Source organism: Jatropha curcas, chromosome 2 (genome assembly GCF_041381405.1).
Source record: "Jatropha curcas cultivar XTBG-Jc1 chromosome 2, XTBG_Jcur_1.0, whole genome shotgun sequence".
In the NCBI taxonomy this organism is placed as follows: domain Eukaryota; kingdom Viridiplantae; phylum Streptophyta; class Magnoliopsida; order Malpighiales; family Euphorbiaceae; genus Jatropha; species Jatropha curcas.
Genome location: NC_143152.1, coordinates 33,722,162 through 33,835,766, shown reverse-complemented (window position 1 = coordinate 33,835,766; position 113,605 = coordinate 33,722,162). Strand labels below are relative to the sequence as shown.

At 37.0% G+C, this 113,605-nt stretch overlaps 24 protein-coding genes and 1 long non-coding RNA gene across 36 annotated transcripts; 12 read left to right on the top strand and 13 right to left on the bottom strand.

Moving 5' to 3' along the window:
• The first annotated feature begins 9,551 nt into the window (after positions 1-9,551).
• LOC105647252 (classical AGP protein) lies at positions 9,552-12,451 on the top strand. The gene is made up of 5 exons (XM_012233267.4): positions 9,552-9,825; positions 10,703-10,814; positions 11,561-11,632; positions 11,722-11,930; positions 12,068-12,451. Exons 1-5 carry the CDS (start codon positions 9,716-9,718, stop codon positions 12,174-12,176), a joined length of 612 nt encoding a protein of 203 aa, XP_012088657.1. The 5' UTR covers positions 9,552-9,715; the 3' UTR covers positions 12,177-12,451.
• A 440-nt stretch (positions 12,452-12,891) lies between these two features.
• LOC105647253 (putative glycosyltransferase At5g03795) lies at positions 12,892-15,153 on the bottom strand. The gene is made up of 2 exons (XM_012233268.4): positions 14,042-15,153; positions 12,892-13,572 (listed from the first exon to the last, which is right to left on the bottom strand). The coding sequence occupies exons 1-2, from the start codon at positions 14,869-14,871 to the stop codon at positions 13,086-13,088; spliced, it is 1,317 nt and encodes a 438-aa protein (XP_012088658.1). The 5' UTR covers positions 14,872-15,153; the 3' UTR covers positions 12,892-13,085.
• Positions 15,154-15,420: 267 nt separating this feature from the next.
• On the top strand, positions 15,421-20,545 carry LOC105647254 (Gut esterase (DUF1350)). 3 transcript variants are annotated; one of them, XM_012233270.4, is made up of 11 exons: positions 15,421-15,876; positions 16,206-16,586; positions 16,678-16,747; positions 17,544-17,668; positions 18,034-18,142; positions 18,244-18,307; positions 18,407-18,462; positions 18,882-18,989; positions 19,268-19,417; positions 19,770-19,940; positions 20,033-20,545. In XM_012233270.4, the coding sequence occupies exons 2-11, from the start codon at positions 16,345-16,347 to the stop codon at positions 20,264-20,266; spliced, it is 1,329 nt and encodes a 442-aa protein (XP_012088660.1). In that variant the 5' UTR covers positions 15,421-15,876; positions 16,206-16,344; the 3' UTR covers positions 20,267-20,545. The 3 variants fall into 3 exon arrangements, with proteins under 3 accessions (XP_012088660.1, XP_012088659.1, XP_020540250.2); XM_012233269.4 differs by having other exon boundaries at positions 15,421-15,881; XM_020684591.3 differs by lacking the exon at positions 15,421-15,876 and having other exon boundaries at positions 16,454-16,586; positions 16,662-16,747.
• A 656-nt stretch (positions 20,546-21,201) lies between these two features.
• On the bottom strand, positions 21,202-25,874 carry RAD52-2 (cobalt ion-binding protein). The gene is made up of 4 exons (XM_012233271.4): positions 25,409-25,874; positions 25,263-25,300; positions 24,724-24,815; positions 21,202-21,578 (listed from the first exon to the last, which is right to left on the bottom strand). Exons 1-4 carry the CDS (start codon positions 25,783-25,785, stop codon positions 21,441-21,443), a joined length of 645 nt encoding a protein of 214 aa, XP_012088661.1. The 5' UTR covers positions 25,786-25,874; the 3' UTR covers positions 21,202-21,440.
• Positions 25,875-28,034: 2,160 nt separating this feature from the next.
• LOC105647257 (ARM repeat superfamily protein) lies at positions 28,035-33,870 on the bottom strand. The gene is made up of 8 exons (XM_012233273.4): positions 33,199-33,870; positions 32,807-32,898; positions 31,929-32,079; positions 29,860-29,987; positions 29,541-29,699; positions 29,267-29,452; positions 28,389-28,595; positions 28,035-28,306 (listed from the first exon to the last, which is right to left on the bottom strand). Exons 1-8 carry the CDS (start codon positions 33,461-33,463, stop codon positions 28,286-28,288), a joined length of 1,209 nt encoding a protein of 402 aa, XP_012088663.1. The 5' UTR covers positions 33,464-33,870; the 3' UTR covers positions 28,035-28,285.
• Positions 33,871-37,309: 3,439 nt separating this feature from the next.
• U2A' (U2 small nuclear ribonucleoprotein A) lies at positions 37,310-43,404 on the top strand. The gene is made up of 8 exons (XM_012233275.4): positions 37,310-37,565; positions 37,731-37,771; positions 38,149-38,278; positions 38,421-38,626; positions 39,374-39,547; positions 41,741-41,791; positions 41,891-42,070; positions 43,120-43,404. The coding sequence occupies exons 1-8, from the start codon at positions 37,484-37,486 to the stop codon at positions 43,123-43,125; spliced, it is 870 nt and encodes a 289-aa protein (XP_012088665.1). The 5' UTR covers positions 37,310-37,483; the 3' UTR covers positions 43,126-43,404.
• Positions 43,405-44,281: 877 nt separating this feature from the next.
• On the bottom strand, positions 44,282-47,629 carry ERF1-1 (eukaryotic release factor 1-1). Of its 2 annotated transcripts, none has more exons than XM_012233276.4 (3): positions 47,480-47,629; positions 44,802-46,281; positions 44,282-44,673 (listed from the first exon to the last, which is right to left on the bottom strand). In XM_012233276.4, exon 2 carries the CDS (start codon positions 46,243-46,245, stop codon positions 44,935-44,937), a length of 1,311 nt encoding a protein of 436 aa, XP_012088666.1. In that variant the 5' UTR covers positions 46,246-46,281; positions 47,480-47,629; the 3' UTR covers positions 44,282-44,673; positions 44,802-44,934. The 2 variants fall into 2 exon arrangements, with proteins under 2 accessions (XP_012088666.1, XP_089573835.1); XM_089717709.1 differs by lacking the exon at positions 47,480-47,629 and adding an exon at positions 47,208-47,345.
• Positions 47,630-47,748: 119 nt separating this feature from the next.
• LOC105647260 (NADH-ubiquinone oxidoreductase B8 subunit) lies at positions 47,749-49,949 on the top strand. Its single transcript, XM_012233277.4, has 3 exons — positions 47,749-47,958; positions 48,073-48,179; positions 49,573-49,949. The coding sequence occupies exons 1-3, from the start codon at positions 47,873-47,875 to the stop codon at positions 49,674-49,676; spliced, it is 297 nt and encodes a 98-aa protein (XP_012088667.1). The 5' UTR covers positions 47,749-47,872; the 3' UTR covers positions 49,677-49,949.
• Positions 49,950-50,309: 360 nt separating this feature from the next.
• On the top strand, positions 50,310-51,913 carry ASHR2 (ASH1-related protein 2). The gene has a single exon (XM_012233278.4). The coding sequence runs from the start codon at positions 50,540-50,542 to the stop codon at positions 51,659-51,661; it is 1,122 nt and encodes a 373-aa protein (XP_012088668.1). The 5' UTR covers positions 50,310-50,539; the 3' UTR covers positions 51,662-51,913.
• A 461-nt stretch (positions 51,914-52,374) lies between these two features.
• PSB27 (photosystem II family protein) lies at positions 52,375-53,229 on the top strand. Its single transcript, XM_012233279.4, has one exon. The coding sequence runs from the start codon at positions 52,466-52,468 to the stop codon at positions 52,985-52,987; it is 522 nt and encodes a 173-aa protein (XP_012088669.1). The 5' UTR covers positions 52,375-52,465; the 3' UTR covers positions 52,988-53,229.
• Positions 53,230-54,417: 1,188 nt separating this feature from the next.
• On the top strand, positions 54,418-59,733 carry LOC105647264 (heparan-alpha-glucosaminide N-acetyltransferase-like protein (DUF1624)). Of its 3 annotated transcripts, none has more exons than XM_089717706.1 (13): positions 54,418-55,126; positions 55,379-55,516; positions 55,771-55,852; positions 56,084-56,160; positions 56,354-56,460; positions 57,205-57,322; positions 57,442-57,558; positions 57,658-57,749; positions 57,931-58,163; positions 58,264-58,355; positions 58,492-58,635; positions 58,728-58,786; positions 59,229-59,733. In XM_089717706.1, the coding sequence occupies exons 1-12, from the start codon at positions 54,884-54,886 to the stop codon at positions 58,752-58,754; spliced, it is 1,470 nt and encodes a 489-aa protein (XP_089573832.1). In that variant the 5' UTR covers positions 54,418-54,883; the 3' UTR covers positions 58,755-58,786; positions 59,229-59,733. The 3 variants fall into 3 exon arrangements, with proteins under 3 accessions (XP_089573832.1, XP_089573831.1, XP_089573833.1); XM_089717707.1 differs by lacking the exon at positions 59,229-59,733 and having other exon boundaries at positions 54,457-55,126; positions 57,931-57,997; positions 58,085-58,163; positions 58,728-58,942; XM_089717705.1 differs by lacking the exon at positions 59,229-59,733 and having other exon boundaries at positions 54,421-55,126; positions 58,728-58,942.
• On the bottom strand, positions 59,076-60,737 carry LOC149498703 (UPF0481 protein At3g47200-like). Its single transcript, XM_089717708.1, has 2 exons — positions 60,165-60,737; positions 59,076-60,091 (listed from the first exon to the last, which is right to left on the bottom strand). The coding sequence occupies exons 1-2, from the start codon at positions 60,735-60,737 to the stop codon at positions 59,267-59,269; spliced, it is 1,398 nt and encodes a 465-aa protein (XP_089573834.1). The 3' UTR covers positions 59,076-59,266.
• A 976-nt stretch (positions 60,738-61,713) lies between these two features.
• Positions 61,714-64,236, bottom strand: LOC149498702 (xyloglucan endotransglucosylase protein 34). Its single transcript, XM_089717710.1, has 4 exons — positions 63,395-64,236; positions 63,188-63,288; positions 62,903-63,096; positions 61,714-62,372 (listed from the first exon to the last, which is right to left on the bottom strand). The coding sequence occupies exons 1-4, from the start codon at positions 63,579-63,581 to the stop codon at positions 61,973-61,975; spliced, it is 882 nt and encodes a 293-aa protein (XP_089573836.1). The 5' UTR covers positions 63,582-64,236; the 3' UTR covers positions 61,714-61,972.
• Positions 64,237-67,823: 3,587 nt separating this feature from the next.
• RBOHD (respiratory burst oxidase homolog D) lies at positions 67,824-72,066 on the top strand. The gene is made up of 11 exons (XM_089717781.1): positions 67,824-68,666; positions 68,776-68,938; positions 69,038-69,086; positions 69,262-69,375; positions 69,473-70,285; positions 70,387-70,482; positions 70,577-70,692; positions 70,781-70,883; positions 70,979-71,052; positions 71,132-71,658; positions 71,769-72,066. Exons 1-11 carry the CDS (start codon positions 68,060-68,062, stop codon positions 71,876-71,878), a joined length of 2,772 nt encoding a protein of 923 aa, XP_089573907.1. The 5' UTR covers positions 67,824-68,059; the 3' UTR covers positions 71,879-72,066.
• A 2,052-nt stretch (positions 72,067-74,118) lies between these two features.
• LOC149498700 (SNARE associated Golgi protein family) lies at positions 74,119-76,572 on the bottom strand. The gene is made up of 2 exons (XM_089717783.1): positions 76,137-76,572; positions 74,119-74,692 (listed from the first exon to the last, which is right to left on the bottom strand). The coding sequence occupies exons 1-2, from the start codon at positions 76,436-76,438 to the stop codon at positions 74,203-74,205; spliced, it is 792 nt and encodes a 263-aa protein (XP_089573909.1). The 5' UTR covers positions 76,439-76,572; the 3' UTR covers positions 74,119-74,202.
• A 2,746-nt stretch (positions 76,573-79,318) lies between these two features.
• On the top strand, positions 79,319-80,597 carry LOC105647269 (uncharacterized). Its single transcript, XM_037640419.2, has one exon. The coding sequence runs from the start codon at positions 79,604-79,606 to the stop codon at positions 80,414-80,416; it is 813 nt and encodes a 270-aa protein (XP_037496347.1). The 5' UTR covers positions 79,319-79,603; the 3' UTR covers positions 80,417-80,597.
• A 649-nt stretch (positions 80,598-81,246) lies between these two features.
• LOC105647270 (pentatricopeptide repeat-containing protein At3g12770) lies at positions 81,247-84,003 on the top strand. Its single transcript, XM_012233287.4, has one exon. It carries the CDS (start codon positions 81,728-81,730, stop codon positions 83,699-83,701), a length of 1,974 nt encoding a protein of 657 aa, XP_012088677.1. The 5' UTR covers positions 81,247-81,727; the 3' UTR covers positions 83,702-84,003.
• Positions 84,004-84,251: 248 nt separating this feature from the next.
• Positions 84,252-87,221, bottom strand: LOC105647271 (calnexin homolog). Of its 2 annotated transcripts, none has more exons than XM_012233289.4 (6): positions 86,921-87,221; positions 86,763-86,832; positions 85,041-86,143; positions 84,853-84,924; positions 84,643-84,759; positions 84,252-84,552 (listed from the first exon to the last, which is right to left on the bottom strand). In XM_012233289.4, exons 1-6 carry the CDS (start codon positions 87,017-87,019, stop codon positions 84,415-84,417), a joined length of 1,599 nt encoding a protein of 532 aa, XP_012088679.1. In that variant the 5' UTR covers positions 87,020-87,221; the 3' UTR covers positions 84,252-84,414. The 2 variants fall into 2 exon arrangements, with proteins under 2 accessions (XP_012088679.1, XP_012088678.1); XM_012233288.4 differs by having other exon boundaries at positions 86,918-87,219.
• Positions 87,222-88,205: 984 nt separating this feature from the next.
• Positions 88,206-88,946, top strand: LOC105647272 (Heavy metal transport/detoxification superfamily protein). The gene is made up of 3 exons (XM_012233290.4): positions 88,206-88,322; positions 88,431-88,506; positions 88,597-88,946. Exons 1-3 carry the CDS (start codon positions 88,275-88,277, stop codon positions 88,917-88,919), a joined length of 447 nt encoding a protein of 148 aa, XP_012088680.1. The 5' UTR covers positions 88,206-88,274; the 3' UTR covers positions 88,920-88,946.
• Positions 88,947-89,126: 180 nt separating this feature from the next.
• On the bottom strand, positions 89,127-94,773 carry MCM2 (minichromosome maintenance (MCM2/3/5) family protein). The gene is made up of 17 exons (XM_089717391.1): positions 94,471-94,773; positions 94,205-94,383; positions 93,522-93,700; positions 93,218-93,407; positions 92,907-93,126; positions 92,603-92,810; positions 92,260-92,394; positions 91,971-92,162; positions 91,711-91,883; positions 91,448-91,636; positions 91,247-91,363; positions 91,025-91,109; positions 90,787-90,939; positions 90,523-90,648; positions 90,240-90,422; positions 89,577-89,738; positions 89,127-89,488 (listed from the first exon to the last, which is right to left on the bottom strand). The coding sequence occupies exons 1-17, from the start codon at positions 94,683-94,685 to the stop codon at positions 89,369-89,371; spliced, it is 2,826 nt and encodes a 941-aa protein (XP_089573517.1). The 5' UTR covers positions 94,686-94,773; the 3' UTR covers positions 89,127-89,368.
• A 730-nt stretch (positions 94,774-95,503) lies between these two features.
• On the bottom strand, positions 95,504-96,544 carry LOC105647275 (transcription elongation factor). The gene has a single exon (XM_012233292.4). The coding sequence runs from the start codon at positions 96,268-96,270 to the stop codon at positions 95,716-95,718; it is 555 nt and encodes a 184-aa protein (XP_012088682.1). The 5' UTR covers positions 96,271-96,544; the 3' UTR covers positions 95,504-95,715.
• A 1,265-nt stretch (positions 96,545-97,809) lies between these two features.
• On the bottom strand, positions 97,810-101,812 carry LOC105647277 (protein SRC2). Of its 6 annotated transcripts, none has more exons than XR_016319556.1 (5): positions 101,366-101,812; positions 100,900-101,015; positions 100,553-100,781; positions 99,246-99,890; positions 97,810-98,833 (listed from the first exon to the last, which is right to left on the bottom strand). It is a non-coding gene; the product is annotated as a protein SRC2 (long non-coding RNA). The 6 variants fall into 6 exon arrangements; XR_016319555.1 differs by having other exon boundaries at positions 97,810-99,409; positions 99,478-99,890; XR_016319557.1 differs by having other exon boundaries at positions 97,810-99,890; positions 100,553-100,621; positions 100,722-100,781.
• A 461-nt stretch (positions 101,813-102,273) lies between these two features.
• On the top strand, positions 102,274-106,674 carry LOC149498699 (putative protein S-acyltransferase 6). The gene is made up of 5 exons (XM_089717867.1): positions 102,274-103,051; positions 103,556-103,738; positions 104,234-104,530; positions 105,452-105,685; positions 105,774-106,674. The coding sequence occupies exons 1-5, from the start codon at positions 102,905-102,907 to the stop codon at positions 106,212-106,214; spliced, it is 1,302 nt and encodes a 433-aa protein (XP_089573993.1). The 5' UTR covers positions 102,274-102,904; the 3' UTR covers positions 106,215-106,674.
• Positions 106,675-107,002: 328 nt separating this feature from the next.
• LOC149498698 (uncharacterized) lies at positions 107,003-108,785 on the bottom strand. Its single transcript, XM_089717367.1, has 3 exons — positions 108,693-108,785; positions 107,941-108,341; positions 107,003-107,798 (listed from the first exon to the last, which is right to left on the bottom strand). The coding sequence occupies exons 1-3, from the start codon at positions 108,783-108,785 to the stop codon at positions 107,003-107,005; spliced, it is 1,290 nt and encodes a 429-aa protein (XP_089573493.1).
• An 806-nt stretch (positions 108,786-109,591) lies between these two features.
• On the bottom strand, positions 109,592-112,860 carry HAK5 (high affinity K+ transporter 5). The gene is made up of 8 exons (XM_089717866.1): positions 112,690-112,860; positions 112,367-112,589; positions 112,051-112,299; positions 111,657-111,956; positions 111,520-111,572; positions 111,324-111,438; positions 110,961-111,215; positions 109,592-110,774 (listed from the first exon to the last, which is right to left on the bottom strand). The coding sequence occupies exons 1-8, from the start codon at positions 112,846-112,848 to the stop codon at positions 109,735-109,737; spliced, it is 2,394 nt and encodes a 797-aa protein (XP_089573992.1). The 5' UTR covers positions 112,849-112,860; the 3' UTR covers positions 109,592-109,734.
• Between the last annotated feature and the right edge of the window lie 745 nt (positions 112,861-113,605).

Here is a 113,605-nt window from a genome sequence, read left to right as displayed (position 1 = left end):
TTAATGCGCAAAATCGGTGCCACTCCGGAAGCATTTGGCAGTTTTAGCCCAATATCTCTCTGTCTGTCGCTTATCACGCCATTTTGAGGCCATAATATTTCCTCTAAGACATGCAAGAAGCTTTGTAATCATTTTTGAGCCATTCCGAGCCGGTGCTTCCAGGCCCCAAAATCGTACGTATACCCCTTTGGTCTTAGGAGCCCTGTGTGAAGCCCTGTTTTGGAGACGATATCTTCTGTACACCTGATGGGCAACTCCTATAGGCTCATCTAGGTGATAGTTTAGGGTCTTCTGGTCCAATCGGTATGCCTATTTCGGCTGCCCATTGCAAACTCCATATAAATTAATGCGCAAAATCGGTGCCACTCCGGAAGCATTTGGCAGTTTTAGCCCAATATCTCAATGCCTGTCGCTTATCATGCCATTTCAAGGCTATAATATTTCCTCTAAGACATACAGAATGCACTGTAATCATTTTCAGGCCATTCTGATCCGGTGCTTCCTGGACGCAAAATCATGCGTATACCCCTTTGGTCTTAGGAGCCCTAAGTGAAGCTCTGTTCCGGAGCTGATATCTTGTGTATGCCTGACGGACAGATCTTATAGGCTTGTCTAGGCGATTGTTTAGCATCTGATGGTCCAATCGATGCGCCTATCACGGCTGCTCATTGCTTCATTAAGGATTGCAAACTCAATATAAATTAATGCGCAAAATCGGTGCCACTCCAGAAGCATTTGGCAGTTTTAGCCCAATAACTCTCTGTCTGTCACTTATCATGCCATTTCGAGGCCATAATATTTCCTTTAAGACATGTAGGAAGCATTGTAATCATTTTCGGGCCATTCCAAGCCCATGCTTCCGGCCCCCAAAATCGTAGGTATACCCCTTTTGTCTTAGGAGCCCTGTTTGAAGCCCTATTTCGGAGCCGATATCTTTTGTACGCCTAATGGGCAGCTCCTATAGGCTCATCTAGGCGATAGTTTAGGGTCTTTTGGTCCAATCAGTATGCCTATCAGGGCTGCTTATTGCTTCATTAAGGATTGCAAACTCAATATAAATTAATGCGCAAAACCAATGCCATTACGGATGTATTTGGTAGTTTTAGCCCAATATCTCTCTGTCTGTCGCTTATCACACCTTTTTGAGGCCATAATATTTCCTCTAAGACATGTAGGAAGCCCATTTTCGAGCCATTTCGAGCCGGTGCTTCCAGGCCCCAAAATCATAGGTATACCCCTTTGGTCTCAGAAGCCCTGTGTGAAGGCCTGTTTCGGGGCCGATATCTTCTGTATGCCTAATTGGCAGCTTATACAAGGTCTTCTAGATGATGGTTTAGGTTCTTATGGTCAAATCAATATGCCTATCTTGCCTACTCGATGGGTGATTAAGAATTGTACACCGTATAAATTAATTCGCAAAATCAGTGCCACTCCAAGAACATTTGGCAATTTTCACCCAATAACTCTCTGTCTGTTACTTGCCACACCATCTTGAGGCCATAATATTTGGTCTAAGACATGTAGGAAGCATTGTAATCATTTTCAGGCCATTACAAGCCGAAGCTTCTAGGCCCTAAAATCAAAGGTATAACCCTTTGGTCTTAGAAGCCCAGCGTAAAGACCTGTTTCGGAGCCGTTATCTTCTGTATGTCTGAGGGGCAATTCGTATAGTGTCTTCTAGGGGATATTTTAAGGTCTTGTGGTCATATTGGTATGCCTATGTCACCTGTTCCATGCGTCATTAAGAATTGCATACGCCACATAAATTAATGCGCAAAATCGGTGCCACACCAGAAGCATTTGCCAGTTTTTGCCCAATATCTCTCTATCTGTTGCTTACCATGCCATCTTGAGGCCATAATATTTCATCTAAGACATGTAGGAAGCATTGTAATCATTTTCAGGCCGTTACGAGCCAGAGCTTTTGGGCCCCAAAATCTAAGGTATAACCGTTTGGTCTTAGAAGCCCTGTGTAAAGGCTTGTTCAGGAGCCTATATCTTCTGTACGCCTGAGTGGCAACTCGTATAGGGTCTTCTAGGGGATATTTTAAGGTCTTGTGGTCATATCGGTATGCCTATGTTGCCTGTTCCATGCGTCATTAAGAATTGCATACGCCACATAAATTAATGCGCAAAATCGGTGCCACACCAGAAGCATTTGCCAGCTTTTGCCTAATATCTCTCTGTCTGTCGCTTCCCACACAATTTTGAGGCCATAATATTTCCTCTAAGACATGTAAGAAGCATTATAACCATTTTTAGGTCATTCTGAGCTGGAGCTACTGGGCCCCAAAATCCAAGGTATACCCCTATGGTCTGAGAAGCCCTGTGTGAAGGCCTGTTCTAGAGCTGATATCTTCTGTATGCCTGATGAGCAGCTCGTGTAGGCTCCTCTAGGTGATAGTTTAAGGTCTTATGGACCAATCGGTATGCCTATCTCCGCTGCTAGTTGCATCATTAAGAATTGCATACACCATAAAAATTAATACGCAAAATCGATGCCACTCCAGAAGCATTGGCAATTTTCGACCAGTATCTCTCTGTCTGTCACTTGCCATGTAAATTTTAAGCCTATAATATTTTGTCTAAGACATGTAGAAATCATTTTAATCATTTTTGGGTCATTCTGAGCCAGTGCTTCTGGGCCCCAAAATCCAAGATATAGCCCTATGGTCTGAGAAGCCCGTGTGAAGGCCTGTTTCAGAGCTGATATCTTCAGTATGCCAGATGGGCAGCTCATATAGGCTCCTCTAGGTGATAGTTTAAGGTCTTATGGACCAATCAGTATGCCTATCTCCGCTGCTAGTTGCGTCATTAAGAATTGCATACGCCACATAAATTAATGCGCAAAATTGGTGCCACTCCAGAAGCACTTTGCAGTTCTTGCCCAATATCTCTCGGTCTTTTGCTTGCCATGCCATTTGGAGGCCATAATATTTCCTTTAAGACATGTAGGAAGCATTGTAATCATATTCAGGTCATTCTGAGCCGGTACTTCTAGGCCCCAAAATCCAAGGTACACCCCTTTGCTCTGAGAGCCCTTATGTGAAGGCCTATTCCAAAGCCGATATCTTCTGTACGCTTGACAGGCAGCTTGTATAGGCTCTTCTACGCGATAGTTTAGGGTCTTGTGGTCCAATGGATATGCCTATCTAGGCTGCTCATTGCATCATTAAGAATTGCATACGCCATAAAAATTAATGCACAAAATCGATGCCACTTCAGAAGCATTTGGTAGTTTTTGCCCAATATCTCTTTGTCTATTGCTTGCCATGCCATTTCGCGGCCACAATATTTTGTCTAAGACATGTAGGAAGCATTATAATCATTTTCGGGGCATTCCGAGCTGATGCTTCTGGGTCTCAAAATCCATGGTATACCCTTTTGGTCTGAGAAGCCCCGTGTGAAGGCCTGTTCTGAGTCGTATATTCTATAGGCCTGACGGCCAGCACGTATAGGGTCTTCTAAGTAATATTTTATGGTCTTGAGGTCAAATCGGTATGTCGAACTTGCCTGCTCGATGCGTCATTAAGTATTGCATATGCTATATATATATTAATGCGCAAATTCGATGCCACTCTAGAAGCATTTGGAAGTTTTCACTCAATATCTACCTGCATGTTGCTTGCCAGGCCATTTCGAGGCCATAGTATTTCGTCTAAGACATTTAGGAAGCATTTTAATCAATTTTGGGCAATTCTGAGCCCATACTTATGGGCCCCAAAATTTGATGTTTACCCCTTTGTTCTGAGAAGCCTTATGTGAAGACCTGTTCTGGAGCCGATATCTTCTGTGCACCTAACGGGTAGCTCGTGAAGGGTCTTCTAGGTAATAGTTTAGGGTCTTATGGTCAAATCAGTCTGTTGCTTGCCACGCCATTTCGAGGCCATAATATTTCCTCTAAGACATATAGGAAGCATTCTAATCATTTTCGAGCCATTCTAAGCCAGAGCTTCTAGGCCTCAAAATCAAAAGTATAACCCTTTGGTCTTAGAAGGCCTGTTCCGGAGCTGATATCTTCTATATGCCTGAGGGCCAACTTGTATAGGGTCTCCTAGGCAATATTTAAGGGACTTGTGGTCGAATCAGTATGCCTATCTCACCTGTTCGATGCGTCATTAGGAATCGCATACGCCACATAATTTAATGCGCAAAATCGGTGCCACTCCGGAAGCATTTGCCAATTTTCACCAAATATCTCTCTGTCTGTTGCTTACTAGGCCATTTTGAGGCTAAAGTATTTCATCTAAGACATGTAGGAATCATTTTAATCATTTTTGGGTCATTCTGAGCCGGTGCTTCTAGGCCCCAAAATCCGAGGGTTACCCCTTTGGTCTTAGAAGCCCTGTGTGAAGGCTTGTTCTGGAGCCGATATCTTCTGTACCCCTGATGGGTAGCTTATATAGGCTCTTCTAATAAATAGTTTAGGGTCTTATGGTCAAATCCATATGCCTTACTTGCCTGCTCAATGCGTCATTAAGGATTGCATACGCCATATAAATTAATGTGCAAAATGGGTGCCACTCCGGAAGCATTTGGAAGTTTTCACCCAATGTCTCTCCGTCAGTTGCTTGCAATGCCATTTTTAGGCTATAATAGTTCGTCTAAGACATGTAGGAAGCATCATAATCATTTTTGGGCCATTCCAAGCTGGAGCTTTTGGGCCCAAAATCCAAGGTATAACCGTTTGGTCTTAGAAGCCCCGTGTGAAAGCCTGTTCCGAAGTTGATATCTTCTGTACGCCACATGGACAGCTCATATACGATCTTTTAGATGATAGTTTAGGGCCTTGTTTCCAAATCGGTATACATATCTCGCCTGCTCAATGCGTGATTAACAATTGCATATGCCATATAAATTAATGCACAAAATCGTGCCACTCCGGAAGCATTTGGCAGTTTTCGCTCAATATCTCTCTGTTGTTGGTTTCCACTCCATTTTGAGGCCATAATATTTTGTTTAAGACATGTAGGAAGCATTGTAATCATTTTTGGGGCATTCCGAGCCGGTGCCACTTGGCCCAAAAATCTAAGGTTTCTTTGGTCTGAGAAGCCCTCTATTGAGGCCTGTTTCGAAGCTGATATCTTTTGTATGCCTGATGGGCAGCTCATATAGGCTTTTCTAGGCAATAGTTTAAGGTCTTGTGGCCAAATCGGTATGCCTATCTTGCCTGCTCGATGCGTCATTAACAATTACATATGCCATATAAATTAATGCGCAAAATCGGTGCCACTCCGGAATCATTCGACAGTTTGTGCCTAATATCTCTATTTCTATTGCTTGCCACTCCATTTCGAGGCCATAATATTTTTTCTAAGACATCTATAAAGCATTGTAATCATTTTTGGGCTACTTCGAGCCGGTGCTTCTGGGCCCAAAAATCCAAGGTATACCCCTTTTGGTCTGAGAAGCCCTGTGCGAAGGCCTGTTCTGGAGCCAATATCTTCTGTACACCTGACAGGCAGCTCGTATAGGCTCTTCAAGGTGATAGTTTAAGGTCTTATGATCCAATCGATATCCATATCTCAGCTACATGCGTCATTAAGAATCGCATATGCAATATAAATCCATGTTCAAAATCGGTGCCACTCCAGAAGCATTTGGTAGTTTTCGCCAAATATCTCTCTATCTGTTGCTTGCCACGCCATTTCAAGGCCATAATAATTTGTCTAAGACACGTAGGAAGCATTGTAATCATTTTTGGGCCATTCCGAGCTAGAGCTACTGGGCCCCAAAATCTAAGGTATACCCTTTTGGTCTGAGAAGCCCTGTGTGAAGGCATGTTTCGGAGCCGATATCTTCTCTATGCCTGATGGGCAGCTCGTAAAGGGTCTTCTAGGTGATAGTTTAGGTTCTTGTGGTCAAATCAGTATGCCTATCTTGGTTGCTTGATGGGTGATTAAGAATTGAATATGCCGTATAAATTAATGCGCACAATCAGTGCCACTCCAGGAACATTTGGTAGTTTTCGCCCTCTATCTCTCTATCAGTTGCTTGTCATGTAATCTCGAGGCCATAATATTTCATTTAAGACATGTAGAAAGCATTGTAATCATTTTTGGGCCATTATGAGCCGAAGCTTCGAGGCCCCAAAATCCAAGGTATAACCCTTTGGTCTTAGAAGCCCTATGTAAAGACCTATTTTGGAGCCAATATCTTCTGTACGCCTGAGGGGCAACTCGTATAGTGTCTTCTAGGCAATATTTTAGGGTCTTCTGGTCAAATGGGTATGCCTAGCTCACATTTTCGATACGTCATTAAGAATTGCATACGCTACATAAATTAATGCACAAAATCAGTGCCACTCTGGAAGCATTTAGCCGTTTTCGCCCAACATCTCTCTATTTATTGCTTGCCACACCATTTTGAAGCCATAATATTTCGTCTAAGACATGTAGGAAGCATTGTAATCAGTTTTGGGTCATTCCAGCCCGGAGCTACTGGGCCCCAAAATCCAAGGTATACGCCTTTGATCTTAGAAGCCCAGTGTGAAGGCCTGTTTCGGAGCTGATATCTTTTGTAAAAGCCTATTCAAGAGCCAATATCTTCTGTCCGCTTAAGGGGCCACTCGTATAGGGTCTTCTAGGGGATATTTTAGGGTCTTGTGGTCAAATCGGTATGCCTATCTCGCCTATTCCATGCGTCAGTAAGAATTGCATACGCCACATAAATTAATGCACAAAATCGGTACCACTCTATAAGCATTTGGCAGTTTTCGCCCAATATCTCTCTGCCTGTTGTTTGTCAGGCCATTTTGAGGCCATAGTGTAGGAAGCATTTTAATCATTTTAGGGTCATTCCGAGCCGGTGCTTTTGGGCCCCAAAATCCAAGGTTCACCCCTTTGGTCTGAGAAGGCCTGTTCCAGAGTCGATATCTTCTGTACGCCTAACAGGCAGCTCGTATAGGGTCTTCTAAGCCATAGTTTAGGGTTTTATGGTCAAATCAGTATGCCTAACTTGCCTGCTTTATGCGTCATTAAGAATTGCATACGCCATATAAATTAATGTGCAAAATCAATGCCACTCCGAAAGCATTTGGCAATTTTCACCCAATATCTCTCTGTCTGCTGCTTGCAACACCATTTTGAGGCTATAATATTTCATCCAAGACATGTAGGAAGCATCGTAATCATTTTTGGGTCATTCCGAGCCGGAGCTTCTAGGCCCCAAAATCCAAGGTATGCCCCTTTGGTCTTAGAAGCCCTATGTGAAGGCTTGTTCAAGAGCCAATATCTTTTGTACGCCCGATGGGTAGCTCATATAGGGTCTTCTAGGCGATAGTTTAGGGTCTTATGGTCATATCGGTATGCATATCTCGCCTGCTCAATGCGTCATTAAGAATTGCATACACCATATAAATTAATGTGAAAAATCAGTGCCACTTTAAAAGCATTTGGCAGTTTTTGCCCAATATCTCTCTGTCAGGTTATTGCCACGCCATTTCTAAGCCATTATATTTCATCTAAGACATGCAGCAAGCATTGTAACCTTTTTTCGGCCATTCCGAGCTGGTGCTTCTGGGCCCCAAAATCCAAGGTTTACCCCTTTGGTCTGAGAAGTCCTGTGTGAAGGCCTATTCCAGAGCCGATATCTTCTATACGCTTGATGGGCAACTCGTATAGGGTCTTCTAGGCGATCGTTTAGGGTCTTGTGGTCAAATCGGTATGCCTATCTCGCTTGCTCGATGCGTCATTAACAATTGCATACGCCATATAAATTATTGCGCAAAATCAATGCCCGACGCTGATATCTTCTGTACGCCTGATGGGCATCTCGAATAGGCTCTTATAGGCTATAGTTTTGGGTCTTGTGATCTAATCGGTATGCCTATCTCGGCTGCTTATTGCATCATTAAGAATTGCATACGCCATATAAATTAATGCATAAAATCGGTGCCACTTCGGAAGCATTTGGCGGATTTCGCCCAATATCTCTCTGTCCGTTGCTTGTCACGGCATTTCGAGGCCATAATATTTCATCTAAGACATATAGCAAGCATTGTAATTATTTTTGGGCCAATCCAAGCTAGTGCTTCTCGGGCCCAAAATCCAAGGTTTACCCCTTTGGTCTCTGAAGGCCTGTTCCAGAGCCGGTATCTTTTGTACGCCTGATGGGTAGCTCGTATAGGGTCTTCTAGGCGATAGTTTAGGATCTTATGGTCTAATCGGTAAGCCTATCTTGCATGCTCGATGCGTCATTAAGAATTGCATAGGCCATATAAATTAATGCGCAAAATCGGTGCCACTCCAGAAGCATTTAGCAATTTTTGCCAAATATCTCTCTGTCTGTTACTTGCCACGCCATTTCGTGGCCATAATATTTCTTCTAAGACATGTAGGAAGCATTGTAATCATTTTTTGGCCATTTTGAGCCGAAGCTTTTAGGCCCCAAAATCTAAGGTATAACCCTTTGGTCTTAGAAGCCCTGTGTGAAGGCCTATTCTGAAGTTGATATCTTCTGTACGCCTGTCGAACATTTAGTATAGGGTCTTCCAGGCGATAGTTTAGGGTCTTATGGTCCAATCGGTATGCATATCTTGGCTACTTGATGCGTCATTAAGAATTGCATATGCAATATAAATCCATGTTCAAAATCGGTGCCACTCTTGAAGCATTCGGCAATATTGGCCCAATATCTCTATGTTTGTTGCTTGGCACACCATTTCGAGACCATAATATTCCGTCTAAGACTTGTAGGAAGCATCAAAATCATTTTTGGACCATTCTGTGCCGAAGCTTAAGGGCCTAGAAATTTTTAGCCCAAGCTTCTATTGCTTGGCATACCCCTTAAGTCTAAGAAGTTCTGTATGAAGGCCTATTCCGAAGTCGATATCTTATGTACGTCTGACGAGTAGCTCGTATTAGGTTTTCTAGGTGATAGTTTAGGATGCCCTTATCAGCTCGACATGCCTATCTCGTATGCTCGATGCGTCATTATGAATTGCATACGCAAGATAAATTAATGCACAAAATTTGTGCCACTCTGGAAGTATTCAGCTGTTTTGGCCTAATATATCTCAGTCTATTGCTCGGCGAGCCATTTTGAGATCACAATATTTCATCTTTTGACCTGTATGAAGCATTGAAATTAAACTTGGGCGAGCTTCTGTGCCAAAAATCCAAAGGTATGCCTCTTTGATTTAAGAAGTCCTGTATGAAGGCATGTTCCAGAGCCGATATCTTCTGTGCTTCTAACGGACAGCTCGTATGGAGTCTTCTAAGCGGTAGTTTTGGGTCTAATGATCAGCCTGGCATGCCCATGTCGTCTGCTCAATGCATCATTAAAAATTGCACAATATAAGTTCATGCACAAAATTCGTGCTACTTCAAAAGCATTCGACAGTTTTGTTAATGAATAATGGAAATGATATTATTTTAATATTTAAACTGAAACTCAAAATTTTTAAAAGAAAGTTTTAAAATATATTAATTTTTTAATTTGTTAGGGGGAAGAGGGATAATAAATCGATTGTTAAGCCATCTACCCGGTGGCATAAAAACGGAAGCAAGCTAAAGGCTTTGGGCCGGTCTTTTGCTTCTGAGAACAGACACAGCGGGCCAACTCGACCGAATTGAATTTCACTTATTTGAGAAAGTTGGTCTGTAGTCAGTCCAGAAGGTGATAGAAGTCTCGTTTGTGTCCAATGAAAGGAAAGTTGAATTTGCAATGAATAATAATATTCACAAATGATGAGAAAATAGCACCACCGAACGAGATGGCTCTGAACCCTCAACTGTTTCAAAATGGCTTGCCGGTCCCATTTACTAATGAGATCTTTGTTTTGAGTAGAGATGGCGTCGAGTTCGAGATTGATAAGATCCCTGGGTCAGTTCCTCATCTTCCTCGTTTAAATATCCTTTTATTAGTCCTTAATTGTTTAATAACTTAATAGAAAATTACGTGAATTGTTTTCATATGTTGAGGGATAATCCCTCATGGGTATGGATCAATAATCAGTGTTTCGTGTATGCTTCTTGTAAGCAGAAATACTGGATTTTCAATAGGGACTCGTTGGTTTTATTTTGCCTGATTTGGCTGCACCACCTGGGTGTCCTACGAGGTCAAATTGAATTAATATGAAAAATTAAAAATTTTTAATATTTGCTTCCCCTCTGTATATACTCCGCCAGTTTTCCCCTCTATGAACTTGTAATTTTTTATTTCAGCCAATTACAAATGGTATTATTTCAAGTCTTTGCTGGGCTTTTTCTGTTTGCTGTGTCTTGTGATGGTTGATTTTTGAGTCTTCACCGATGACTTGGAATATAAAATTTGAAGATGTCAATTTGGAGCTTGAAAGAATTCCTTCTTTTTTAAAAGAAAATGGGGAAAAGGGGGAGGGTTTGGGGTGTTTGGTGGTGTTTTTTTCTTTTTCTTTTTCTTTTTCTTTCAGAACACAAATGCTAACTTTTAGCTGTGTTGCTCTAGTTCTATTATTGTAATTTTAAATCACTATCAGAAATCGGATTGGTCTAGACAGGATGGTGGTGACATTGCTCTAATTTACTGAATCCCTCCGAACAAGAAACTAAAGAAAATAAATCTGTTACGAGATAAATTCTATGGCTTAATTTCAGATTCATTGCTTAATCTTGAATTCCTCAAGCAACTGCTGCTTTAGGGTGAATAATTCTACTTTAAACAATTAAGCTGGTGGGTTTTTGATGTTTTTGCTAAACTTACTCTTGTTTCATAATTGCAGAAGTCATGGAGGCCACGTCAAAGCTAAGGGAGTAATCTATTTGTCTAATGTACGACTGGTTTTTGTCGCACATAAACCTGTTGGAGCCTTTACTGCTTTTGATATGCCTCTGGTAAGTGAGCACTTAATTGTACTTGTGTATTTCTATCTCATCCAAGTTTCATTTTTCATCTCTTATTCAAGCTGCATCATTATTTTCCTTTTCCATCTCTCTTCCTCTATCCCATAACTTTTGTCTAATGTTAAGAGTCTTAAGACTTCATAACCAGTAATAATATCTCATCCAAGTAAATTATATTCTATTTACTTTGCTGGTTAAACATGCTTTTAATTTTTTTATATTTTAGAGATTTCTAGATGTTTCCTTCTGTAACATTTTTAAAAGTTTGATAACCTTGTAGTTTTTTGAATTTTGAATGCGGAGAAGCTTGTTTACTTGTTTCAGTTTTTCACCTCCCTTGAAAAAGTTATAGTTTTAGCACGTATCGCATTCAATTTTCATGTGGAAGTTGAATCTATTTTCTGCAGTGGAAGAAAACCTTTTATGTAATAACAATTACAATATGTAATGGAAGCTCTTTCTTCAATTTGTACAAGGATTTATGCTCTAGGCAAAGGCCAGCTTGCTTGATGTTTGGTAACTTCAATGCTTGGTTTTGCAATATTTCTTAAACCTTGTCATCTTGATAGCTCAATTGCTGTCATTTTTGTGTGATTGCAACTTAAATAACCATCCTTGTTAAGCTTACAATTAAATTGTTAATACTGGAATGTTTAAATCCTATGTTCTAAAGGTGGCCTTTTAAATATTCCATGTGATTACATTCCTTCTGTTTCATTAATTGCTTTGTTTTGCAGCTTTATATTCATGGAGAAAAATTCAACCAACCAATATTCTTTTGCAACAATATTTCTGGTCTTGTGGAGCCAGTATGTATAACGATAGAGGCTTTTCAGTTATTGTCTGTTAGTAGTATTTCTTCTCTGTAAATTCTGATTGCCTCAGCATGACCTTTCAGGTAGTCCCAGAAAATGAGAATGGTGCTCTCTACTCCACTCACTCATTCAAGATTTTGTTCAAGGAAGGGGGTTGTGGAACCTTCATTCCAATTTTTTTCAACTTGATCTCTTCAGTGAGACAAAATAATCAACCTACACCTGGAATGGGGCCTCAGATGGATCCTTTACGAGCAGCTCAGACTCCAGTTGATGAAATGATGAGACATGCGTAAGTTGCAGTTTATGATATTTCTACCTTGATAAAAGACTTGATTTTTGCAAATATTTGCACTGATTGTTTATTGTATTGCTTCTGGTAATGTGTATGATTGACAATGATTTGAGTGTTGATTACTCATTTTGCAGATATGTTGATCCTAATGATCCAACAAGAATATTCTTACAGCAGCCCACCCCAGAATCTGAGTTGAGAAGGCGCACATACCAGTTGTCTCCAGTTGAACGCTCCATGTGATATCTTCTCTATGGGATTTATTTATCAAAGACTACCTAAATACAAGCATACAAAATGTTATGTTATGGAGTGATTGCTGATGATTTACTGTATATTTTCTACTTAGTTTTATCCCTGTTTTTAATCTCTCTGTCTTGCTCATGATGGTGGTACGCAGATAAACTTTTACGGTGTAATCATTCAACACAACAATTTATGTACTATATGGCTTCTTAAATATGAACTATTGTGGTGATTTGATTAGTGTGCTATGACATGTTGGCACATTTTTTGAACCATGTGTTTTTAATTTTCAGTTTAAATTTTATTGATGAAAATTAATCTAAAGACTTTCCAAAGCCCAAATACTTCTACGTTGCAGTATACTTGTCGTTCAAGTTAGTTCAAGTTATTTCATGGTATGCAACTGTAAGGCAACTTAGTGTATGCTGATTGGCGAACAAGGGTTTGAATGAGCTTCTTTAACAATTATTAAGATCAAGAATATATTACAATGCATTTTCTTTTCCCGACCCCAAGAAATCCACCTACTGTTTAAATCCTTATCAATGAGATAAGGAAGAGGAAAGAGAGAATAGATTCACTGCAGATCAAATGTGATATGGATTGTCATACACGATCGATTTACGACAGAGCCAGAGTTGGGCACAACTTGAGCATGGTGTTGAGGTGGGAAAAGAAAATTAATCTATTGTTCTATGCTCAATAGTGATGATTTTCTACTCAGAAAATCTATATTTATATAGCAAGATATAGCTCATATCCAACTTCAGTTAATGATATTACAAAATTTTACTCAATGTGGTACAAGGAAAGATTTTACTTAAAACTAAAATTTAAATAGCTGGGGGACCCCGATAAGTGCCTGAAGATGAGAGCTTTACATCCCTGACCTCCAGTGACTTAGATTTAGTAAAACAACCGTAGGATGCTTCTTCTAAGCCATAACTGGTAAGCACTCATGTAAAAGGAATCATAGCCCTTTGGTGTTATGTGCCATCGGAAGTGCCTCCTAACCTTGCAGAGATTATGGTACATGTCCAGGTAGGTTTGTGTGGTTATTGCAAGCAATCTCTTTTTTAAGAAGGCAATATCCCTATGGTGAATGATAATTGAAAACTTGCTCCAGTCCAAGACATTAGCGAATGGAAGGTCGTAATTATTGGAAATTATAACAGGAATGCAGCCGTAATGAATAGCATCGCTGATCCTCGCAGTGTTAACTTCATAGCCTTTAACGTGGAGGCAATATCGGCTCCTCTTAAAGCCTTCATCATAAGGGAAACTTGGACTCCCATCAAATATGTCCATGTCAGTGTCATTTCCCCATAAATTTATCAACTCCTGACGAATGTGAGAATTTTGAAGTCGCCCAGCGAAGTAGACAAGTCTGTGCCTGCAGAGGTGGTTTATGCAAAATTAAATAAAACCTCTCAATATGTAGTCCCAGAAGGCGAGAAGAATTTTTTATTGGAGCATCGAAAATAGAAAAGAAAGTTTTGGATTTATAAATCCACGAAAATTTATGGAAATATTAAATTTAAACTTTAATTTACTAATTTATCATTTATAGGTAAATCTTACCAACTCAAATTAAAGAATGTCAAAAAAAAAAAAAAGAATGTTTTCAAAAGGAGTAAATTTTATTTAGAATTCGAAATTGAAACAACGCAAGTTTAATTGGTTTCCCTTCCTAGTTGCCTCCAGACAAAGCGTAGTAGGAAGCTGTTATCACTTCTAGTATAACTAATTTGAATATAGACTGACCATGAAATTGAACTGCTTTGACAATTGACAACCGAAACTCATGAATAAGTTGAAATAACTGAGGCGAAAGGAGCACTGGTGCTTAGTTAAGAGGTGACCTGGTATGTGGAGGATTCAATGTTTTCTGAGGAGGGCGAGGCCAGACCTGTGGAAGTCCGACATCTTTGTGGGAAACAAACAACCGCTGAAAGTAGCTGGAAGAACATGTGAGCTGAATGGCATTATTGTGCAAAGCGGAATGACTGGAGGCTGCCAAGCGCCCAACTGAATGGCAGCATACATAGAAATGATCGGCACCAGCTGAAGCATTCCAGAATTTGAAACGGTGGCTGATGGTGGTGGTGTATTGGGCAACAAATTTCGAGATGGATGCCTCAGAATGGAAGCGATGGTCGTTTCTGAGGTTGTTGATAGAGAAAGGGAGAAAGAAGAGATGGGCTTGTTCAGGGACAAGGGTGAGCAGTGGACTTCGAAGCAGGGCCGCCTTGAACATGTGCTCGCTCAAGTAATTGTCTAGTTTTGGGTGTTGAAAAGGGTTTTCGAGGGGAAGGAAAATGTTTGCCAGAGAGTTGCTTCTGTTAAACACATCAGGATAAACATAGATCTTCAAATGCTGCATCATCTCCTTAAAATCCGCAGCAAAAAGCTTCCAATTGTGATAGGGCCCGCTCCCCAACTCCTTTAAATGTGTGGTAGTGGCGGTGGTGATTGCGGTCAGCGCTGCCGGCGAAACGGTTACTGCTGGTCGCGGCGCCTCATTCGAACAATTCTGAAGATGATAATGCCGGTTTGGATGGAAATTGCTACTCTCTAAAGGATTTTTATACCCAAAAAAAGCAATGCTTAAGGAAAGTAATGCAGCAAACACAATCAATAGCAGTGTTCGCGGAAAGGGAAGGTGTTGTTTAGGCGGTCTACGCATTTTCATTCTCAGACAGAGATGCAAAAACAAGAGTGAAGGAAGGAACAATAGGTAAGCAGATAAAATTCGCACGACAAACCCTAGGCTGGGGCTGACTGCAGATTCTTATATTTTAGTTTATGCGTCGTAACTGGTAGCACTCTCTGATAGCGTGACGCATAGACACGGCGCTTTAGTAGCAGTTAATCAGTTACGGTTATAGCTGCTTGCCAGTTGCGATGTCGATTGCTATTTGCTAATGCGATTTTACATTTATTTAAGTTTGGGGCCGTGATACACAGTTCGCCTCGCCCCAGCGTTCGACTGTTATTATATACAATTTATTATACACCGTTCGACTCGCCCTTATTGTTTACCATTTCAGTGGATCCCACAAGCCAGGTGTGGGTCATCCGCACGCAGTAGTTTAATTGAGTGTGATTTGTAATACTAGTCAAATTAGAGGGTAAAGAGGAGATTTAATACTTTAAAGTTTTGGGCAAAATGATGGAGGAAATATTCAGTAATCCACTAATCTGCAGACCCATATTCACTATACCATACCTCCTCTCACATATAATCGAGACAGATCTGCAGCAAGAGATAAATAAAGGGAGGCCTTTATCTAGAAAGAGGTTTAAGAGTGATGGATTCAATTAATTCAGTTAAAGATAGTTATTTTGTATCAGTTCAATTCATCTCTCAGAAAAGAAAACGCGCAATCAATAATTTTCATATTCAAAGTAATTTGCATATTAAAAATAACAAGCCAATTCAAGAACAAGTGAAAGAGAGATTAGAGATCTAATCAATAGTGAAACGACTACAGAAGGAGCAGGGCGGCCGGCTAAGGGTGGCGGCAGCTGCTGCGTCGGACTTCTTTTATTTGATATCCCTCTCATTCCACTTTCGATTTTGTTTTGTTTGAGTTGTATGTTGGTTTAGTGAGAAATTGAGCTCAATAGAGCTTTATTACAATTTACTGCCGCCGGTTGCCGTGTGGAAAGAAGCAACAGCGTGTTTACATTGAAGGTGAGGTAGGTGTTGCAGAAGATGACTTTGCATTTACATTTCTACCCTTTTCATCTCAATATTAACAAGTGCAGTACACTTCTAGAATCCTGCAACCCTTTAGATTGTGATATTATATAATACAATAATTGTACACCGTTCGACTCCCCCCTACGTGTTAGTATTTTATTAATACAGAATACAGATATTATTAGTATTTTATTAATATTAATACATGCAGCATTTGTGTGTTATTAATTTTGAAGGAAACGCATCTGGGTGTTATTAATATAAAAAATATCCTTGGTGACATTAGTTTTTTTTTTTTTTTAATTAAAAAAAATCTGAAGGTAAGCAAATTCTTCCAGCAAGGCGAGCGCCCGGATTATGGTCTAACCAGAAACTTTCAGAACAAACAAAATACAGCGAGCGATCGATCTCCCAATTTGTCTTCTGAAATATTGTACAGATATAATTTGGATAAATAGGATGTTGAGTTGCCTCCATCGCCACCCAAATCTAATTCATTGTAGCTATCCCTTCTTCGGCTTATCCAATCATCGTCCTCTTCATTGCAATCATCGTCATGAGCACCGCCGTTGTTATATGGTATGTCCAAACGGTCCCCGTCATAGCAGCACAACCGGAATCTACTGTAACTATGACGAAACTGCCAGGAAATCGAACCAGTCATCTTCTTCTGGAATCCAACTTTACGGTCAGATTGAGAGGTACAAGTTATAACAATCCCCTAAGGATCCCTTACGTTCTTCCGTTATGAGAGAGAAAATATATATTATATATAGAATCTTCTTATTACAGATTACTTACGGAGACTGTGAGGCAATCCCAAGATGCGTGGGGTGGTTCAAAAGACTGGATTGAGGTCGAGGTATGCAGATAAGTTTTTGCATATTCATTTGAATAAGTGTTCTTGTTTTGCCATGATAAGTTAAGCATCACTTCTTGGAATCAAATCTGCACGGATTTTCTTACACACACTTAGAGCTCCCTTGTCTGGTTTCCCATGTTGGACAATGAATTTGATGCTGCCTGATTATTTCTCCTACGATAAAAATCTTTTTTGCTTGTATCCTCTAATTTCCAAATGGCTTTACTAACTTCCACTTACGGAGACTGACAATTTTTTTCTTTTCTTTTCTCTTTTTTTTTTTTTTTTTTTTTCTTTTGCCAGATGGATTCGCTAAACTGCACTGCTATTACTCTTATATTTCATAACATAGTTCTAGTAACTGCTTTAATAATTGTTGAGGATCTTTTATATCGGAACGCAGAGTTCCAACTCAAAACTGCAAGTTCAGCCTCCTATAGGTTTTAGGAGTTAGCCTTGTACTTTCTTTCCATATGAGGTGAGCGTCAAATCTTCTGAGATTGACTCTCCCCACTAGCTCTGCCTCGAGATCAAAGTGAATTGAGCACAGTAATGAATAGTGCACCCTGCACTCACAAATTCATAGCATCCATCAGAACTTACAAATTGTGGATCTCACATTTATGTAAGTGAGGGTGCACTGCACCAAGAGCACTTAGCAGTTAGGATGGGGGCCACTCCTATAGATTTATCTTGCTATGCAGGGTTTATACTCCCTGTTTAATAACTGCCCAAACTATCCACTATGAATATTCTTAGTTCCCCTATTTAACTAGTTATTGTTATATTATCGCAGGGAGCATGGGTTCTCAAACCAAGAATCTCAAGACCCAAGTCAGTTGTTCATTTCGTTGGTGGTATATTTGTTGGTGCAGCTCCTCAACTTACCTACCGTTTGTTTCTTGAGCGCCTTGTAGAAAAGTGAGTTTCTGCAATAAGATGCTGATGATATTGACTTCTACACACAGTCAACAAATATATGATTTTACTCACTAACGAATGGCCTAACATAATGGAGTCTCTCTCTCCCCTATGATAATTCAACACTGAAATTTCATGTTAAAACATTTATATATCATACTAATGAAGTACACAGCATTGAGATAAAATCTCTTCCTTTGACAAGTTTTGTTCTTATTCATGGAATATAATTGGGATTTGTCCTTGCAATATTCTATTTTGCCAATCAATAAGTACTGTAGCAATCTTCTGCTGGTGAATTTAGTTGGTTCATCTGTTGCAGATAACTAAGGACATTGATGATAAATATTATTTGGGTGATTTAGGGGTATTTTGGTTATTGCCACACCATATGCCAGTGGATTTGATCATTTCTTCATTGCGGATGAAGTACAGTTTAAATTTGATAGGTGTTTCCGGTTTTTACAAGAAACAGTGAGTTTCTTATATTCATATTTTAGCAAATTATATTTCCATTTGTTTATGGGAGAGGTAGGGATTGAAGCAAATAACCATTAAAATGCTTTGTTATTCAGGTACAAGATCTCCCTACTTTTGGCGTTGGCCATTCATTGGGATCAGTTATCCACCTTTTGATAGGTATACATGCGAGTTTTTCTATTTCTTCTCATCTAAAAGTTGCAATTAAGTTTACTAGGCATCTATTTATTTGCTTGACAAGACATTGATTTTGATCAGGATCACGATATGCTGTGCAAAGAAGTGGGAATGTGTTGATGGCGTTTAACAACAAGGTATTTAACCTCTTGAAATTTATCCGTATATAGTACTGACTTGAGAAAAGCATTGAGTGCATTATTAGAGATAGAATTCTCACTATATGGCCACCCTAGGAAATTTCACCATGCTAGTGAAGTGAGGTGATTCATTGCATGCTTATGGACTGGGGTCAGCTCATTTCCTCCTTTACCTTTTCACCACAAATACATTGTCTATTAAGTGAAAGAATGAATATTCTCCTGTTTCCTCTCGTCTATTTTTTATTGTAATTCATTTATTTTCCTCTTTGGGAGCAAACTGATTGATGTGCACATGTTTAAACTTTGTTAGTCATCTGTGCACGTCACATGTTTCATCATATTCTAATATTTATTATTAAAATTCTTTTCTATATAGTTTGGGGTTAACAAAAATGTTTTTCTTGATTTTACAGGAGGCAAGCTTAGCCATCCCTTTGTTCTCACCTGTTCTTGTCCCTGTAGCCCAAAGCATTGGACCGTTTCTATCACAAGTTGCATCGTCACCAACAGTCCGACTCGGGGTGAGATTATACTCACTTTCTAAAGTCTGTAATTGTTTTAACTGGCAAAGGAATAAATACTCTCTCTACTTGGGAGAATTTAAACATCACAACATTCATGAGATAGCTTCTTCATTTATGTTGGATATGTTTAAATACACTTGTCTTGTACTATGAATTTGTTTGGTCCCAATTGTGTTTATCGTGAACAATTTCTTGCAGGCAGACTTGCAACCAATCTTTACGCACTGTCTTTTATTTATTTATTTTTATTTTTTCATTACTTACAATTCTTGCAGGCAGAGATGACCTTGAAGCAACTAGAGAACCTTAGCCCTCCAATCATGAAGCAAGTTCTTCCTTTGGTGGAGCAACTTCCCCCATTGTACATGGACTTGGTTAAGGGAAGAGAAGATTTTTCGCCAAAGCCTGAAGAAACTCGCCGACTTGTATGTGAAAGTTTACTTCAATGTAAAAGTTTGAACCATTGGGAAAATTTAACTAATTAAGTCAAACCTTTCTTGGGCTACAAAAACAGTGGAAGACTTATCATTTGCCATTTTTAATTGATGGTACAATCATGTTTTGCCCCAATAGCCAGGCATCTTGGCAGCTCTTGTTATCATTCTTTAGTGCTTGAAAATTGTTGATTAGAAGATCCTTAAGAGCGAATTGTTTTTTCAAAGACTTGAAAATTTTTCAATTTGCCACTCCCTTTTGTAATATTTAGTGTGCTTTATTAAACATTATTTCCTGTTTTTATCTTGTAGTCCTCATAATAAATGCTTTGTATTTCTGCAGATAAAGTCATACTATGGCATTTCTAGAAACCTTCTGATAAAGTTCAAGGATGATGGAATTGATGAAACTTCAACATTAGCTCAGGTGCTTAGTTCAGAATCAGCTATTAGTTCAATGCTAGACATGTCAATTCGCTTGTTGCCAGGAGATCATGGGCTTCCTTTGCAACAGGTAACAATTTACTTGGATAATAATCTAGTAGTCTTTATATAGTTTTTTCCTTTTCTTCAATGAAGTTACTCATTTTTGTCTCTATCATGTAGGCTCTCCCAGATGTTCCACCAGCAATGGCAGATGCAGTCAACCGAGGAAGTGAGTTTCTGGCAAATATGACAGTGGGAACTCCATGGGAGACTGTTGCCAAAGAAGTAGGCAACACATTAGGTGTAGATTCAAAGATTCTTCGTGCTGAAATTTCCAAGGACATTGACTTGCTTGTTGACGTGATCACGACATGGATGTCGTCAAATACAGGTCCAAAACTTTTGAGGCCATGATGTGTATAAATGCCAAACCGAAGACAGTGAAGCAAGGCAAATAGGGATATGCTAGAAAATAATGCTGTGGGAGTATGGTTTTTATGGTATTTTATTGTACATTCTGTAATTTATATGCCATGCCTAATCATAGAAGTAAAAGGAAGAAGGATTTCATCTGATTGAGAGTTGATAGATGCTTGTGTTTTTCCGTTGTTTTGCTTATTAATCTTCTATTTTGTAGGTTGTAATAGAAACATTGAGATTTCTATATATCTAAAAGAATGTATGAAACAGAAAGGCGTGTATTTTTCGTCCTACTTGTGTAATTCATAAGAATGGTCCTTTCAACCACGCTTGGACGCCGTGTTAATGTAAAGCTTGGTAGCTAAGGAATTATTTGTGCTGTGCATGTATCAGAGCAGACTCGGCAAAAATTTGGGCCACAGCCCAACGGAGGGGATGCTATTCTTTTTGTTAGTAGAGAAGCTAATGTCGCTGGCCAAAAGTTATGAATAAGCTGCTCGCTCCACAAGTCTTTTTCTTGTTCTGTAATCTGCATTACTGCTTAAAGAGAAGAGGGTGATTTACAGCACCGAGGGAAGCCAGAAATAGCTATGACCAGAGCTGGAAGTAACGCAATGTCTATAACAATGAGAACCCTCATTATCAAATCTTAAAAAGCTAGAGGCTAATTGGGTAATTTCACTTCCTTTTGTCTTTCACAAATCACAATTATTCGCCGCTTGCATTCATTGAAAAAGAAACGTGACCATCTAACCACAAGCAATTATACAAGTGAAATTGTATTTAAGCTGATGTTTGTGCTTAAAAATGGAAGCCTGGAAACTTAGCATTTGATGCAGGATCTGCTACCCGTCTTGGGCAGTTGTATTTATATCACTATCAGAACATTTACAAAGACTAACTTGGAATAAGAGTGGTCCCCACTAACATTTATAATAATAATTTTTTTATATCAATTATACTTTATTGAAAAATATATTTTCCTATGCTTTGAGAAATTAGAAACTCTTTTCTTCATAAGTACAACAACCAAACTGTGTTACCTGAGAGAACGCTGGATATTTACATTAAGCTGGAAGGCAAGGGCAGTTATCAAATACAATCTTCTAATCTCTCTAAGGAGATACAGCTAGACAAATTACATGATCCTTCCAGCCATCTATAGCACCTATTCTTCATGATATAGATACAAGCCTAGGCCGAACCTGGCACATGCTCTGCAAAAAGCTATTTCCTCTGCCGCAGCAACTGGATCAACAATGTTGCCATCACTGGATAATACTGTCCCAGTAGACTCACGGTAAGCCTGAATCAGCAAGCAATAATCATATAACATTTTTTTTAACTGAATAATTACACAGATTAAAGTAACCTAAACATGCAGAATCACTAATAAACAAGATAATGTTTTCTTCCCCAATGAATATTCTGTGAAACAGTTGTGGTTTAGTGCTTTGAAAGTTAAGCAATAGAAGAATCTTTTACGTCACTTAACACTGATGATGTATAAACATTATCACTTCAACAACACCTTTGCTAATCATTTTCAAATCGTCTATTCATGTTTCTCAGCAAATTGCAAAAATCATTACTAGAACATTTGGTTTCACATGTTTAGTTATTTCAATCACAAAGAAGGTCTACAAACAGTGGAGGATTTAGAAAAACAGAAAAAAAAAATCCCAGGTTGATGCATAATAAAATATTATAAAGAGAGTTTAATCATAATGTTAAGTGTAATTTGCACATTGTCAAATACATATACAACTACTTTATTTGTGGTCAATTTATATCGCAACAATAACTAATTCTTAATTCAAACTAGTTAGGATCGGACAGGAGACGACCAAATCATCTCAGACATAATTCTTTCATTTTATCCCAATGTATTACATTTTTGTCATGTATGTTGTTTCTTATCTTGTCCGATTTGTATTATCTTGTGAATATCTTGAATTTATAAGTCCCATATTCGCTCCCATATAACATTGTTGTTATGGTCCCAAATTTGGATCTAGTTATAGGCCTTTGAATTAGGGGATCAGGTTTGAGATGAGTATCTTAGAAGGAGTTTTCTTCCTTCTATCAGTGGTGACAGACTTAGAGAGAATCTGCAATCTCCTAGAGCTCGTTAAGAGAGAACTCTACAATCTCTGAGTTTTAGGAACTCAAAACATTTTCATAAAATTCTGCTTACATTTTTCCTGATATCACAACCTTTTAAATAACTAAATGCAAGGCTAAAACTACCCACTACCCACTAATAACTACCCATTACGATAAATAACTTGCTTAACCACCCCACTAATACCCATTAACAAAGAAACTGATAATAACATGATAAACACTGAATAACTAAATAAAAACACCGTGAATAGCAGTAAAACTACCCTAAGTCCAGCAGTGCTATAACAATTGTTGGTCTCATTGCTATTATATTGAACTTGGCTTTTATTAAGATATCTTCCTCTCATATAACCTAGCTTTAGCACTCCTCTATATTTTAATTCTATGAGTTACATCATCATCTAGCATGCCCCCCTTATGAAACACATCCCATATATTTGATTTGGTTGCACTTAAGCACCAGAATGCCATTTAATCTCACCTCATTTCCATTCTTTATGGGGCAAAAACCACTGTGCATATATTCTATCTCAATTCTTCTTAACCTAAAATATCACTAACAAGTGTATTTCTCCATTCGAACTTATGATTTACTCCATCACAGGTTTTATCAATTACAGGATTGTTTATGAGGGCTGAATTCTGAAAGCTAAATCTAAATCTATTATCCTATTGAGCTTAACGATTAAGAAGTGGTAACAAGAGCTAATTGTTGAATGATTAATAAGTGGTGCATTTTATAATTGTAAGGGCAATTTTATTTTTTCACCAAATAAGTTACATAGTTTATTGAATCAACTCCAAAAAGAAGCTTTTTCATTTAAGATAAGCAACTTATTGGTTCAGCTCAAACAAGCTTATTTCTTATTACCTAAATGAATAAGTTGGAGGTCTACTAAACTGTCAATAAGCTGAACCAAACGGCTCCTAAGACAATTTCTTCTATGAATAATATACATATCATCTTATTATTAGTTAACTTATCCATAACTAAGGTAAACAAATACCAACTTAACACAGATCCTTGATATAGTCTAACAGTTATAGGAAACTCCTATGTACTCCCTTTACAGTTCTTATACTTGTGAGTGCCCCTTCATACATATCTTTAATGGCATTTACATATTTAATAGGAATTCCTTTTTTTTTTCCAACACCAACTAAAAGACTTTTCTATGAAAGCCATATGTAGATCATTCTTCTTCCTATAAATTCCATCAATCTTTTTAGCAAAAATACAGCCTTTGTTATAGTTCTACAAGCATAAAGCCAAATGGATTATTTGACACTTTTGTAATATCCCTAATTCTATGTTTTATCACTCGTTCTCGGAGTTTCATCATATGACTCATAAGTTTAGTACTTAGTTAGGTTGTACAACTTTAAATATCTTCCTTGTTTTTATACATAGCAATCAAAGTGCTCTTTTTCCACTAGTTTGTCATCTTTCCACCTCTTAAGATAAGACTCTTTCAGATCTTTATGAGGATACCATCTAAGCCACATGCTTTTCCAACCTTCAAATTTTTCATCATGCCCTTAACTTTAGTAGGCTTAATTGTACGAGTGTAGTTAAGTTTTTTGTCTATCACGGAGATATGAATATTTGTAAAGTCATCCTCGTGGCATGAGTTGAATAGCTACTCAAAATTACATCTTCATCTCTCCACAATCTCCCCATCTCCTATCAAAATCTATTGGGTATCATTTTAATAAACTTAGCTTTATTTAGGTCCTTATCCCTTTTCACTCTCAATCGTGCTAGTTTGTACACTTCCTTCTCCCACCTCGAATGTCTATAGCTTTTGGTACAGGTCCGCAAAGGCTTTACTTCAAGCTTTGCTAATTGCTTTCCTAGCTTCTCTCTTTGTGCGCTTATATTCTTCCAAACCCTCCCCATTTATGTACCAATATCATTTTGTGTTAATGGCTGTTTGTACTTCCACATCCCATCACAAAAATGTGGTCGAGGTCCTGATCCTTTAGATACATCCAGCATTTTCAGTTGCTACTTTCCTAATGCACCCAGTCATTTCCTTCTATAGGAGATCCACGTTAGCTTCAAAGAATCATTACGTTTTCTAGATTTTACTTACTGTTTTTTTAAGACATGTCAGATATTGTTTAGTCTTTATAAAGTTTTACAAGCATATTTTACATTAGTTACCAGTCCATGAGCATGTTTGTCATTGCTAGTAGCAATAATAATGCCAAACATGACCCAAGTACCTTTCACAGAATTGGAAAAATTTTAGTATAGAACAAGGTCCTCGATGAAAGCTATACTGGACACAGAACCAAACCACAAAGAACATAAGACAAACCTCTCCATCCGATCCTCGTATGGTAACACGGTATACCACAGTCACGCTTCCATTGTCAGAAAATATAACATCTCGTATCTCTCCACACCATCCTGCCAAAATGAATGTTAAAAGCTAATTTATTTTAAGGAAGAGAGAAAATTTGTGCATATGTAATTGAACCACAAGAAAAGTAGAGGGAATTCTGCAAAGTTGCAAATCTTTTATAAGCTGGCTAACTGTAGTGGCATACTTTCGACATGATATTGCATTCGATTTATGAGAATGAGGAATAGGAACAAACAAGGCAAGGAACATGTTAATTTGAGCGTAAATCAGAAAATCGAAACAAAGAAAGCATCATTATTTAGACCAATTATACGCTAACTTGAACATGGAAGGTAAGAAAACGCTAATCGGCGAGATTCAGTTTTAAGAGAAATTCAGTTTTAAGAGGGATTGAGATGGTGCAAATTGGAGATGCAATTATGAAGTAGTATAAGTAATATTTAAAACGTACGACTACGATAAGAAAATAAAACAAGAGGGAAGGAACAAACCAGGCGCATAGAAGCTAAGCATACGGTTGGCATGGTACCTGTTGAAGAAAAACATAAACCCTCAAGATCAGTAACAGATCAACGACTGCTTAGGCATTTGAAATATTAAATTCGATAAGAAAACAATAATCTAATAACGAAAATACCAGGGGATGTAGGTGGTGACTGGGGACGATGGCTTGATGATGTTGTCGGGAATCCTCTTGTTAAGATCACGCAGGATCTCGGCGAGAGGACGAGTGATGCAAGATGAGTAGGAAGAAGAGAAGGATTTATCCAAGGGCACCACATAATTCGAATTTGGCACGCCCTTCTTCTTATTACCATCGCTGCTATTGCTATTATTGTTGGCAGTGTTACCACCAACCGCACATACAAGCCGCAATTTAGATCGCCCATTCCCTACACACACGCCTCCAAACTTGTCTTCGAAACTGCTACTGCTCATTCGACATGTTGACAATGGAAACAGCGGTGGAGACTTGGATTTTGCAAGAAAAACGCTGCTGTTTGGCACTGCCATTATCGTAGCCGACGACTCTCAGCTCTATTTCCAAATCCCGACTGGTAGATGATAAATCAAATGGCCAACTACTCAATTTTGTGTACATATATCATGGCGAAGGGACCAGAATCGGACCGACCGGTCGGTCCGGTCCTTCTCAGACAGACCGGTGGCGAAGGATTGAAGGTTAGAGTGTCCGTAATCTAACGGATCGAATTGGTATTTGATTAATATATACTAAATATTATATAAAATGTTAAAATAAATTGAAAGTAATGAAAAATTTAACAAAATAGATAAAAAAATATTATAATAATTAAATTTCAATACAATAATAATTTTTAACAAATAAATATTACTATATCATAAGCATTTAAATAAAAAAAATAAAAAATTTCTTTTAGTCCTTCCAACACATTTGTATTGTATTATAATTTGCATTGCAACTTACCATAATCTATCAGGTAAGCTGTTATAAGCTGTGATTACGAAAATATTGGATTATTGTTTGTTAATCGGTGTAAGCGTTGGTCAGCCGTACGATAGGTGGTCTCAGTATTCAATAGTCTCTAATTACAAGTATTAATCGGTAAAATGAGTAGATTACTAAATCTTATTTCTAATAATAGGTCTTTGAATGTTAATGACCTAGTTCTAGCCTTAGTGATCTGAAAATCCAAGAGATGAATATCGCCGATGTGGAGAATCAGTTACATAATTGTTCTGTCCCACAACATGATGTTAATACTATTTTACAAAATTGGTTCTTTTAATTTCTTTCTGATTATTCAAATAAACAGACCGAACAATCTATTCCATTAAGCTATATGCGTGAAAATATTCAATTATTTTCTCCCTAAGCTATTTTGAAGCACAAAGAAAAATATAAATTTTTGCATATAAGTATGGTTCAAGTTGCAATTAAACATTTATTTCGAGTTGGTTTAGATATGCAAAACATTTGAATTTTTCAAATTCCCTTTTCGCTATGATTGAATCTAATTTAGCTAATGGTCCTATTTATTTTAATTGTTATCTGAACTTTTTTTGTCTCTTTATGATCCAAATATTCTAGATGTTTTAACTTCAACAACTAAATCAAAAAAAATGAATTTTTCAAATAATTCTAGGTCTATAGTAGTTATATATAGAATTTAAGTATATAAAATTTAAGTTATGACAACTACTCTAGATCATAGATCTAGACACACTTTAACTATGAATGAAACAATTATTTTTGAAGCTAATACCCAACATACAGAAGTACACTCCTAAAAGGTTAAAGTGGCATGAATTAACCTGAGAAAATTCATGGAATCTCCAAAGAATTAATCATCCAGTATTTGTTGAAAATATTTGTACTTCCTTTAGTATTGTAGAAGATACCGATGGAAGTATTCATGTTCAATTCCTTCCTTTAGAAAATCCTAGTAGATAAGTATTTAGTAACGAGAACACAAAGTTATCTACATCTACCGCTAAATATTCAATTACAAAGTGTAGATTTTAATAAATCTATACGTAGACTCATATATAAAAAAGTAGAACAACCAATTAACTATTTACCTTCCTCTCCCGCGGGATCTTTATCTCCTACAAAATCCTACTAAAAAATTTCTTTTAGTCCTTCCTACACATTTGTATTTTATTATAATTTGCATTACACCTTACTATTTTTACATTTTTTTAATGGTAGAGAATAATTTCATTTTAAGATTTAAATAAATTCAATAGCTAATTTGTATTTAAACTGCTTGTACTTTGTGATACATCTCACAATATGTAATACTATAATACCAAATAAAATTCAAATAGAACTATTGAATCGTAACTTATATTTCATAGAATTTATGAATAATTTATAATTTTAATTTTCATATTTTGATCGAATAAAAAAATTATTATACATCATATTGTAAAGAATTTTTATTTTACAATTTTTAATCCAATAATTTTTAATTTATAAAATGAAAGATTACTTGTGAATCTAAATTTAAATAGGAGGTGCACACTTTATTAGTTCAATTTAAGGCAAACCGAAGTCAATCAAAAAAATTTGAACGTTGAAAATGGAACCGATTCGAATCATAATTGAGTTCAAAACTGAATCGGTTTGATTGGTTTTACATATACATTTTAAGATGGTTCATCTAAGCCTACCTTCTTGAACTTCACCAACAAAAAAAAAAAAAAAAAAAATCCTAGCGAAGATTTATGCCTTGCTTATTCTTGCTATTTCAGACTCTAGCGCATATAATAATAAAGAATTCATATAACTCAGAGTAGATATATTGGCAATTTATACAGTCAAACCCAACTAGTTTGTGATTAAGGATTAGATGTTGCTTGCATACAGTTAAGAACTACTTCTAATTTTCTACTGATGTTCTTAAAGGGACGCGCATATAACGCCCCAAGTTAAAGCCCAGGATTAAAGGATCTGTCTATAGATAATCCTAGAAAGATTGATGGAGATTAACTTGTAATACAAAAGAAGTGCAAGGGCAGATTTGTCTCTTCATGTCGGGACTCTAATGACCTGCAACAAAATTTTCATTGTTCTTTTACCTAAATAAGATTTAATTAAATCAATCCAAAGGCAAGGAAGTTCCAGTTCCAACCTTTCCAACCTTCCCATGGAAAATCAGCTCCACTTCTCTACGAATGTTTTCCACATCCATCACATAATCATTATGATATTCCTCTACCATTGAATCTTCCAGTTGTTGCCTCATCCTCTCCAAAGCACCATCCAGGCCACAGAAGTCCTTAAAAATCAAAGCTTGAGTTGTACTGAGTTGCAGGAGATTCTTGATAGCAACAAGGGCCTGAAATAAACCACATGGCAAACCTTCAGCAGGCAAGAGAAAACAAGCTAGAATCAGGTATCAATAGGCATGGGTCTCGACCTCCCTAGCATGGTTGACAGAAACATAAAACTAACACCTTTCACAAAAAAAACATCAGAGGACGAGATCCATCTAGTTCAGCTTAGAGACAGCTGTTTGCAAACCCTCCAAATGCACAGGCGAAAGCCAGCAATCAAGTACTAATAGTGTGTATAAGTCTGGACCACCGTAGCATTGTCAATAGAAACTAAAATTCATCACCCCCCACAAAGCCATATCCAGTGCTCTACCACCATCTTCTGGTGTGTGAACAGGTGATATTCGTAAGGGGTTACCCATAAATAAAAGGTTCGGAATGAGCAGTGCTCCAAACAGTTGTGCCTGCTGCAAATCTGAAGCCTCAGCTGTCTGTAGGCCACAAGTTTCAGAAGTATGTACAATCATGCTCTTTGAAAGTTTCAGACACTGCGATCTCAGCAGCTGTCCATCATTGTCCATGCAGGACTCTTCAAGATGGATGGCTGAGATACAGTTACAAAATCCCAACTGTGCTAATTAAATTAGCAAAATACAATTCAGAACTAAAGCATGTTCTACTATGCCAAAAATTAACATCAGCAGCAGCAACACTAGTAATGCTGAAGAGTTACCTTTTCCTGGAGATCAAGGTCAGTTGTTTCTGTCAGATCAACTATAGACTTCAGGAATAAGTGATTGCTGAAGAAAGGCAACTCAAATCTCTGGGCATTTTCAAGTTGACTTTCAGCCAGATCAGCAACCAAAAAAACAGCTTTCTTCCTGAGTCTGACATCAATGCTCCAGTTGCTAAGTATGTCCTACAAAGGAATGTTTAAAAAAAGAGCCATCAATTGCTGTTGTGAACACCAAATACAATGTTTTTGAGCATTTCACTGATTTAGGTACCTGAAGCATCCTATCTCCAGCTGCTGCATAAAACGTTTCCTGACCAGCCAAATTATTTCGAATCAATGCTGAAACAGCATAGAATGCTTTTATAGCTTCTTCTACATCAGTTGATTTTACCATCTCCATTAACTTGGTGAGTGCACCAAGATCCAAGATCTGACAGAGTTCAATATCATGAATTAGCCAAGAACACAAACCAAAGCACATGCCTTATTATTGACAATGCAGAAGACACCAAAACATTAGTGGAATTCTAAACTGGAAAAATATCATAGTAAGAGAACATTCAACAAGTTTGAAACAGAAAATAATATGCCTGTTTCTGGACAGCTGCATTGTTTTGACTTGCTTTCCCAAGAATCCATGCAGAAATTCTCCTCATATCTGGATCAGGGTGATTAAGCTCTCGTATTAATACATCGAACCTGCCAATTTTATCCAAATCTGGTATACATAAAAAAATGCAATGTGTTAGCTCCTAATATTGCACCAAAAGGATAAACAAAAATGGCAAATTCAGAACCCAGGAAAAAACTCCCATGTTAAATAAATTAAGATCATACAATGTGGCAGTCTCTCAGTTATACTGGATCTTGATACAAATAACAAACAAGTGAAAGGAAGTTCAATATCCCACCAACTGGCTCGTCTTTATCACCAAGATGTGATTGTAATTGTAACTAAAATAAAAAGACGAATAATATGAAAAGAACCTAATTGCAAAAATGGATTTTTGCCTCTTCAGAGTGGAGGGGTTGTTGGGGCTAGGAAGAAAACGATACTCTCACTTTCCTAGTGTTACTGTAGACAGAGTATCTCAGCAAGTAATCCATGGTCCATGTGTGCCACCTCATTCCACATCTAAAGCAACTCAAAAAAGCTAGAGGAAATCTTATCCAAAAATTGGATACACTAGGAATTACCAAGCGAATTATATGTTGAATAGTGGAAAATTGTAAGGATAGAATTGCAATCCATGAATATGATATCTATCTAGCGCGTCAAACGTCACACTATATTTCTATTGATTATACCATGGACCTGGAACATTTGGTTAGTGTGCCATACATAATCTTCTCATATATTATATATTGATCAGTAATGTCATATAGGCCAGGTGTTACAAAGGTTGAATTCCATGAATATTATATTACTATTGACTGGTAATAAAACAGAGGCCCAGGTACACCTTTATAACCTTATAGTATACCATGAATTGACCAATTCATTTTTAGAAGGCTGCAACTTCCTAAATATGGCAGTTTCTGAATGGACGTTGTGCTTGCAGAAATTATTTAGTAATCAGAAATGAAAAAAGAAGATACATGCCAATGATCTTGCAGCTGTGATACTTCCACTAAAAAGATAAAAAATCAAAATAATGTAACAAAGCCTCCACTGTATTGTAGCATGGACCAAATTCAACAAACATGATATCCCAACCATGGTAGCAGCAAGTCCAAGGTGTATGTTATGTTCTCATTTCCATTTTAATAAAATTTATGTATTGGTAATCAAGGATCCAAATACAAGGTGGGATGACCACAGAGATTCCATGTAGAGTGGAAAATTTTGCACCAGCTACATGAATAATATGAGCTCAAGACCAAGGGCCACATTGCAATTCAAAATCCCAACAGAATTATTATCACTAGCGGCCAGAAGGTGCTAGTTTACGGAGGCATTAGATTGACACTTGCAATGTCTTTCGAGTTGAGCACAACAGAACTAACAGCAGAGCTTTTCAGTAACATATAAAAGAAGTGTTATAACTTAAAACTTAACATGATTAAGCATAGCTATTTCACAATCTTCAGAGCTAGCCGATGCATACAGATGGTGCCATGAAAAAAGATATAAAGAATGAGCATATTTTAACCACATCTCTCTGGGAAAAAATGTTTAAAAAATGCAAAATAATCCTTTAAAAGCACAAGAGTAAAGGAACAAGAAGGTTGTATACTAGTAGTGAGTAGTGACTGCCTATCAATACAATGGACCTGGGCCTAGTGATAAAAGGTGGGAGTGGTAAAGGTAGATAGCAACTCATCTTGATGAACTGAAAAATAAGTTGTTAATAACCCATTAGCCACACGGAGCGTGCCAATTCCTATTCAACCTTTTATAAACCAGTTACTAATCATACATGAGGTGAAAAACAAAAAATCTGGTACTCTTGCCATAAGTAAGCGAATTGGACCATTCACACATATTCTCTATTTACAGTGAACACTGAACAGTAATTGAACATTGAATATTCTGGTGGAAGTAAATATATCCTCCTTCACAAACAAAGACCAGAAAAATAGCAAACCAATGATAAATTGAAAACCAGAAACAATATGCTCCAGTCAAATTAGTTAAAGTTGATAGACTCACACCTACCATTTGCATTATCAATTGGCTCCACAAGAATTAGAAGCTCCTGTAATGCACGGTGCCGATCCTCCAAAGATAAAGAAGTGTTATTTAAGTCATCTATTGCTTTCTGCATCAACTGGGAATCAGATGGCATTCTCAACTTGTCCATCAGCTCCTATGTCATTGAGTATCACACAGATACTTCAGTAAAAGAATAAGTAGTTTAAAAAATCAAGAACTTGCAAGAGCTATAGCATATGCCAGGGAATGGAGAAGTGCCAATATATATTGAAAGTTTCAGATAATCAAAAGACGGTAAAAATAACTTTATATGCTAATGGAAACTTTTCTCTTATCTATCCTTAATGTAACCACCAAGAGAGTGAGATTGTTTCCTTATGTTCAGAGCTGAATTATGATACCCAACTCCAATTTTTGGCAATAAGGGCTTGTTTGGTTTAATTCGTTCCAGTTGTTAGCTAATAACAGTTGTTTGTGGCTGATAGTTGTTAACAAATGAATTAGGGTCATTTGGTAAAATTTCAGTAGCAATTGCTCTTAACCAAAGAAGAGAATGTCAATATTATTTCTGGAAAAGATTTGTAACGAAACTGGAAGTGGCCTGATGATACTTGCTTAGAAAGGTTAGTGGAAATATGTGCAACCAACTCGGCTAACTACCAACATTGGATGTGCTAACTAACTAGCTAAAAAGAACAGTTTAGCCAACAAAGTAAAAATCAAGCTACAACTAATTCCATCCCTTATCATCACTTCCTAACACCTTAAGAAGCGAGCAATTTCATTAAGCTATAAAACATATCAGACAAAATTATAAAAATTTTACATTCAGAAACTATAAGATCAAAATTGCAAATTGAAGACCGCCACAGAAAGCTAACCTTAATTTCCATCTGACGCTTCTTCAACTCACTAGGAGACAGGCGCTGGACATCTTGTGCATTTTCCTTTAATTTCTCTGGATCGGAATGACCTGATTCATTAAAGACAGATTATGCAGTCATACGTTTATGCATAACTAAAAAGCGTAAGAAACTGACCTACAAAATATCCCAATTCAGACACCATAAAAGGATTTAAAAAATAAACAACGAGTTGCAAACTAGCAGTGTAATATCGAACTACAGTTTCCACTTTTCGTATAGCAGATTTTTTTCTCCCAAGTAAAAAGAAATTGCACCTCCTTGTACGTTTCAAATATTGTAAAACACACTGCTGCTGCTGCAATCCAATGCGTTTAAAAAAAAAATTGTACAGTTAGCTAGATACAAACCAATGGCCCACTGTAACATTCCATCTAGAGAAGAGAAACCACCGTCAAGGCCATCAGGGTCACTGACGGCGACAGCAGCGGAGGAATCTTTGTCGGGTTCAGCCTTGAGCATAAGATCAGACTCCTCTTTTGCCGATGACCAAAATAGACCGCCCGTTGAAGGAGTGATGTTAAAACGCTCCCCTTCAGCGACGCCGATTACCGTTACAGTCATGAAGGCTGCTAAGATTCCAATTACGCCAGCCCCTGCTGCTGTCAGCCCCATCCTGCCGTTACGTGCCCCTTTACCTCACCTAGCTACTCCGCTGATTGCTAATTTCTACTAGATAATTGAATCAAATAAAATAAACAACCAACTACTGGTGCAGTAGCGCATCAACCAAAATCAAAAATTCAAAATATGAGAGTTCGCAGAAATTGGACCGCTTGGCCTACGACGGATGATGACTACACCTTTCCAGAGAAGGGAAAGTATACCTACAAAAGTTTAATGAATAAATAATTTATTGCTGTTTGAGTTAATTGAGGGACTTTAATTATATGACATGTCATTTCCTGTAATCTGGACCCCTGATCGGTAATCAAGCTGTCTTCGCAATCTCGAATGTCGCCTTGCCTTACTTCGCCTGCGAATCAAATAGGTAGAAGAAAAGGACTCCATTTGTCCTTGTTTGGCTTGCACATAGGGTAAGAAACTTTAGTTAATTTGTTTCATTTTTTTCATAATACTATATTATTATATTAGTATGTCGATGAAAATTAAATTATCCATATTACATTGTTTCTAAAATTATTAAATATTTAATCAAATATAATTTTGTTAGAAGATTAAATGTTGATGTATTAATTTTTATTTTATATTAAGATTTAATTAGTGATAATATAATAATTTAATTATTATATTTATTGACAATAAGCATATTAAATAATAATAAAATAATAAATTGAAAATATTAATAATTTGTGACCCACGAAAAAGAAATCTGATAAAAGTACCAATTTTTGAATGTAACACACAAATTCGTCAAAAAAAATAAGTAATAATCATTTTGAAAACATTTTAAATATTATTTTAAATAAATAACAATATTTGTCAGGAGTTTAAATATTTAAAATATTTTATGATTTTGTTTGAATGGACTTAAAGCCTTTGAAATTTCAATTATGGTCAACTCTTTTCACTGTCGTTTATCCCTCCAAATCATCAAAGGTCATTTTTATTAGTAGTATAATGATTATGGATCATTCAATAATTGAGAAAGGTGATAATCATTATATATAGCAACGAATGGCAAAAAAAAAAAAAAAAAAAGCCAAGGAAACAATAGTAAGTGAACTTATTAACCATGAAAATAAATCAATGAATATACACAAAAAAATAATTACTATTAATTTTGTTATAAGTTAAAATAGTAGGTTTTCAATTTATTGAATACAACTTCTCCTTTAATATATACATTTTAATTTAAAAAATTTTATAATTTAATCTACAGTTCCTATGGTTTAAAAATTATTCATATTAAAAATAAATTCAATTACGAATTCACATAATCCTCGAGTTTTATAATTTTTGTTATGATTATGAATTTAATTTTATGGGACGTCCATCACTCTCAAAATTAATTTAACAGTACTTGTCCTTATTATCGGAGACATAATTGTTCATTATTTATTTCAATTTCTAATTAAAATATGAGTAAGATATTGTAATAAACTCAAATTGTTCTATTTGTGTCTTATTGTTATAAAAGATACGATTTTTAAAATAGTGAGATTATGATTTTTGGAAACAAATAATATTAATTATCTCTAATTGTCCACTTTTATTATTATTATTATTATTATTTTATGTAGTGTGGTAAGTGATCATTTGACATTGCTATAGAGAAAGTAATGAGGCAGCTGGCAAATTAGCAAACTTGGTTGTGGATACCGGTAATGGTTGGTAAGTCTTTCACCATCCCGCTTATTCAAGGAGCAATTATATTTTTATGCTCAATTTGTTACGAACGAATTCAAAATATGGAATTGATTTATAAATAAATTCTATTAAAATTTATTTATGAATAAATTATTTATTAAATTCCATATAATTATGCAGGGAATAAATTTATAATTAAAATTTCATTTGCTTTTATTTTTTAAAATATCCTTGAAATAATATTTTTTATAAAAATAAATAACAAATACCAATTATATTTCTGTTAAGCTATATAATTATTTTATATTTTATTAAAATAAACATATAAAATAAAAGTAATATTAATAAAATTGTTGCATTTAATTTAATGATAAATGAATATTTAACTTGAATTTCTCTCATCAATAGTGAAAAAATGTTAAAAAATATTTAAATAAAAATACAATAATAAGAAAAAATTTCTCTAAAAAAATAAAAATTTTAAAAGATTTTGATCAAGTTTGATAAAATAAAGGGTGGCATTATTTTCAGAGCATTAATTGTTAACGCGAGAGCAATAACATTCTATTAATATCACTTGACAAAATTGCCTCTTAACAAATTTATCTCTTTTTTTCTCCCTTCTTTTTTATCTCCACAGGAACATTTAATTCAGTTTTTAAAAAGAAAAAAAAGGAAAGAAATAACTAAACAATCTAAATAAATTTAATGCTCAAATCACCATCACTCAACACCAACATCATTTTTTCTGGTCCAAAGCTCTCTTTTATTTCCTAATAATATAACATTACTTTACAAATACCATGCTTTGATTAAAATGGAGAAAAACAAATTATAAACTTATTATGTATTCAGGCCCTGTTTTTTCTTATTCTTTGTATCTTTTCATAAATAAATTGGGATTAATATTTGGGAAATATCTCTCTTCAATAAAGCAATTGAAGTATTGTCTTGCTGCAATTTTTCCATAAATCCATTTTTAACTTGTCGATTGCATATTTTTTTATCAGATAAATTTGCTATAGCAAGAACTTTGTGTGAGAACTAAGTATAGCAACCGAATCAAAAGCATTCATTTATTTAGATTGTTTAATTGTTTCTTTTAATTTTTTTCTTTTTAAAAAATTGAATTACTGCTTCGGTGGAGATAAAAAAAAAAAAAAAAAAGAGAGAAAGATAAATTCATTAAGGGGCAATTTTGTCAATTGATATTATATACCAAGTTATTGCTTTGGCATTAACAATTAGTATTTAGTGCTATGAAAATAACACCATCCAAAATAAATAATTTGACTTATTAAAAAAAGATGAAAAGTTGACTTCATAAACAGAGAATAATAATTTTGTCATAAAAAATTTGATTCATTAGTTTTGTAGAATTTTTTTTTTAAATCTACCTATTTTTGTGTGATTGAGTGTAATTATATATAATTTATGATTTCATGGAATTGAATGTCTAAAATTAAAATCTATATTTTTTTTTTCATTTCAAATATAAAAATATGAATTTTTAAACCAACTCCACCGAAAGAAGTGGCTAATGATGCTCGTGGTGCGACATGGCGTTGGCTGATTAACGCTCACTAGCCTCGCCTTTGTTCTTTTGCAAGGTCTCTGCTCCCTTGTATTAAAAAAAAAATAAAATGTTAAAATCAAATATATAAAATACTATTTCATTTTTTCTAATAGAGTTTCGGGTTAAATAATATTTTCATATAGGAATAAACTTATAACAACCAAATCAATAACATAAGTTGCATATATGTATACTTTCACTTTTTCTATTTGAAAAATTAATTATTTTAAAAAGATAAAAATACAAAATAAAATGTAAAAAGTTAATTGAAAATAAATGTATTTAAACTAAAAACTTTACTTAAACCCATTAATTTTATATATTTAAATTATATTTCAATTTTATGTTTATTATAACTGGATGTGATATTTTATTATTTAATATGACATTCAATTTATATGAGTCTTATTGGACTAATATTAATATGAATAATAATAAAAGCTTAAAAGTAAATTTAGTCACTTAAATCCTTTAAAATAATATCGGATGAATTCCAAGAGTAGAAGGGCTATTTGGACTTTGGTATTTAAGAAACGGGGAACGTAAATAAGGAAGTACAAAATACGGCAAAAAGAAAATTAAAGAGTCCCTTTACATTGTTTGTTCCAACTCGTAAGCGGTGCCTGTAACCCATAATCCAGTTGCTAAAGCAGCAGCTCGAGTTCAGAGTCGCCGCTAGCCGCTGGGACTGCCACAGGTGGACGACGGGTTAGCAGTTGTCTTGCTGGACATATCAATTGAAAAAGTGCAGTACAGGAGGATACTAGAGAAGAAAAGAGAAGGTAGCGATGGTCAGGCTCACAGCCGACTTGATTTGGAAAAGCCCTCATTTTTTCAATGCCATTAAGGAGCGGGAGTTGGATCTTCGAGGTGAGTTGCTCAGCTCTCTTTTGCTATCGAACCCTAATACACGCTTTCCGTCGCTATCGTTAATTACTTTGTATGTCTTAGGGCAAAGTAGCTATACAATGAACTTCCCAGTTCAGCTCAAACCAGTGATTTTCTAAAATTTCCTTTCTCTCCTTATGGTTTCAGGTAACAAGATCCCCGTTATAGAAAACTTGGGAGCTACAGAGGTACAATTTCTTTTTCCTCAGCATATTTTTATGTGACTATATTTTGTATACTTGCACTGCACTCCGTCCCAGTGGGTATCTAAGTTGTCCCTTTTTCATGGCCTGAATCAAAGCTTATTCATTCAAGTTATCCTTCCCTGAAGCTAATTCAAGCTCAAGCTCTCAGAAACAAATAAAAAAACCAGTCAAATTGGACAACAAGTTTCTTGTGCACCAGTCATTAAACATATGACCTCCTTCAAACTGAGTCTAGCTACTTAGCTTAATCCTTCAACTATATTATATAACAATACTTTTATATGTTAAAAACTTTATATTATCTGCTCTTTCATTAAGGAACTATAATTTCGCACCTTTTTTTACTGGCTTGTTGATAGGACCAATTTGATACCATCGATTTGTCCGACAATGAGATTGTCAAGCTTGAAAACTTGCCGTATCTTACTCGGTTGGGCACTCTGCTCATCAATAACAACAGAATAACTCGTATCAATCCCAATATTGGAGGTAATTTTGAATAATCTTTAAATTAATCTATTGATGGTATCCTAAGGAAAGACATTATACTTTATCCTTTTTTATTTTCTCATGTGCGGTTGAACTTCAAATATTGAAACCTCACTATGGTTTGTATTGCTTTATCATGTAGAGTTCTTGCCAAAATTACACACTTTGGTTCTTACAAACAACAGGCTTGTCAATTTAGTGGAGATTGATCCTCTTGCTTCTCTTCCAAAGCTACAGTTTCTCAGTCTTCTGGACAATAACATCACTAAAAAACCTAATTACAGACTGTACGTGATTCACAAACTAAAATCACTTCGAGTTCTTGACTTCAAGAAGGTAAAAAGCAAGGTGAGCTGAGCTGCTTGGCCCAAATTTATCTTTGGCTATTTTTTTGAGCATGCCCAAATTTTTAACTTACTTTTTTTAGACCTGGAGCTCCTTGCTTCAAAAGAAAATTAGTCTTTTAATGAAGTTTCTTCTTGATTAACATGCAAAATACAAAATTTAACCTTGTAAGCATTGAAATGTTCTTCAGTAATTTTCTTATAAAACTCATTGAAATTTGATTGTTGTATTGATAGTAAAAGGGTACGGAAATCCTTTAGAGGACAAGTTTTGAAGGGGCCTTCTTGATCAATTGACCTACTGGTACTTAAAAAGTTGAATGCATGCCGCTGCAGCACTTTGTTTTAGGAGCCATCACTGGTCAAAATTTTCACAACAAATGAATAATATCCATGTATTAGTGTTCCTAATATGAGCAAACATGAATTGTTTTGCAAGGGTTTAGGCATTTCCATGCAAATATCTTGGCTGCCTTAATCTATGTGAATTTCAACTGTTAGCTTATTTACCACAATGTCATGTTCAAGTGTTATTCTGGATTTAGAAGCATGTTCTCTAGTTTGTTTCTTACATTTCATGGATTTTGGCTCTTAAATATTCTTCTTCTTTGTTCTTTTCTCAAGCTGTATTAATGTTTTGCATGGAAAAAGCAAGGGCTTTGAACAGAGTGCTGTCATAATATAACTCTTGAACTATAAATTTTTTATGTGCTTATTTGAATTGATTGTCAATATTGTCCATGGGTGATAGGAGAGACTGGAAGCGGAAAATTTGTTTGCATCAGAAGAAGTTGAAGAGGAGGCAAAGAAGGAATCTGCCAAGACATTCACTCCAGGTGAGGTTCCAAATGTTACAGAAGTAGCCGAGGAACAGCAAAATCCAAAGGTGGTTACCCCCACACCTGAGCAAATTCTAGCTATAAAGGTACTTTGCTAACTACATCTAAGCACTTCATAATGTTGCGTTTTGATATTTGGTAAACAAATTAAGGTTATTTTAGTGCTGCTTTTACTGCTCAAACTTGCCGTTTAGAATGTAATCTGCTTTAAAAGATCAAGAAAAAGATTGTGTGATTATCTATGGTTAGCCATTTAGAAAGTATATAATATGTTTTTGCTAAAATTTAGTTCCTTTTCGTTTTCTCTTTGGCTATAAATGACAAGTCTTGCAATCTTCTTCCAGGAGGATGAATTTTAATCCGTTTTACGTAGTTGTGTTAGATGGATAGAGAAACTCTTTGCAAGTATTTGCTTTCTAGTTTAGAGGTTGTAAAATGATAACCGTGGTGCATTGATTAACTGGTTGTTGGTACTTATGGTTTCAGTATCATTTGTAACAATGGTGTTGATCAATGTTTTAAAGTTTAATTCCCTGAAAAAGGGACTCGGACTAGTCAATTTAGGGGTTGGGTTTGACAAAATTTACGTTAATGGATGGTGTGGGGTGGAAAGAATGAATAGTTAGGGCTTGAAAGATTGATATTTGGAGACTCTATGAAACTGTGAGTGGAAAAACTAATTGCAAAATATCTCAGATGATGCAGGAGCATTAAAGAATGATGTAGGATCATCAATTAGGAGCATGCATAAAAATTAATTAGGATTGGTCTTTTAGTTTTCTACCTTTAACCTTCCTATTTGCTAAAGAATGTGAAAGCCTGTAGTCTATCCAAATTCATAGTTAACCAAGTTAATTAACGAGGAATTCTAACAGTCCTTGACTTGGTTTGGTTCTAATTAGTATAAATAGGAATTCTATGGCCAACTTTAAAATTGTATTTTCTCTTTCAAACTCAGAATTTTAATTCCAAATTTTCTTTAAAACCATTTATGTTATATTGTTCCTATCACAATCACCCTATTCTGCTCAACTTGTTGAGAAGTAATTACCCTAAAACTCTTCTGTTATGCCAACTGGTAACAAAACCATCGTCTATGGTTTGGTAGAGGCAGAGATTGTGGTAGAGGCAATCAGCCCCAACAAATAGAATTTGCTACAATGCGGAGAATGATTGAGGATTTGACCCAAGCTATGGAAGCCTTGCAGTGACAGTATCCTGTGGAATGAATGACTTGAGATTCGAAAGTATCTTGGGTTGAAGATGAAGTCGAGGATGTGAACCTTTTTCACGAAGCTTGACCTGCAAACCAAGTGGCATGAGGTGGATTGGAAGAGCATATACTACATGCCCTTAATTTCAATTCTAATGTTTTCTTTAAGACTAGTGATCTTATATTGTTTCAACCGCAATCCTATTCTAGCCCAAATTGTTGTGAAGCAATTGCCCTAAACTCTTCCACTACACCATTAAAGCAAAACAACAAAGAGCCTTGGGTGACCTTATGCAATTATCTCTATGAGAGAAAGCGGTTCCACCCCCTTTATTGATATAACTAGCAGCTAAAATATCACATTATTCCGTCTGAACATAAACGAATCACATCTTTATAAATGTCATTGCTCACTAGATCTGTTTATGTACACCCTGGATTTCCACATGGCCAGCAATATTGTGAGCTTAGGAAAAAGTTATCTTTTAGACTGGCCAGACCGAACAGCTCCTCCAATTAATAAAATATTAATATTTGAGTTTTTTTCCTGTATGGGCCAGGCTTGGCCAAATGTGTAAGGCAAAATAATCAGAAAACATTATGGCCTTTCTCAATAGAAGCTGGGGTCTTTTGTAAGAGAGCTTTGGTTATGATAGAAACTGTGAGGGGTAAATCAAGTTTCCACTGAACAGAGTAAGATAGTATGGTTATTTTTATGGGTGGAACATTTTCTATTTTACATTTTTCTTCTTATAATATAGTTTCGTTCATTCTTCCAGGCAGGTTTATTCCGACTATATCATGCTCAAAATGATATGGTATTTTTTGACATGACATGCTATACCTATACAACTATACTACCTGTGAAATTGGAAAGATTAGATATTTTGGAATCAGTGCTTATTTCATTTATATATTGTGTAAATTAAATAAATCAGAGGCTGTTTTGCCAAGTTTAAGCATTATTTTAAAGTATTGCAATGTGTGAGTACAAGGAATCTTAGCATGTGTATAGATCATACTCAGGTTATGTTATGCTTAATTTGGTCTTATGATCATTATGCAGGCTGCAATTGTGAATTCCCAAACTCTTGAAGAGGTTGCTAGACTTGAGAAGGTAATTGCTTTTTGCTCAATTAAATGGGTAACTTGGATTTTGAATTTATGTAATGTTTTACGTCTAATATAGCATTTCTAAGTGGATTTCAAATGACAGGCATTGAATTCAGGCCAGATTCCTGCAGATTTTAAGATTTTGAATGATGATAATGGCTTCAAACATATAAAAGATAAAGATGAGAAAATGGCTACTGATAGTCCTATTGCGTCTGATGCTGAACCAAGTAATGTGGAGGAGCAGAAGGATAATGAAACTGAAACTGCACTCATGGAACAGGTATTATTCAGTATATATTATGCAGGTTTAGAACTACATTCCCGTTTTTGCTTTCCATTTTCTAATTTGTTCTCTATGCTTTCCTGAGAGGGACATTTCTTAGTAATTGCTGAAGTAACTCATCTGCAAGTATTGAATAGAAATGAGTACTAACAACCAATAGCATCAGGAGCCCCCGCGCACCCAAAAAAAAAAAGGAAAAAAAATGGAAGGTGTTGATGTTATTTTACATTGAATAGTGGAGTTGTGGTTTGTGTCAGCTTTAGCAAAGTTGAGGCTTGGCAACAACAATAACTAACCCTTAGTCCCAAAATAGTTAGGGTCGGCTATGTAAACCCTTTATGTCCCATGTGCCTTGTTCCTAGCTGAATCCGCAATTTGGCTTAGCATGTGACTTTATGGTTTGTGATGTTGGCTTATGAGCCTTGCCTGATAGGTTTGTAAATTTGACAAGAGAATAGTGAAAAAGAGAAATTGAAGATCAAATATAAAATCAAATGGCTGATTTTACTGTTCCACATCCAAGTTGTAAATTGGTTTTATCAATATATTAAATCCAATTCTATAACAATTAGGTGTGACTTTGTGGTTGGGTAGGGTGTGAGTTTATGGTTGACTCTTGAGCATTTCACTAGTTTTTCCTGAACAAACTAGGAATTCTCTAGCTTCAAATTTTGTACTTCCATATTATAGAATTTAATACCTGAGAAATTACTACTAATTCTTCTGCTAACCGGCGAATTGCTAACTGACGGATTGCCTCCAGAAAGTAGTCATTGAAATATTTGATTTATCATCACTTGTATAGTTTCTTAATCCTTTTATCTGTTACAGGAATTCTTCAATTCCTAGTTGACCATCCGAATCGGTGTGCATATTGGTTTAATAATATTAATCTATGGTACTAGTTTTTTTGTTAGTTTATAGGTATTTGATATTTCCTTCAGTTACCTTCCCCCATTCGAGGAGGTTCTGGTGTTCTTTCTAAAATTTTATCTATTTTTGGAAATTGATTCTGCCATTAATGCAATTTCCTTGTCTTCTACCAGGAATAGAGGTTATCCAAAGGAAATTATGCGTTCTTGACATTCCTCATGAGGGCTACGGAGTAATTCGAGGATTTTGCATCGTTTTAGCAGGGATATTTTGCTGTTTAATTATCCTGGACATTTGTCCCTTTTTCTTCGGTTATTCTTTGGTTATCTTTGCGGATGTAGCATGTATGTCAACTTTTGGGACGTATACAAGTTAACCTTGTGTTTTGGGACTTGGGATTGTCTACTTCCTTTTGGAATTGAATTTACTAATATATTGACCCTGATCTTATTTTCTCATATTGTTTTTCAAGATGTAAAGTACAATTCATTTTTCTTTCTTTTGTGTTGTTAGTTAGATCTTAATTCATTCACACCTTTGAGAAGAGGTATACTATAAATAAACAAAGGTAGAGCTTGAATTTTTGATTTGTTTTTCTTAGTTCTATACAAAAAAAGAAAAAAAAAAAACAATTTGGAAATCTGTATAATTTTGAAAATGTGAATACTCAGATGGTTTGTTGAGTCAAATGGAATCAAGTGCAGCAGTTCACCATATCTTTGATGGTTAAGCTAGGGCGTATTGGATGATTGGCAATTTAATATAACGGATCTCAAAACAAGAGGGTATAGCACGATATATATTTATATATTGCAAAATATGAAGACAATTGTAATTTTTCCTTTTTATTTTTACATTATAAATGAAGATATAATTATAATTTTCATCTCTAAAGTCGTACTTTTCTTTTCCTTTTCATTTATTATAGTGATATAGTGTGAGACCACCATTAAAGTGACAGGGTGACTGCTTTTTTTAAAGGATCGAACAAATCCTTAATGGAGGGGAAAAAGAATAATTTTAAGATGTGAACTAGATAGATAAAAATTAACTCAAAAAAAAAAAAAATTATTCTCTCAAGAATATTAAGATACACGATTCAAAAAAATTGAAACAACGCCACCCAATTTTACTAGTTCATTTTAAAACCAAAAGGAAAACCCAAAACCAAAATTCAGCTGGCCTGAACCACTCAATGACGTACATACGAGCTAACCAGAATACCATCTCTAATTGGGATATTGACCAGCTTATAAAACATGAACAAACAAAAATTAATTTTTTTGACTTGCCACGGGCGTAGCAGAGCAAAAGCAATGGATACTCTAATCAAGATTAACAATCAATTAGATCCACTTATTATACAGACAATACCACAAGCATAATAATAATGCTTACAGGAAGCACATTGATAGCAGTTTTCACAAACTGTAACTATGGATAGCAGCTTTTACAAAGTAACTATAGATAGCAGTTTTTACAAAGCGTAACTATAGATAGCACAAACCATAACTATAACAAGGTAGTAATAATGTTGATGCGAAAATCTGCATTCTTCATCCAGACACCAACCATGCCAATCTAGCAGCTTCTTACTGTCTGGCCAAGCTAAAGGTGTAACAATATCAAGGTAACTTCCACTTCCAGATACATCCAGCTGCCCCCATCATCACAAACAAGTTTCATGACCACATTAAACTTGCTTTTATCACAGATGTCTTGATCTCCTTCAACCAAATAAAATCAAATATCAAAATAAATATTTGAAAGATGATTCAAAAACAAATAAAATATTAGAAAGATGAGCTGATGAGGCAAAATCATAAAGCAGGATGAATTGAGTTTAGAATGAAACCTCGATTAGTACTGCATTGGATTTTTCCAGTATCAACCAGCAGTGAGCTCGAAATGTCGAGCGCTGCAATTGCTGGTGCAGTTGTTTTCACCCCATTCTCCTGCACCAGCAACGGGGTATAGTTGGCTGATTGCTATTCAGAATCATCATAAACTTCATTGTCGGAAAGCTCATCAAAATCTCTCATATCAAGCTGATAACGGAGAATCCCTCCAATCCCACCAAAACCTCTGCAAAACTGGGATCCTTCTTGCGATTTGTTGGTGACAAACTCAAGAGTGCAACCAAAGCGCTTGTATTCATTAGCAAACCACTCGAGCAGTGGCAACTTTTCCTGAACCTCTAAGTCAGCAGAAGTGGCCAGATCCCTAAAGTTGCTCAGGTTAGCCTCTTGCTCTTTGTTCAGATGTTTTATAACAATCTCACCAGTGGTGCTATTTTTCAAGGTATACCTATTAATATCCAAATTTTCCCATACAATAAGTGTCTCAACAGCACCCATCTCGAGACCTTTCAGGGTGTCATCCACACCAAATACATATTTTCCAGTATCCTGGCTAATCTCTTCAAAGTACTTGCCAATCAAGCGTTTCTCTTGTATAAACTTCACATTGGACAGAATTTCAGATGAAAGCTCAATTGCCTGATTAAAACCATTCTCACCCCCATATGAAACATCAACCACATTCAGAATTTTAGCCTGAAGTCGAGGATCAAACATATCAGACTGGCTCAGTTCTGTCTTGAAGTCTGCAGATCCAGCAAGAATTAATCCTGCAACATTAGGCTGGCTGGTGGCTGGGTTAATAAAGAACTGCGTGGCAAGTTCAGCTGTCTTCCTCACATAGTTGTGGCGCTTCTCCATTCGAAGTCGAGCAAATCGAAGAGCTGATTGTCCTCCTCTCCCGTGCTTCTTTGGCAGGTCAACAGTAAATTTATGCAGAACCTCTCGAGTGTTACCACTCAGTGTCCCAAAAAGGGTTCCATTACCATCCATGACAATAAAACCAAACTTGTCATCAGATTCCAAAAGCTCATTTAGTGCTTCTGTATGAAACTTGTTGTCACACAAGTAAAGTGATGCATTGATGGGTCTAAAAGGCTCAAAGTCAATGGTCACCTTCTTTTCCTTTCCATCGTCAGTTACAATTGTTCCTGTGTAAAGGACAAGCCCATTTGAAGGAACCTTATTGTAAAGTTTGAGCCTTTGCTGAGCAGAAGTGATTGCACCTAAAACAGACTGCCTGTTGACCCTGCTTTTAATGTTTGAAGCAGTTCCAAACTCATCTCCAAGCATCTTAGTGACACGTGATATCTGATCACGAGGCGGCATGATGAGAGAAATCATGCTTGTTCCATTTCCTCGGGCAGCCTCTAGTGCTTTTATAAGCTTTTTAATCTTCCATATCTCAATGTTCTTATCAGTCTCATGGCCATCTGACATTTTGGTTGCAGACTTACAAAATATCTAATAGTTAACCTGCAATAACAGATCATTAATATTCATACAACTATATAATGGAGAAAACAACCTTGATTCTAAACAAAAATACTGATCATAATTGCAAGACTCAAATTTTGTAGCTATAATAGGTTGAAGAAATCAAAAGATATGTACTTAATTAAGTTTCAAAAAATCCAACAAACACTAAATTTTGCTAACTGAATCATAATTCCTTTAAGCGTGATTTTAAATGAATTTGTTTCTTGGTATCCAAAACCAATATTAACCTTTGCCTATATTTAAATTCTTCAACAATTAGTTTAAAGAGTCAGACAATTATCAATATAGAAATTATTCAGTGTCCCTCAAAATTGGAAAATAATAAATTCGCCAATCTTATCATTCTTTTGCTAGTTCGATAGTGCATATAACTAAGAAGTTCCCCAACTGCGAAAGTTAACACTTACGATCTATTCCCTTTACCAATATTATCCAGGAGAAGAACTTGAACTAATTAAGGCTAAAGAAGAAAGAAAGGTAATTCAACTTATTAAAGTTTAGCACAAGATTGGAAAGAGGGTCAAGGCTTCCACAAACATAAGTATATACAGGTTTTTCAGTTGGAATTGTTTGTTTGATTAACGAGAACTTATTCATATATATTTGAATTGAACTTTTAAATACACACCCAAATTACAGATACATCCACTTTCATATTTCAAACTAACAAAGAATATAAAATGCATAAATTCGAGTTGTTGAAGGCAAGAAATAACACAAAAATCCATAGAAAAGGTTGAAAAATTACATTTGGCAAAAACCCATGGAAAAAAGGAATTAAAAGGTTAAATTAGAGGGGAAAAACCCATGGAAAATCGAGAAAGAAAAACCAAAGAATTTCAAATACTACAAGCGGACACAGTTGAGATTGAATTTCAGAAATCATAATCAAAAAGTAATACCTTAGATCTAACTGCTAATCTTCAGCAGAGAAACAACAGAAATCAGAAATCATATAACTGCAATCTAATCTAATGTTTTTTTAAAGAAAAAGTATAAGGAAAGGAAAACCAAAGGGAAGAGACAGAGGTAACATAAAGCAAGCACCTAAACACGCGTGATGAATATAATAAGTAAAATATGCATTAAAGAATAAACAAAAGGACAGAGATACATAAAAATAAAATACGATAGAGGTATATTATATTTAAAAAAGAAGCTAGAGATGGTGAACCTGACGGCGCGTGCGGTGGTAACGATATGGCCGATCGCCTCCTAAGAAAGAATAAGAGGTTGTAATTTGGCGTACGCAAATCACCAATGTCTCAGAAAACGCTTCAGCTGCCCTTTATATCACCCCTACGCATACCCTAACCCTGTAATTATAATCATGGTCAGTTTAAGGAACCTGAGTCGGTTACGGTTTATGAAAAGTACCCAGATGTTTATTGGGCCTAAGGCCCATTTATTCTATGTCCTTTTTTTTTTTTCACTTGAAACGAAACCCGACGATAATTTCCAGTCGACCCGAATAAGAGCCAGAAAGGGGACAACGGATAAGCGGAAGAGACATCTGCGTATTCTGCGTGAGGACGAAGCTGAGCATCATCTGCGCATTTTTTTAAAAATGGCATGGAGAGGCCAACTTTCTCGGAACATTAAAGAGCTTCGTGTTCTGCTGTGCCAATCTTCGTATTCAAGTTCATCGGCTAGGTTTTCTCTATTGTTATTCTTATATGATCGTTCCTGATTGCTCACGACTTTCTAATTCATTCAATGTTTCTATGGCATTTGATTTTTTCTTTTTGTTGTTATTGTAATTTGCAGAGCATTCATAGAGAATAATTACAAAGATCTCAAGTCACTGAACCCTAAACTCCCAATACTGATCCGTGAGTGCAACGGAATCGAACCTCAATTATGGGCTAGATATGGTATGTGAACCCTTCCCCTTCACTCCGATTTAGTTACGAAATTGTCCAACACTCTGCCAAAGATGCTTTGTTGGGAATACATCAATTTTGGATCTGTGAAGTTTAGTGATACGGCTTCTTTCTATTTGGTTGTTATCTGCTGTGTGATACATCTCCTTTTTGCCCGTAGCCTTCATAGTATTAAGAAACCATGGAATGATTATGTGATAATGGAGTTTTAAGCATATATCTAGTTATAAATGGTGACAAGTAATTCAGAATTCAAACAACTTGTTTTACCATCCGCCTCCTGGTAAATGCTTTGCTTGAGTATCTAATAAGCATATTTTTTTTACCTTGTAACTACCACAAGGTTAAAATTTTGCCTCATTGAAATTTACGTATGGCTGTTGCTTTTGAGCCATGCATCCTGGAATTAGTCTAGTCTTGATATGTTACTGTTTCAGCTAACAGCTTTGGCATTCTACTGAAGACCAAACTTGTTTCTTTGATGGTCGACTGTAGTGGTCTAAATGCTGTACCAGTATACTGAGAGCTTTTTTCGAGAGTTGTTTCCTTAATTAGATTTTTAGAGCATGTTTAGTTTCATTTGAAGGTTTAGATTTTTAAGCATTTACCTCTTTATCCAAGTATAATGTGCTGTATTCATTTATTTTGCTGATGACCTGCCAGTCAAGTTCGCTTAGAGATTTCTCCTCCTACTCATCCTTTTATCCTGCACCAAAAAGAAATCTGGTAAAACATGTGCAAAAGCACATTCACTCATTTGCACCCCAAAATGCATTTTGGGTTAAAGAAAAAACTTTCACGCATTTCTTTTTCACCTTATTAATGTAACCTCCTTATAACAATTTCTTCTCACATCCGGATTGAACTGTCACTTCCCCTTTATGCTAGCTCCGCATGATAAACATTAAACAAGACTAACAAATGGTAACATGCTATATGTGTTATTGCCAATAATGCCGCCCCCCACCCTGCCCCCCTTCTTTCTTGTCCCCCTCTCTCTCAAACACCACATCAAATGCACCCTTGCACGCAAAATTTTCAAAGAAATGTTAGCAATCACACAGCCTCAGATAATGACAAAATGATGTTTCTTCTCTCCACCTCCTGGAAGGAGGCCAAAGACATTATAATTGAGTAGTGTCTTATCCATTTTTTGATAAAAAAACAATGTTGTTTGATTGATGATGTATTTACCGTACAGGCATGAATTCTTGCTCTGGTGAATTTTCTTTTTCATTGGCTACTATATTTCATGCATTTAGGATAGCCTGTCCCATTTTTTTCCAATAAACACGTTCTGTTATTTTCAGTCCTTTGGCTCTTTATTTTTACATCACAAAGCATTGTATTACACATAGTTTTGGAATTGTTGATTTCAAAACAGATATGGGTGTGGAGAGGGGCATTCGGTTGCAAGGTTTAACTGAGGCACAGATCTTGAAGGCCCTTGAAGACCTTGTGAAAGTAGGAGCAGCACTTAAAGCTTGATACTGTTGCTGTTCAACTGCATGGAATGAAATAAAGTGATGCTTCTGGAAGATATTCCTATCACAGTTTTTCCTGTGTTATGCAATTTGTTCTGAGTTGCAAAGTTGCCGTTATCTTTTATGGTCACTATAACTTGCATTATCGTTTTTTTTTTCTTGCTGTTGACTAGTCCAATTTCCAATCAATCTATTGTTGCTTCTGCAAAGAATAAAGAAACATCTGATAAATTAATTGGCAAATAAAAAGCATAAGAGTAGGTTGGAGGAGTTAAAAGATGGAATGTATTTAGTTAACTTTCTAAGTCCTAACCTTTTGTTGAGTTATTTTAAGAAGTAAACGAAGGATAATTGAGGTAAAATGTTCGCTCTTCAACCTCCAGATTGAAGGGTGAAATGCACGAACTTTCCAGAAGTAAATATCGTTTTGACAACAGTTATTGTTCGAGATTGCTATTCAGTGAGTATCAGCTTCAATCTGTCTTGCTTTAACCTACCAACCCCATGGATTTGTCAATATATCCATGTAACAAGGCAACCCTTCCTAAAGTTCCAATTCAGCGGTAGTGGAGGAAACAATTTCAGCTACGAATGGGGGACCTAAAATTTCTCACCGTCGCCATTTAGTATTCAATAAATTTATTGAGATGCGTGCGACTCAATGTTAGAACTTAGAAGCGATGGAGTCTTTCAGTGCAGTTGGTGAAAGTTCATATTTTTTAAAAAAAATTTAAAGAAGCGCGGTGACCGGTGCTTAGTGCTTACAAAACTCTTGTAAAAATACTGTACAATAAAATAAACTTTAGATCAAGCTAAAATTCTCTTGAATCCGGGGAAAAAGTTACCCCTAGTTAGAAGAGTGGAAGGATGAGTGAAACCCTAGTGAGGATAGAGGAGGTTCAAGGGAGAGGAAGAGCTCTAGTATCCTCTCGGCCGCTAAGGGCCGGCGAAATCGTGCTTAGGGATTCTCCCATCCTCCTCTACTCCGCGTTTCCTCTGAATAGAGCCTCAATAAAATATTGCGATGAGTGCTTCAGAAATTTACAATCAGCATCGATAGTGGTATCATGCCCATCTTGCTCTCATCACCATTTCTGCGGCCCGAATTGTCTTTCGGCGGCGATGGCCTCGTCTCACGCTCCCTGGGTTTGCCGAGCTCTAAGTTGCCTCCGCGAGTGTCCATCCCTTGTGGTGGAGCGCCAAGTCCAAGCTCGTTTCCTCATCGGCGCCTACAATCTGGCCGTCGTCGCGCCTTCCAACTTCCAAATTTTATCCTCTCTTCAAGGCCGCGGAGAGGATGAAGATGCCGCAGTTGCTCAATTTCTGCATTCCATCATATCGCCCCTCTGCCCTCCTTCTCTGGTCGAGCTTTCCGTGGAACTTACTCGGGCACTACTCGCCAAGGACAAGCTCAATGCCTTTGGTTTAATGGAGCCGTTCAATTTGAACGAAGAAAGATCAGTCCGAGCCTATGGCGTCTATCCCAAGGCCTCCTTCTTCAACCATGACTGCCTTCCAAATGCTTGCAGATTTGATTATGTAGACGCTGCAGCTGATGGCAATACTGACATAATTATCCGAATGATTCATGATGTTCCCCAAGGGAGAGAGATCTGCTTGAGCTATTTCCCTGTTAATGAGAGTTATTCCAGCCGGCAGAAAAGATTGCTTGGGGACTATGGCTTTACCTGCGAGTGTGACCGCTGCAAGGTGGAAGCTAACTGGTCTGACCATGAAGAGGAGGACGTGGTTGGTGAAGCAATGGAGCAGGACCACGATGAACCGATGGAGGAGGAGGAGGAGGTTGGCTCAGATAATGAGACCGACTTTCCTCACTCGTATTTCTTCGTGAGATACATGTGCAATCGCAACAATTGCTGGGGCACGCTGGCTCCTTTGTCCCCATCATCACATGCTAATATCTTAGAATGTAATGTCTGTGGCAACATCAAGAATGATGAAGTAGTTGGTGTTGATGCCGATGCTTGATTCAACGGATCACCTGCCTCGCTAGTCTGTTGCTATGGTTTTGCTTCACTGGTATGTATTTCTGTTAGCTTAAATTGAATTGATGGAGCAGTGAAACAAATTACCCACTTCCTGTTTTAAATCTCATGGCGAGGTCTGAATGTATTCTAGTGGTAGGTTTATTTTATGATTTTTTTTTATCCCATCCATTTGTTTTGCGTGAGACAGTTGTTTTATACTATAATACTGGGAAATATTTGATTTCTTTGGAAATATTTCATTTCTTTGAAGTCACAAGTCACAACATAGCACTTTTAAGGTCAAAGCACCGTCTTTAGGTAAGTATTTCCCTATCTTATAATGATTAAGATTGTCGAAACAGGGCTATACTGCTTAGTGCTTAATGTAGTCCAAACTCAAGCGTCTTCTTTAATTTTAGTCCAGTATGCTGTTTTATATGCCCACTACGGATTCTTATTTCTTAATGGGCTGTCATCCTGTGATGTAAAATCCGATAATTTTTGCTACTTCTGAGGATATCTTTGCTACTCTTGTAGTTTGTTTTATTTATGATTTTTTTTTTTAGGATAGATGAATGAGGTGTTATAGTAAGTAAAGGAAGGAAAGCTTGCCATTAACGCTCTGCGTATTGATATATTGCTGTGTGAAATGATAAATCCATAATAATAATATGATTGGGTATAGTCTGATCCATAAATCCATACATAGGATAAGGCGATAAGCCTACGTGGCAAAAACCCACTTCCTCACCCTACAACTCCTTTGTAGAAAACACTCTACTCTTAACTAGTGCCAACAAAATCCATGGCGTCACCAACACTCCTAACCCCAACCTCCAAACCAACACCTCTTCCTACCACCAGATCCAAAATCCTCATCGTTGCCAACGCCAGTCCTTCACTGCAACAGCCGCGTCACGAACAGCCTCTTCGCCGCCACTTCTTGTCTTTAGCCACCACCGTCATTGCTCCAACATGGCTTTTCCCAGTGGGTTCAGCTCTTGCGGCATTAGATGAGGAGTACTTGAAGGAGACTGAAGATGTGATCAACAAGGTCAGAAGCACAATCAACATGGACAAGAACGACCCTAATGTAGCTGCTGCGGTGGCTGATCTAAGGGAGACATCCAATTCTTGGGTTGCCAAATATAGACGAGAGAAAGCTTTACTTGGCCGTGCTTCTTTTCGTGACATTTACTCAGCACTGAATGCTGTTTCTGGGCATTATATTAGCTTTGGGCCAACGTCCCCCATTCCGGCAAAACGAAGGGCAAGGATTCTTGAGGAGATGGACACGGCTGAGAAGGCATTATTGAGGGGCAGATAATTTTTAATTTTTAATTTTTAATTTTCAAGTTGATTTTTGTTTCAACCATGCCAATTTTATTTTGTTGAATCCGAGTTTACATAACGACATTACGAGGTAATTGCCACAGATTCAACATTTAAGTAATCATTCCCTTAGAAATTGGAATTACAACGTAATGTTGAGTCTGTGCCCAGTCCATTGGGTCAGAATAGAAAGCATTTCATTCCATCAAATGATAATGATATTTAATTTTATTATTATATAGGTGTATTCCATGTGAGCAGAGAGCATATTGGTTTATTTGCTCTAAGTTAATAGTTTGGTACTTCAAAGGGAAGAAAAAGGAAAAAGAGTTAATTTAACAAAAGCTTCTCCTTTTAAGTTTTTCAGAACACACCAAAATACGTTCGTAATTAAATAAACAACGAGACACTAAAATGATGAAGTATAAGATGAATAAAACTCGGTGATTGCAATTGGCCAAATTAATATGTACAAAGAAAGCAGGTGAAAGGAATCAAATACTGGAATGCAGTTGAAGGAATTTGTGCGATGAAAGCCTCAACGATTTTGGGAGGCCCACATTTGTTAAACAAATAAACGTTATCAAAATGGAAAAAGGAAACAAGAAAGATAAAAAGGCTTCCAATGTGGCTATTTTAAACGTGAAACATGCGTATGAAGCGTGAACCATGCCACGAAGTCGGAGAGAGGCCTCTCTTTAAATTTATGTGAAGGAGATTTATCCCACTTTTATTTTATTTACCCTGAACCTGAAGATTCCGAATTCCACTACCATTTGGCCGCAGCTTGTTGATGGGGAATAAATTGCAGCCACCGAGCCAACAGTCCATTGGAATAACCAAGTGTAACCCTCAAAAGTGAAATCAAATGGGAAACTTGTCACTTGTCATTTCTCACAGGAGATAAGGTCAGGAATCAGGTGGAGTGATTAAAGTAGCCAACTTCCTTTTTTTTTTTTTTTTTTTACTTTTTCTGTTTCAAATAAGTCGCTGTAACAAACTTTTTTATTACTTATAGAGAAGTGAAAGAAGTTATATTTGAATTTTTTAGAACTTTTGTTCCCATTTGGTGAATGTGAGTGAATGAGGCTCGCATCTGATAGATATGAGTAACAATTTATGTGGTGATAATAAATACCTGCTTAGTATTTTTGTATCACTGTGAAGGTGTGGTGCTAATTATCTGTTCAGTATTGGAACGGAAGAGTAGACTTAGAACCTTTTTTTTTTTTTTTTTCCATAAGACTTAAAACCAATTTGCATATTAGTAATATGGCAAGTGATTTAAAAACCAAAACTTTTCCTATAATTTTTTTTTTAAATTCTATCCTGGCCCGGCCCAAACAGGGAAAAGGTAGAAAAATGGGGAAATCGATGAAGGCGGGAGGATACGATTTGGACGCATTGCTGGCAGTTATGAAGTTAATGTGAATCTGAACGGAAACTGAAAAAACGTAAATGAGTTTTAATTTTGTGGATTAGAGTTTCACTTGGAATCTAATTTTTTTTTTTTTTTAAATAGTAAAATATCGCTTCCTGGGCTGTTCTTATCTTCTTTAACCTTTCAATCAATCCTCCTGTCCTGCCCCAAGCAAGCAGTAAAAAGCATAGATTCGCAAAAAGAAAGAAAGAAAGAAAGATTTCAAAAATTCATAATAAAGTATAAAGAGCGGATGGGAAACCAGAGGTGAAGAGGGGATTGACTGCACAGATGTTCTCCAAATATCAAAAGGACGCCGAAAAAGGAAACATCCGAAACCTCCTCTGGCATCTCTTCCCAAAAAAAAAAAGAAGCAAACTGTCTATATATGTATATGTATCATCATAATATATGAATATGGACATGAATGAGTGATATCTCCTCCATACAACATTTCACAAGCCAAAAACAATGGCATCTTGCCAATATCAGCCTATTAAAGACCGAGACCTTGGCAATAGAAAATACAAGTCCTCTAGCTGTACCTGCACTGATGGCAACGGCGATGAAGATGTTGAATTGGCTCTTCCAATTGCAAAGCCGATTGATGGTGCTAATAAAGCCATTCAAGAAAAGAATTCCTTAATCATTTCTGCCAACTCTCACCAGCAGCGTCTCGTTTCTCTAGATGTTTTTCGCGGACTCACTGTTTCGGTATTTCTTTTTTATCTCCTCCTGTTTCCTTGACGCCCCAAGAGAGCGACAAAATTAAAAGCATGCGAATTGCGAGTGCATTTCTTATTTCTTGACAATTTCTCTTTATTTTATTTTTCTTACGACTTCTCGTGCAGTGTCAACAATCATTTTACAAAATTTTTTATCTTTTTTTTTTTCCATCGGTTGATTTAATTCGACGCAAATTAATACCTGGTTATTTTGTTTTCTGCTCATTCTGAATGCTTGCAGCTAATGATACTTGTGGACTATGCTGGTGGAACTGTGCCTGCTATTAATCATTCACCATGGAATGGTTTAACACTTGCTGATTTGGTCATGCCCTTTTTCCTCTTCATTGTTGGTGTTTCGCTTGGACTCACATACAAGGTAACCTTAGGTTTTTGTCTCTTAAGTCTTAATTAGTCTTATCTAAAGCATTGAAGCATTTCATCATACATTATGTATTTACTTTGACTGGAACTATGTATTTACTTTGACCGGAAATTTTTTTTTTTTTCCAAATAATCATAAAATGTATTCTATGATTTTGCTAATGCCTTATTGTGGGTAGTCACTAATATCATTCTGAATGCTTCTTCTGCCGATGATAGCATTCCTAACTAGATATTTGTTCCATACAGAAAATATCCTGTAAGGCTTTTGCAGCTAGAAAAGCCATATTCCGGGCACTCAAGCTTCTACTGTTAGGCCTTTTTCTTCAAGGTCCTCTTCCTAACAACTTCACTTTTAGCTCATGCAATGCTTGCTAGGCTATTTGTGTGCAAGTGCTCTTTTTCTTTTACATTAATCTGTGAACAAAAACTGGCAGGGGATAGTAGGAAAACAAATCTTCCAGAGTTTTTTGTTTCTCCTGCGTTCAACGGAAAGTTCTTTCGGGACTGCATTTGCTTTTATGCGGTTTTTCATTTAACTTCTATTCTGTCTCCTGGACAGGTGGCTTTTTGCATGGCCTAAATGATTTAACTTATGGAGTTAATGTTGAACGCATGAGGTGGATGGGTATTCTTCAGGTATCCTCTCTAACTTTTCCAGTTATTTGCTTTATCAACAAATGTGATCCCAATTGATTGACTCAAATTCTGTCACCACATAACTTAATTTATAATCATGTTGGTCAACAGATAGGTTCCCCATAAATAAAAGCAATATATTGTCATTACCTGCGGAATAACAGAAGCTTCCCTTTTTTTTTTTCCCTAGCAGAGGATAGCAATAGCATATTTGGTAGGAGCATTGTGCGAGATTTGGCTCAAAGATGATGGTCGTGCTAGTTCAAATTCATATGTACTGAGGAAATATCAATTTCAGTGGTACGTATCTTTTTACCCATCTTTAGATCACTTGATTTTTATCTATATGTGAAGCAGCAAGTCAGCTATTTGTGAAACAATAAAACTTTCTATATCTCAAAGAATTCAAGGTTAAGGAATACCTGGCCGAGTCCACCACTTTATCTGTGGCACTCTCAGTTATCCGTCTAATACTGATGTACTCGGATATTGTGCAGCTGCTCATCTTGGTCCATGAAAAAAACACATGAAAGTTCTCCCACGGCTAGAATTGAGGTGTTCCTAAATATTAGATACAGAGTTCTCTCTTGTGAGATCACTCATGTAGGTTTCTTGTGCAGAAAAGGGAAGCCATTAAGATATTTTCAGAACCAAAAAAAAAAAAAAAAAAAAAGGAGAAAAACTTACTTCTTTTAGCCAAAAAAAAAAAAATCATTGTTAAAAGGGGGGGCACCACTGCACTAAGTTTGCTGATTCTTTTTCTTGGTTCAAGAATACGTTGCTCATTTTGTTACATTTAATATCTGCTCAGATAAGCATACTGTTCCTATATATCTCACCACCTTGATCATATTTTGTGTATTCTAAATATGCAAAAGAGCGTTTAGTTATATGAAAATAAGATTGTCTAATTTCTTGTTGCATAAGGTGATTGTGCATCTTTCAGCAATGTTCATTTAATTCATTGTGCATGTGCATTTATATTTTTAATTGGCGCTTTTATTTAACTTGCCAAGCTAAAATTTTGTTGGTCAATTTTTTCAGGGTTGTAGCTTTGGTGCTTGTTATTATATATCTTTCCTTGTCATATGGCTTGTATGTTCCAGATTGGGAGTATCAGGTTCCAGTTGAAGCCTCTTCCTCTCCCCCAAAGATATTTGCAGTGAGTTTCTCTTCTTTCACTTTTTTATTTGATATTTTTTCTATTTCTACCTACAATATCTAAGGATTTCGTTATAGGATTACTGTTGGTAGCACTATATGATACATTTCTGTTCAAAGGTGAAATGTGGAGTAAGGGGCGATACTGGACCTGCTTGTAATGCTGTTGGACTGATTGATCGTACAGTAATGGGAATTCAACACCTCTATGGAAAACCAATATATGCACGAACCAAGGTAAATCTCTAGTTATAGAGGGTTTTAGTTGCTTTTAGTGCTTGCTCTCCTTCCCTGATTGGTTTCATCCTTATCATCATATTATTTTCCTTTCTGCAGCTATGCAGTATCAATTCCCCTGATTATGGCCCTCTACCTCCTGATGCTCCTTCGTGGTGTCAAGCGCCATTTGATCCTGAAGGACTATTGAGGTTTGTTTGGCAATTACATTTTCTTTTCAGACATTTTTAATTGATGGTTAATTTACCAACATATTTAGACAAGTCAACCCAATGAGGGAAGACGCCTTTAAACTCTCTTATCATGTAGTATTCCATCTTGTGTCTTTTAGTTTCATGTTTTCTGAATGATCCTTGTGCATTATCCTTGTAGTTCAGTAATGGCCATGGTTACCTGTTTGATTGGTTTGCACTATGGGCACATTATTGTCCATTTTCAGGTAATAAATTTTTTGTTTCATGAATTTTTTGGTACTTGGATTTTATTTTTTCAAAAACAGCGATATACTTTACTCTGCCACATGCAGGACCACAGGGATAGAATCCTTCATTGGATGATCCCATCTACTTGTCTTATTGTCTTAGGCCTTACCTTGGATTTTTTGGGTAAGTAGTTTCTTAGATGTGAATTTAATAGAGGAGAATAAGTGGAAAATTTCAACTGTTTAATATTTTCTTATATTATCTTGTTTGGTTCTCATTGTAGGAATGCATGTCAACAAAGCTCTTTATACATTCAGCTACATGTGTGTCAGTGCCGGTGCTGCAGGCATTCTATTCGCTGGAATCTACCTTCTGGTTGCATCCGTCACGTTGAATTCCTAACAGTGACATTTATATTTGACTAAATATGTTGATCTCTTTGTATAATGAAAGAGTAAAATTGTTTTAACTGGCTTTATAGCTAATAGGTGGTTATGTTCTTTACCCACAGGTGGATGCAAGCGGATATGGGCGCATGACACTTGCCTTGAAGTGGATGGGAATGCATGCACTAATTATATATATCCTTGCAGCCTGCAATATCTTGCCGGTTGTCCTGCAGGGATTTTATTGGAAGCAGCCACAAAATAACATTGTAATTTCCCTATTCTGTCATTAGAAGTTCTTCTGTTCTTGTGATACTTTACTTTAGATTTTGTTTTCTCACAACCTTTTCATATTCGGCAGCTTGGATTAATTGGAATTGGAAGATGAAGGTATGGCAGACTGGAGGGCTACAAAAAATTGTACGGGCTATTTACATTATTCAACATTAGATAGTTGCAATTTGAACATCCTTGCGTTCGTATTTTCTGCATTGATGTACTCAAATTTAAAAATCAAATGAAGAATAGTATAATGTTTTGTAATTTAATCAATTGAAATTTTAGCTTTTTTCTCTATTGATTTTTTATTATATATACTTACGATTTTTTTTTTCTTTTTTCTTTTTTTTTTTTTTATGCATGCCTTATTCAAGTAAGTGGCTAATTGTTGCACTGAAGATATGATAACAATTTATAATTATCATCATCATTGGGACCAAGAAACTAATTATTATTATCCCTTTCTGTTACGAGAGGAATTCATTTGAACAAATAAGTGAAAACAGAAAACAATGTCAAAAGAAACACATCTGATGTGTAAACCAAAATTATTATATGATTGATAACAGGAAATACTTGACAGGAAAAACAGAGTCGACAAGGTAGTGCTCATCATGGGAATCAGCCGTGGGGGTGGGGCGAAGGTGGTTCTGGGGAAGGCAGAGGAGGAGAAGGCAGCAGCGGAGAGGGTTTGGGAGGAAATATCTGCGTAGAGTCATTGTTACTAGTGTAGATGGGATATATAGTATACACGGTTTGAACAATAGTGAGGGCAAAAAGTAAGACTGCAGCAAGAAAAGAAACAATAGCCCAGGGATTTCTGAAATAAGTGTGTATTAGGTTGGCACGCCACTCGTTCCAAGCCTTCTTGCAGTAGGCATTCACCTTTTTATGCACAAAATCAAGGCTGCTATTTGGATCGAGTGTAATATCCTTGGACATAGAATTGAAGAGTTTAGCAACAGCTTTGTCACTTCCAATAGCGTTTTGGATGATCCCTCTCGAGTGTAAGAGGGCAACATCCCTCTCGCTGTCAATGATGTTGTCCATGAAAAAGATAAAGGATGTAATCTCATTGCCTGCACCGACATGGAACCGCTCAAAGGCTATCAAATTGAGAAAACTAGACTCAGTTGCATCATCCACCACTATTACTGGAAGCCTAAGGACTCCACCACGAAATGAGATGTCCTTGAGGCTTCTTGTTTTACTCTTCTTGAATCTGATTCCAGCTTCGTTGAGCTCTGTTGCAGAGCGGATGATATTGTCACCGCCATTGCGGCGTCTGCTTCGTGATCTGCTGCGACGCTTGTCGTTCATGCCAATATGTCTTTGAAGCAAACTCTTCCTGTACACATCCAGTGCATGCAAGCATTTGCCCAAGCTCGAGACCGGAACGTCAGGAAAGCAGAACTTGAGGATCAGCCGGTTCACAAACTCTTCATCCTGCAATGTAATTGTTATATATAATTATAAACCAAAGAATGAAGCGAGAGAAAAATAATTAAAACTAATGTACCTTTTCTTCGCCGCATTCAACAGCAAGCAGCTTGTCGAGGAGTATCATTGGTAGCTGGTTTTCAAGCATGAGCATGTCACGCTTGACGTATGGCATGATGTAGAGCTTCCCATGGTCGCTAAAAATTGGATCATTGGGTGCATAGTCTTCGACTGTTCGAGTAGCAACGCGTAAGATCTCCAGCATGAAACATCCATCCATAATCATCAACTGCACAAATCCGCATGTATCTTCCTGCCAAATTATATCGAGCGGATCATAACAGTCTTTTAACACCTGCACTACTTGCGTTAAGGAGTCGACGAACACTTGTAAGGGTTTATTTGCTCTTTTGAGAAAATGAAGCAGAGCTCGTTGCTTGTGCTCCTCCATTGGCTTCAGATGAGCTTCCCCGTGATGATAAGGACCAAAGGAGACCGCCTGAGGCCTGTACGCGTTCTTGTTCAGGTCTGTTACACATGCTGGTATTTTGTAGATAGAACGTTTCTTCCATCGTTCTTCCTCCATGGATTTATCAATGTTCTCTAGTTTCTCATTCACCTCGATTACCCAGTTTGTTCTCTGCTGCGCCATTATTATTCCCCCAAATAATTTTAACAGTCCTGCTCTGCTGCATCTGTTGCCATCCTTAAAAAGACTTGTCTAAGACAATATCCCCCAAGCATTTTTCATTAAGATTGTTTTCATTGCTTTAGAGGCAAGAAATGGTTGTTTTCCTGAGAATTCATTGTGGCCCTTCAAGGAATCAATTTATTCTTAGTTTCATTTCAAAAGCAAAAGAAGGGACGAGGTTCCCATGTGGAACACACGGTCGACGATAATGTTCACAACTGGCTGAGTGAAATCTCGAGCTAGCTTGTACCAAACCCAAGACTAAGAGAAACGTTCTCACTGCCCTTCAAATTCCTTTCTTGCATAAGGTAAAAGCTGCACACTATCAAATAGCTCACTGCCCATCTCCGATTCTTTCCCTGTTTTAAGAGGCATTTTTTTTTTTCTTTCTTTCTTTCGAATAATTAAAAGCCAAAAACAATAATTAAATAGCATAAAATTATGACTTTTTAAGCGTGGATCTGTTTATCTTCGATCGAACTGTTAAGATGATCTTGGTACGTACGTTTTTTAAAATTTGTCGCCACAATCAAAAAATAAATAAAGGAAGAAACCAAAATCACGACTTGAATATGCCATGGGATAACTACATTTGATAGAATTATAGTCATTGTAGATGGTATATTATTAGAGTCCAGTGACATGCAGTTGTGGATCTTGTACAATGCAAAGGAACATTTGTGTTTGGTAAATACTTTCAAAATAATATCATTTGAGATAGTATGAAGGTAGTAAATGTCTTCGAAAAATCACCTCCTTAGATACATAACAATGTTAATAAACGGAATGCAGATATTTTTATTTTTCATCAATTTGATATTAATTGATGGAAAATAAAAATAAATTTCGGTCCATCCAATCTCTTTCTATAAATAAAACAAATAAATTTTATTTCATTACTTTTATGAGAAATAAAATTAATGAAATGAGAAAAGGATAAAAACAAATACCAATCAGGAATGCGTCCACGTGGTCTTGCACAAATAAAATAAATCCACAAAAGTATTTAACAAGCCATATAAATAAATAATAATACTTTTACACTATAGAACTTGAAACTTGAAAGAGCACAGATGATGAATGATGACTCCCATAAATCACGCTTTCAATTTAAGTAAAGTCGCACTCTACTTTTTTTTTTTTTTTTTTCCCTTCTTCTTTAATTTAGAATAATGCACAAAATGAATCTTATCATATTATATGTCTCTGTCCCTCTTGCATTCAGCTGGAAGAACAGGGTATCTGCTCCGGTCAGTGCAGTAGTTGTAGATGGTGTATTTCTGGCGAACCCATCTGAGCCTCCTGTATTGGAAGCCGTCCAGATCTTGAAACTCCTTCTGGTCCCACCACCTCTTCCCCTGAGTGGCACAGAATTTGGCTTCCACTGACGCCTCGCACCCGTCTATATGGAACTCCCTGTAAGAGGCTATAAAGGGCGCTTTGGACCAGTCCGTCTTCTCCAGTCCACCTCTCGTGGCCCAATCATCGGCGTTCCAAAGGCTCGAGTACAGCTTCATTGGTTGGTTGAATGGAAATTTTACTCCCAAATCTTTGCAGTTTTTGAACACCCTGATTGGGACGTTGTCCACGAAGAACCTGAATCCAACCATACCATTTTTGTTTTTGTTAAAAAAAAAAAACAATAATAATAACATTTTCCTTTTTGTTTCTTGTTTTTTATTTTTTAAAAAATACTACTATATTATACAAAATAAAACATACTATATAAAAAGTAACTCTAATTATTGAACCGCGGCTATGTAATTGATTAATAAATAGGCAATTTCGAAACAAAATACCACATCTACAGGAAAGTTCAAACAAAATGTGCGTGCCAGCTCAAAAGTTGTCGGAAAAGGAATCATTCATATTCCAAATTCGATCGTAGAAAACAAAACACTCCCTCTACTCTAGTCAGAAAGAAAAAAACCTACTTTCACCGAATTTCAACGCATAGTTCTATGTTGTTGATTGATCTGTTTCACACTAGTTGGACCATGTCGCATGTTGTTCTTACTGTTAATTAACGTGGCCCCGTTTTGGCTGACCTATAACCTTAAGAATGAAATTGAAATTCTTAAAACTTTTCTTTTTCTTTTGTAATAAAAAGGGAAAGGAGTACTCACACAATCTGATACAAATTCCAGAGAACAGAGTATGAGTGGTATTCTTTGGTTGGGTCAAACCACAAGTAAATCCTCTGTTCTCTATCTCCTTTCCCTCCGGTGAACACATTCGTCTGCAAAATGTAGGGCTGCCCAGTCCTGTTCCCCAAGAACTCAAAGTCTATTTCATCATGCTCTGAGTTTTGAGAAGATAGCTGCCAATAAAATAAATTCACGTTCAATAAAATTTTCTCTCAAGTCTTTTGAGTTAACCTCAATTAATTAACTTGACGGGAAATGACTCACATAAAATGCAGTGACCGTTCCAGCTGAATCTCCTGGCACCAACTTTATCTGCATACTGAAGTGGCCGAACAAGTACGAGCCTTTCGACTGGAAACCAGTGCCTTGGCAAAGATCAAGCCCATTCGGTGACCGTGTCAGCAATATCCACATTTTCAAGAGGAAAAAAGAAATATATTATCTTTATAGTACAAATATATATATAAGTACCCGTGTATTTATCCAAGTGGAGCTGAATCTCAGAGCCACCATTGAAGTATTTGATGTGATCGAACGCCCAGGTAGGCACATAGTTCCTGCCGAATGGCACGGCCACTGGACTCTTTGGGGGAGCTCCCATAGTTCCAGATACCATAACCAGCAAGGCCAGAGACAGAGTCCACAGAGGAGGAGCCATATTTCTGCAGATGAGATCGTTGGTTTTGTTAGAGCTCTAGAGAATGGGAAACGAACAAGAAGCAAGTGGTGTGTGTTCAAGGTTCTAGACCATTACCTGGAAGAGAGAGGGAGAGAAATGTTGACAGGAAGGGATGAGGAGAATGGAGCGAGAGGGTGCTCATTATGTAGGGGGCGGATTTTAATCTAAAAACAATAAATTATTGAAGGAAGTGTTTTGTCATGTGGTGCAGAGACTGGACAAAGTTAATTAACCAATAAAATAACACTAGTGGTAATACAGCTATAAGCCAAGAAAACTAGTAATGGACTAGTTTGAATTTTGAAACATTACTACATTGGTCATTCATGAGTAATAGTATCCACACTCCGCGGTACAAAGTATCAAGAAAAGAGTCGGCCACTCCAGGTACCGACCGCTTACCCACTCCCACCTCTCCTCTACCTATTTCTGGCGTCCGATGCCTGGGCCATCGTGTTTATTGGGCTAGTAATAGTTTGGCTGTATCAGTCTCCTCTCCTCATTTCTCTTATCGAGGAGGACTGTTTTTCCTTTCCAATTTTTTGTCTTATTGTACGGCCTCCATTTGCATTGCAACTTGTGATTTGTGAAGTGTGACAGTGAACTTTTAGCCCTGCGCTTGCACTGTCAAATTGAATTTGAAAGCTGGAAAGCATTTACATACCATGTATTGGGCGTTTGGTCGATCATCTCCTTCACTTCAATTCTCTTAACCCTTTATACTGACAGTAGTAATTGACGTACCCACACACAAATACTTACATTTTTTGAAAATAAATAAATTTCGGATTAAATTGAAATCGAGAAATGGAAGAAAAGGGTCCCCACTCCCTCCACGGAAACAGAGCATCATGCATAATTGCCCAGTTTTCACTGACATAACCATACACACATGTGCATTTTTAAATTATCATCATTATTTTTTATCTGAATTTAGAGGAGCAGCAGCTTAGCAAAAAGCGGTGGGGGTGGGGCTTCTCTTTTCAACATCAAAAAGATACAGGCCCATGCAAAGGAAATAGCTTGGCAATGCTACCATGTAGAATTATGGATAAACAAAAGCCGCGACTGAGACTGAGACTGAAGGGTCCACTTAACACCGGCATGTGGCCTCAGAATTGATTTATATTTCGGAGCTGTTCTTATTCGGAGATTTGGACATTTCAGCCACTTAATTAGCGATTAATCCTTCCAGTTATTTTTGCCATTCATATTCCAGTTGAGTTTGTCTTTTGGGTATTTTAAGAGTAGAAAAATAAACAAAGTTTAATATTTTTTTATTCATTAAATTAATTAACAAAATTGAAACAGGAAATTAATCCCGTTAATTTCGTTCCAAACATTTACTTGGCATGTACATAAATCTTATGTTACACTTAATTCTCCTATTCATGATAATTCTTATTTATTTATAATATTTAAAGCAAAGCAAAGAAAGCTAGCTAGCTCCTCGTGCCATTGCCACACTACTATACTAATTAATATTAGGAATAACACTTTGCTGCATTTACACCATACTTGTGCAACTAATAGGGATTGAGAATTTGAGATTAGAATTACAAGCCATCAGACAACACGTGTCTAAGAATCTCTTGATTGGTGGTTGATGTAGCACATCAGGGCAAAAGCTAGCCTTAGCTGTACCTTTTAATAATGCACATTGCTCCACTTCATTTGATTGATTGATGATCCTACGCTATACATTACATGCAACCTTTGAACCTGTGGAATTTAATTATATAAATATCTCAATAAATTCAAACGACTTGAGTTTCTGTCCAACACAAGAACAGTCAAGTTTTTAAATTTCAATAATAGTTAGTAAGAGATTATATACGTAATTAATTAATAAAATTAAAATGATTGATGATAATTAAAGCTTTGTTTGTTTAGTCATTAATCCTACCGAAACCATCCATGATTTGATTTTGTTCATCATAAGCATCCATATAATAATAATAATCAATTAGCATGCATGCGTTGTCCTATTATATGAATACCCATTGTCCATATGGCAGAAGATTTCCGCACGTTAGACTGTATTTTCTACATACATCATCAGATCACATCGGTGCTGCCTTAATCTTTATTTAATATTTTTAATCATCTGCCTGAATGTCTGAACCTGTAATGACACGTTCGACTATTAATGGGCTTCAATGGATAGAGCCACAATGCTAAAAACTACAATTTTTGGGCTCTTTGATTTGAAGTACTGTTTGTCTTTAACTGGCTTTCGGCTGAGACTAAATAGGCCGACTCTTTCTTCCTTGCTGGGGCCTGCGGGTGCACTTGACACTTAGATAGGCCCATTACATTTCTTCTCTCTGAGAATAAGACTAGAAGCCAATATATAAAAGGGATCGTTATGATTCTATATAAAACAAATCACGTGTGAACTTTTACTTACTAAAATGAGTATGAACAACTGAGAGCAACAACCTGATTTATTTTGATATGAAAAACCCTTTGTTCCTCGATTTTCAATTTCTTCGTTCCTTTCTAAGTTTAGGGTTTAGGGAAGAGCTAGGAGAGAACGAAGAGAGTGATAGAGGACAAAAAGATTAGACAGGGAAGAAATTAGATCAGGTTGATGTGGCATAAAAAATTCAATCGCTTGATGACGGGACGCTCACATCAGCTTTCTGGTATAGTTTGACTGGGAAATATGTAATGGTCATTTTTCACCAACTGTAGTTCAGGAATTTACTGATTGAAAATAGTAAAACCTCAACCCTTCCCAAATTCCACTCCTCCTGGCAACCATGTAACTAACCTTAAATATAAAGAATTCTAATTTCTGAGAGATTAAATAATTTAATTATCATGTTTGAAGAAAAAAATAATTTAGAATTTGAGATTATAGATTATACATGAGAGAGAGCAATGAAATTTGAACGGTTGATATTTGATCTAGAAAACATAAACTACCTAACGTAAATTATATAGAAGAAAAAGCACGTGCTTACTCGGAGGCTCAGCAGGGAAGATGTTTGTTATATAAAGTATTGGATCGGTCCAAGTTGATTTGTATCGTAGTATTAGTTTGACCTTTTGAGCCATTTCCTAAACAGCTTGAAACGTTAAAAAAACAAAAGAAATGGGAATACGCGTCTATTTTTTGGAGTTTGTCGGATTCAGTCAAACCAACCCGTATGCATTTTCGTTTCTTTTCATTTTATTGCAACTCCCTTTCACATTTTTGCCTTTAGTTAACTGTTCTTAACCCTAATAAGTAATTCATGTTCATCTTGGATTTATTTGTATGTGTGTTCATGCTAAATGGCCGCATTGACCTGTTCAAAGTTCAGACTCGAGTTGAAGAGACCTGCCACTATTTTTTTTTTCTCTAGTAGTTTTCACTTCACTTTCTTGGATAATTCAGTTTTTAACGTCCTACGTAGATTGCAAAGACAATGAAAGGGAGGCAGAGACCAACAGGTAATGTATGGACTGCTACGTAGGGATCTAATTTAGCATGTTTACATGATAATTATCAGATGTTGCCATTACATAATTGACGTTCATGTAACTTCACGAGATCAGGAGGCCATTAATGCTAAGTAACTTTCTCATTAATTTTAAATTGATTGATGAGATATTCAATAAAGTTCTTGTTACGTAAAGTGAATATTCAATCCAAGGGAAGCTTAAGCTATTAGGTAAATGTTAACATCATCTCAATTCTGAAAATGGATATACTATATATGCGATATCCATCCTCCAATAAAAGCTTATTTCAAGCATGCATTCCTATTTAAATGCATGGTCGCATTATAATTAAAAGGTTTGACATTAAAAAAAAAGGTATTAATATATAGATATGAAATAGAACTTCTAGTAAAATATAACAGGAAAGTAATAAGTGTTATGTACTTATCATTCTCTAGTTAGATTGAGTGTATCGGGAGAGTTTATTGACATGAGATTAATTAGAGTTTGATAAGTTTTTTTCTGAATTTCTAATAAAATTATTTATTTTGCTGATAAAAAAAGTGTTATGGTTAATTAGAAAGTAAAATTGTTTTCACTACCTTCTTTTACTATTATTCTACAGGTGGTAAATTATTGATTAGAGTCAACGCATATTGGTCGATAATACTATAAATTAAATAAATCATATTCCTCGACGAAAATTTACGTTCAACGAAAGAAAAATAATATAATAAAAAGATCGTTGGTCATCGAGGTCAGTTTTGACCAGCACACGTTGTACATAACCTACCCTCCTTTCTTCCTTCCTTCCTTCCTACAAGTTTCGCGCTTGCCTTTAATATGACTATGTATATATAAAAATAGAATCCATGGAAAGCTCCCTAAGCTAAAAACCAAACGCATGAATAATACTCCTTCTTCTATCTGCCTGTAAAGATTAACGATATCAAGCATATTCTGTAAAGTGATCGGAAAACAAAGATCGACGATATTAAGCATATTTTGTAAAGTGATCAGGAAACATGAGAAGCGACGACGGGAGAGGACCTTCCATTTCTAATTCAAATTACGATACCAGTTCCGACACTGAAAGCATAGCCAGCGACCGTACTGCCTTTAGCGGGCCACTTGGAGTGGGAGGACAAGCTCCTCTCAACAAAAAACGATCTTCCAAGAAGAGCGCAAGATTCAATATCCCTCCTGAAACCACCGCCGCCGATGATGCATCCTCCTACGTCGAGATTACACTCGACATCCGCGATGACTCTGTCGCCGTCCACAGCGTTCATCCGGCTAACGAAGATCCCGAATTAGCTCTGCTTGCTAAAAAGACTCTGGAGAACAAGTCTTCTTCATTTCGGTCCTCCTTGTTTCGCAATACTTCGTCTCATATCAAACAGGTTTCACAAGAGCTTAAACGTCTTGCTTCCCTCTCGAGGAGGCCTTCTGCGGCCAGACGCTTTGATAGGACCAAGTCAGCCGCCGCTCACGCTTTGAAGGGACTCAAGTTCATCACTGCCAAAACTGGTGCCGCGGGAAATGGATGGCTCGCTGTTGAGAAGCGATTTCAGGAACTAACGGCTTCCACCAATGGCCAACTCCACTGTTCCTCGTTCGGCGAATGCATAGGTAAATAATCATGAATTGATTAATTACTAGTATTTATTTTGACTTTTCTAAAATTTTTGTAATTCTATTATTATTATTATTAAATTATTAATATTAATCTCTGTTATAGGCATGAACAAGGAATCCAAGGAGTTTGCTGGTGAATTATTCCGCGCACTTGCTCGGAAGCATAACATAAATGGTGATTCCATTAACAAGGCACAGCTTAAAGAATTCTGGGATCAGATCTCCGACGAAAGCTTTGACTCCAGGCTCCAAACATTCTTTGACATGTACATAATTGTTTCCTTTGCTTTATATCCATGTTTCTTACATTTCATTAATTTAATTTTGTAATAAAACGTTTAATTATTTATATTTAATCCATGCAGGGTGGATAGAGACGCTGACGGAAGAATAACAGAAGAAGAAGTAAGAGAGGTACGTAAAGCTAAGTAATGGATATATATAGACTCGGTCTATGTCGACTCTTTCATACTAAACTGGAAATAGTTTTTCCTTTCCTTTTTCTGCCTGATGTTCTCATAAATACATATCACTGGCAGAGCAGGTCACACTCTAGTTTAGACTAACGACAACAAGTTGAAATTTGCAGATTATTAGTTTAAGTGCTTCTGCAAACAAGCTATCCAACATTCAGAAACAAGCCCAGGAATATGCAGCGTTAATTATGGAAGAACTAGACCCAGATAATGCTGGATACATCATGGTACGTAAGAATATATATATGTTAAACTGCAAGATCATATAAGCTGTTAGTCTTGATGAATTAATTCTTTTTTCTTTCTCATTGTCCAACGAAGCAGATCTATAACCTCGAAACACTGCTATTGCAAGCTCCTAATCAATCGGTCAGAGTTGGAGACAGCCGAATTTTGAGTCAACTGCTGAGTCAGAAACTGAAGCCCACACGGGAGAACAATCCACTGAGAAGATGGTACCAGAAGGCCAAGTACTTTTTATTGGATAACTGGCAGAGGGTGTGGATTATGGCATTGTGGCTTGGAATTGTAGCTGGTTTATTTACCTACAAGTTTTTACAGTATCGGAGGAAGGCTGTACATGATATAATGGGCGATTGTGTTTCTGTTGCCAAAGGAGGAGCCGAGACACTTAAATTCAATATGGCATTGATTTTACTACCAGTTTGCAGGAACACCATCACTTGGCTCAGGAACAAGACCAAGCTGGGAGTGGCCGTGCCTTTTGATGACAATCTAAATTTCCATAAGGTGATAGCAGTAGGAATTGCCGTAGGGATTGGGCTGCATGCGGGAGCTCATTTAACCTGTGATTTTCCGCGGCTTCTCCATGCAACTGAAGAGGAATATGAGCCTATGAAACCTTACTTCGGAGACGATCAGCCGGAGAACTACTGGTGGTTTTTGAAGGGCGTGGAGGGCATCACTGGAATCGTAATGGTAGTGCTAATGGCTATAGCCTTCACATTAGCCACGCCTTGGTTTAGGCGTAACAGGCTCAACTTGCCCAAACCACTCAAGAAACTCACAGGCTTCAATGCCTTCTGGTATTCTCACCATCTATTCGTTATTGTCTACACCCTTCTCATAATCCATGGGATTTTCCTCTACCTCACCAAGAAATGGTACCAGAAAACGGTAATTAATTGACAAGGCCTTGCTCTCTTTATATTTCACAGTCGAATTATTGACTTTGACTATCGTCCATTATTAATTCCATTTCTTCATGTACATTGCAGACATGGATGTACTTGGCAGTGCCGATCATCCTTTATGCATGCGAAAGGCTAATCAGGGCTTTTAGATCAAGCATCAAGTCTGTTAAGATTCTCAAGGTAATGGATTTAGATTGCTTGATTCCTCTACTAGCTGTGCCATTAACATTGAGATGATAATACTAATGAATTCCACCAACGTTAATTACTTTAGGTTGCTGTTTATCCCGGAAATGTCCTGGCATTGCATATGTCTAAGCCACAGGGCTTCAAGTACAAGAGTGGACAGTACATGTTTGTCAACTGCTCGGCAGTTTCTCCCTTCGAATGGTGAGTTATAAGTTTAATTGCACATTGAATAATATATTCTCACTGTTTTGAGAACAAAACAATTCTAATTGTGTAATTTGGTGTACAGGCACCCATTTTCCATCACATCAGCGCCAGGAGATGACTACCTGAGCGTGCACATTCGAACTCTTGGAGACTGGACGAGGCAACTCAAAGCTGTTTTCTCCGAGGTCTGTTAATTAATATACAGTTTCCGATCCAGTTTTTAGAATTGCCAACCAACAGTCCAATATTTATATGTTTGCACATTGGTTGTTATATATAGGTTTGTCAGCCTGCACCTGCTGGTAAGAGTGGATTGCTAAGAGCTGAGGGCGTGGAAGGAGGAAACAATCCTAGGTAATTAATTAATTAATTGCTTTGCATATGATTTAATTTAATATTATTCCTATTAATTAATAATGAAATGAATGAACAGCTTTCCGAAGATATTGATTGACGGACCATATGGAGCTCCAGCACAAGACTACAAGAAATACGATGTAGTGCTGCTTGTAGGGCTGGGAATTGGGGCCACACCCATGATCAGCATTGTGAAGGACATCATCAACAACATGCAAGAGGAAGATGATCGCGAGAATAGCTTAGAGGCAGGGAAAGCGACATCTGCTCCTAATTATAACAATAAGAAAGGTTTCAAGACGACGAAAGCTTACTTCTATTGGGTGACAAGAGAACAGGGTTCCTTCGAGTGGTTCAAAGGGATAATGAATGAGGTGGCGGAGATGGACGACAAGGCGGTGATAGAACTGCATAACTATTGCACCAGTGTTTACGAAGAAGGAGACGCTAGGTCTGCTCTGATTGCAATGCTTCAGTCTCTCCACCATGCCAAAAACGGTGTGGATGTGGTTTCAGGGACCAGAGTCAAATCCCACTTTGCAAAGCCAAACTGGCGCCAAGTCTACAAGAAAATCGCTCTTCATCATCCTGATTCAAGAATTGGTAGGTTCACCTACCTCTCCCACTAGCACCTCTTTTTTTGTGCATATGTATTGAATAATTTAGTCAAAGAAAGAAAATTTGACCAGTTGTATATATGTTTGTGCATGCAGGAGTTTTCTATTGTGGGGCACCAGCACTAACAAAGGAGCTAAGGCAATTAGCGCTAGATTTCTCTCGCAAGACCTCCACCAAGTTCGATTTTCATAAAGAGAACTTCTAATTAAGCAACAAGATTTGAGACACGATGTTGTATTTGTTGATCGTATATAGCATATTAGAGATATAGCAATTGGATTATACTTTTTGTTTAATACCTACTCTGTCGTTCGTTAGTTAATTTTGTTTCTTTGATTCAATTAATAATATACGAGAAAGTGAAAATCAGATAAGATGTAGAGAATTATGATACTGTCTTCTCCTTCTAGAATTCAGGTGCAATTTTTATTATTTCTTTTTTGTATTCATTGGTTAATTTTTTTTTTTTTTTAAATTCCAATTTTGTTCTCGGAAAATTTCTGTAATTAATAACTGGTGAAGTTTCTTTTCCTCTTTCTCTTTTCACATTATGCCAATGCCTAGGCCATATGTCTAGTCTAGCTTTAAAAGCAAGGAAAGCTCAAAGTCTCTTACGAATTGAATGGAAATCGGAAAATCTTCAGTTCATCCTTACAATCAGGAGCCTTTCCAATATGTCAAAGGTCAACAAATCGATGGACACGCCAAAAAAAAGTATAATTGTTTTTGGGTTAGTAACAGCATTTATTGACTAATAATAATCCCAATCACAACATCCAAATCAAATGTACATTTCCTTTATATTCTAGAAATAAAAATTCACCTCAAATATATTATTATATACAATAGGAAGAGGATGCTTAGAATAAGCTATTCCATTAATATTTGGAAAAACGAAAATGATTATATGTATGACTTTTCCATTAAGAACGACAGCCAACACGGGGAGAATTTTTCCAAACGTATACATTTACCTGACGCACTGAGCGAGTTTGCATATTTTCACAAGTTCATTGAATTTTGAACGATGGCCTTTTGTGAATCTGACCTTTCGACAATACGGCCAAAACGCGTCCAACACCGGCTTCATTAATTGCACCCAAATAACTAATTATCCAATTTGGTTAAGAATTAGCAAAGTGCTATAGTGGGTAGGTGCAAATCTGTTTCTTTTAGACGCTAGCTAGACTGGCTACGCTGCTGACTCTTCATTTTTCTTCCTACATTGTTTTCCTTCTTCTCTTTTGGTTTGCAAAAGAATAGCCAACAAAAATATATAAAACAAGAGAAACAAATATTGTAACTTGTATTATTTATTACGGATGACTTAGGCCAGGCACGGAAAGTAGAAAAACAAAAAAAAAAAAGAGATCAACCATTTTCATGATAAACGCATATGAAGCTAATTGGAGGATACCTCTGCGGATTAAAATTCTCATTTCAACAACCATGAAAATACAGATTATTCACTCCCCATCACTGCATCCTGCTAATCATAATGCAGCATGCATATGGTTATGGTAAGATGACAATGGCTATCACAGGTAACACTAGAAATACCCAAGTGCCACTAATATCCTGAGATCACCCCACTTTGAAATCTCATATCATACATGAATAGGAAAGAATACGCTCAAAGAAGTGCGTGCAAATTGATTATTCATTAGGCAACACAATTTTGACCTTGCAAAATAAATCCAGAACCTATCATAAATTATCATAAACACTTGGCCATACTTGATGTATGCACTATTCAGTATAAAGTGGATACATTCTACAACAAATTTATATTTTGAGTGACATGGTAAGTCTCTAGATTCTGCTCTTCAGATTATATTATTTGTTAGTGTTGTATGAGGGGAAATTTGACATGATATGCAATAAATTCTACAATAAAAGCAAACCTGATTGATCTGATTGCAATTGAGAATGAACTGTTTCGAATTTAATTATGATTTTGGTTGTTCTGTTTACCAAGTGCATATGTGGTAGAATTTTGGCCTAGCATATATGAAGAGTCAACAGTGTATATGGGCAGTTATGCTATCTCATAAACAATAATATTACTATCCAATTTCCATTCTCTCTCACCTCTACTCTTCCTTTTCTCTCTCTCAATTCTGCGACTCCCTCGCTGCTTCTCTCTCTTTCTTCTATTTCCCCTCCATTTCTCAGTAAACAAGCATAGTTAGACAGGTCTGAAATTCCTAACATAATAAAACAAAGTCACATGTGCTATGCATTTGATGCAAGTTATTCATCAAGGTTATACAGTCTTAACTTTCAGTGTCTGCACAGACCGTTTCTGACCTAACAGCGTATTTAACAGTACCTCTAAATTTTTTTTATGGGGCAGAAAAGTAAGAAATGACGAACCAACTGGAAACTCTAAATGTTGCAGTCAAAAAATAATATAAAATAGGATAGAAACCATGAGCAATGCAATTGCGGTGATCAAAGATCTTATATTATCATCTATAAGGAGAATCTGTGAAGTACCAATGGAAAAGATTAGCACTAGTCCCTTTTTTATTGACTCTTATGCAAGCTATCACCACCTATTCTACCAGAATGAGTTTGAGATGAGTCCACATCATTACAGTCACTAGAATGATTGGTAGGAGATGATGCAACCATTGAGATATCAGTAGAGTACTTTTTTATTCTCAAGGAAATAAGAATGCTTGATACAATCCCAAGCATGGGAAATAGGTAAGACCAGACCATAGATTTCTGAGATGCAGATGTTGAAGCAACAGCAGCACCAGCAAGGCTGCCTATTGATGTGTTCTGTAAGATCATTGGCAGACAGCCAATGACTGTAGGGAGAAGGAAATCCACTATAAACCCAACTTTTGTAGCGGCTAGAGCATAGTTGATGACATAAGAGGGCATGGGAGAGAAACGAGCAAGAAGGACAAATCTCCAACCATCTCGTTCAACTCCTCTGCAGAGGAGATGGAAATATTTGTTTCTCTGCACCCATTCCATGGCTGAACTTGAACTCCTGAAAACCAGCCTGAACAAATCCACAGTATCAAAGATCCTCAAACTAGTAATAGCTACAGATTACTCACAAATTAATATAGCAAATGCAAAATCCTCAAAGAAGTAGGTCCATTCAAGCCAACTTTAAATTATGCATATGGTGCATGGATAGTATATGCAATGAGCAAGACAAACTAACAGAAGTAACTTCAAACTGAGAGACGAGAACATGGGGAGGTATTCTTTATTGCATCTACTTAGGCAATGCCTTGTTCAAGTCTTTGTTTGGCCTTGACAATCTCCTCGATGATTCAGTTGTTTTTTACTCTGGAAATGGCGGCCATAGAGCATAACCAACACAACAATGAAAACTTTTTCTAAGAAAGCGGAATGGGGGATTCATCTAACCAACCCCGTCTCAATATAAAGTAGGAAACTTTGTCCTAAATTCTCATCCTTGTCTAAATTGAAAAATATATCGAACTCCAAAACAGGAAAAGATATCCGTAGTCTAGTACGTATACAACAAGGAATCAATACGACTCCTACTGCCTTTTATACAAGGCAAGTAACCAACCTCAGTAAAGTTACGCATACACATACGTAGCTCTAAGGATTTATATAAAACTCGTTCTCTAGCTTAAGCATTGGAATAGTTGTAGGCCAACCCTACCCTGATTGCTTGTGTTGCAAGTTATAGCCATCAAATACAGGTGTTATAAATTTAAGTAATATTAAAAGAGAGAAGAGAGTTGAGAGAAGAGAAGAGAGTTGAGTACTGATTATGCATTCAAGTACTTTTGATAGCTCTTATTTATATACATGAGTGTAGCTAAGGAAGGTACATGAAAAGAAACACAATCATGATTTTAGAGTCAATAATCCCATAAATTGAGGAAACATAATACCACATTCTAACAAGAGGAAAAGATCTCTGGCAACATCAATTAAAGATTTCTGGCAATAAGTCGTTTTATGGATATTTTCCCTTTTTTTTTTTTTTTTTTTTTTTTTTTTTTTTTTTTTTTTTTTTTTTTTTTTTTTTTTTTAAATATAGTTCTTGACTACTAAATGTACATAAAGCTAACTCGCAGCAAAGATATCCAATCACAAAGCATCCTAGTTAGTTTAGAGTATAAGCTTGAGGAACTTTAAAGTTATGGATATTTTTGAGGAGCTACACTAACTCGCGTCCCCTAACTTAGAATACAGAAAGATAATGAGATTAAAATGTTGAACTGCATTTATGAGCAGAGTGATCCCATTAAAATCTGCTTCGCAGGTGGTGATGCAGTTAATGGGAAAATAGACCATCTTTAACACCATAGCCTTGCTTCAGCCACTCAAAAAGTCATGATTTAGCGAGCAAGAGGTCTAATTAGAGTCTCAAAGTAATTGTCTTTTTTAAAGAAAAAAAAAAGCCAGAATCCGTAATATAAAATGAAGAAGGTGGGAAAAATTAAAGAAAGAAGTACCTGCCGATCCAGAAGGAGAGGGAAGCCCCTAAGACCTTGGCAGAAAAGACGCAGAGTACAGCAGGCAAAAATCCAAAAAGCAGGGAAGCACCAGCCTCGAAGAAAACAGCGTATGGCAAGCAGAGAGCGAGAGAAAGAGTGTGAATCCCAACATAAACAGGCATCGCCCAGATCCCCAACCGATCGGACCATTCAGCAAGCAGGTGGAAAGCAGCGTCTTTGTCCCATCCCAAGTGCTTGCTCAATTCCCTCGCTATCCCTAACATCCCCACCACAGCGGCTACCTTCCACCATTTCTGCATCCTTCCTTCACTTTCACAGTCAGGGTTCCAGCTCAACCAAAGTCGTCAGGCCCGCAACCCGCGTCACTGTCGTAATTGTTTTGGAACCATTACAAGGGAGTGTTGAGAGAAGACTGAAAAGTAAAAACAAACCATATGATGGCCTTCAAGTCTTTAGGCTTTAAGTGCGCAGCCCATCCATCCATCCATTGGAGGATATAGCAAAATGCAATGTCCATTTAAAAAGGTTTCGACTTTCAGACCCACGAGCCCAGTAGGTAAGCTTTTGCTTTTTGATGCCCGCAAACATGGGAAAGACCTTGGACCAATAGCCCAATACCAAATCAGAATAAAAATATAATATGTCTAAAATTGTTAAAATATAGAAGTGATTATTATTAAACGAAAACTGTCAGTAACACTCTTGAACATTTGTTTTAATATAAGCAATCAATATGAAATAATTTCTACAACATAATCTCAATAATGCTTTAAAAATTCATATAGTTAATTAACAAAGAACATAAATCAGTTTATTTTTAACAATATAGTTATGATTATGATATTTGTACATATAAATAACAAATAAAATAAATTTTACATGTTTAATATCAATAATTGTAAGAATATATGTGTTAAAACAATAAGTTTATAAGAAAAAACAATTGTATTTTACCATTAGATTATGCTTTAACGTTCACGAGTTAATTATGAGTGCAATACATTGAATAAATAAAAAAGTTGTTAATGTCTTAATGATACATATGTTTGAAATATAACTTATATCTATATATAATATTTTTATTTTTTTGAGAAGAACCCATAGATATGGTTTTGACATAAAACGTATATAAGCTCAAATTAGGGTGGGGAGGAGTGCCTAAACCTTGAAGCAAATTAACCTAAAAAAAAATTAGGTTTCAGTTAAAGCAATGGAAGTTAGAAGAAATATGCTGAAGAGTGAGTAATTGCAAATAAATCCATGATAGTATATTAATTAGATTTGAAGCACGTGAATCATGATTCCCATTAGCTGATAAAATATTGGGTTTAGAACCTTAGATTAGATTAGGTATCTGCCTCCTTTGCGTCTTAAATCTTAATTTAATTCCTCAACTGGCTTTTTTAAAAAAAAAAAAAAAAAAAAAAAAAATCGTAACAACTTCATGCCAACGTTTCTGATGAGCAACTTATAATTAGAATTAGGCAGTCAAAAGGACACCTTCTTCTATTTAGGCAAAACACGTGCGCTCGCTGGTCAAACATTGGATGGGCCCCACTCCCTCTTCCACGTTTGGATTGTTTTGTTTTGTTTTGTTTTTCCAGAAGAAGTGGATGGATTGATTGATTTCAAAGTTTCAACTTTCAGCCAACAACACATCCAATTCCTCTGTTTGTTCATATGTCATGTACTGTGGCGATGATGATGATGCTGGCGCGGAGCCAGCCTGTTAGGACGGGCCCAGAAAACCTATTCTGAGCCAGGTCAATTAAGTTCATCTTGTATTGTAACAAATGTGCTGTGCTGCTGACTGATCTGATCATACGAACAGTATTAGTAATTTATTAATTGACATCGTCACTCACGATTACTTGGTCCATAAACTTTATACTATATTTATTATTATTAATTAATTAACTATGTTCGAGAGACGCCGTTTTTGACATATTTGCAAGTTGGGCCACCCACCCTCTTCAATCTTGATTCTTGATTCTTGATTCTTAATTCTTGATTCTTGATTCTGGCCAGGGCCAAGATGTTAAATGGATGGCTTATGCTTCTCTATCATAACAACATTACTCTTCACTGTTGTATTATAAAAGAAAAATAAAAGATTACTGAAAGAAGAACGACGTATTAATTTTGAATAATATTGGCAGTTTGATCAGCTCTCCATTTGTCTTTTTTGTTAAACACGAGTCATACCTCAGAATGAACCCTTACAGCAATAAATAAATTAAAATATAATTACAGAGAACAAAATCTTTGAGTTAGGCATTTCACATGGTTATGAACTGCAGCTTCTTTTGTATTTTGTAAGCCGTCCTAGCTAGCTAGATAATAATTATCATTTCCTATTAATTTAACTGGATTATTATTATAGTTCAATTTTCATATAATCTCACATGGAAACTTACCCAAAACCAAGTTTGTTTCATTCACAAGTGTGCAGAGGATTTTCTTCGAATTAATTTGTAAGTAACAAATTTTGAACGCCTAGGAGGGTCAACATTTAGATTTAGAAATCCAAAACTTGAGTAATTTTTTAAGTGTGCAGAGAAATTCCTTCATCAAAATCCAAAATCCTTGTCGTACGCAACCCTAATTCTTGAAGAGTAACGATACAGGCGGAATCAGTTTATCGGTGAAAGTGAAACTCGTAATTACATATACAATGGGAGGAAAATGGTGTAAAGTTCTTGAGGAGTGAAAACCGCGCGGGGACCAATCAAAATGAACAAGTATATGGTGGAGGATTTGGTCAATGGGTGATCGCATTTCATCATCGGGAATGGTAGGTATGCTGCTGCTGCTTCTGCTGTTACCCTTTGATTATTCGACACTTGAAGTTTAAGCAACTTAAACTCGAGACTAGAGACAAATCAAATACTATATGCCACATGTTTTGTCCTATATATATATACACATACGTGGAGACGTAATGCTCTCAATAATCTCTTTCTATATCCTACTGCCCTTACCTTCTGTATGTGTATTTTTTTTTTTTTATACCAATATTAATATTATTACGATTATTATTTTCATGATTACAAATTCTATAATAGCAAGCGGTATATTAATTTTTGTGGTTTTGGCCTCAGTTGGCGTTCCACGAAAAATTTAATTGCAGAATATCCAAAAAGGAGTTTCAGTCAAACTAGTGCGTCAAAGTTTAAATAGGAATAGAAAAAGAGAAATAGTTATACCCGGGTGTCTCGCCGCTAGCTAAAAGCCAAGCTCTCCTTTCCACTTACAAATACCACACATACCTCCTCCTTTTTATTTATTTCTTTCTTGCTTTAAGATTCAAGAACCAACCTCAGAATATTTCCTATTACAGAACCAGAAATGAAACAAATCTTTCCATCATTATCCACTTTCTGACCTGATTAATTAGTACCTGTTTTGCTTATATACTAACTATATCTATCTTTTCAGTTTCTGCTGGTCGTTAAACAATCTTAATGGGCATAAAATTTTTCAATCTGCAAACCATTCCTTGGTGTTTTCTGATGGGCAATCCCATGTCGTGCGTCCATATCCAGCCTGAGCCACCGGCAGAGACAATCAAGCTCATAAAATCGGATGGTGTGGTCAAGATCTATGACAAACCCATCCATGTCTCAGAGCTATTAATACAACACCCAAAGCATTTGGTATGCCGCTCAGACTCATTCTACATAGGCCAGAAGATTCCAGCTCTCTCTGCTAACGACAAGCTTCAGCTCGGCCACAACTACTTTCTTCTTCCTAAACATTGTTTCCAGTCGACCCTATCATTTGTCACCATCGCGTCCTTTGTCGCCACTTCTTCTTCCTCCTCTACTTCTTCTTCTTCCTCCTTGTGCACTAGAGATTCAAGAAACGCGCTTCTAAAGAAGGCCGCAGTCTGCAAACCCTTCGACATCCAAAAATCTTCTTCTGGGATTCTGAGAATGCGCGTATCCGATGAGTTTATATCGCAATTAATGAAAGAAGGGCAGATGAAGGAGTCCGATGAGGAAGAAGACGGGTCTACTGCTGCAACCAGCCGAGTATGTACCACTCCTCAGTTACAGAAGGATTATAGACTGCTTGTCAGATCAAGCAATTGGAAACCGAAGCTGGAGACAATAAGGGAGAAGGAGAAGAGAAAGCTTTCTTCTTTTGGAATGAAAAGAAGGAAGAAATCTCAGTCTAAAGGAACCCAAAAGCCCAGTCATAGTCATAAATCATCACCAGCCACACCCACCAAGGCTTCTTCCAAAGCCAAGATCAAGATCAAATTAAGGAAATAGTAGTTGATGACACACCGCAGCACCGATAGTCATTTATTTTTCCTTTTCAAAACTTTTAAATTTCTGGGGTTGGCATGTGACTTCTAAATCCTAATGTACTTTGTAAAACCGGTTCACAGTCTCCCTTTGATACAAAGGAAGAGAGAGAAAGAAATCAACAGTAACCCTCTTTCTGTTATAATTCCCCATTTTATTTCTTATGGGTATGGATAAACTATCCTCAATTCTGTAATGAACTAACAAATTTGTCAAAGTTTAAGTGATCAATTTAGTTATTAAATGGATCTAATTATTAATCTAAAATAAAAACTGTGAAGTTCCATGAATTAACTAATTTTGGAACTGTTAATTTATGGAACTGGGTGTAGATATGAGATTTGATTATTCAGGAAGATGATGACAATGATAATAGTAATACTATTGAGAGACAGGACAGATGAGGTGATAGTGAAATGTGAGTGAGCAGATGATCAATTTTCAGCTTCGACCCAAACAGTAGAGATTGGCAAATTGGAATTGGGTTGGCAGCGTTAGACTCGACTCTTTGCTGGCGTGCATATTTCTACGCATGACGACAAATTACCAGTCAAAATAAGTCATTTTTCTCATTTCTTTTGCGCATAAAATTATTCTACTAGGATACCTCATCCTCTTTTTACACTCTTCTACTACCGTCTCTATTCAATTCAATTATGGGCTATTTTTTTTGGCCTTTTACAAATGAAAATCATGTTTGCCTAACTCTACAGAGATAGATAGCTCATAACCATGACTCGACATCCCACAACGCATGTTATATTTTCTTTTAAAGACAAAAATAAAAAATAAAAAGCGTTGGAAATGGGCTGTTGATTTCTTTTTTTTTTTTGACCTGGTCAGGCAGGCGTATGCTACTTGTTTAATGGAGGAGGAAGAGCTCTCCAGTTCCAGTCCCCAGCCATCTTTTGGTAAATTGATGAAATTTAAAAAACAAATACAACAAGAGAAATGAGGGCAACTACCATCAATTTGATAAAGGAGTATCCATCAAATTCTAATGATATTTAATTTAACACTTATCATAATAATGCTTGGAAGCCTTAGCCAGGCCCAACTAGAACTCCACTAAACCCCTATCCCATTGTACTGTGGATATATCAAATATGTCTTCATGTGGCCCATTGCCAAAGTTCACTCCTGCGAAAATCGAAAAATGATTGCGAAAGAAGTCGAGAGAGGAATGCTGGTCCATCGGTCCATCCATGATTTTCAAGGCCGGCTTCGTACGTTCCAGATTTGATCTCATTTTTGCTATTTGCTTCGGATCTCAGAATGGGTGTCAACGTCATTTCATCGGCACGGATCCACACTTTCTTCTTCAATTCCGATACTGCGCCAATTCATATCTCACAATCCAAGCATCTCCGTACTCTCAGGGCCCCCTTCAGGGTCAAATCTGGGGCTTTGTCCTTCGCCCACCAGGTGCTCGATGAAATTCCGCTCTCCGATACCTTTGCTTGGAACAATCTTATCCACACCCATTTGACCAATAGGGATCCTGCGGGCGCACTCTCTATTTATCTTTGCATGCTGCTTCGGGGTGCTCGTCTTGATAGACGCACTTTCCCTCGCGTTTTAACCGCTTCTCGCCTTTGTAGCAACCTCTGTCTTGGCAAACAGCTTCACGGCCAAGTTCTCAAGCTCGGCTTCTCTTCAGACCACTATGTCACTACTGCTTTAATGGAAATGTATGGACGTCTTGATGGTACTCACGCTGCTAAATGGCTCTTTGATAAATCTCCTGCCAAGAATTCTATCTCATGGACTATGTTAGCTAAGTTGTACTTGACGCATAATCAGCCGGATTTGGCTCTTCATGTGTTCTATCAAATGATGGACTCCAACATTCAAATTGATCCAGTAGCGTTGATGACAGCGATTTGCGCGTGCGGTATGTTGAAATCTCTGCAGCAAGGAGGAAATGTTCATGAGATTGCAAGGAAATGTGGATTGGAGTTTGATATTTTGGTGGCCAATTCACTCTTGAAAATGTATATTGATTGCGACAGTGTTGAAGATGCTCGTGCAACCTTTGATCGAATGCCAAACAAAGATATCATTTCGTGGACAGAATTGATAAATGTGTATGTGAAGAAGGGAGAATTTAATGAAGCTCTCAAATTGTTTAGGCAGATGATTTCTGTCGGAATAAAACCCGACGCCCTCTCAATTTGTAGCATTCTCCCTGCTTGTGCAAGACCAGCAGCTCATAAGCTTGGGAAACAGGTCCATGCTTACTTGCTAAGAAATGGCATCGAACGCGATATTAGGATCCAAAATGCTGTTATGGACATGTATATTAAATCAGGATTCCTACAGTCTGCTTCACTTGTTTTTGCTCGTATGCAGGAGAGGGATGTAATTTCATGGACTGTAATGATATTAGGCTTTAGTGTGCATGGACAAGGTGAGCTTGGAGTAGAATTGTTCCGCCGGCTGGAGAAGGACCCGAGCATAGAGATTGATCAATTTACGTATGAAGCTGTCCTACGTTGTTGTGCTGCCTCATGCATGGTTGAGGATGGAAAATTCTATTTCAACTGTATTGAGGAACCTAATACAACACACTATTGTTTGATGGTCACGCTCTTATCTCGCGCAGCACTTTTTGAGGAGGCAAGAGCCTTTATTGAAAAACATCAGATTGGGAGGAATGGAAAGGTAATGAGAGCACTGCTGGATGGGTGCCAGGTCCATCAGCAAGCAAAAATAGGTGAGCAGGTCATTGAGCAGCTTTTTGAGTTGGAACCCGTCAGTCTTGAGAACTATGTGTCAGAATCCAATTGGTATGCTGCTAATGCGAAATGGGAAATGGTTGGGAAATTGGAAGAAAAGATTAAAGAACTAAGTTTGAAGCCTAAGAAAGCTTATAGTTGGATAGAATTCCATAATAAAATTCACACCTTTGGAACTGGAGACGCATCCCATCCAAGATCAGAGAGAATATATGGGGAGTTGCAGTGTTTAATGGAGAAAATGGAAACTTCTGCTTTTAACCTCCGAGATGCACGAAAGAGGGAATGCATTGAAATTGGGCACAGTGAAATGTTGGCACTTAGTTTTGGTCTAATAAGTACACGGGCAGGGGTAACAATTCGTATTGCCAAAAACCAGAGTGTGTGTCGTTGCTGCCATGATTTTGCAAAGCGTATTTCTAAGATAGTAGAGCGTGAAATTATAATAAAGGACTTGAATTGTTTCCATCATTTTAAGGATGGTATCTGTTCCTGTAGGGATTTACTTTAGTCGTCTTACTTAGTCCATGATATTGCAGAGGAATTTCCCTCGACTTGGAAAGGAATCTCCACAACTGAGATGATTTTTTGCATTGATTTCCAAGATTAAAATGTGACCATGTGAATTTTTTCACGCATATATGCTTTGTCCAGGCCTGTGAAACGGCTATTTACAGATATCATAGTCCCAAAAAAAAAATAATAAATAAATAAATAAATAATGGTTCCAACTCGGAGAATCAGTGCAAGAGCTACCATACGAATGTTTAATTACTAATATAAGGTATCCATCCGAGGATTGTTGGGATTCAAGGCCAAGGAGTGAATCAAGCCTTTCAGATTTTTTTTTTTTTTTTTTTTTTTTGGACAAGGGAAAAAAGATTACCAAATTAGATGAAACAGAGCCTAGGGTGTAAAACTTCACAAATATCATGGAGAAGCAAACTACAAATTCCCTGAAGAGGCTCATAAAAAATGCGAGAGAGGACCCTATGTTAATAATAATGAGTAGAAGAAAAGTCAAATGGAAATATAGAACAAATACCAGTAAGCACTACAGGTAGCCAGCCAATAAAGAATTGTATATATATTCACAAATAATCCCAAAAGAAGCAAACGAGGAAATTTATGCGGCAAGACTTTTAATAAAAGTTTAGTTGTGCCAGTCCCTAACTGTTCAAAATTTTGTTGCAAAAATAACCAGTAGCAATTTTTCTACCTAGTTCAATTTTCCCTTCTGGTAGGCCTCCTAGGAGGAGGGGCAGCAGAATCTTCCTTCTCATTTTTACCTTCCTTCTCTCCACTGCTTCCTGGGCTGTTTGAAGCCTCCGTAGTATTGCTCCTTGCTTCAGTGGCATTAACCTGCAAATTACAGAGCGCACAAGAATTTCTATCATGCCACACATCATGACAACTGATATGTGCCAAACTTTGAACGTCCAAATAACATACCACGGTTTTTTTGCCTCCAAATAGTATTCTGAAGAATGCTGTCAAGACAATAACCGCAATGGAAACAAGAATGCCAATAGTTATATTAGGTTGTTTTTCCGCCTGGTCAACGATATCCTTCAAGAAAACATGTAATCCAGTTTAAGTCCTCCTGTCATCTTCTGCAGAGAAATTGCAATAGGTTTACAATAGAAATATCTGTTCACTCACAATAATTTTAGGTTTGTATGCAACTAAGAATGGAATATCCCCTATCTTGTACAGAAGATCAAACACCTTATTCTGCAAGAAATAGCCCAGCAAGTTTGTTATGGTATGAAATAACAAGAGATAACTGTAGCAGAAGTAATCTTTTGCCAGCACCAAAATGGAAAAAAAGAGAAAAATAAAGGCACAACCTGTAAGCTAGAGAGGCCTCCTCCAGCAGCCTTTTTCTCAACTTCAAACTTCGGTTTCCATGTTCTTTCCCTGTATTTGCTTGCAACCTTCTCGTCTGTAGCTATCAGAATATTGTCAAACAATATGTTATCCTGCATTGTCCAAATCTCAATACCAATTGCAGTAATGGGCTCAAAATTAGGTTTCTCAAGTTCGAAGTAAGCAGGGTTTGGGATCTGTTGGGGCTTCCATATGCCCTTATAATTAGGGTTATCAATTTGAGGAGCATGCCATTTTCCTTTATAAGCAGGATTCCTCTTCATTGGCCTCTTCCACTGACCACAACCAGGGGCCAATGCACACTTTGGATTGTCAATTTTAGGTGGCTCCCATTCACCATCCTCCTCATCATCCCAGTCTTCAGGCTTTGAAGCATCAGGATCATCTATCTCCTCTGGCTCATCATCCAACCACCCTTTCGGTTTCACTGCATCCACATCTTCAATTTCTATGGGTGCATCCTCGTCCCAATCATCTGGTTTCACTGCACTTGGATCTGGAATCTTTTCACGCTCATCCCAGTCATCTGGCTTCTTATCATCCGGATCTGGAATTGTCTTGGGCGGAATTAATGCTGGCTCAAAATCTTCGGCTGAAAGGAAATTAGCCTTCTTTTTCTCCTCACCGTCTATTAGAATTTGTAATCCATTATCCGGTTTCAATATTGCGGTATATACATGGGTAAGCTTGTCAGATGGCACAGAAGGAGGATACCTGAGATGGTGCTCCACAAATGCCCCATTCTTGGGATTCTTATGCTTAAGAATGAAGTGAACCTTGTTGGTGGAGCCACACTTGTCAGGTCCAAACATTATAGAGTATGGAGACTCATTATCAAATCCCTCAGGTTTCCATCCATCCTCTTGCTGTTGGAGATATTTCAAATACGCACCACCACATTCTAGCCCATTTTGTAGCCGCACCTCAAACTGTAGAATAATGGTTCCATCCCTGAGACTCAATATCTTATTGAGCTCTTTAACAATGGCATATTTTCTAGCCTTCTCACTAATAAGGAGTCCATGATCATCATGTCCCTCACTTTTTGAGAGTTTCCATACACCTTAAGAGAAAATGGATACCATTGTATATATTTACAGGTTGCAAAAAGAAGAGAATAGCCACATTTTAAGTGCATGATGTTATAGGTCATGCATAGACCTAATGCATTCATGAGGAACTATATGAGATAAGATGCATTTATTACAAACAAGAATGTTTAGTTTGAATATTTTTGCAACTTAAGAGAAAACGGCTTATGGAACCCTCTATTCCATGCATATCCTGTTTCCACCTTATGAAGAAAAACTACCAACGCAGGTAGCAATTATATAGCATACACATAATAGGAGTACATACACTTTATAAAGATGAGAGAAGCAAATATTTAAGTTCAATATTATGGTGGCAGCAGCAGAAAATTAAGTCCTTCCTCCAATCTCAATCTGTCAGCAAGTACAGCACTTTTGCAGGAAAAATTGGAAAGTAAACAGATAGCTGTTATTGACTTTCAAAAAATATCATGAGCTGACTATAGCTTAGCCATTCACATGGCATATTGCAATTGTAAAAGGAAAGTAAAGATAATCATGAATTATTCGGCGAGAAATATATATAAACATATGAAAAGGATCAAATTGAAAATGGAAAATACAGAAACTTATTTTTGAAAAAAAAGAAACCTTGATATTCGTCTTTCTCAGAGACAATCCAGCTCCCATCAAAAGGCTCGTCAAATGGCTCGTAAAATATCTATTAAATAAAGAAAAGAAAGAAACTATAAGATCATCATCGTCTATCAAACTGATACATAACAAAAGAAAGTAAAGAGAAGTACCACGTTATCGGAACCGGAAGCGTGGATCTCTAAGGAAACGCAACCAATCAATATTCCTACAAGCAGAAGAAGAAGCTGATGGATCTGCCTCTTCTCTTCCATCGCTTATCCAAAATTCACAAATAATCTTACTCGAAACGATGATGGAATCTTGCCGTGTTAAATCGGCCACTGACTCGCTCTGCCACTCACCGCCTCTACCATATAATTCTCCACTTCTACTGCTGCTGCTGCTTACCAAGTTATCAGTTACCAGTTACCACCACAGGCGTGGTCAATTTTGACCTTTACCAGGCCAATCCAATTACTTATAATCATTTGAATAATTAAATTTCTTTCCCTAACCTATTAAATATTGAAGGGAAACTTTTATTATTCACAGATTATTTAATAATGCTACAATTTAAATACTAAATTTATCAAAGGACAAACTATATATTTTCAATTGTAGCAGTTGGGAATAAAAGTGTGCCTAAAATTATTTTGCAAAAGTTATTAAAATTTTTTAAATGTTAGATTGCATATGTTTTCTTCGGAAAAAAAAAAAATGCATTGTTCCCTTATATTAAAATAAATCATCTAATACTATTTTGAATTTCGAGAATTAATAATTTTTACCATTTAACTAAGTAATTTGATAATCGAATATTCATCTCCCAATGTCATAAATTTGATCAATTTTGAAATATTCTATGTAAACAATGACGATAATTTTATTGGATACTCAAAAATAAAACTAGTGAAAAAATAGATTGAATTTCATGCGCAAGCTAGCATATTCTGCAGAGAAAGCAACACCAAGAGATCACGAAAAAACGAAGCAATTTGTTTTGGCAAAACAAGATTCAAATTGCAGAAGATGCCTCTTGCTTTCAGATTAATAATATTCCTGAGATTTGCTGTTCAAGTTGCAAGAGATAGTGAAATCACAGAGCAGAATGATACAATTTTCAGAATTAAGGCCTTCCAGTAATAGATGGTAATTAATTTGAAGTGGTGGTCCAGGAGAAGATGAAAATCGTAGAGTGTAGTGTAGTGGAATGGCAGAGAATTTGCTCAACTAATCACAGAACATATTCCTATTGGCTATTTCCAACATCCTGCGGTGCCCACTTGAGCATTCTACTATTCTTTCACCACCAAATTAATATTCATCCTGACAAAAATGAACGACTTCGTACAAAACTTATCTTAAGAAAAGGTTTCTACTGTATTTTCAAATTTGTTATCCAATGCATAAGTAAGCTTGTTATAGAAGCCACACGCACAAGACAGTAGAGAACCAATATATATAAATGCACAACCGCAGAGGAATAGAGGAACATGTTGAGCTTCTCAGGCGCTTGGCATTCTCATAATGTTTGGATGGCGACGTGGGAGCTCAAAACTGTCAAATGCCATGTCTGTAAGTACCCTTTTAGATGTACTGTGAATAAGTTTTTATTATCAAAAGCATTTACTTTATAATGGTGTTTCACTTATATTATATCAATATGGTTTGTACTTTGGATAGATTGTGGAGCTTTCGGTTCATATGGACTGCGATGGATGCGAAAAGAGAATAAGAAGAGCAATCTCCAAAATAGACGGCAAGTGCACTTAATTACACCTTCCATCTACAATAATTAAGCTTATAATATAATTTATACTATCAAGTTAATGAACTTTGCATGTTGCAGGTGTTGATAGCTTTGATATAGACATGGATAAGCAAAAGGTGACGGTAACAGGATACGTAGACCAGAGGAAGGTCCTTAAGGTGGTGAGGAGAACAGGAAGAAAGGCAGAGTTTTGGCCATTCCCATACGACAGTGAATATTATCCATATGCATCTCAGTACTTAGATGAGAGCACCTATACTACTTCCTATAACTACTACATGCACGGCTACAATGAAAGCGTACATGGATACTTTCCAGACCAAGCATACGCCACTGTTGATGACAACACAGTTCACCTTTTCAGTGAAGACAATGTTCATGCATATTGCACCATTATGTGATGACAAACTAATAATTTTCAGCTACAAGCCACAGTTTGTAACTTGGATCATTTTAAAGCCCCGAAAGAAAAGAAAAAATAACAACTGCAAAAACAAACGAACCATTCTTGAGCTTGACCAACCGGCTCACTAAATCAAAAGTGATGATGAAATCCAATCTTAATGCACTTATCCAAATTCCAAATCATCTAGAAAGATTGGTTAATATTTATGTACATAATAGTAAAACATTTAATTATTTCCTTTCAGTCTGCATCTGCTTGGACAAGGGCAAACAAGTGTTTAAATATTGCTTTCAAATTCAGGACCGTATTGGACAACTTGTCAATGAATCCCAGGTCAACTGTAATCTTTAATAAATAGTACATTATACTACTTAATTTAGAGTCACCTAACATGCCACTCATCTGTCGCAATTTTTGAACACCTTGCATGAGTAGCTAATTTCTTTATTGTCTTGGAAGATGATGCTTGATCACTTGTCGCACATTATCCAACTCAAAATTTGCTGCAGAAAAATCAGTACTGGAAAAGAACGGGTTTAGATCACTGATTCCTCTTTCTTCCGCCTGCAAAAATAGGATATAATCAATGCCATGCACGTTTCCCTTCCTAAGTAAACATGTGAACCGATATTTGAGTTTAGGTTTGCATTACCATGATCCGCAAGTCCTCCACTTTCACATCAATATGGCTAAGCCCTGAAATGGAACCAGTTATAATTTCTTCAAAGCGCAGTGCCCTGTTCACAAGTTCTTGCAAGAGGTTGAGAAGCATTCTGTTGTAATCCATCTTGTAGGTGATGTACTTTCTGAAACTCTGGGAATCACATATAAGCTGGCTCAGTATCATGGCCAAACTCATCAATTGTTTAAATAATGAACGAGCAACAAAGCAGATTATCTCTACAGCCACTGCCTGGATATATCTATCCTACAGTTTTGTTTGTGATGAATCTTTTCTCGTATAAGCTACTGAAGACATTCTATGGGAATGAACTGTGAAAAAACTATCTTGACTGAATCCAAACAATGAACAGTAAACAGACTTCTATATATGTTATTTTCATGTACAGTTCTTAGGTAGTACGCCACTTTGTGTGCATTGCAGATATTTGGCTGGGGACACTGTTAACAAGAGAAATTAGAGAACCAGAGACATGGGAATTTGATAAGAAGCGCTGTAATTTCACATTCTGATAGGGTGTGCTTTCTACTTTCTATTTTCCGTCTCTTCTATGAAAAGCAAAAGGCATTGTTGAGGAACAAACAGCATAATAGCTACAAGTTATGAGAAAAGTAGTTAAATTTCTTATTATACCTTTTGCAGAGCTCTCTGCACCCCGTACTTCTGTGTTGAAATGAAGGAATTTAGCAGAACACGTATTGCCACATCTACATCTTCTTCTGTAACATGCTGCCTGAGGTGCATTCGAGCATGTGATTCAGACATCCGTATCATTGATTCTATGTGCCTCACTGCTATAGGGACTCCTTGTCCATGCTGCAGGCAAAATAAAACATTAGGCGCTTATATGATGAGATCATCAAAGCAAACCACATCCCTTAATGGCAATGAGTAAACAAGAGAAAATTGATCTCACTGAAGATTCTCTTCGGAGTTCAGCATATACTTGCTTCAGTTTTTCCATATCAGAGTCATGCAACCTTGGAAAGACATTCAACTTGGCATAAGTAATGTATTTCTTCAGCAAATCTTGAGGAAGAATCTGAAAGAAGGAAAAACCTTCAGGATTAAACATCTAAAGAACACTGTTAAACACCATCAGGATCAAACATCTAAAGAACAATATCAAATGATATCAAAAGCCATAGATGAGAAACTGGTAGGATCTAGAGCATAGGACCTCAGGATCAAAGGGCCTGGCAGAGGCTTGGGCATCTTCCTGGGACTCACTTAAGGATCTATCATCTATATTAGCACCCTTTGGCTGTGACTTGAAATGACTATCAACAACAAACTTAGCAAGCATCTCGTCTGCAACAGGGTCCACAACATCCTACAATTAATAATCAATTCCTTCTCTGTCAGTATCAATTAATTATACATGAACAAATAATGACTGATCTTTGCTGAAGGATTACCTTAACAACACATAGGATGTCAAAACGAGAAATGATGGGATCAGTCAATTCGACATTTTGTGTAAATGTTTTTGAAGAATCATATCTGGGAATGAGCACAAGTATTTTATCAAAATCCATAGTCAGAGATTGATAAGTTTCTCATAAATGTCTAAGTTCAAAAGGCTCCTTTGAAAGGCAATCAATTGTATAAATAAGCTATATGTACATAAAATTGCATACCTTCCTCCAATGGGATTTGCAGCAGCAATGACAGAACAGCGAGCCTGGAGAGATGTTACAATCCCGGCCTTTGATATGCTAATACTCTGCTGCTCCATTGCTTCATGGATACTCACCCTGTTCAAGGGTAGAAAATTTAGTTCCTCGCAATAATAATTATAATAATAGAGATTGTCAACACATACGCAAACCTTTCCCTACCTGTCCTGATCATTCATCTTGTCAAACTCATCAATAAGACAAATACCCTTATCAGCTAATACGAGCGCCCCTCCTTCCAGGGTCCACTCCCTTGTCACTGGGTCTTTGTGCACTGCTGCTGTTAGACCTACAGCTGATGCTCCTTTACCAGTAGTATACACAGCCCTCTGCCCAGTCTTTTCTACATACCTTAAAAAGACATTCTAGATTAATGCCACATCACTATTAAAATACAATTAAATTACTTCAGATATGGCTCTTACTTCAAAAATTGAGATTTTGCTGTGCCTGGATCACCCATGAGAAGTACATTGATGTCCCCTCGGAGCCGGTGCTTACCTTCAACATTTTTCTCTTGGCCTCCAAACATGGCAAGGGCTATTGCAGTTTTAATGTCTTCATGGCCGTATATTGATGGGGCAATTGACTTGATAATCTGAGAATTTAGTTAACAAAGACATTCAGAAATAGGTGTTTTGCAATGATATAACAGAAACATGATAGGCAAAGAAATATAACAGACCCTTTCTCCTATTCTTGGGTCTTTAGCAAGCTTTTCAATTTCTTCTTTGTCCTCCTGTGTAAGTTTATAGGCTGAAAAGAGGTCTTGCTTCTTTGTTACATGGTTTGCTTCAATTACTGTGGCAAAGACAGGAAATCCATTTTTTGTGTTCAGAGATAAGTCAAAGTTGTTTGTATATATGCCCGTGACCTCCTGAAATATATCGCAGCAAAAATAACAGAGGACATGAATAAGTAATGATCAAGACATCAAATAAAGAAAACAAAACAATCCAAGTAAAGGTTTTTACAATCTCTTCCCCTGGGCGGGCACAATCAATCAAATCATTCAATAGTATCACTTCCTTGTATCTTGGAAGCCGACCAGCAGGCACAATTCCGGGGCTTTCCTGGAGTGTAAGTTTCTGGTAATTTCTGTAAATTGTCTGTAACAAGGAATGGAAAGATATGAATAAGATTTGCAAGCTTTTCTTCTTAAAATGTATGCAGCTGCTTAAGTAATCTCACGAAAAACAAAGCAAAATCCTAATTTCACAATTTCCAATTGTTCAGGTTCAGGGCAAACAAAGTAAAACCAACTAAGCATCATATAACAGCCATGAAAGTGACATGGAAAAATATCAGATAATTCACCTGCTCTATGTTAACAGTAAATGGTCCTTTTGATTGGCATTCAGGGCAAGAGCCAACTTTGACTTCTGAATATGAATTCTGAAAGAATGGTCCTAAAATCGCCCCACACTTGTTGCAGTCATATTTTACCTGCTGCAACTGCGGGAACACACCAGAACGTCTAGTCACAACTCCTCCAATACGAATCATTGTGTTTAGATGGATCTGCCTAAAAATCACAATGCATAGGCAAAAAGCTTAAACCTTGTGGGAAAGAAAACCCCTAAACATCCAAAAATACTTCAACACAGACTACCCACATTACCTAATGTTCCGGATCTGGTCATAAACTGGTAAGTTAGTAACACGGACATAGATCTTTTGATGGATATTTTTGTAGTTTGGATGTAAATTGAAGACAACACTTCTGGCAACTTCTTCCATGACTTCTAGGACAGATTGAGGTGCATCAGCAAGCCAGATGGCAATATTTGGATGGACATAGATAAATTGTTTGTAATCAATCTCCAAACTGCATTTATTAGCTGCAAATGAAATATAAAGTAAGCTAAATGAATGATGCATGGCAATTGCTTGTTCCTGAAAGTGGAAAGGCTGAGCATCCAAAAGCTTCACCTGACACCATCTCATTTATCAGACGCACATATTCAAAATCTCCATGTCCATTCTTTGGATTCACGTACGTAAGCAGGAATTCCTTAAACTTCTTGGCAATAAAACGACGCACTTCATCTCTTGTAACCCACTCTCTAAGGGTTCCTTGTACTCTATACATCTCAAACTCACCTTCATCGCCATCTTCGTCCTGGACAAAATTCGCAAGAGCAATGTGACTGGTTTCTAAACAATTAATTTATCATTAGCAAGAGGAAATATTTTATATAACCTCTGAAAATTAAAAGTGATGAGAGTGTATTACCTCATAAGGATAATCATCAGTTTGATCAGTCATAGGCACATCATCCCGTGAATGCCCCCTCTGTGATCTTCCAGGTGAGCTTTGCATACCATCAGTATCGTCATAGCTTCTTTGAGAAGCTGGAGGCCTGAAATCAGCTCTGGACCTCTTTGAAGGCCTGTAACTGTCGTCATCAGTATCTGCAACCAGAAAAAACAACCAATTTAACCTTCCTAAACGCAATTCTTCAAATTAATTTACCAAACAAGCAAGCCAATGTGAAAGCATTAGCTGTCACACAAAGTGAACAGCATTTCTATTTTACACTTTCTGACTTAGAAGGCAGTTAATTGAGAAATATTCTGGCAGGAATACATATGATATACACAGGCTAGAATTTAGAATTTGGGGCTTAAATATCCAACATAAACAAAACTATCCAAAGATTACAATGTAACACATTATTTGGGAATTAAAATTAGATTACGATTTTTTTTTTTTTTTAATGAAATCAATTCCATATGGATTCATTCACCCGCCCTTTGTAAATCCACAAATAATAAACTAGGAAGCATTAGATTGATTTGAGCATCAGAATAGAGGGAATGAACTTACTTCAACCCGCTGAAAGCATAAAAGGAAGATTGACGAATATTCAGCATAATCAGGAACTAACAGATGAAAAAATAGAAGGAATAAATTACCATGGTCATGGAGGAGTTGAGGGAGCTTGCGGTTTGTGAGTCGGGAATCGCGGGCATCGAGCACATTTTCAGCAGCCCTCCGATCCTGCATGATCTGATCCAAATCCCTCTCATCCTCCATTGAGTCATCCAATCCGACCGACTCGTACTGATCGTGCTCATCCATCCTCCGATAGTCACTGCATTTTCATTTCATTTTAGTATATGTAGGCGTAAATTATATGTAAATGAAACTAATGGCGAATAACATAAACACTAGCACTCACTCCATGAAATTATCGTTGAATAGGTCCTCGCCTTCCTCCTCCTCTTCAGGTTCAGGCTCGTCTCTGATGATTTCGGGATCGACGGCAGCCTCATCATCGTCAGTGTAGTTCTCAGAGGCTCGGCTGGTGTTGGGGGGAAGCTGATCCGTGTTGAAGCCAGCAGATGTGGGAGAATCAGGAGTCGATGGTGGATTTCCTGAATTAGCGGAAGCCATTGCTTATGATTTCCTTTTTCTTTTTTGTTTTTGTTTTTTTTGGCGCGGTTGATTTGGGGTCTTCTTAGGGCATCGCTGAACTGTGTTCTCTTTTGCTACTTACCCAGGAATGGATGAGGTGAGATTTGGCGGGAAGATTTGGCGCCAATTTGGCTGACGTGGCGCTCCTTTTGTCCTTTTCTATTCCTCGCAACGTGGCCGAGTTTTTAGACTCCGTTCTGATCATGGCCTAGGGCTTGAACCTTGAGAGGAAAAGACTCGCAGTCGCAGCTGGCTTCAGCCCAGGCCCAAATTTGACCATATTAATATGATTTTGTATACTAAAATTGATCCCTTTGGAGAGCAATGAAATGTGGATGCTTTACTTACTCAAAAAAATTAAAAAAATATATATATGGATGCTTTACATTTTATACATCATTCGTTTATTTTTTGACTAATTAGTAATTACTAATATTAAGCAATAAATTAATGGGGAAATCAATTTTATTTGTAATTATATTAATTGTTGTTGCTGATTTTCATTTAATTAAATATTTGAAATTGTATTGCTGAATAATTTTACGATGAAATAATTATTATTAAGAATAAAAAAATCGACATCTAATTCAAAATATTTAATTGATTGGTGGTGATTCAATGTATTAGATAAATATATTTCATTTTCAAAATTCTATTGACATAATTAATTATTATAAAAAATTTAATTTTACGGAACTCATCAAATTAAAATTAAATTTGACATGGGATATAAAGATATCGCAAAAATAATAATATAGTTATAAATCAAGGTTTAATTATTAATCTAGCTAATAATGTAGTCAATTATAATTAAGTTTTATCACGATAATTAATTTACAACCCAAGATAAAAGGATTGAAAGGCCCGTTATGCAATTAGAGGCAATCGGATTCTCCGTAGAAAAGTAGCAGAGAAATCCGGTCGACTTTACATTTTATTTGAATTCCCTGTCCGAACACAGATTCTATGTGAACAGAGATAACTAATGAAGAAAGAAAAATTAAAGCAATTAAACGCTTCTCTCAAGCATCTCTTGAAACCTCTTGAAGGATTCAAGCTTCTGCAAACGCATTTGATTGTGAAATCTCATAATGAACAGGTCCGCGACATGATCAATCTCATCTTCCAAGCTGAAATCTTCTCCTTCTTCTTTGGAATTCTTCACCAAATCGATGATGGACCCTCCTGGGTCACTGAAGTCCTCTTCATCGAATAGCGAGTGCGTCAGGTCAGGGTACTTATCGTCATCGCCATCATCAATCTCGTCTGCCAGCTGGATGCAACCGGAATGCAACTCGTTGGCTGAAGCATTATTGTATAGAACGATGGCCTTGCTTTGGTCCTCATTGTCGTCTTGAGTCTCTCTGTCGCTCTGCCCGAGAATGTTATGAATCTTGTCAGAGATTGAACCCAGCAAAACCTTCTTACTCTTCACTAAAGAGAACATTATCAGACGAGCCTTAACTGCGCTTGTTTTGTTCTTAATAGCCACGGACTTGGTCTTTGCAATGGAACTCACTAGTAACACTATCTTTTTCAAGAAAACCGAAGCTTTGTTCGTCATTTTTTCCCCTTTTTTCGGGATTCGAAAGAATATGAAACAGAGGCACCAAGAAGATGAAGGATATGTAGAAATTTTGATATTTAGAGAGGGCTAGCTTAATTGCTTAGAGACAGTGCTTAGCATGAGGAAATGCAGAAGGCCTTTTGCTGGCTTATAAAGAGAAGCAAGCTGTGCCTTTTCGCTTTCTTTTGTTGCTTTTCTTTTGTTTTGTACTTTTGGGAGTGGGATGAAAGTGGGTTTGATAAATTTGATTAAAAAAAAAAAAAAAGCAGAAAGAGAAGCTTCACCGAGTGGTAATCTGCTCTTACCCAGCCACGTATTGGCTGGGAATCAACAAACATGCAATTGAAAATGTTTTTCTCGAGTAATAATTGAAGCATGGCACGTTAAAAGAAATGCAAATGCAATTGTTTTGCAGTAACATTAAAAGGGGCTTCCTTTCGTTATTACTATTACTATTATTGTTATTTTTATTTAACCTCAAACTGCAGAATAATCATAAAGGTGTGATAAAGCAATTTAGGGTTCTTTAGTTCACCGGCCATTTCTACTTTTAGTTACATAGCCCTTACCTTCCCTTACCTTAAGGTTTTATTCACAAATTCCTGCAATAAAGCAATGGGATAAGTAAAAGTAGCAGATTGTTGGATCAATTAAGCTATCTGGGTTATTTTAATGGATGTAGCACGTGCATTAGCCATTAGCAATTCTTGTAATATTATTAGCAACTCTTCAAAGAAGCTTCTGAAATTAAAGCCTAAAAGACAATATTTATATAAACCTAAAGATAAACGCGGAAGGATATGAGCTTGATTGGGCGGTTCCGCAGAGGAAAAAGAAGATAATTGAAGTGCGATGCGCATCTTTTCCCTCTTCAAACGTGCAAGCATTTCTTGGTTGTCGCTCACAAAAAGCAGCATGGCTGTAGCCTGTATTACTAATAATGCAAGTTGACGTCTTTTTGTTTTAAGTTCTTTCTCGGGGTTTCAACTGCTAATTACAGAGGGCGGAGGATGGTAGGCAGAACGTTCATTTATTTTATCTCGATTGAATTGAAGACAAATTAAAAAAATTAGCATAATCAGATTTATGAACAAAGAAGATCGGGTCCAACAAGTTACACACGGTTGGTTTGATCATTATGCAGTCTATCGAAACGCAAGATTCCAACCACCAATCAATTTCACTTGGAAATTGTCAGAGTTACCAATTTCAACTGGATCGCTAAGTAATCAGTCTAGATTCTAGAATGGGAGAAACGTCATTAGTTAGTAGAGTTGACTCGCAGCTCGAATTGCTCCTGCTCATGCATGCTTGTTCAAACTTCCCTAATGTTTATAGAAAATTTTAAGTTAATTGGATATTCTAGAATGCCCTCTGTTGGTTGGTAATGGTCCATTATATCATCTCCTGTAAGTGTTTTTGACCTTGGCCCATACTTTAACCATTCTAGTCGTATAAAAAAATAATAATAATGACGATGAAGTTTGGAGTTTCAGCTCTAAAATCTCAGAAACCAAACAGATATGGAACCGAAGGTTAGAGGAATCGCTGCGAGAGCTCTTCAAGAGAAGAGCCAAAAAAAGAGGAACAACAGTTTCTCTTTTATCACTGATTAATTAATCTGACTTGTACAAATAATAATAATAATAAAAGCTAATACATATGTGGTGAAAATCCGAAGACTCAATAGTCACATCCCAATTGCCCACCCCGCAAGCCATATTCATTACCTGCTGCTGTTTGCTTACCATGCCAATATGGCCCTGCAGATTGTACCAGTGGCGATGGGCAAGGATGGTGAACAAAAGCTGGCAGTTGAGTCGGAGACATAATATAATACGGTACTGGCAAAGGAGAGCGAATGTCATCCAGGGAAGGATACAAGCGCTTCTTTTGTGGCTCGACTTGCAATCTCTCCCGAGAAAAATGGCTCGTAGTTGTCGCTGCCGCCGTACGTGGCAAATCATCTCCCTCCTTCTTCACTTTATAGGAAAAATTCAATACTCCATTGGGTTTCCCATCACTAGTTCTAACCTGATAGCTGACAAACCTGACATTCCCGTCGAATTCTTCAATCAGATCCTTGAATGGAACGCAAACCTTACCAATAGATCTCTTTCCATACAGTACACCAGCACAACGCAGTTTGAATTTGAGAAAGAGATGATCGCTCTCAATCTGAGACACATGTTTTAGATCAAATTGCATCACCTGATTCCACTCGGGGTTGCTGCCACCTCCTCCATCTATCAGAGTCTTTTGCCGCTGTTGCTCCCTATTCTGCTTCTTTTTCTTTTCCTCATCACTGTCATTGGAAATAGAAACCACTGCATAGACGGACAGCTTCTGGAACAAGTTGAAGGCTTTCAGATCTCTACAAGAAATTAGTTTGAGTTCTAGAGAGATCCAGTCCATGCTCATAATATCTGTCGCTCCCTCTTTTATTCAGTTATTGCGATTCCTCTAAGCTCTAAATCTAGAGCAAAGAACCTCCTCTCTCCCTTCTCAGTTCTCACAGAGCAAAAATAAGACCGATCCGCCCATAAAGCATAAATCAAGTCTACAAAGTATAAGACACGTTATCCAGCGACCCACATTTGTCACAGAGCTATCATCACAATTAAGTAAATTACCACAAGCTTCAAAGTTTGAAAACTGACCAAATTACCTAAGCTCTATTTTTATTTTTTTTCTTTTGACAATTACCTATCATTTTGACTTCATATAGAATTCTATATACCCTTATTATGGCTTAACTTAATATATAGTTTTCTTATACTAATAAATTAAAACTTTGATCTGTACCAAATATAAAATGTATTTTTATACTTTTTTTTTGTATGCAAAAACACCTAATTTTGGCAGGAAGAAAGTTCTTAATTCAGTTATTTTATCCCCCCCCCCCCCCCCCCCCACTTTATATGGCAAGGAGGTGAGACTACGATCCTCTCTTCTCTCTGTCAGTTACATACCATTTACCAAACAAAACCGAAGAAAGGGCAGCCGATGCATTTCTTCTTTTTTACTTTCTCCACTACTGCTCCTTTCACTTCTTTCCAATTCCCTTCTATCCAACCAAGCAACTAATTACAAGCCACTCAACAGAATAGAGCATAAGCTTTTGGAAATCGCAACTCTGCAAAATAAAGCAAGTTCATAATACTATCTAAACAAATTACCAACACAAAATTGCAGAATTCTTACCAAGTACAATATTCAACAAGTAAGAAAATGAAGACAGTTTGGTAGCTTGTACGGGTCATTTTGCAGGAGTGCTGCAACCTCACATTGCAGAGGCCATCGGTCTTAGGGAAGTATTGTATTGGCTACTCATGAGAAATATTGATAGGGTTCTAGTGGAAACAGATTGCCTGCGACTGTTTCAAGCTGTAACTACTGGTTTTGAACCTTATTCAGACTGGGCACCAGTACTCGAAGAGATTAAACAACTGATTTCTCAATTATCATCTTGTGAATTGGTTTGGGCCAGGAGGCAAGTCAACAAGCCTGCACACGCTCTAGCTCGTGTGGCATGCTTACACCCTTGTTTCCGTCTATGGGACTCGATCCCACAATGTATTGCAACTCTTATTTCTCATGATTTATAATATGTGATCCTATTTACCGTCAAAAAAAAAAAAAAATTACCAACACAAAATTGCAGAATTCTTACCAAGTACAATATTCAACAAGTAAGAAAATGAAGACGGTTTTTAATTGATAGTTCAACATCCTTTTAATCCTAAACATGCCCCCACACACATGTATATTCCACATCATGAAGTATTCAGTCCTCCTTTCTATATAACTTTGTTTCATATTAAAAAAGAACCAATTTGTCTGTACCAAAGCATACAGAAAATTAATTATTAATACATAGTTCCATTTTTCTGCAAAAGCAAATATCTTTCTCCACTTCCAAAACAAATAAAGAATAAAAAAAATGAAAGAGTCCATGAAAGTATGTAGGGTCGCTAAATGATGATGGATTCCAGCAAAGCATACAATATTCACCTACAGAGATGCTGGGATGTGCACCTGCTTTAGATAACAATTGAATCTAATGATCACAAACACAATAGAAAGGCAAGCAAATGCATCCAGCTAATTATTTGTTGCTTGAAAATTTCGGATAAATTTACATTTTGCTAATTGCCATTACCAAATTATGGTTTCAGGATTACATAATCCATTGCATAAATTGCCAAAAGCTTAGAATAAAAACATACTAAAACACATATTTTAATTAGAGGTCTTTAAGTAGATATCAAGTGTTTACCTCAGTGACTTTTGGTCTTTTCTGGCCTTCCACTTGAATGCTGTACAAATCTTCTTCCAACAATGGATACTGATAAGTGATGTAACAACCCAAGAGGAGTTAGTAATATGGACTTGCAGCATAATCGTTAGGAAGTTATGAAATACATAGCAGTTCCATAGAGTTGCACCCAGAGAAATGGCAAAACTGAAGTATACAGCTATATGACTTTCCCGCAGCAATAGCATAGCTGCAAATACATAAACAAGTAAGTGCTTAATGAATAGTATGAGAAGAGAGTTAATGCATAAATACAAACACTTATCTCATACGAATGACTCTTATTCTTGTAAGGAGAAAAATCATACACTGGTAGAAGGCTAGCTGCTGGACCCTGTAATACTGCAGTCAATCCTTCCACGGCAACTACTGATCCAGCATTCCTTGCTGCATCTCTTGAGTCGCCTTTACTGTATTCTTTTCTCTGCCAGCATATATTACAAGTATTATATGCTACTATCACTTTCAACTGCCAACACCACTAAGGCCTTGTTTGGTTCATGGAATTGTATGGAACAAGGAGGACAGAAAATAGCTAGTCCTAATTCTGATTCAAATTTAAATATGCAATAACTATTTTATGGAATAACAACTTTATAACCTTACTTGTCATAATTCAATTCAATTGGATAGATTCAAAGTTATAATAATTTAAAATAAATTGAATCAGTAAATTAGATATGCAGGCATCTAGCAAAGCGAGTAGAGTCAATAATTAGCAGTCCTTGGAAAATTAAAGACTAAGAAAAAAAAGAAAAGGAAAAGAGAGCAAACCAGAAAGTATCCAGACGAGGGAAACTAGTAAAATGGAAGAGATTCCATAGACGGAAACGATTGTGGACTGAGAGAAAGAGAGTGAGAGGACTACAGGCACGCAATTCGGCAGTTTCAGATCTCCCGGCAGATATGGATGCGGCTGCTGCCTGCTGCTCCATTTTCTCCGATTGGATTAGATCCCCTGGCATTCGCAATGTCACCTCCTCCGTTTACCTTATTTTAGAAGCAGGCGACTGATTTTCCGTACTCTGAACGACACACATTAATAGAATGAGAGAAAAACTTGAGTGGAGGATTTAGTTGCTGCAGTGGAGTTAGGGGTTGAGATTTTGGTGTTAGATATGGAGCGGTTAATGACGTAAACGAAGCACAGTAGGCAGTTGCAGCCGTTGCTACTATCGACGTCATCTGTGCCTTGAACAGATAGGGGTTGTTGGCTAGGAATTTTGGTTACCTTTTGACCACAACATAATACCAAAAAAGCGGGAAAAAATAAAAAAAAAAAGATGAGACAAATAGACTAATGAACAAATAGATAAGGGGCCCAGGCCCAGGACCAGGCCCAGGTCCAGGCCCAGAACCAGGTCCAGGCCCGGCCACGGCTGGAAACGAAATGATTTGGCAGCCAAAGATTCTCCAAAAGACACGTCGGGAGGTCCACATGCAGCATCGCTGTCATGGAATTGCTTTTGACTATCTTTTTCGCTTTTTAATAATTAATTATTAAAACAGGTTCAATTTTTATTTTTTTATAGTATTGTATAATTTAATTTTTGCGCTGAAATTTAAATTTTTTCTCCTTTCAGAAAAAAAAAAAAAAAAAAAAGCAAAATCCAATGTACAGTTGCATAAAGTAAGAAAGCGAGGGAGCGTGGAGGGTAAAGTAATTTAATTAATTGACAAACCAAAACTTAGTTAAAGGTGAATCAGTAAGCGTTGATGGAGGGGAGGGGAGGGGAGCAGAAAGAAGCTTGGAAGAGTGGAACCTTACCCAGCTCCATTAACGGCAACCACAGCTCGAGACGAATGTATATACGCACATAACACATACGTACATACTTTAAGGAGGAAAAAAGAAAATAAAGTGTCAAATGAGCTTACCAGTCACCAGTATTGTATTAATGTATGGATTATCATCGCGAAACAGAGCTGGAATACTAAGACTTCCATCGTGAAAATCGGCGATCCGACTTTCCTGCACTGACGGAGATATCGCCACGGAAGCAAACCTCATTGGCATTTCTTTACTCTCTTTGTCTGCTCAATCCCTCCCCCTCCCCATTCCTTCTCCCAGAGTCTCCGTTTTCCTAAACGCTCCGATCCGTACACACCTCCTCTTCCATCTTTCTTTCTCTTCGAGAAGAAAGATAGAAAGAGGAAAAAAGGAAATTGCTTCTTTCTTTTTTGGTTGTGTACCGGTGAGGGCTGAGGATTCGGTTCTCTTTCCTGCAGGCCTTCGTTTTACGTATTTCTGAGTGAACATTGAGGAGTGGGGAAGGAGATCTGGTCAAATCAAATTCAAGAAATAGCACAGCGATGGCATATGATGAGAGAATGAGGGGAAAGATGATCGCAGCTCCAATGCCGCCACCTCCCCATCGTCAAATTCCCGATTTCAACCGCCGAATCATCGCCAGCAATGGCCCTGAACTTCGAGTTTATCAAGCCTGGAAAGGCAGCAATGTAAGCTCTGCCTTTTTATTTTTTATTTTTTCTAAAAAAGACAACTTCTTTCCCATATATTGTGAGTTTTTATGTGTTTGTCCTCTTCTGTTTGTGAATTTTACCATATTCCTGTTCCGTTTAGGAGGATTTCCTATCCGAATGTGGAACTGCTACTTCCAGTGTAATTAGTCTTTTAGGATCCCAAACTGTAGTTTAGATAATATTTTACCCTTCATTTTAATTCTATTTTTATTTTGCATTAATCGATGGTGTGCCCTGCACTTTATAACATTATATCATATATTAGGCCTTCTGTTTCCTGTGATTAGCCCATCATCAGTCACTCTTAAATGGTATCCATCCCCTTTCTATTCTTAGAGCCATCTTTTGTATGAGTGTAGCTTTAAATTATTTTGCAGTTCTGACATTCGCTTGTACTATTTTGGACAATTAAGCATGTAATGTATATGCTGTTAGCCATGCAAACTAAGTAGCTGACTCAATCATGTAATTCTTCTGCAGATATTTTGTTTTGGCGGAAGACTCATATTTGGTCCTGATGTGAGGTCGCTATTCCTTACAGTATTTCTAATTGTCACTCCAGTAATCTTGTTCTGTTCTTTTGTTTCGCATGAGATCATAAGTGAGTTTCAGCCTCATATCGGCAATCTCATTATAGTTGCATGTGCCATCTTCACGTCATATGTGAGTTATTCCTCCTTTATAAGCTACAAATTACAGTTTTCCTGGAGGTACATTACTGTCACACTTTGGCCTTACCAAAAATATTTTTAATTTTTCCTAGTGCAAAATCAAGTTTAAAAAAAAAAAAAATTAAGAGAGCCATTAAGACCTAATGGTGATAATTGAATGCTTATCACTAATTGTTGCCCAGGATAAATTTGTCTCCAACAAACTTGACAAAAGAACTGGGATTAAGCATGCTTGTTTTGGTATTCATTTAATATCGATATTTAAATTTTATATATTGCAAAATTGTGGATGATTAAGCACGCTTCAAATCATATGATACCCATTAAGTTTTTATGTTTCTTATTTTGAGTAGCTCCCCAGCTACACTAATTTATAAAACTCGGTTCTTGCTATCCTTATAAATGCTTAATGCTTATATATCCTTCAGTACCATGACATCTTTGTCAAATATTAAGGCTTTTATATTGGCTTATCGATTGGTTTCAGGTTATGTTTCTTCTGTTCCTTACATCTTCAAGAGATCCTGGCATTATTCCTCGTAATCTCCATCCTCCAGAAGACGAAGGCTCATGTATCTCCGCAGATTGGCCAGCAACCCACGGTGGTGGTTCTAATTTACCGCCCGTTAAAGATGTTGTGGTTAATGGGATAGTAGTCAAGGTCAAATACTGCCAAACATGCATGCTATATCGCCCTCCAAGATGCTCTCACTGCTCTATATGCAACAACTGCGTTGAGCGTTTTGATCATCATTGCCCATGGGTGGGACAGTGTATTGGGAAGGTATGTTCCAACTTGAAAGTGCCGCTTTTTTGTGCATTTTTTAGTAAATTGTGAATTTGGAGAGTATCTCTTCAAAAGCTTTGTTGCTCATCCTGCATTGCTCATTTTATTTGCATGCTTTCTGGAAGTTCAAAACCTTTTCAGACCTAAGAATAAGTGTTGACTCCAACTCTGTTATCTGCTGCTGTGTCTATTATCTATTCCAGATAATATGATTTATGTACAATTACGAATGAATATTTTCAGATTGGTATGATATCGATTATCTCATGAAGAATGGACTCATATTTATTATGCCTTTTGTAGGAAGTATTTGACAAAGATAATGGAATAGGAAACAATACAAAGGAAGGAGTAGAAGAAGAAGCAGATCAAATCATTGCACCTGCACCACACACACACACACACACACACACACTTGGTTAGATGTTTATGTTTGCTCTGTTTTTAAAGTTAGTTTTACATTTTACAGCCAAAATGTTTTAATTGAGCTCATGAAATGTGATTTTTCACATCATCCATTTGATTTAATCATGTGGCATACAATTTGTTTTGCATTCTAAATCTCATGAGCAGTACATGGGTTAATTTTCAATTCTTTTAGGTCCTTAAATTTGTTTAGTTTTCAGGGACACTCTCAATCAAAATTCTGCACTTGATCTGGTGCATACTCTATTTGTCTTCATCTCTATATATGAACAAGCTTTTTACAGAATTTTCCCAACTTTGGATTTCCGATTGGACCATGGGGCTCTCATATAGAATTTACTAGTTTAAAGAATCAAAGAAATTGACAGATTAATATTTCCCCGTGTGATGAAAAAAACAAAAAAGGATTCACTGAGTAATGGGGATGATTATGTTGTAAAATGATACTGTACCTTTCATTAGCTTAATGAATTGCTTTGTTCTATTTGACAGAGAAATTACAGATTCTTCTTCATGTTTGTATCCTCCACAACTGTTCTCTGCCTCTATGTTTTTGCGTTTTGCTGGGTCAATGTCAGTAGAATCATGGGCGCATATCATTGTAGTCTTTGGAAGGCTTTTCTGAAGTCCCCCTTTTCAGGAATTCTGATATTATATACTTTCGTATGTGGTTGGTTTGTCGGAGGTCTCACTGCATTTCATCTGTATTTGATATGCACTAATCAGGTTCTGATTTTCTCTTTGCCTTGTTGCTCTTTTTGTTCAAGATGTTTTAGCCTCCAACGTCATTGCAAGTGTTTGATTGTGTGTGCAGACAACATATGAGAATTTCCGGTATCGGTACGATGGAAAGATGAATCCTTATAACCGCGGTTTTGTGCGTAATATTGTGGAGATCTTTTTCTCAAAAATTCCCAAATCAAAGAACATTTTTAGGGCAAAGGTCAAGTGGGACTCATTTTCACCTTTTGCCCCTTCAATGTCATTGGGGCATTCCTTGAGTCCAGAGATGCCCAAAACTAGCTTTGATGTTGAAGTGGGAAAACGGCAAGCTGTTGCTGATGAGGATTTTGAAGAAATACAAAGCCATATTGACAATGTCGGTGGAATGGAGAGGTGTCCAACCCAGCCAAGACACAAAATTCAAGATCACAAAGCCAATTGGGAGATAACACCTGACACACGTATATTGGCTGCTGAGTTTGACCTGGAACATGGTTTAACAGATAGACAGAAAATCTCTCGAGATCATTGAAGTTGGTTTTGTATAGTAAATTATCATGGAGGAACATGTTTGCATCTCAAAGGCCAAAACCAATATGACATTCACTAGCTGGGATGATTTGGAACTGGCCACTGGCATGGCATGCAACTGGAAGGAACAAATCAATGTTATATGCTTCACTTATGGCTAAGTGGAAGGAAAGAAATGGTCATGCTTGCTTAGGTATGAAGGCGTTACATGTTGTAAATCAAATTGCCTTTACTGTTAATTAGGGGAATGTCGTGCTAGTTAAGCGTTCAGTTTTGTGGAAATTTTGTTGGTTGTTAATATTTGTCAGTTGATTCAATGATGTTAGCAATGTGCAGATAAGACCGTTAGCCTCTTATGTCATCCTCTAACTGATCCTTATTGGTATAGGAGAGATGAATTTAGAGAGCTGCGTTCTGTTTTCAAAGGGCAATAAACTTTGGACGCTACTTTCATTTGTTTCTTTGTTTTCTTGTTTTTAAATTTAAAAGCTTTTAGTGGCCAGATGAACTCTTTCTGCTTCTTCTTTGATGCTAATTCTATGATTCATATCAAAATCTATTTTTCCTTCTTTTCTGGATAATGGATAAGAAATTTGGACTTGAAACCAAGCAGTAGGAAAAGAAAGCATTGGTGTTCTGCAAATGAAAAACGGTATGTTGCAGAACTTTTTTGTGCTGCTTATTTTATTTGTCTCGCATTATGAAAGGCAGAAAATATAGAGCTTCAATTTGTGGAAAGAGGTGCAACTGTGAAACCAATGCATATGTTTCTTCTCACATTGCCATTGTTTACCACTCCGAATGCAAATTGTTAAAGTTTTGATGAATATTTGAGTATCCTAAACCTACAATATTGCCTTGGTAGCTTCGTTTCTTCCCTGTGCTTGGTTCCACGCCTAGGAAATCAAGAGTCATTTTTTGGCTGGTTCCCATGTAGAATTCTCCCAGGTTATCAGCAGCATTTCCATTTTCTGGAGGCATATTGAGAGTAGATTCCAATAGTCCAGTTTGTGAAATGGCGTAAACATTCCTCGGGTATCCTGGATCCAAGTTTTTATCACTAGTTTGTGTTTCTCCCATACTTAGGCTATTCATGTTTCCAGTAGTTGGTCCTATATTGCTACCAATCACCAAAGAACCTTCCTGGGCTGACCCAGATGAAGTGTATCCAGCAAATCCTCTAAGCAGAATCGGAGCAATTGAATTATCACTGATTTTGGTGCCCATTTCTGCTGCTTTCTGTAACAGAGCTGTTGCAGAGGCATAAACAGAGGCAGAGCCAATTGCCATTGGAGAAACATTTGAAGTTCTTGTATTCAGTATTGGAAAATTACTTGACATCATTATCCCAGATGAGTTCAAAGATAATGGCCCCAATGAAGTGTCAACGTTCTCATCAGAAATCGTCATATTCATCACAGAGCTTTTCTTTGAACAGGAGTCCAAGCTGGGTATGGATGAAGTGAACAGCTCTTCAGCTTGGCTCTGCAACATTCCTCTTGCGGTGGCAAGATTCTGGTTTGCTTTGTAATTCTCCTCTGCCAATGCATCGCAGAAGGCTCTATGAGTGACAAAGCTATCCTTTCTGCCGCAAAAATTGATCAAAACGATGTGTCAGCAGATTTCTTCTTCTACTCCTCCGTTTTTTTTTTTTTTTTTTTTTTTTTTTTTTTTTTTGACAGAATGAAATGCAGTACAGAAAGGATATTAACAGGAGTGAACTTTACCTTGAGAAGATCGTACCACAATCGCATCGATACTCTCGAGTGCCGCAAATCTTTGCATGTGCCTTCCAGTCTGATTGAACTGCATAACGCTTAGAGCATTTGTCACATTTCCATTTCTTTTCACCATGTTTTCTGCAAAAGTGCTTCTTAATACCGGTTAAGTCACCTAGAGCTCGGGTTGGGTCATGATGTACACATTTTGGTTCAGGGCAGATATACACTCTCTTTTTCACCTGTGTGCTAGCCCTTTGTTTGAGTTTCCATGGCAGGTTGTGCCCTCTCCTGTGGAGCTGAAGATTCTGATCTCTCTGGAATCCTTTATGACACACCTCACATATGTACCTATTTGTAGCCATTAAAGTCCTTGGAGAGAGTGCTACAACTTCTGCATCAGGATCTGTGTGCACTCAAACAAACAGAAGACGTCAATTGCCTAGGTAACTGAATTAGTTACAAGCTTTTCAAGGCATTTAAAGTAAATTGTCACTTTGGACTGAAACGAAAACCAGAAAGACTGACACGTGAAAAAAAAAAAAAAAAGAAAAAAGAAAAAAAAAATCTCAAAGCAGATAACCCATTTTATGGATAGTGAGTTATATTTATGCTCCAGTCAATTTTCTAAAAGCTTCTAAAATATGCTGCTATACGTAGATAGACAAAAAGAAGCATGTTTGCTTGCCTGGATTCCCAGGTAGATTTCTTTTCTTTTTTATGCTGGTAGAGGCTGCGGGACATGAACCATCAACAACAATCTCAGTAGGATTGGGACTGACATTTGAGGAGTGTGCAAGGATGGTGCTTTGGAACTGTTCATCATCTTCAAATTCCTGAGCGAAATTTGACATTTTTGTTTTTTGGAATGCTCTTATCCTCAACCGTGTTGGAAGCAAGGAAGCTAATAATATAAGCTGAAGGGAAGTTGAAGCTTGGATACCGGACAAAAAGAAGAAGAAAATCCAAACCAGCCTGTATAAAAGACGATGGTCATTTCTTGATTTAAAAAATGCTGAATTGGAATTCCTTGACAACAACTTCATTGTATCAAACATTATTAGTTAAGATCATATGGCAATTAAAATAAGACATGATTGGTTGTGTCTGTTTGTCCTGTTTTGCTGGGGATCAACTGGGTCTTCTAAGAAACAGGACCCCTGAAAATTTAAGAAACCTTCTACATATATTCCAGATTAAAATACCGAATATTTTCGGATATGAAAGATACCAGCCAGGTCAAACATGAGACGACTTCCCAATTCTTAATTACGGTGGTGTGAAGATGTTGACATGGGGAATTAGTTAATATGACCAAAAGAGTGAGACAGATTACAAAAGACACAGAAAAGAATGCCAAAGAAGAGATCCGAGCAAAGAGACAACTCGAGCCTTCCCTAAAAATAAATTATATAAGATGATAATTCCTACCTGCCTCTATAATCCACCTGTGCTTGGCATATATGTACTTGTCATTTCTAAATGTCCTTCAGTTCAAGCCTTTGAATGAGTTTGCACTTGATAGGCACAAAAAAGCATGTCATGGAATGAAATTACATGACTTTCCTTTATTTATCTCCAATTGTTTTGTGTGGTTTCATCATCGGTGTCTGGGAAGGGGAAACATTTCTACATATTGAAAATGTCAAAGCTCATACCATTTATTCTTAACATTTCTTACGATTTTATTATAACTAATTTATTGGGATACATTTCGTGGTATACTGGAAGGGAAAGTGGAATATTTTCATTTTAACTGAAGCAATAAGTAAAATCTTGCATAACTAGAGCTACTGTTCGATATCATATCTCGTAGGTCATTCCAACCCTGAGAAGCTTGGTTTTGGGGATTGAGAAAGCTCTCTCCACTTCTCTTGTGTTTCTCCTGAGGAAATTATAGACATAGTTGACAACAAATTTCTTGAGCAATGATGATTTTGGTTCTGCCACCACTTCTGCTTCTCCCAGCAGATAAACAACACCTTCCTCCATTGCCTTCTGCACAAACTGCATTTCTTCTTCAGCTCCTCGTCCTTGGATAGGGGCGGATATGATTCCATTAGAAGAACCTCTCGACCTAATCCCACTGTTTGAACCTGATGAAACCCGAGAGGGATTAGCCTGCTGCAGTGACTCCTCGACATGAACTGCTGATCCTCTTGCTTTTCCTTCTTTCACTAGTATGGTAGAATGTTGGGGGTTCTCTGGCTCAGTTCCTGCTTCGTGTATGAAATGTTCATGGCGGATGAATTCTTTCAAGCCTTCGACTAACTGGCGCTCAAACACACGGGTCTCCTCAATTGCATCCTTATAGCCATACCTTACAACACACCGAAACATCCGGTAGTCTCTTGGCTCAACATATCGGAACAGGAACCGCTCCTCCGCTTCTACTTTACTTATGGGAATTCTCTTAATGGAAACGAACACTAAAACGGAGTGTGTGGATGGTATGTTGGCAATGAAGTGAGGGAAAATGGGAGGAATGCCCTGTACAAGCTCAGAGTAGAGAAGACCTATTCCTGGCACTCTTTTTATGTTTGGGTTTGCAGCCAATTCTCTAATGTATTCACTGGAGATCTTGTTCTCAAGCTCGTACATGTACCTTTCTTTGTGTATATAATGCCATACTCCCATTACTATCATTAGGAAAAATGAGAATGCCAATGGAAGGAACCCACCGTCTTTGAATTTGTATAGGACGGATGACAGATACACGAGCTCCATAGAAAAAAATCCAAAGAAGAAGAGAGCTATCCACCATATACTTGTCTTCCACACAACAAGCATAATAAGTGTAACCATACAAGTTGTGATTACCATGACTGCAACCACAGCAATTCCTGCATCCGAACAATCCACATGCAACCATATATTGTGTAAATTAATTCATCAAACAGACAAGCACACAGACTTGAAGAAATCATTTTTTGAAAGTTTTACTTGTTGTTTTTCATAAATCTATTCTAACTCAATCTGAAAGGTCTGATAAATGGACCCAGAAAATTTGAAGGAGCATTTGAGCTCACCATATGCATTGCCGATCTTTCCAGTGGTCTTGAATCCCAAACAGACCAAAACGCAGGCAATCATGAGCAGATAATTGATTTCAGGTATGTAAACTTGACCCTCATATTTAGTGGAAGTGTGAATAACCTTGACCCTGGGAAAACAACCAAGACTCAGGGATTGAGATATGATTGCAAATGCTGCCGATATCATGGCTTGGCTGGCAATAATTGCAGCAGCTACAGCGACAACAAATGTTGGCCAATATAATGGATCTGCATAGCAGTGAAAACTGTTATTTAACGCTCGTGCTTTCAGACCATTTTAGGCTTTTTTCTCTATACATAAAAAATTTCTCATTTCCGGCTCAATGGTGGACTTGCCTGGTATGGATTTGTAGAAAGTCTCAGACACATGCTCTGGGAATTTGGTGAGGTATGCTGCTTGACCGGCATATGCAGATAGTAAAGCAGGAAACGCGATGAAAGAAAAACTAATCTACCATTCAAAGTCAAATTGTTTGTGAGGTAAAATTAAAATTAAAGAAGATGATGGATGAATAAATGTGTGCCTACTTACTTGGATTGCATGGAGGTTGAAGTGACCAAGATCAGCGAACATAGCCTCAGTGCCTGTAATTAACAGTAAGACCTAGTCAATATAAGTATCCAGATTCCGGAAATAAATATTAATTAACAAGTCCGTGATAAAGGCACCTGTAATGCATAGAACAACTCCACCGAGTGAAATCCACCCTTTTTTCCCATTTCTTTTGAAGTAATCATATATATATTTGGGATTGAAAGCACGCAATACAGTGACGTCATATTTGAACAAATTGTAAAGACCAATGCCAGTGAGGAACGAAAACCACAAGAGAATGACTGGGGCAAATGAGACGCCCACTTTGTCGGTGCCAAATCGCTGAATAGAGAAGAGAACGACCAAGATTACTATTGAAATTCCCACAATAGCGTCTTGGCTGAGGGAACTGATTCCGCTGACTGCTGAAAGAACTGAAAAAAAAAAAAAAAAAGAAAAGAAAAGAAAAGCTTACAGTTAATGTGCAATTAGTCTAAGGACTGATTTACTGGGCTAAAAGAAATGAACCTGAAATGCATGGAGTGAGAATTCCGTCGCCTATGACCATGGAAGTCCCGAGGATAGTGGTGAGGAAAAGCAGGAGTTTGATAGTTTTACTGTCCTCGAGTTTCTTTTTCACCATTTCAGAACGCCTCAATTGCTTGGATGGTATTTCAAGATTGTAATGGGAAAGCTGCCTGTCCTCTGGCTGGTCATTGGGGATTAAGCTCACTTTTGCATATCGGCTCAGCAACGAATACAGTGCAAAGGTTCCACCTGCAAAATAAAGTGAATCAGACTAAAAGCAGACAGTGTATGCAAAGAAAATAATAGAAAAACTCACCATCGCCATTGTCGTTCGCCCTTAACACAATGAAGACGTACTTAAGCAAGGGCACTAGTGCTAAGGAATAAATGATGAGAGACAATGATCCATAAATGTCATCTTTTGTATGAATATTGTCTGGAAAAGTGCTCTCAAATACATAAAGTGGTGAGGTTCCAATGTCCCCATACACCACTCCTATACTCTGAAATGCCAGAATCAAGGTCCTCCTCCAGTCAGCCTGCAGTGCATGCATACAGTTAAATTACATATATTACGCCTGCAGAACCAGAAACTAACAAGCTGAATACATATACAAGCGTGAATATCATATACAGGACCTCATTAGACAGATGGGACTTGGGGGCGGACACTCTACCAGCCTCGACATCGAGGGAGTCCACCCGACGCAGCTTTGCCCATGAGAACTTGCGGTCTTTGAGCTTGTTTTCCGCGTGTTCTCCTACTTCGCTCGTCTCCAGGGCTTCTTCCTCTGCCATCTTCTTTCGATTACTTAGGATGATTTCTGTTTCCGATTTATAGATACTCAAAGTCAACGCACAAGAGTTTGTCTTTTTTAAGATTGCAAGTTATACCTTATTCACTAAATTTGATAATATCCAATAAATTTAAGTCAACTCTTTTTTGTCTTATTTCCAGAGTCATTAATTAATATATATATATATATCCCTGTGGCATTCTTCGTCAGTTAATTAATTAAGTAATCACATAATTAAACCAAGTTTGAATGCATAAATGTAGCATTGGAATATATTCTAATGAACTAATGGAAATCATTCATTAATTAAAATCTGATGAGGATGGTACGGCAAGGGGACCCACCTCTAAAACTAATCATACAGTATGTCTTGAACCCAATAATTAATAATTAATAGGCAATGGTACAATCAGTTGTACCCTCTGATGTCTCTTTGGTGTCATTCCACATGCTTCCATATTGTATACAATAATAGAAACTAGGTCAAACGAAAGAATGAAATTGATTGATAAAATAAAATAAATAATAGCACACCGATACGTATTTGGTAGTATTTAAAAAGTATCGGTATTTGATACAGATATAATATGAGTATATTGAACTTTTTACGGTGTTAATATAAGTTATTCCGTGAGATATAAATGTAAAAATTAATGGAATTTTCGTTGAAAAGTGAATCAATAATGCCTCTAAATTAATGGAAATAATAATGGTGGGTCATTGCTATGCTATTGCCACCAAAGCAGAGGTTGACTTTT

What these genes read in the sequence shown, in the direction of transcription:
- LOC105647253 (XM_012233268.4), bottom strand. Translation starts at nt 14,871, where the DNA reads ATGAAAATGCGTAGACCGCCTAAACAACACCTTCCCTTTCCGCGAACA. An exon ending in TTGAATCCTCCACATACCAG is followed by an intron (nt 13,573 to 14,041) that starts GTCACCTCTTAA and finishes CCACCTCTGCAG; the next exon opens with GCACAGACTTGTCTACTTCG.
- ASHR2 (XM_012233278.4), top strand. Translation starts at nt 50,540, where the DNA reads ATGAGTGAAACCCTAGTGAGGATAGAGGAGGTTCAAGGGAGAGGAAGA.
- LOC105647272 (XM_012233290.4), top strand. Translation starts at nt 88,275, where the DNA reads ATGTTTGGATGGCGACGTGGGAGCTCAAAACTGTCAAATGCCATGTCT. An exon ending in AACTGTCAAATGCCATGTCT is followed by an intron (nt 88,323 to 88,430) that starts GTAAGTACCCTT and finishes TACTTTGGATAG; the next exon opens with ATTGTGGAGCTTTCGGTTCA. An exon ending in AGCAATCTCCAAAATAGACG is followed by an intron (nt 88,507 to 88,596) that starts GCAAGTGCACTT and finishes TGCATGTTGCAG; the next exon opens with GTGTTGATAGCTTTGATATA.
- LOC105647270 (XM_012233287.4), top strand. Translation starts at nt 81,728, where the DNA reads ATGGGTGTCAACGTCATTTCATCGGCACGGATCCACACTTTCTTCTTC.
- LOC105647257 (XM_012233273.4), bottom strand. Translation starts at nt 33,463, where the DNA reads ATGGGGCTGACAGCAGCAGGGGCTGGCGTAATTGGAATCTTAGCAGCC. An exon ending in AATGTTACAGTGGGCCATTG is followed by an intron (nt 32,899 to 33,198) that starts GTTTGTATCTAG and finishes TTAATGAATCAG; the next exon opens with GTCATTCCGATCCAGAGAAA. An exon ending in ATGCAGCTGTCCAGAAACAG is followed by an intron (nt 29,700 to 29,859) that starts GCATATTATTTT and finishes GAACTCTGTCAG; the next exon opens with ATCTTGGATCTTGGTGCACT.
- LOC149498699 (XM_089717867.1), top strand. Translation starts at nt 102,905, where the DNA reads ATGGCATATGATGAGAGAATGAGGGGAAAGATGATCGCAGCTCCAATG. An exon ending in TGGGACAGTGTATTGGGAAG is followed by an intron (nt 104,531 to 105,451) that starts GTATGTTCCAAC and finishes TCTATTTGACAG; the next exon opens with AGAAATTACAGATTCTTCTT. An exon ending in ATTTGATATGCACTAATCAG is followed by an intron (nt 105,686 to 105,773) that starts GTTCTGATTTTC and finishes TTGTGTGTGCAG; the next exon opens with ACAACATATGAGAATTTCCG.
- LOC149498700 (XM_089717783.1), bottom strand. Translation starts at nt 76,438, where the DNA reads ATGCAGAAATGGTGGAAGGTAGCCGCTGTGGTGGGGATGTTAGGGATA. An exon ending in CTCTCCTTCTGGATCGGCAG is followed by an intron (nt 74,693 to 76,136) that starts GTACTTCTTTCT and finishes GGATTTGTTCAG; the next exon opens with GCTGGTTTTCAGGAGTTCAA.
- ERF1-1 (XM_012233276.4), bottom strand. Translation starts at nt 46,245, where the DNA reads ATGTCAGATGGCCATGAGACTGATAAGAACATTGAGATATGGAAGATT.
- PSB27 (XM_012233279.4), top strand. Translation starts at nt 52,466, where the DNA reads ATGGCGTCACCAACACTCCTAACCCCAACCTCCAAACCAACACCTCTT.
- LOC105647271 (XM_012233288.4), bottom strand. Translation starts at nt 87,019, where the DNA reads ATGGAAGAGAAGAGGCAGATCCATCAGCTTCTTCTTCTGCTTGTAGGA. An exon ending in GAGGCCTCTCTAGCTTACAG is followed by an intron (nt 84,925 to 85,040) that starts GTTGTGCCTTTA and finishes TATTTCTTGCAG; the next exon opens with AATAAGGTGTTTGATCTTCT. An exon ending in TTGGAGGCAAAAAAACCGTG is followed by an intron (nt 84,553 to 84,642) that starts GTATGTTATTTG and finishes TGTAATTTGCAG; the next exon opens with GTTAATGCCACTGAAGCAAG.
- LOC149498702 (XM_089717710.1), bottom strand. Translation starts at nt 63,581, where the DNA reads ATGGCTCCTCCTCTGTGGACTCTGTCTCTGGCCTTGCTGGTTATGGTA. An exon ending in CCACTTGGATAAATACACGG is followed by an intron (nt 63,289 to 63,394) that starts GTACTTATATAT and finishes ATCTTTGCCAAG; the next exon opens with GCACTGGTTTCCAGTCGAAA. An exon ending in GAACGGTCACTGCATTTTAT is followed by an intron (nt 63,097 to 63,187) that starts GTGAGTCATTTC and finishes TTTTATTGGCAG; the next exon opens with CTATCTTCTCAAAACTCAGA.
- LOC149498698 (XM_089717367.1), bottom strand. Translation starts at nt 108,785, where the DNA reads ATGTCAAATTTCGCTCAGGAATTTGAAGATGATGAACAGTTCCAAAGC. An exon ending in TCAGTCCCAATCCTACTGAG is followed by an intron (nt 108,342 to 108,692) that starts ATTGTTGTTGAT and finishes GTTTGAGTGCAC; the next exon opens with ACAGATCCTGATGCAGAAGT. An exon ending in TGTGGTACGATCTTCTCAAG is followed by an intron (nt 107,799 to 107,940) that starts GTAAAGTTCACT and finishes TTTTTGCGGCAG; the next exon opens with AAAGGATAGCTTTGTCACTC.
- RAD52-2 (XM_012233271.4), bottom strand. Translation starts at nt 25,785, where the DNA reads ATGGCAGTGCCAAACAGCAGCGTTTTTCTTGCAAAATCCAAGTCTCCA. An exon ending in GTCACCACCTACATCCCCTG is followed by an intron (nt 25,301 to 25,408) that starts GTATTTTCGTTA and finishes TTTCTTCAACAG; the next exon opens with GTACCATGCCAACCGTATGC. An exon ending in GCTTAGCTTCTATGCGCCTG is followed by an intron (nt 24,816 to 25,262) that starts GTTTGTTCCTTC and finishes TCATTTTGGCAG; the next exon opens with GATGGTGTGGAGAGATACGA.
- LOC149498703 (XM_089717708.1), bottom strand. Translation starts at nt 60,737, where the DNA reads ATGGCGCAGCAGAGAACAAACTGGGTAATCGAGGTGAATGAGAAACTA. An exon ending in TTGAATGCGGCGAAGAAAAG is followed by an intron (nt 60,092 to 60,164) that starts GTACATTAGTTT and finishes ATTACATTGCAG; the next exon opens with GATGAAGAGTTTGTGAACCG.
- HAK5 (XM_089717866.1), bottom strand. Translation starts at nt 112,848, where the DNA reads ATGGCAGAGGAAGAAGCCCTGGAGACGAGCGAAGTAGGAGAACACGCG. An exon ending in GGCGAACGACAATGGCGATG is followed by an intron (nt 112,300 to 112,366) that starts GTGAGTTTTTCT and finishes TTTATTTTGCAG; the next exon opens with GTGGAACCTTTGCACTGTAT. An exon ending in AAAGATCGGCAATGCATATG is followed by an intron (nt 110,775 to 110,960) that starts GTGAGCTCAAAT and finishes GTTCGGATGCAG; the next exon opens with GAATTGCTGTGGTTGCAGTC.
- LOC105647275 (XM_012233292.4), bottom strand. Translation starts at nt 96,270, where the DNA reads ATGACGAACAAAGCTTCGGTTTTCTTGAAAAAGATAGTGTTACTAGTG.
- MCM2 (XM_089717391.1), bottom strand. Translation starts at nt 94,685, where the DNA reads ATGGCTTCCGCTAATTCAGGAAATCCACCATCGACTCCTGATTCTCCC. An exon ending in GATAAATGAGATGGTGTCAG is followed by an intron (nt 93,127 to 93,217) that starts GTGAAGCTTTTG and finishes TTTCATTTGCAG; the next exon opens with CTAATAAATGCAGTTTGGAG. An exon ending in TGGAGGACTTGCGGATCATG is followed by an intron (nt 89,489 to 89,576) that starts GTAATGCAAACC and finishes CTATTTTTGCAG; the next exon opens with GCGGAAGAAAGAGGAATCAG.
- LOC105647260 (XM_012233277.4), top strand. Translation starts at nt 47,873, where the DNA reads ATGGCATGGAGAGGCCAACTTTCTCGGAACATTAAAGAGCTTCGTGTT. An exon ending in TATTCAAGTTCATCGGCTAG is followed by an intron (nt 47,959 to 48,072) that starts GTTTTCTCTATT and finishes TGTAATTTGCAG; the next exon opens with AGCATTCATAGAGAATAATT. An exon ending in TCAATTATGGGCTAGATATG is followed by an intron (nt 48,180 to 49,572) that starts GTATGTGAACCC and finishes ATTTCAAAACAG; the next exon opens with ATATGGGTGTGGAGAGGGGC.
- U2A' (XM_012233275.4), top strand. Translation starts at nt 37,484, where the DNA reads ATGGTCAGGCTCACAGCCGACTTGATTTGGAAAAGCCCTCATTTTTTC. An exon ending in AAAACTTGGGAGCTACAGAG is followed by an intron (nt 37,772 to 38,148) that starts GTACAATTTCTT and finishes GCTTGTTGATAG; the next exon opens with GACCAATTTGATACCATCGA. An exon ending in AGGTTGCTAGACTTGAGAAG is followed by an intron (nt 41,792 to 41,890) that starts GTAATTGCTTTT and finishes TTCAAATGACAG; the next exon opens with GCATTGAATTCAGGCCAGAT.
- LOC105647269 (XM_037640419.2), top strand. Translation starts at nt 79,604, where the DNA reads ATGGGCATAAAATTTTTCAATCTGCAAACCATTCCTTGGTGTTTTCTG.
- LOC105647264 (XM_089717706.1), top strand. Translation starts at nt 54,884, where the DNA reads ATGGCATCTTGCCAATATCAGCCTATTAAAGACCGAGACCTTGGCAAT. An exon ending in TTCGCGGACTCACTGTTTCG is followed by an intron (nt 55,127 to 55,378) that starts GTATTTCTTTTT and finishes GAATGCTTGCAG; the next exon opens with CTAATGATACTTGTGGACTA. An exon ending in CCTTACCTTGGATTTTTTGG is followed by an intron (nt 58,164 to 58,263) that starts GTAAGTAGTTTC and finishes TTCTCATTGTAG; the next exon opens with GAATGCATGTCAACAAAGCT.
- RBOHD (XM_089717781.1), top strand. Translation starts at nt 68,060, where the DNA reads ATGAGAAGCGACGACGGGAGAGGACCTTCCATTTCTAATTCAAATTAC. An exon ending in CTCGTTCGGCGAATGCATAG is followed by an intron (nt 68,667 to 68,775) that starts GTAAATAATCAT and finishes TCTCTGTTATAG; the next exon opens with GCATGAACAAGGAATCCAAG. An exon ending in CAGAAGAAGAAGTAAGAGAG is followed by an intron (nt 69,087 to 69,261) that starts GTACGTAAAGCT and finishes TGAAATTTGCAG; the next exon opens with ATTATTAGTTTAAGTGCTTC.
- LOC105647254 (XM_012233270.4), top strand. Translation starts at nt 16,345, where the DNA reads ATGTTGAGTTGCCTCCATCGCCACCCAAATCTAATTCATTGTAGCTAT. An exon ending in CTTGAGCGCCTTGTAGAAAA is followed by an intron (nt 17,669 to 18,033) that starts GTGAGTTTCTGC and finishes TGGGTGATTTAG; the next exon opens with GGGTATTTTGGTTATTGCCA. An exon ending in AGTTATCCACCTTTTGATAG is followed by an intron (nt 18,308 to 18,406) that starts GTATACATGCGA and finishes GATTTTGATCAG; the next exon opens with GATCACGATATGCTGTGCAA.
- LOC105647252 (XM_012233267.4), top strand. Translation starts at nt 9,716, where the DNA reads ATGGCTCTGAACCCTCAACTGTTTCAAAATGGCTTGCCGGTCCCATTT. An exon ending in GAGATTGATAAGATCCCTGG is followed by an intron (nt 9,826 to 10,702) that starts GTCAGTTCCTCA and finishes TCATAATTGCAG; the next exon opens with AAGTCATGGAGGCCACGTCA. An exon ending in TTTCTGGTCTTGTGGAGCCA is followed by an intron (nt 11,633 to 11,721) that starts GTATGTATAACG and finishes ATGACCTTTCAG; the next exon opens with GTAGTCCCAGAAAATGAGAA.